Source organism: Gymnogyps californianus, chromosome 20, assembly GCF_018139145.2.
Source record: "Gymnogyps californianus isolate 813 chromosome 20, ASM1813914v2, whole genome shotgun sequence".
Classification (NCBI taxonomy): domain Eukaryota; kingdom Metazoa; phylum Chordata; class Aves; order Accipitriformes; family Cathartidae; genus Gymnogyps; species Gymnogyps californianus.
Genome location: NC_059490.1, coordinates 9,207,941 through 9,326,028, shown reverse-complemented (window position 1 = coordinate 9,326,028; position 118,088 = coordinate 9,207,941). Strand labels below are relative to the sequence as shown.

Sequence of the window (118,088 nt, the reverse complement as noted above, 5' to 3'; positions counted from 1 at the left end):
GGGGGCTGCCCTGATCAAAAGGGCTGTTCTGGTGTTGTGGTTTTGTTGGTTTCAACCATTGTCTTTAACTTTATTTTCACAGAAGAAACTGGAGGAAAGATTGCACAAGAAGTTAAGATAAACAGCACAGGCAATTCAAGTTTGCAAGGAACAAAGGGTCAGGAAAGGAGACAGTATGGTGAGGTTCTCCCTCCTCCTCCCTTCAAAAGGCACAGGATGTTTAGCAACATAGAAATAATTTCCCTAGTGTTTTCAACAGAAATCAGACTGAGAACTTCTTCCAGTATCAGAAACAAGAATAGGTAACTCCATGTCTGAAAAAATGACCAAGTCCCAGGAATGCATACTCTTCCTCATTGTTCCACAGGCCAGGTAAAAGCGATTTTTAAAAAGCGAAGGACAGATAAGTCCTCTCAGAAACAAGGAAGAGAGCAATGGGTTATTGTACAGCTATATCAATAAGTAACTTTATTGCAGAAATAACCTCACGTTATCTCTATGTATTTATAATTCTGAGCACGAAGCAAATACAGCAGCTGCTTATTGCACCTATGAATGACACAGACCCATTCTTTATAGGTACATTTATTAGTTATGGCTTATGTCACTTTTAGTTAATGGAGCAGGATATTTGGGGTTTTTTGTTTCTTTAAGTTTGATGGCAGAATTTGGGCCACGTCAGGAAACAGCACACAGCTAAGATGTATAACCCCAAAGCAAAAATAAAAATTTCCTTATTTAATCTGTAGCTATAACATATGAAAACACAGAGGAAAGATTCTGCAGCTCAAAGACAGAGCTAGGCCAACAGGTTCATTACTGCTTAACAAGGATACTTCTGTAAGAACTTGTTCACAGTTAGGATTCAGGGAAAATACTCCTACTTCCATGGGAAAACAAAGTTTTTCAAAGCAGCAATAGAGGATCACAACCATCAGCCAAATTTTGACAACACAGATTCCTCAAACTACCAAAAAAAAAAAAAAAAGCGGTGAAAAAAAAAGCGTAGCTGTTATAATCCCTTTCATTGCTTTGGAGAAGAGATTGACAGGAATTGTTTTAGGCATCTCTAGTCTTCTTCCTGTTAGTGTTTTTCACTGCTGACCTCAGTTCTGAAATTCTCACACCCTTTCCCAAACTAAGCCTTCATTTTTTGATCTATGGCTGGATTCCTCTATTTTTTTTCCCCCAGGATGTGGAGAGGGTCAAAGTGACAGGAAGTGAATAGCTATTACCAAGTATTCATCATCTACAATTATATTAGAAGGTCGAGCAGTCATTTTCTATTTTATTGATTAATTATGCAAATAGTCAGAGCCTGGAAGAGGGCCTTTATTTCATTAGAAATTAAAATTAATGAGGTAGATCAAAGGTCAGCACAAGCCAGTGGCTCACTGAGGCAGGAACAACAGAATCAGCGGCCTTGACCTAGCTAGTTTTAGGCAAACTACCCACAGGATGTCCATAAACCAAGGAACAATGCATTAAATCTCACTATTGTTTTTTGTAATGGACAGGTGCAGCTCACTTGGAAGTTGATTCAAGGACTCTAACTATAGCAGATATATTTAATGAATAGCATAACTTTTATTTGGCCACAAAAAAAAAAACAGGAACAAAAATTAACCTGTTACAAATACTTCAAACATAACAACTGCCTGGCAAGTGACAGGGCACTAATGTAGTTATAGATACAATTTATTTGGACTTAAGTATATATTGGTGCTTATAAGGTTAGACTGACCACCAGTACAGAAAGGACAGAATCTTAGCGTAAATATATAAGGGGTTTTCAAGAGGATTACCTGCACAGATTTACCAAACTGAAACAGCTCAAGATTAAGGGCAAAAATCTGTGGTTTCCACAACAACCAGGATTTTATCAATAAGAAAGAAGGAAGTTACATTCAAATTACCAGCTGATACACTACTGGGAAACATTAAGGTACAAAAGGATATTGAACAAATAATTAATTTCCTTCTCCATTTGTTAATAAATTTAGTATAGATAAACATTATGAAATGAGGAACCAAACATCCAAAAGGAAATATTCTCAGATGTCGAAGTGTACTTTAAAGAAGTCTGCGTTTTGCTGGACACCACTTTAAAAACTGCACCAAGAGTCATCAGGAATGTGATTCATGGATCTGACATGATACAAAAAAACTTCCAAAAGGAATTGAGCTGCTGCCTTTCCTCCACTGCTTTCAAGGGCAGCCCAGACATAGCCTTACCAAGGCAGCAAATTCCAGTGTAGGCTTCCTCCTCAAGCCTCCTGCCTCTGGGCTTCCTACCCCACCTCTGCCCACGCTCCAGAAGCACAGCCTGGACACTCAGACAGCTTTTAACTCGCCTGGATGTAGAGCTGATAATCCTGAATTTTAACTATGGAGCCTTTCCGGCTCTTTCAGTCAAACTCGAAGCTCACAATGGTCCCTTCTGATTTCACATTGTATGAATCCTCTCCCTCTAGACAGCCACTTCCCCTCTGTCCGGGTGCGGTAATGAGTCACCTACCTCCTCGAATCAGCAGAACCTGCTTAACCCTTTCCCAGAAGCGCGAACAGCTGCAAACAGGGTGGTGTTTCAAACAAATGTTACTGCCAACCACGGGGAGCACACTGGAAAAGGTGAAGATAGCCTGAGGTAAGAGATTAGAGAAGCTGCTTCTGCTCATTAGGAAATTTAAAGGCAATTTTTAGAGGTACTAATGTGTTCCATGATAAAGATCATGGAAGAAGTCTAAACCTTAACCCCATGGTTCATACAAGCCTGAGAGATTCTAAACAGGGACTTCTAAGAGAGTCTAGTGGTATAAAACAAAGGCACAGGCCTCTCTACTTATCTGTGTGAATCAGGTTGCAGAAACCTTCTTGTCTGTTAGTCTTAAAAGCAAAATTTTTAAAATATGGAATGTTACACTGTAAGATAGAAAAATAAGTAAAATGCAGATGCTCTCTAGGCCAAGATTCCTATTTTAAAAGTAAGAGCGGTAAGCAGAGAAACTAAGCCACTGGTTAATACAAAAAAAGACAGAATAAACATTGCTTGAGCTTCAGTGAGCTATGAGCTTTTGTTTCACTAGTTATATATGATGAGAAACGAATACCATCTTATATGGTATATTTGCATTTAAATGGGTGTGTTCTGCAAAAATGATTATTGTACATATTTGGTTACACGTACAATGTAATGTTTATTTAAAGGCTCACAAAAATACACTTCAGTTGCCTGAGAATGGTGTAATTGTGGTCAGATGGCATGATTTAATTTGAACTTTTGCCCAGCAGTCTCCAATACGTAATAGATCATTTACAGGAGCATGTAAGCAGAACACTGCCAAAGGAGCCAAATGGAAAGCAGCCTTATCCCACACGCTGAAGGTGTAATAAAATACTGACTCTGTACTGGCTGTAGCTGTTCATTATAATATCCTCAATAAGTATGGCGAGAGCTGGGCAATAGTTCAGAGCTACTGCTCTCCAGATGGCTCAGAACAATACTGAGTTCAAGAACACATATTTCCATGTAGGACTGCTTGCTGCTGGCTGTTATGCATTTCTGCCACTTGCAAAGAAAACACTGGGAAATTTCCTCCCCACCCCACTTCGGGCAACTTCAGCCTGTATTACTACCTGATTCCGAGTCATCTAGTTAGCAATTGTATTATGTAGTTATTTGATGTTGTAAACTAGCAATTTCTCCTTCCTAGGCCGAATTTTGGTGAAGAAACCTAATGCAACTGCTAAAACAGTTAAAAACATACATTTGGCAACTGATGAACATAAATCCAATTAAATACTCTTCTCCCAAGAAGAAAGCTTCCCTTCCCTCCCTACCAGACATTAACTCAGGTTTTCACATTATTTTCCTCTATAAAGATTTAGTCAGGCTTCTCCACAAAGCCAGTATTTTCACAGTGAATTATTCTTGTATAAAAAATAGATACAAACCTAATGCATGCTGTGAAAGGGGAGCTTACTCTTCAATGACATTATAAAGGAAACCTGAACTTGCTTTAGTACACATGGGGTCCTGTTCACACTGAACAAAACTCCAGTTAACAGGCTTGAACTCATCCAAAAATTGCTAAGCCCCAAGGACAGACAGGGCTACAAGAAGGACTGAGAGGAGAAGAGACATCAGTGTCAGTTTTAAGCTAGGACTCGCAGGATCAGATCTGCCAAACAACACATAAACACTTTCCTTATTCACTTAATTGGAATGATCCTCTCTCAGTCACAGCTGAAATCTGTTGCCAAAGGATAGCACAGGAGATTTCCACACTTCACTTAAAAACCCCAGGCTCCTCCTGGGCAGCCTTAACAATTCCAGTTCACGCACAAATGCTGCGGTGTGATTTGCCACGTGGTGGACTGTGCACGTGCAGCAGAGAAATGAAATCTGTTGTTATGAAAACATCCTAAATATTACAGCTCTCAAGAAAACAGTTGCAGCAAACAAGAGGCACTGAGAGAAGCATGGTTTCTAAACAGACCAGAGAGATTTTTGTGAACATGGCTAGATATGTATGATGTTGTAAATCTAAATGTGTATTTTCTCTTTATGCAGGTCCAGTTTCTTTCGGAGACAGAAAAGAAATGCTGAGCACACAAACCTGCTTTTTCAAGCCTTTTCAACAGATGGAAAGAGCCTAAGAAACATGCAGTCTCAGGAAAGACACCGTCCCTTAAAACTCACATGGTTTCTACATGTAAGTCTGAGCCTCGAACAAAGTATTTACGTGTTTTAGTGAGCAGCAGCTTCTGCAAGAGAACTGCCAGTTTCCTTCCTGACAATATGGCAGGAAAATAGAGGTACCACAAGGTCACTGCATGCAGATAGAACAAGCTTTGGGAAATGCTTGTAAGAATTTCTTACACTTTGTCAAATGGTTCGAGGCAGAGTTTAACCTCCCCAGACACCCCGGGCACTGGTGGTGCCTGTGCTTAGGTAGCTTAGAGCTCTGGCTGACACCGTCTGCCAAATCGATGCCTCCTTCCAGGGAAAAGGCTTTAGACCTTAGAAATGTCACGGAGATCAGCTGGGACCCAAGTAAGGTAATAGGTGACTCCCTACAGACTGATGCCATCAATCATAACTTGCGTAAATCCAGACTAACAAACACTTCAGTGTAGTTCATAGAATTTGCCTAGATCTGAGATATCTTTGAGATAAGTGCAACACTCCATATAGCAAAAAGCAGCTAAATGACACACTACCAAGGCCACAAGAAAACAAAAAGTTCCAGCCACCTCTCACAAGGAGGCACAATCAGACCTGTGCGGCCTGCTCTGTCACATTAGCATTAAAAAAACCCAACAAAACCCAACCCAAACCGGTGGATTATGCCTTAAATCACGTGTACTAAACACACAGCCCTTCCCTCGCAGGACCCCTCAAGCAGGAATAGTGCAGCAGTCACCAGAGAAAAGACCACCAACTGGCGCTTTTTACAGGGACAGAAAAGCAGTTTCTGAGGCCATCGGAGAAGGGCGCGGCTTGCAGGGCAGTTATCGGAGCAGGGAACAATACACTGAGCTGACAAGTCCTATCTCTTGCCTTTCATCAGGAAATAGCAGCTAGTTTCCTTATTACCAGCTGCATGGGCAACGCATTTCAACTTCTTGGGAAACCAGAAGAACAATTAAGCTGGGAGTAACTCCCTTGAAACACGGAAGATGCAGCACACTTACTTACCCGTATCTGAACAGCGTGTCAAATGAGGTTTAGAGAAAGATGACCTTTGATTTAATGCTAATGTAGTCAATGCTCTTTGAATCATTCCATGAGTGAAGAATAATAATAAAAAAACCCTCTGGCACAAAAAAAGGGCAGTGTTAAAGGCAAACTAAAACAAAGCTTGGCCCGTTTAACACGTTCACATTTACGCATTTGTTTTACCACAACTGAACATCAACTAGCACTGAATAGGCTGGATGACTTCACAGCTCAACAGCCTCTTCACTTTAAATTCAGCACAGAGTAATAGTCAGGTTTTTTGACCAAAATATCATTTTGCTGAATTCCTGACGCATGCCAAGAAGCCGGTCGCAGATTGCTGGGCTCTTCCCGTTTGCTTGTACCTGGGAGGTGATACAGCCAGACGTCTTTTGGACATTTGATGACAATTTCTGCCTTTGAGCTCCTTTCACTCTTCTGACAGCTGAGCCAGGTTGTTGCAGCCTCTCCCATTCACACCACTACCAAAACAGTGTTTTGCTGCCTTTTATGAAAGCTGAGTGGATGCATCAATAAGCAAGTGAAACGCATAAAGAAATAAATGCTAGCGTTTCATGCCCTCAATTACACGCTCGAATTAGGAAAGTCACAGCAGGCTCAAAGAGTTTTTCAGTATAATCCTTTAAAAAATGAGTTTGTAAGAGCATATGCAAATATTTACCCTCAATCTAGTTGTGAATGCATTAGCAGGGTGTTTCACAGGGAAGGCGATTGCGTCACTCCCTGTTTTCTGAAGAAGTTACAGCAATCCACCAAGGCTCCAGCAATGAAACCCTCACCTGGACCAGCCTGCTCTCAGCGCGGGGTGAGAGCCCAGCAGGAAGCCCTCCCTATTGCTCTCCCACTTTCACATTCCACTTAGTGCTGCAATCTGGAGAAGGCTGGGCAAAGTACTTACTGTTTTTTCTTCTTCCCCTCCAAAAATTAAAAAATACAAATTTACAGAAAAAATCCTAGAATTTTAAATCTCAGAAGAGCCATTTCAATTACCTTATATATAATTACATTCAACCTTTTAACTGCTGATTACAAAGTATTTTTTAACCACATGCTTCAAAGAAAACTGAATTACTTTTACCTCCAAGGAACACACCCAATCCCCACTTTTACACCTGCAATCAATTTTGTTCAGTAATATTTATATTTGTGCTTGGTAATCAGGGCAACATCCACAGTATTTGTGCTTGCAATTAGCACTGCCTGCAGTGAGAGGGACGCCGATTCTAACATATTAAATAATGAAACCGAAAAGCACAGCAGGGAAGGACTTTCTGGAACAGCATTAAGCCATCTTCAAGTATTAATGACAAGTATCTTTTAGCATGAACAGGCAGCTGGGGGATTTCAGAGGGAGCTGCTTTAACAAGAAACACAGTGTAACACTGGGATGGAGGTAAGAAACTACAAGCGGAGAGGGGGAGCAGGAGGTGTCCTGGTGGCTTTGATGGAGCCGAGGGAAGTGTGGAACTGGATGATTCGATCTGCCGTGGCCTGGGCCGGTCTCTTGGCTCGGCCTGGCACAGACCAGCGTGACCTTTTTAGCTTTGCTTACATCTACACAATTCTGGCCCTGATGGGGTACATCGTGGCTGCCAGGGAGAGGGGCATGCCAGCGTGCTTCCATCTCACACGGCCTTCGAAGTACATTGTTGGTGAGGCACAATTCACGGGTCAGGCAGTAAGCAAGCAGAGAAGTAAGAGGGGGATTAGCTGCAATCCTACCTGACCTCAGCTCTGATGTGCTTCTCTGAACTGTTAGGCTGGCAAATACAGCCAACTTTCTGCTTTGCTTCCTATTTACACTGCACTCGTGAAAGCAGACATTTAGCCATGTTCCACAGATGATGAGACTAAAAAAAAAAAGTCTCTATCACCTCAAAGTCATCTTTGATGTTTAACCAAACATTTGTTGTTGTTACGAGGGCTGTTACTTCCGTGTGATTTTCAGAAATTCCAAGAAAAAAAGCAAGATACTTTATTCAGTGTCTAAACTGGAGGAAGAATCAGCTAAAAATAGTGATCCGTACTAAGATTGTTTCTCTTGCAACAGACCTCACTTTGGATTTTTCTCTAACACACGTTAAACTAGGTGATTGACTGCTTCCAATGTGTAAGTGACAATATGTACAACAAAAGGAAATTTGGGATTACGGGAGCAAAATACATGTTTTCAGATGAAATGCTAAAGGCTCTGGGTCTATTTTTGAAGCCACAAAATGCAATTGCAGCTGGATCTTCTAGATTCACACTCATTGGAGAACGCTTGGGACAACAAATTTCACAGCATAACAACCAAGCCCAATACACAGAAATGGAAACAATCCAGCTGAAATAAACACCGGGAAACAGTTATTTGTTTGTTTATTTAAGCAAACATAAAACTATCCATTTGCAAAACTCATTAGGTTTGCATCACTTTAATTTCTATTATTTTTTACCTTTTACCAAGTCTTAGTATCTCCCAGCGGCTGAACAGGTAGAAGCAAGTAGAATGACCAGTCCCTTCTTTAAATAGTGTTAGAAAGTTTCAAAGTAACAGCATAGCTTATTGGCATGGACACATACAAACATGAGTTGCAGAACAATAGATATATATATATTGCGCACTATACGTATGTAAACATATATTGAAGTGGGAGCAAGCTTTCAATTTGTCTAGTGATTTTTCAGTAGGCAAGGAGGCCTAATTATGAGGCGACTGCTAACGCATTATGAAGGTATAGTTTATCGGCTCAAGCTCTAGGAGGAGGGTTTTTTTCCTCTTTTTAATTATTGTTACACAGTCTCCTCGTTTCAATCTGACAGCACACAGGGACCTCAACATGGCACAAATGTCATTTACTCTCACAAAAGGCCTTAAGACACTACCAGAACTGTGTGAAGTAAATACCAGTGTCCCTAAGGTGAATGGCAGATCTGAGGAAAAAAAGCTGCCACTAGAACTGGGGAAAGGAGCAAACAGCTGTTTCACTAATCCAAGGATCCTGAAGAAAAATGAAACAAACAGCTATGAACTGCTGACGTGATCTCTTACACAGCGCAGAGTTAAAGTTTTAGTAGACTGAAAAAAGTGAAGTATCAAATAGAGCTACGATTTTTTGAATGGGTATTGTATTAGAACAAGTTCTTTGCTACATTATTTTCAAAGACCAGATTTAGGCCAAAAAGTGAAAAAGCTGCTGGGGCCAAGATTTAAGAAATACTGTTCATCTTTTAAAAATCCGCAGGGGCAAATGAATGGCCTTTGTGCTTTTAACTGTGTTGTACTACCTGCCAGCACTCAGACTTCGAGATATTTAAATTTAACCTAGTCAGCAGCTCTATTGAGAGAAGTCCACATTAAAAGCCTCCCCATTCATTCAGTAACATTGTTTAAAGTTATATATGAAGCATACAAGAGAAACATTACAAACCTCACACACAACTGAGATGAAACTTGAAAAGATGTTTCTTATGTAGACTGCTGCACTGCGTGACTTCTGAACTCATTTCCATCTAAACTTAAAAACATTTATATGCTGTTGATGTTCAATGAAAACAGTTGGAGATGGATGAGCAAACGGTCAGATGAAAGATACCAAAATGTCAGACAGCCTACCGACTGTTGTTGCCATGAGATCCAACAGTCAACATCAGTCTGATAAGCTATCCGACAGGATGGTACAGCCATGGAGATGTCACGACGGTTGGCAACACAAGAGGACATTCAGGCAGGATTGAACAAAATACATATTCTCACACCTTGCTCGAGACCTGCCCTAACCTAATGCAGGGATAAATCTAACCTAAGCAAGAGCAAGGTCTAACCTACTTTGTGCTCATATGCCACCTTTTGATAACACTACTTGAAAGTCAAATTAATTCTTGTTACTTACCCCTAGGATAAAACCAAAAACCAGTAGTTCAAAAGTTATTAGAGTAGTAATACATATACAGTAGCAGTGGAATGGAGATCTACTTACTAAAGAGGGAAAAGATCCATTTTAATATTGGTTATGTTCATGTACATTAGAACTGGAACACACACTGATTCATAACAATGTTTTAAAAATATCTGACTTTAAAAGCCCAAGGTTAAGGTTCTCTAAGGTTCTCTGCATCATTGCTGGGTTTGACATCAAATCTGTTTTCAGCTGGAATCTTTACTCTTCCCCCCTCCCTTCTCCTTCATTGCCCACGGTGCTGTCATCAGTGGCAAACACCTGAGAAGAATTTATGATAACCAATATTGCTAGCTATTCAACTTGCCTATTTTAACCAGTGAGCCATACTTCAAGCAAGTGAAATCCTTTCTACCTCCTTCTGCTAAGTAAGAAGTGCTTAAGAAAAAAGGAAAAAAAAAAAAAAAAGAACAAAGGGCTTCAGCACCGTTTGTGCAGGCAGGATGAGGAAACATGCGATTCATGGGATTAAGGCTTACTAAAGAAACTGAGCATACAAAAGTGGAGAGGAAAAGAAACAGCTTAAAAAGACTGACACAAGAAATTCTGGAATGATCAAAGATGACTTTATAAAGTTTTATCTTAACTTCATTCTAAATATACAGAATAAAAAATGTCAGCTTCAGCATTTTGACATCAATCATCTCTGCTAACATCATGAAGTTTAAGGGGGTGGCTTTTCCAACCGAGAGCACGTGCAATGCAATGGGACACTGGAGAATTCAGATGGACTAGCCTTACCATGAGGGACATGCAACAGTTTGTATCCAACCTGTATTCGTTTATATACATTGTGATGGTCTTGAAAGTTATGGAAAAAGCAGAACAGCCACCCTTCAAAATAAAAAGTTACCCTTAAGTCAGTCTGAAGTTAAATCAGGAAATGGAGAGTATTAAATCATCAGTTTTGGAAGTAATTTGGATGGACAACATTTGTGTTAAGCACCATTTAACATCACGTTGTCCATCCTGTATAACACAACTCAGACTTGTAAAGCATTTATACCTTACCTTAACATTTATAAGTTTGTCAATGAAACGCCTGCTCTAACATCCAAATTACTTTCAAAATCAAATAAAAACTTGTTATAGTTGAAAATTGATGTTAAAAAGTTTTCCCCCATTTTGAATAATGCTGATTTTTAAACATATGGAAAGATGTGTCATTTTTTGTGTCTGCTAAAGCCCATTCCAAGGGTTTTTTTGCAAGCTCATTTGGTTTTTTCTTCAGAGTACATCTTCTGTTGCAGTCGTTTGGCATAGCTTTGGGCCATGGAGTTGATTATAGATAAGATAAAATAACAAACCATGACAATCACCAATTTTTCAAACATCCAGGATAGCCAGTTTTCCCCCTGAAGAGACAAAACAGAAGAAGGAGGAAAATGAAGATTAGTGGACGGCACAATGGAGAATTCTCCATTTTCTGGGTGAAAGGGAAGAGCCTAACCATTTTTTTTATTATGTAATTTATCAAATTAAAAACAGGAACCAAGTGCAAAATGACAGGATTCCTGCAGGTCCCTCTGTAAAGCTGACTTCAGTCCCTTGAAAGACAATGCAGGAGGGCTTGCCAAATACCCTGCAGGGCAGATGATGAATCCTTGATCACTACTAGTGTGCTAGCGAAGTGATTTATTATTCCTAGTATTGTTTCGTCTTTGCTAACAATTCATAGAGTTCAGAATTAGCAACCCCGACTGTCACTCCCTGTCATGTTCACTGCAAAGAAAACAATAAGGTCATTGGTTAACAATGTTTTTTTCCTAAACTGCATATATTGTGTTATCTTCCAATTAGTATCCGATTCTTCTGGTGTCACCAGAAGTTAACGCGATGACCTCGGCAGTCCCACTTCGAGCGCTTTCCATGGCTACTCTTAACTTGTATTTTTTTGTCAAAGGAGGGCAGCAATGCACTGCACGAAAATTACTTCAATGTGCATAAAAGGAATCTGCATATTTAGTTATTCCAGCCTGCTCCTCCCTAATTGAGTCTCTTTTGTGGTAAGAAATGGGCAAAGAAACATCTGTAAGAGCTACAAGTATTACACGTGAAATGTAAGTTAGATTAATGGATTTTCTCTAAAAATGCCTTAGTATCCTAAGGAATTTCATGTCAAAGTTGCTCTGTCCCCACTGAAAATCCAGGATATGTTTTCTGAAGGACCTTTTTTGTATGAAAGGACACTTCTGCCCCTTTGTACTGACTAAACACCGTATTTTTCTTTGCCTTTCGAACACTAAAGGCTTGGGGATTTTGTTTCTCTTATTGGCCATTAAGCCACAGATCCTACTGGCTTCTCAAGTATTGATGCTGCACTCAGGCTGTTACCATTTCACATGTAAATGCAACTTTTTTCTGCTTAAATTTCTCTTTCAAAATAGGCATGCTAATATAGAGGCAAGACGTGCCATTGGCCTTACTTTATTGTTTTCTTTATTCTCCAAGAGGTTTAAGTCCAGTTGCATATACAATTACAGTATTATTTTTAATTCCCAGGTTGCTTTTAAAATGAGATTTTTATCTATTCCCTGGGCCACTGCAAATCTTTGAAAAACAGAATCAAGAGTTACACTGGTAAACCTGAGAAGTCAAAAGACAGCTCGAGAAGGGAAAAATTAACTGGGGAGGGAGGCAGAGAGGTTCTTACCTGTGGCACGCCACTGTCTGATTTGTGGTGAAGTTTTATCCTCTGAGCTTCCAAATATTCTTGAAATGGCTTCTGAAGAGAAGGACCTATACTTGGAATAGCACTGATGCAAAGTTCATCCCAGAGAACAAGACAAAATAGGGGAGAAAAAAAACAAAAACAAAAAACATTTTTTTTTTTTAAACTTACCACTTTGACCCAAACAGAACAAAGTTCAGACTGAGCTACAGCTCAGAAGGGCATTGCTACTTGAGAAAACAGATAACCGCGAAATAAAGTGTATCTCATCTTTTTAGCTGATACTTCTGAAAGGGACATAGTTCCCCAGATCCTCAAAAAGTGCTTAAAAAGAAAAATATTTCAGAGCAAACCAGTGACACCACACTGCTGGTAACACAGAGAGAAGCCGTGAGCTAGAGCATTTCCTTAAAGCCAGGGAGAAGCCAGCTGAGGCTGTGCACTGGTGCAGTGCTGAGAATCAAATGAATGACTTCTCAGAAGTCCCACATTTATCACCAGCAGTTCCTGTAAGAACTGGTTTGAACCGATTAATAAGGAAATGACTTGTGCTTGTGTCATCCCTCAGTTAAAAAAGAAACTGCTCGCCCTATGACTTGCCCCTATCTTCTCAAAGAAGACGGCCCCTTTCTCAAACTAAGTCCTTATTAGGACAATCTGTGCGTCATCCTTACCCAAAAAGAATGCATTAGCAAATTCTGCAGGCGCCTCCCACAAGTCAGTGATTAACAAAGGAACAAAGAAGGAACTATGAACCCTGTTCTGAATCATGCCATGGTTTATGGCAGATGACTTGCACAAAAGCTACAATACGTTACTAAACACCTTGTTCTTACATTCACGTTAGAAAGATCACGGATACGTTTTTGGAACTAAGAACCCTCTCTCACCTCCACGGCGTAAAGGTGTTAGCGCCGGACAGACTCACGGCAGCCTCCAACTCCCATTCTGCAAATACCACAGCCTGTCCAGACTTCAATCAAAAACAACCTAGGTAATTTTTCTTTAAATCTATACACCATGCTATTTAGCAGGAGGTCCAAGGGGCTTAAAGATTGTCACGATATTTAAAAAAAAATAAATTAAATACTACACAGAAGAAATTGCCACTAGCAACAACACTGGCTCAGCTGGTGTGGTGAGAACACATGCACAATCTGAAGGCTCCCAAGGTTTCAGCCACACATCTACACCAACACACCTAACTCCAGCCACGGGAGAGTTCCCGTTACTGACAAACGCCATTTTAATTTCAAAGAGAATGGAGATTTTAATTTAGTTTTTTTAATTTTAAAGAAATTAATATGGTCTTCTACATTAAAAAAAAGTCACCTAAATTTCAACGCTTCAGTTTTGATTCTTTACACTACTACTTCAGGGAGGATGTAGTAAAACACACTTCAGACACCAAGATACACAGAGACAGTTTTACAAACTGATCATCTCCTCTCCGAATGACTGCGGCAGGGCTAGATCTCTAAAATTATTTTCCTCAGTCTCCTGATTTGACACAATATTCCCTTTTCCAGGCTAAAGCCCATTTAAAAAAAAAAAATCTTTCTAATCTTAAGAATTTATGAAAATGCACAGACCGAAGAAACAAAGTAGCTCACTCTCCTCCACTAAATCCACTTCCTTCAATAGCCAGGGGCAAATAATTTTTTTGAACATATTTACAAGAAAAAGATTGCTTCCCTCATGATTCACCATCACGATGATACAAATGGGTGAGTAAATTCTGTGCCTGGACTGGTAAAATTTCAAAAAAAAAAAAAAGCAGACACTAAAGCACGTCTATTACACATTTTACACAAGAGTATGTCAACTTTTACAAATGATTTCCAGTTTTTCAGAACCGTCCCTTATGAAGCTGACTATTCGTGGTAAAAATTCTCCTAATGACTCGCCGATCAGTACGAGTCACCGTTATAAAAATGAGTTACATTTTGAGGTTTCTTTTCTTTTTCGAATGCCCCTTGGAAGCCTGGAAAAGCTACTGAAAAGTAATAGTTTACTTTTAAACTTCTGCATGATTATGAAATGAGGAATATTTAAATGATGAGAGATGAATGATTAACAGAATGGTTGTTCAAATGCCTCCATTTTTTTCTGAAAACTGAACTAAGTCAGTGCCCAATTAGCATTAAACAACAGAGCAAAGACATGAAACCCAAGTTCAGACGGCTTGAAGAGATCCTGGTGCATCAACCCTGTATTTCAAAGCTTTTTTCACTAAAAGTATTCAGCTTTTTTTTTTTCTTTTGTGAGCATGACTAAGAATTAAGTGCACAACATGCATTTTATTAAAGCTATTTTGAAGAACTGTAAGATCCTGAATGCAAGCACCTTGGCTTCTAAAAGTCTGCAATATTTTGCACATTCACAGAGACTTTCATGCTGAAAAAAACTGTGCATAAATTTAAATAAGGAGTAAAATGAAGCAGAATAACACCTAGGAAATCATGAATCCACAGTACTAGGAATAAAACTATTGAAATCCCGTTTCAGCAGGACAGTATCGGTTACTTGTACTCTTTCGACAAAATGCAATCATTCAATCAACCAGCTAACACATACGTCACCTCATATCCAAAGCGTAGACATAATCTTAGATCTAAAAGTCTTAAAAACCAGTTTTCATTTTATTTAGTTACAAACAAGTGAGTGGTATCCCCTCACAAACCTACTGAAGTTCAACTCACTAACCCTGTTCTTACCAAAGGAGAAGGGGGAAGACTTCAGTATACATTTTCAAGGATTACACTCGAACCAGAGGCAGGTACGCAGGCAGAAGGAACAGATTTGCATCATAATTCTGCGCCACTTAGCAATGACTTTAAGATACACCTTCAAAAGACTGCTGCAGTTTCAGGAGCCTAGACGCAAACCACAAGCATATTTACACATCCGACTTCAGAAGGCAAGATGCTGGAAGATAACCCTGTTTGTAGAATAATCTAAAACCAATTCCTTGCATTTTCCTTTGAGAATCAAGCCTATTGTCTTTCAAATGAAGAATACGAAAGGATAAGAAAATAAAAGGACCTTAGTGCACAACAGAACTTAGCTCATCCACACTTTGTAGTCTCTAGCTGCCAAAACAAAACACACAAAAAAAAACCCCAAACCCCCAAACGCAACCTGCTGTCCCTTCCTTAAAGGCTTAAAATGTAGCTTAAGGACTTGAATTTAAAAAAAAAAAAAAAAAAAAAAGCAATGACATACATTTTACTAGTTGCTATCGTTGTTATTAATGAATTTTGCAGTTACTCAGCAACGAGGATGCACTCCCAGGAAGAGAGGTGCTGTTCTTGTGTATTCTGTCCTTTCAACAACATTTACTTGAAAAACAAAGAGACTAGCTACAGTTTTACCGTAAGATTCAGAAAAAAATGCTTTGGATTTTTTTTTTTTTGAGGGGAAAAAACCTCTGAAGAAATTTTGATTCAGAAGAAATTTTAGAAAGTTAACATTAAACACTAATTTTTATTTTAATTCATTCTGATTCTCTGATAAAACTCAATGTTGGAAATGATGGAATTGAAACTGAAAACAGACTTCCAAAAAATTGCACTAGCCTTTTGTACAGCCTAAATTCATTAAAATCATAACATTTCAGTAAAAAACATTACTTGCATTCTAATACTACAACATAAACACCCATTAAGAATTTTGCTTCACTGAACAAAACACTGTGGAAGCCTGTTTTCAGAAGTATTACCTGCTATTTGGAATTAAACAGATGTATCCGATTTTTTTTTTTTAATTAAGAGCCACGATTTCTATCCAAATTAAAAATTAATTAGCTTTCTTCCCCAACAAATAAAACAAAACTTCACATCTATTTGAAGCACCACACTACAGAGATTCAGCAAAGTTGTTCTAGGATTAGTTTAAAAATTACACCAACTATGTACGGATTCTGACAATGTGACTCTTAAAACTTCTATTCCAGTTACAGCAAAACTGTGTTTATCAAAATACACTGTACAATTTATTCATTTGCTTTTCAAAGAATGACTGCCAACACTTGAACCTCAAATGCGTGTCACTGGTCATGAAGTGGTAGGAATGAGTTTTGGGAAACTTATCTTTTTAACAGAACCTTTGGAACTACAGGTAGGAGCTCTCTCCAACGGACGCGGACGGAGCACCAAGCCAAGGGGGGCAGGGAAGGTATTTTCCCTGTGCCAGCTTAACAAAAAGTAGAAAGTTATTCAATACTCCAGTCAACTCCGTTTTTACTGATATTAAAAATATTTCTTTAAAATGATTTAATCATATTTGCACTTTTGAAAGGCATATTTTTCATCTTACAAGACCTTTAAGAGTATGGGTTACTCCTGAGTTACTGAAATTGCAGAATTTATGCTTTTAGAGTTTGTGAATACTCAAATAATTACAAGCTGTGCTAAACACTGAAGTACAGTTCTCTATCAAATGCTGCATTTTAGTATCATTGCGCTAACATTTCACAAAAAATCTATCAGTCCACGATTTAGGATATAAAGTTCCCATCTTACAAAAACCTCTGCACATGCGCATATTCCCCTACTCTTCCAGAGAGGAATGTTAGAATTAGCAACTATTTTCAAGAAACACTGAAGTTGCCATTTTAGACCCACATTTTAGGAACATTAATACAGTGGGGTTTGTACTGCTAATGAAACTTTCTCATTTGTAAGAGGCCTCTAACAGCAAGTGATGATTGAGCAGCTGATTAACCCTAAGCAGTTCTTAAACTCCATTTATTCTGATGGAAATTAAAAATGTAAATAAGAACTTCAGTGGCATTCAGTTCTGAATTTTATATTCAGCAGCTCATATGAGCAACTGGAATCAGTCCCCCAGTTGCGATGATCAAGAAACATTAAGCGCTGCAGGTTTAAAAACATGGAAGTCTGTTTTATCATGGAAATAATAATCCGAAGGGAAATGAGAACTGTAGTAATTGAATAGATGGTGCAAACAAGCCTCCAGGCTCCCAGGCTGAAACACACCAAAGCCCTGCTTGGAAAGGTGATGCAATATTGAGTCACAACCCCATTTTATGGATGATCTCTCTAATATCCACAGCTGTTAATTTGGAAAAACCGTTTAACTGTTAACACGGGGACTGATTTTGTCAGACTCTCTGGCATGCACACTCTGGCCTCGTCCGGACCCTCTCAGAGTCTGGGGACAAACAGCGTCGTATCTATTTTGCTCAGATTCAGCTATTTGGGCTAGCCCAGCTATAGAAAAACATCCTTTTAGGAAATGCCAGCACTACAATTCAAAATGAAGACAACAGCGAAAGAAATTTGGAAACAACAGAAAACCAAACTAAGAGGAAAATATCATTGTGCGTTTTGTCAGCACAAACCCTGCACACGTTCAGGATCTCACCCTGCCCTCCCGCAGCAAGCATGGCCCAAGGCCAGAGATTATCTCCTTCTACAGAAAAGGGAGTTAAGTGGCACTGAAGAATGTGACAAACGAAGGAGGGAGTGTGCTGGGATGGAGTCTTCCCTCCCAGTACCTCCAACTCGTTTTTTTTAATAATTTATTTAAATCAGACTAGCTATTGACAGCTAGGCCAGAGGGCCAAAGCAAAGGCTTTCACCTTCCAAACAATTATGCAAAACATCATTAAATCCTCCCACACAGAGTTTCTCTGTATTAGATTCACATTTCTCCATTCCCCTGTAAGAACACAAGAAAAATCCATCCTGCAGCTCAACAGCAATAAGGCATTTAGTAAGAGGCACCATAGTTGGTTATTTTAGCCATCCCTCCCTCAAAAGAAACTGGAAGTTTTGCTCCAGCATGGTATCAACCTCTTTGAAAGTTAGACATTTTATAAACGATTGAAAAATAGATTCCAACGGAAATATTTTTATGACACCAGACAATTAGCAAAGCTGATTAATTTGCCTACCGTCTTCACTGTCTAAACAGAGCACCTTTCTTCCTGCCAGTTTATCTGAACCTTCAATGGTTAATTTTTTTCCAGACAGTGATCTAAACAGGCTTAACGGCTAGTATTTTAATGAGCTGTCATTTCCTGTGCTGATAAAGATTCTCACAGTATTTAAACCATCCATTTCCCCGAGGCTCTGCCAATACCAGGACCCTGCGCAGTGACTCAGAGTGGACCTCAGGCTCCCCGCCTGACTCAGCCCGCCGAGATGATGCTGCAGCAAATCTGGACCCTGGCTCAGGGAGAGCGGTCACAGCAAAACCTGGGCTCCCACATCAGGCAGGGAGTAACCACAGCCTTCAGCTTCTATCGCCGCCAGTTGGGCCTCAGAGTGTTTGGTGAAACTTAGATGTTATCTGCCTTCAGGGTTCTAAAATTGCGGAAAATAAATCTGGTTTATGGTCAGGATCAACAGAAACATTTGGGGGGTTAAAAGGCTACTTGGCAGATTCACTTGCTTTATGAGATGAAGAAAGAAACTATCTTATTTGAAGATTACCAAACTAAAATTGTTACACGTTTGACATCATTTATACCTGGAGCTACGCTCCAATACCCACGTTAAACCAAGCCGTCTGCAAAGCATTTTTCTTGGGACATTCTGTTATGTTAAAATCAATGCTTTCAAAAATAGGAATTGCAACATCTCAAACTGCTGGTTCCTAACTCTGCTCAATACTGCTCTTTGTAAGGAAACTTCTATTTGTATTTTAAAGATATATTTTTGTACACAATTTAGAAAAAAAAGCTTGCTTGTTCGGAGTTAAATCCTACAAGCCTTTTGCAAATAAACTTTAATATTCTGTTGTGATCCACTGGAAGGTTTTCAACACCAAAGCTACTCAAATTTCATCCACAGCTGTGTCCCTTTCAAGAGGCTAAAGCCTTTTTTGTGCAGAGCTGATCTATTGTGTACAGGGTGTACTACGAGGGCACAGTCCCACAGGTTTCTGATAATACTTGTGGGAGGAGAAACATTGATTTATTGTACCAAGAAAAGTCAGGTGTATTGGTATAACCTTCCAGAAGCATTCCTCTCAGGAGATTTTGAAGTCACTGCTCAGTTATCCATGTTCTCAGCCACTTCAGGTTATTTTCGGTTGAATTCTGCTACGCAGGTTTTATTTTAAATATTGATTGGAACCTATTTTTCAAAATATCCTTTAATGAAGACGCCGGTTCAACAGGATGCGGACTTTCTGGCACACACGCGAAACAAAGGTCCACCAAGTCAGAAGGTGTGGTTGCCAGCTTGGGCCTGGCTGCTTTGACGCCGGCCTGCCCAGAGCAGAGCTCTGCGAAGCAGCGGAGACGAGCCGGCAGAGGCCACGCGAGGCGGTCGTACCCTGCCGAAGGCCCCCCAAAAACCCGGGCAATCGCATGGCACAATGCGAATCAAAAAAAGGGCGCTTCCCACCCCAGGACACCTGATTGCTGGGGCAGCCCTTGCTATCACTGTAGCTTCTTGACTTATATTCTAAAGAAATAACCTAAACCTATATTGTAAATGGTTTTTGAAAAAAATATACGATCCTTAAGCAAACTTTCCAGTTACATTGGTCACCATGATTTCATTTGTACTTTTTTCATGAAAGGAACATCACGCTCCTTACAAGAATCAACTGAGATTAAGTTAAGTTGTGAAGCAAAGAATTATGGCACAATAAAAAGCAGCAAAGGGGGTTGCCAAGGCAATGGTTCAAGTACCTGTTACCAAAAAACTGTTTTTCCTTTAAGACGTGCAGTCATTCAAACTGGCCTGCACAGCTGGTAAGTGTGAAAATTTGTTCCACGGAAACCACCAGGTTAAGAAACCTTCAGAAGCACTGATATTTTTGGGTGGATTTTCAGGTCTGAGTTTGCTGAATTACACTTCACACGTCTCACCCACAGAACATGGCACTAACAAATTAACTTCTAAAAATCTGTGGAAGTATGCAATTTTTTTTTTTTTTTTTTTACATGCATTTCACTGGCTTCTATTTAAACTTCAGATTAGTTTATTGACTGTTCATTAATTGAATAGATTAGTCTCTACTTCTCTTAAAATCAGCAAGGCATCATTTGCTACAGGGAGTAGTTCACTCATTTTGCTAAGAAGATCGCATACCTGGTGTATCACATGAGCACTTCTCAGTGTTCATGCCTCCCCTTTGTGTAACTCTCACAGCCTCTGTAATTAAGGCGTTCTGCAGCCTACGTGAGTTTATCGTTAACTTAACAGTAGGCAGAGGGAATCTCTCTGCCCAAAGGGTGGGATTTGTCCAAAAGGGATGCACCGTACCACTTGCCACTGAAGTTCAGATGCTTCTGAGGTGAAGGCCACGAGCTGCCCAATGCTATATGAAACATGTTTATGAATTTTTTAGATGTCTATTGGAGTTCTAAAGTTATTAGCTCATTTTCACAAAATATGAACCGAGCATGCTGAATTTCAAAAAAATTAGATTTTTTTCCTTTCTGAACATTTACCCAGAATTGATGGCAGACAGTTTTGTGGATGGTGTGTGCTTTGAGAACTATTTCTTTTAGTAGTTTTCTGGGAATTCTTAATCCACATTTGAAACTGCCACTTCAAAGAAAATAAGATCGTGCTTAAAAGCAATATGCTTAGTGTGACTTCATAAACAATCCTGCAGCTGTAGGTAAAAAAAATTAAACTGAAAGATTTCAGAGCCAAAATAAAACCCACAACACACATGATAATTAAACATTTTAAGTGGGCTAGCTTTGGCCTAAAACCAGCATCAAAGTATTTTACATGGATGATCCGTAAGTTAAACGCTTCTTTAAGTGACAGAGTACAAGACAAAACTCTTACACACCGTCTTTCCTCACAAAAGCTTATGAACGTAATACAACCTGAGAGAAAACATTATCCTCTGCTAGCATTTTAGACAGCAACAATACAACTTTAAACTATTAACTGGTAGAACAGGTTGATAATTACCAGCCTCATGTGAGCTACCAGTGTCTTTGTAATCCTCTTCAGCTTTGGTTTCCAGACTCCTGCTGGCTTCAGTTTCTTAAATCCATCCCTGGCTCCCTGTTCCTTCCAACAAGGCTCGCTGCAGCACAGCTGCCCTTTGCCTTGCTGCCGCCACCACCCATCCCTCTCACCTTGTTCTTTGTACACTAGCTACCACCAATGTTTTCAAAAATTTTTTGTAAACAGCTTCTTAATTTCCTGCCACATTTTCTTTTCCTTTTCTTTCTTTCTTTAATTCATATAAGGAGCATTTTATGATCCTTTTGTAATGGAGACCTAGACAAAATGGTAAAATCAAATCGCCCTAAATTATATTAAAAAAGCCTGGTTATGGCAGGCTTAGTGTGCAATGCCAGCAGCATCCAGTAACAGAAGTAAACAACTACTGAGCTACGGGCAAGGTCTGCAGGTGAATCATTTTTGCTTTTTGACTACGACTCATGTAGTTATCGAGAAATTCTCTCTGGCTTATAAAATCAAATATTCTCAGACTTTATCTCGTAACTTAATCTTCTGTCTAGATTTTAGTTATCCTGTATATTAGTATGTTCATTATTTTAAAGCGTTGTGCTTAGACATTTCCTATTGTGTAAGAGCAATATCCCAGACAAAAAAAGTCTTAAGTCATTTTGTCAGCTAGAATTTGACTAAAATAAAGTTACTGACCATTAAGTAGAACTATATTTTAATTTAATAATAAGGGATGTAATGCAAGCTATTGTTTAACATGTTTTGTACTCCACTCTAAAAGAAATTGATGAGGTAATGCTAGCAGACAGCTTGAGAAAAGTCAAGGATACCGGGACATTCCAAAAATCTTACTGTCTCCCGAGAACATTTTTTAACTCTGACATCAACCATCTAATAAAATCTGAATCCAGCAGAGGTCTTGTGAATGCATTCGAAGTAATTTGATGCAAAATTATCTCCAAGACAGATGAAGTAGGAAAAAACTACTAGTTTTGGCTCGAAGACTTGCAGGAGAGTAAATCTTGGGAAATATACCTGACCTAGCAGCAGTGCAGATCAGAAGTTAGTAGTAAATTGTCTAGTGTGACTGATGCTAAGAAAAGCTAACTAATGATGGTTAAAAGTAGCCACATTTCTCTCTTTTTTTAAAATAATGTTCAAAACAACAAATTAATTTTGAAGTTTGTTACAAACCAGACACCCAATCAGAAGATCAGGAAGCAATAAAGTCAGGATTTGTTTCATTAGTGAAATGCCCTAGAATGTTTCTTCTGACACTCCTTTTTCCTTGTATAGCATTACTACTTCAAGTTTACATATTTTAAAAGGAATTATTTCCAGACATTCCTCCCCTGAAACTGTTCTTGAGGAGCGTGGCTTTTTGGATTTGACGTGAAAACAGTTATTACAGTTTGGATAGCAAAGTGTCAATCAATTTGCCCCATATAACAAGTGAAAAACCTTGGAAAAGTGGAAACACCTTAGAATTTATTTTATGGATCCATATTAGGTGTCTAGTTTAAAAAAAAAAAAAACCACAAAACAAAACAACCCCCACAACACTAAGGCTTTCTATTTAAATGTTAGAGACTCACATTTAAAACTTTAAACCTGCATCCCTGACATTCATCTGCTCAGTGTACTGAAAACAGGCAGTAGATTTCCCCCCCAGAACACAACTGTTCCTTTGAACAATTAAGCACGAATTTTTTATGAAATCCATATGATTTGATCTAGTTACCTACATTTAAATTAATTAAGTTGCATATTTTGTTTGCATTCAAGCAGTTTATGAAACTTCTGCATGGTTAGAGAGGCACCGTTGCGATGTTTTCTGCTGGATTACCAGGCAGGAAATGTTAACATCAACAATGGATTTTAAAATTACACAGAATTTCATGACTGAACAGGTAGGTATGAGGCAAAAATCTAACACTTCATCATCAGTGTCCGATCTTCATTCAAACCCACTGAGGCAACATGTAAGTATGTTGTTTTAATTGTCTTTTTTTTTTTCCCCGAACTGTTGTTAGCTGGGTTTTTGTTTAGTTTTCTTGTTTTAAACTGAATTTTTTCACTTAAAAAATAAAATAGTAATCAATTACTAAAGAACTCAGTCCAAGAAAAAAAAGAAGACAAACTTTATCAAAATCAGAACAGTTCATCCATGAAAACTGTCATTTCTCCTATGAAAAACCAAGTTTAATAGAATGGAGATAAAACTCTACACACCAAATTTGTCATTCTGACATTTTATGAGAGATTTAATATTTTAAACGTATAAGGTAGTTCAAATTACGGAAGATGTTTCTTGTCATCTTGGGACACTGCATAAATCACAACAGTTCTTTCATTTTTTGCCATAGGATCGCACCACAACATTGAAGAAAGTCCATAAAAACCCAGTCTATCTGCAGCTAAAAGTGTAGCGACCTATAATTGGAAGAGCTGTATCATATTTCTGGGTGAAAGTTAACCGTCGGCACTCTATACTCAGGCCATCTGACCTGCAGTGCTATTATGTTTCTTGAAGTACTTGAAGCCCTTGAGGTGAGGAATGCAGTTGCAAGTAAGACCTGAATTATGTGTTGGCCAAAGCTTGCGCTTCGAAGCAAAGCACAGTTTTCAGCACATCTAATTTGACTCCTCCAGTATTTTTCCACTTAATGAGTGAAGGTATTACTGCATTAAAGAATTACTCACCCGATTAGGGACACCATCTGCTCCACTATATGTTTGCTGAATGTTATAATAACGAAAAGTTTCTGTAGGAAGGAAAACATCAGTTAGAGAAACATTTGATCAGAAGGGAAGCAGGGACAATGGGGTATGACAACTTATGTTCCTTTCCAACCAGACAGCTTCTCCAGCACTCACACGTAGTTTTCCCTTCTCTTTTCTTTCAAGATCTTTATTTTTCAATACTCTTCAAAAAGAGGCAGGATAGAGAAAAGCTGTTTACTTTATTATTCTATTTCCTCACAGATTTCATTTCTTGCAATGTTTTTGTAGCCTGTGTTACTAACCATTCGCATCCTCCCCAAACTTAAATTCCCAGAAGCTCAAGGTCACTTTACTCCGTCAACAATGTTTTAATGGGAAAACAGTCATCACTGTGCAGAAAAATTCACATCCCCTTACACAAACACATGTACTTAAAGATCACAGAAGTGAAAAATAATATATCTTTTAGTCCCCTAGTTCATGTGCTTCAGACAGAAACAACAAAAAAATACTTAGTGAAGAAGGAAGAGCCATTGAGTACCTGTCTGTTCAAAAAACTGAGATTGTCACTGTCTCTAATGCCACAGACTATTTGGAACAGAGTAATTTCAAAAAAAGAAACTTCTGTAACACACAGCTTATTTTGCAGAAAATCCAAATGTCCATAATTTTATCACTCCCTTCCTTTCTAGCACAAGTTAAAATTTTGTTAAAATAGCCTTTGCTAATTCCACTTTTGTCACATTTGACAGCTTGTTCATTTGCAAAGCGTGAGCAAGACTGTGCGCAGATGTGTATATACACACAAACAGTTCCCACAGTCTCCTTAAATCAATTTAAACATGATCTAAAGAGAACCGCATTCACTAGTCTGGAAATAAGGGATGTGACCAGAACTACACAAACTGATTTTGTGGTCCGGACGAAGAGGCCAGTTAAAAGCAGCTCCAGGATGGCCGCTGTACCAGAGTCACTCGCTTCCTGTCTAGAGAAAGACTTCATTAAAAGCCTTTTCCGTGACTCTTACATTTCCTAAATTCCAAATTGCAGCAAGATCACTACAAAAGTCAAGGCTATTGCACAAGAGTATGCTTGAAATCAAGCATTGCAGAGAAGAGAATTCTAATAGCTAACCGTATTACAAAACAAGATGATTTACCAACTGTACAAGACACTGGGAAATATTTTTTCACTTACATTTGATCTGAGCACGGAGCACTACAAATTACATAGCAAACATTCTGCTAGCTAAACAGGACAAATAAAATAATAAAAGGAATATTACACAAATACTATTTCACTTCTCTATGTTGCCAGACAAATTCTAACAGTACACAGATTTAAAAGCAGAAAGATTCAGGTAATACAAAAATGAGTGTGGAGAAAAAGTTGTTCTATCACAGTAAATGAAAGAATTTTCTGTTTATTATTTTCTGTTTAAGGACTGTGCAAAGTAAAACAACCATTTACAAAAAGATGGGAAGAAAAAAGGGTTGAAGATTGAAATCTTCTGTTCAGGGCAAAAGAAAGATTTTTAAGCAGCTTGATGAGGGTGCTAGACAAGTAATTGTACACTACTAATAGCTTCTGCTATTTTAATGTAGTGACAAAAGATTTCCAAGCAAGACAGCTATGGGACTGATGCAGTGCCTATGGGAGATGCTTAAAAAAAACCCAAGCCCCAGTTGAAAACATTGGTTCTAATCATTACAAATAGAGCAATGTAGTTCATGACATAGCACTAACCACACTGCCACCAGCGAAGACTGCCAGGGAATTAATACTTCATCTTTCGTTGGACAACATGGTGATGCATTTTAAAAGCGAGACTCAACATTTTTGAAAGCAACTGGAGATTCTGATCGCCAAATTCAGAACATCTGGTAAGGCTCTGAGTTAGCAAGAAAAACTGGACACACTCTGAAATCAGGCCCTTTCAAAATAATAGAGGCTGAGGACACCAAAGATTGCTAACCGTGCTGGAAAGCTATGGACAGTATGCCCAGAGACGTACCCTCAGTCTGCTCTCTGCAGGGCCTGAAGGGAGTGGGGTTTTCTCCACACACTCAACTGAAATAAAAGGGAGCATTTAAAAGTGCCGCTTAACCGGTAAAGGCTAGTTGCAGTGCTCTTTGAAATGAGTATTTGTTACCAAAAAGGCAAGTTCATTATGAGTACTAAGTCCTTTCAGTCTGGTAAAAACCGTAGGTAAATAACTTGGCTAACCACCAATTTCCTGAGTGGTGTAGGCAGCGAGCTCATTAGTTTGTAGCTATAAATTATTCAGTTGCCTAAGTGTTGAGCATAAGAAGCCTAGCAGATCCTTTATTGTAAATCCTTCGCACCAAATTAATTTCCATTACTTCAGGTCAGGAAGGGAGACTCCAGAATTCATTACGAAGTAACAGAGTGTAACAGTCACCAAAAAAAAATAAAAAAAATTTAAAAAGTCTTCACCCCCGAGCCCTAAGGGAGGTGTAGTACTTGCCTGGATGTGCATTTTAATTACTGCTTTCCCAATCAAGGTTGCACCAAAGAAGGTCCAGAAGGGAACCAGAAAGTGTCCACATGTTATCCCGGCCAGGTCAAACAGGGGGTTTGGAATCTATGAAGTGGAAGGGAAAGAAGTTCATGAGTTGCAGCACTTACTTAGATGAACAGGAACATGACAGACTTTGAAACTATGAAAAATGAGCATTTTTCCCTTATTCAACTTGATCCAAAACTCTTGTGTCTTAATGCTTACAAAAATATTAATGTCGCACCACATAACTTAAGTCTCTGGGATTCAACTAGACAATGTCCCAGACAATTCCATTCTCATGGTCCCTCCTTACCCCTGGATTTTAAAAAAGCTAACAAAAAGTTTTCCATGTGAAACGCACAGAAACCACAGTAAAGCCATTTTGAGTGATTTATCAAATTTTCTCACTGACAAGCACATCACTCTTGGAAGCTAGTGTTCAAAATGATCCCCAGTGATTTCCATCTGAGAAAGTACATTTAAAAACTGGCATTCATAGTCATATGTATCCAGTTTAAAAGCACTGATTAGATTTTATTAAGCATATGCATTTCATTTAAAATTAAAAGATTTTTTTTTTATTGTTAAGCTGTTGGCTTGACGTTTGGTATTGTGATACTATCTGTAAAATATTTTTGAAATTAAACCAAGAAAGTATCCAGATTCCAACCTTTCACACTTAGCATGCAGGACAAGGGCAGACTGCCTGAGTAAATGCATGGGGTATGTGTAATTCACAGTAGCAGTGTATTACTGGGCTAATACCCTGCAGTATTTGTGTTGTTTTGTTACACAAACAAATAAATAAAGAGTGTAGATTGTTAAAGACCATAAGAGATAGTAATTTTGCAACTGACTGAATGGAAATCTGAAATCTGTGAGAAAGCTTATGAGGGTTATACTTAGCTGTTATAGACTAGCAATTCAAATTTATGAGCACCCACAACACCACCTGCATAGGAAGAAATCTGAAACAGTCTCTAGTCATGCCCCGAAACGGTCTCTAAACATGCTCCACTTCAACTAAAATGATTCTTTACCTCTGACAGCTGTCTTAGGCATAGGAGGCTAGTAAATTATTTACTTATACCACAGCCAGATAATTTTGCTCTTCTGAGCCAAGTCTGCTCTAGGTCTCAAGTATGTTCTTTGTTGGTTGGTTTGAGGTTTTTTTGTAAGTTCACAGGACATTTTAATTACTATCACCACAGAGGGAGCAACATGCTTTAGGTAGGGGTAACTGTGGATATCAGCAATACATCAAACATATCACAGTAAAAAGTTACTCAACAAGTCCACATTCAGGTATATTAGCAGGCCAGCGAGGTTTTCTCTTTGTTTTTTGCAAAAAACCCACACACGCGCAGTACTGACAGTTGCCAAAAAAGCCCACAAAGACAGGAGGGCAAATTCTCACAAGTCACAGCAAGGATCTTCCAGGGCTAATTCCTGCTTTGTTCCTTCCCCAGAGCTGCCTTTACATAGGAAATAAGCTCCAGACAATAACATGGCTTTCTTATTGCCACTAAACAACATTACATTCAGTTGACTTCACTGGAGAAACTTGCAAAGTTTTAAATTCAATTTGATTGTGTTTTTATGTAGCATTTAGAAGCCACTGATTGACAGACAACCACCTTCAGCTAGGACAGTCATTACCACTTCACAAGCAAGTTCTCTAATCATAAAAAATACACCCAGCTAAAATACTGTTTAAAATCCAAAAGTAAGATCGCAATTATAAGGGGGGCAAGTAAAGGAGACACCTTCTAGCATATGGAGAGGCAGCAACAAGCAAGAGAAGCCCTGAAACAAAGCCCTGAAGCTTGTGGGGGAACGCACAAATGCAAGGAGCACATGTAGCGAGCTGCCTTCCTCACCTACAGGTGCAACAAAAATGTATAGCTTTGAATCCCTGTGCTTTTTCAATGCCTTTGCCACATGCAACCTCACCCTTTTTACTGCCACTCTGCAGTTATTTTGTAAACACATTTACAAATCCTCAAGTGTACTGTGGTGGATTCGTGATTCCTCATCCCTCCCCCAACCCGGGGCAGCCTATATAAGCGAAAGGAAGCTGGAGCTCAGAGCACGTCGAAGAATAGCGCAGGAGGTAGGTAAGAAGTTAAGCAAATGTTTAAGTATTACTAAGCAGGAACTATGAAGAGTTTACACGTCACCCCTCATGTTTACCAACTCCTTCCTCATGTTCTCTATTTATCCACACTTCACCTTGTCCAGCCACTCCAGTAACTCATCCCTGCCATCTACAAGCTGTTGTTCTGATTAAGCAAGACAGACAGAATAGCCCATGCAGTGATGTCTCACAAGATGGTGACTAGAGAGTAATGAGTCAGAGGCAGTGAAGGAGCAGTCTAAGAGCTTACTCGATGGAAAGATTTAAAGAACAGCTTGTAACCTATGTCTCTACTCTAAACGTTAAGACAGTTCAACACATTAGTAAACAGAAGTTGTATGCCAACAACTATAATCAGATTAATTCTTTCCAGCTAACACAGGTTACTTACATTTGAGCAAATAGTTAGCATTGTCATCTCTACAATTTAGGAAACAAAGAGAGATGCTAGACAAGTGTGGAATTAATACTTCATCAGCTGAGCAGCTGGCTAGTGGCTGTGGTTATTCTGGAAGAATGGGATCATAGGGGACCTACGCTTCCCCCTCTCACTGTAATCACATCTCTGTGCATCACGTCCCACATTTTGTGTGTGGGATGGAAGACTAAGGCACACCATTCCTACCAGTTTTCATTCAGCTTCCAGAGAGAGATTTAAACCTCAAATGCTTCAATACTTTTCTACTCCAAAAGAACAGTATTATTCTGCTTAAAACACTAATATAGCATCAGTGGAGAAGCTCGTATCACCTCTTGCTTAGAGAGGAAAAAAAAAGCTACAAGTAGTTTGTTGTTCATATAGGCATGACTCTAACTGGCTTCCTCGTTCTGCTCCCTCTGGTTCCCAGTGACCCAAAGATATCTCCAGAGCAGACTTAGGAGAATTACTATGGATGGATATCCTCATCAGGATTCATACAGGTAGTTTTCCACTCTTCAATCGGTGTACATCTTTGGATTTGAAGATGTCAAGCACTCACCTAAAGAAATTATAATATGGTTCCAGCAGAATCTATAGGTAATAATACAGCTCTTGCTATATCTTGCCAGCTAATAATCTGGGCTAGGGAAGTCCCAACAGGGTAACTCTCAGTGGGCATATGATCTCATCTGCCAAATATCCACTAACACAGAGCAGTGTGAGAAGCCATGGCCTCACCACCTGTCCTGGTTTCGGCTGGGACAGAGGTAACTCTCTTCTTAGTAGCTGGTACAGTGCTGTGCTTTGGATTTAGTGTGAGAATGATGTTGATAACACGCTGATGTTTTAGTTGTTGCTAAGTAGCGCTTATCTTAAGCCAAGGATTTTTCAGTTTCCCATGCTCTGCCAGCAAGCAGGTGTGCAAGGAGCTGGGAGGGAGCACGGCCAGGGCAGCTGACCCCAACTAGCCAAAGGGGTATTCCATACCATAGAACGTCATGCCCAGTATATAAACTGGGGGGAGTTGGCCGGGAGGCGCAGATCGCAGCTCGGGAACTAACTGGGCATCGGTCAGCGGGTGGTGAGCAATTGCATTGTGCATCACTGTTTCCCCCCCCCCCCTCCTTTTCTGTTATATTCCTTTTCATTACTATTATTATTATTATTATTATATTTCATTATTACTATTGTTAGTATTATATTTTACTTTAGTTATCAAACTGTTCTTATCTCAACCCACGGGTTTTACTTTTTTTTCCTTTCCTCCTCCTCACCCCACTGGCAGGGGGAAGGGGGAAGCGGCTGCGTGGTGCTGAGTTACCGACTGGGGTTAAACCACGACAACACCAAATGCAGGGAGCATCCCTGGTCTGAAACAGAAACATAGAAACTTCCTGAATTTTAAGAATGTCTTAGTTCAGTCTCTTCTAAGTCTTCCTCACTGTGACAAGCCTTTTGCACCTTTAGTGAACTGACCTGTTTTTATCAGGTTTCACCACACCATGCTGAACTATAGAACTGTTAGCTGTGCTTTTATGCAGAATTCACTGTGTTTGGTACTAATCTAGGAGTGGAGTTTCTCCATGCTATTGTACTTGCCAGTACCACAACCATCCCATTTCCCTAAGCCCCACAGAGAACACAGAAATAGCAAAGAAGGCATGAGGAACCATACGGACTCAAATAAAACCAAGTCACAGTTCACAGCATTAATTTCATTGCAATACATTCAATCTGCAATTTGTGATTATAAACCCCTCTGTTACTGAAACGAACTTACTGAAGCGCAGGCCAAAATGCCGAAGAACCCAACCTTCTGCACCAGGTTCTGGACAGCCAGTTTAGCCCGGGAAGCAAAATCCTGCAAAGAAGAAAAGGAAGCCTTAACGAGGCAAAACGCAAAATGAACGCACCTCAAAATGTATGGGATTTCAATATCCTCCATGCTTTGGGATTCCCTAACCAGCAATTGGGAGAATTTTTAAAACAAAAAGGCCAGTCTGAAATTCTGGGCTTAGAGGGAAGAGAGAAATCCACAATGCTCAGTGTGAAAATCTGACCACCCGCATGTATTGAGTTTTGTTTTTCAAAACTCTGCAAGTGGCAGTAAGTTCACACTACTATGGAATCAGGTTTTCTAGTATTTATTTCCCCATAGCTTTGAAATGCCAGTGGTGCTTATACCTTATTCCTTAAACAAGCGAAGGGAATTAATTCCTTCAATACCATTTACAATGTTAAAAAGGTACTTTCTCAAAACACAAAACCAGAATATAATAATCCCATTATATCCTTAGATTTTTTTCTCTCAAACCCAGGATCTTAATCAAAATACCTAATTCCAGGTACTCTCTACAACAGACTTGTAAAGTTCATTAAATCCATAGAGTGGAATCTAAAATACTTTAAAAGCAACAAAGGTGGCAGACCATATAACATTTGAGCTATTCTTTACAAAGCCATGCTAAGAACACGCTGCCTACTTTTATTTTGTGATCATAACTTTCAAATATACCCATGACAAACTCATGAGTCTCAAAGTTTACCAAATGCACAGTACATATTTTAAAAAGCAAAAATAAAGACTCTCACAAGCAGTTTATTTGAATGTGAGAAGTGAATTCACATGAGAATAACATTCTTTTGAAGCAAAACTGTCCAAAAGTTAAAAACAGGGTCAGTATTACCTATTCAGGCTCGACAACAGTAGTTATAGAAAGCTGAGCATCTTTGGTAACAGCAAACTTTAAAAAGTAATTATTAATTTTTTTTTTAAAAACTACAAATAAGCAATAAAAAGCTGATTTTCCAGTAGCAATGCAATATTCACTGATTCACATTTTGTAGAAAACTATCAGATAATTTCACAAAGGAAATTGCTTTAATCAATAATTAATGATATTCTAAATTCCACGCTTCAATAGTGAAGTGCGGAATTGAATTCCACAAGTGAATTCCACACTACTGAAGTGTGGAATTTAGAATATTGTTAATTATTGATTAAAGCAACTACAAGATAATAATAAAAAAAAATTATACAATTTTAACTTTGTTACAATTCTGTTGAAACCTTCAATACTGTACACCAATGCAAGTAAATTACAATTACTTGACAATGTTCTTGCATATTATTTAAATTCTGAACTATAGAACTGACATAACTTTCTATGCCAGATTTAAAAAAAAAAAAATCTGTGATAAGGTCATTCGCTATCTTTTTACACCCCTTTTTCAAGTAGTAACTTTTCTCTATTACAGTGCTTTAAAAATAGTTACATTCTCAAATAAAAAAATTTCCTATTGAAATCAGAATAATTCCATTTACTATACCTCATGTTTGAAAAAATAACCCAAAGTAAAAAAAATACTTCAACTTAAAGAAAAAAAAACAAATAAATGAGATTTCCTACATCTTACAGAGGGACATTTTTAACCACAGGAGAACATAAAAACCCTTTAGAATATTCTATAAGGGCTGAATTTGCTAACTTTCACCAGGAGTAGCACCTTGGGATCGTGAATGTCTTATTGCAAAATGGAATAGATGAAATATTCACTCTTTGTTGAAAACTTGTTCCTGCTATTTTTCTGTTTAACTTCTAGGATACATACAGTATGCATGAGTGATTAAAACCTACTCCCAGTGAGGCTGACACCAAACACTTGAACTTATGTTAGTAGAAACAGGTCTAGAACATGCCTACATGACACGTAAAGGAAAATTTTTCATGTTTTTCCATTAAAAGAGTGTATTTTGACAGAAATTGTTATAAAATACAAAACATAATAATTTGCCAGTGAACCAAGTCCAAAAATCTTGCAACATCGACGGCAGTTCCTTCTCAAACTAAAATTCCCTCATCATTATTTCCAAGTTAGTAAACAAAACTGAAACGAGGTAATATATGCTCACCCATACGGGTCAGCACTAATATACACCTTCAGTCCCACTGCGGATTTAGGACCTGAGCTGAAAAGGATGCAAGACTCTTCTGCAGAGTGTGATCACACAGCTATCAACAAAGGAAATAAAATGCAGCACACTAAGGAGACAACAGGTATTCTAATTCCTGAACCAAATACCAAAGTAGAAATGTGTCTTCAGGATTTCTCTACAAATTAATTTGAAATGAAAAAGTGTGCTAAAGCATAACAGTAACTTTGTCCTTTCAACAACAGATTTTGTTCTTTGAAAAGGTGAACTGAAAAGTAGTGCCTTATGTAGGAATTTCATAAGACGTCTCCCCTCGTACTCTACAACAAAGCTGAATGTGACCATGATATTTTCAGTTCCTATTTTGTTCACCATTTCACAATGCTCATGGGGTTAGAACAGTATTTTCACTTTTATAAGCCAATAAAGATTTTTTTCACAGCTCCATAAATCTCATTGTAAAGTATCTTTAAAATAAAACACTGCAATCCAATTATTCAAATAGGTCCATGATATATTTCAATGGAAGTTGTTTCTATTCTAATTTTAACATTTTTACCCATTATCCTAGACTGCGTTGCTAATACACTGTTGTATGAATTTTCACAAGTTGGAATTGGAAACAAACTCTCTAGCAAGTGACCTACAAGCGAATGCTTGCAGCACAGCTGGTTTAATAAAATATATTATTATAATTATACATAGATTGACTGTATTAACTCAGTGTAAGCACAGTGCACCATTTTTCATCAGATTTCTTAAAAATAAACAGCTTCCCTCACCCACATTTCTAGACTGCTGCAAAATTCAAGGCTGCCTTAAAACTAATTTTTTCCCTCCAGCTAAAAACATACAGTTTTTGTTATAAAATCGATGATGAAAGTGTTGAAAAAAGTAACAAGTTTGTCTCTCAAAAACTCCACCCAAACAAACGTTGGGGCAATTTTTCTCACCTTATTAATTCATAATTTTCTTTTTTTTAAAGTTATTACTCAGATTGTTATTTACATTTACATTGTTTTTTACATTTATTGTCTATTACCAAGTACTCCATGGAAAACACAGCTATAGTTCTAAAAATTTCAGTCAAGAACTTCTAATTTGTCTTCCTTTTTCAAACTTTCCTAATAAGTCGAAAGAGATAAATTAAGGATTTTTTTTTTTCCCTATTTTCTATGATCTAATGTAATCATAGCTACAAACAATTTGCATGGTAATATACACATCAGGGTTGCAATAAAACTATGTATTTGCAGTCTCAACATTTACTTTAATGAAAACAAGTTCAGAAATACTTCTGTTTGGTTGCTTCCTTAAATTTCATTTGTCAAATCTTTGCGACATCTGCAATAATAAAAAAACCTTAAAAGTTTCATTTCTCAGAGAATACAATCATCAGTTTCACAACTTTTACCTATTTCACAATATAATTTTTCTGTTATAAAGCCTGCACAGGGAACAATCTTTTCTCTACTTTTTAAAGCATTTGAAATAAATGCAAAACAACTTTCATAACTTACTGCTTTAAAAAAAAATAAATCATTAAAAAGACATAAAAGTTCAGCTACTTACAGGCAAAACATTTTCCCCCAAAATTAAAGTATCTAGACTGGACTCGACTCTCAGCTAATATGATTCATTCTCTGTAACATTTCAGGATACTTTAGCTCACTATGTCCCTTTCAAAGATGATTTGGTTTTTTGGTTTGGAAATAGATTTCCTGTGACTGCTACAATACAGGCAAAGGAAGGTTAAATGATTAAACATTACTTCATTGGGTTAATCATCAGATCTCAAGAACTGGAATGGAAATGAGAGGCATAAAAAGGTCAGTGCTGAAATACTGATTCACAAGTCTCAGCTGGCGACTCGAGGAAGTTTGCTTCATATCTGCCTTCAGTAAAATGGCACATTTTATTGATACCAGCATTTCATTACTACATGTTGCAAAAGCAAAAAACCCTCCCAAAGTTCCAAACCTAAAGGGATAGTAAAGAGAAATTACATGTTTTGCTGCGAAGTAAGATTTACCACAATGTTCCTCCTTTAAATATGCATTACAGTACAGCTTTCAGTATAACTTAACATGGACCATTTATCCCTACAAAAAAAGCCCTCCTTCTTGAAAGAGAGAATGGACAATCTTGCCTTAACTACCAGGCTTTGTCCCATCCCTCTGTTTTATTTTGTTTCCATTTATAATTTAATCTCTATTTCTTCTTTCTCCCTTCATTGTAAAGTAAGTTGCACAAGCTCTTCTCTACTTGAGTGAAGAGCATCTCACTAGATTTAGTTAACAAGCTCGAGGAAAAAAAAAAATTAAAAATCAATGTTTACTCTTTTCCCTCTGTAACACTGATTTATTATCAGAAAACAGAATGGTCACAATTTATTGTTGACATTGAAATTGTGAAGCCTCTTTTTTCTTAATCTCTAAGAACAGAGATTGTTGATGGATCCATAGCAAGTAACGAGTTGATGGTTACCAAGGAGCTCTGAATAATCAGCATTGGATTGAATCCCAGAGTCATTACAGAAAGAACCCATAAGACTCCAACAGAAGATATTTTCTTGAAAGACTGCACAGATGGGCCTACAACGATTATATAATATAACAGTTTATTTTCTAACATGAAGTTGCAATCCGTTTTTCAGAGCACCAAGAAAGCTATGACTCCCTATCACGAACCAACTCTTCCTTGCCTGCAGCAGTGATGACAGTTGTCAATCTCTGAAATATATGATCCAGAGTTTGAATGATTTGAGGCCCAGAAAAACCTTTCTTCTATCATAATTTTTTTCTGCTGCAAATACGTCAAGCGCTTTACAAATATATTGGTAATACCGGTACATTGGTGGATGTAGCACAAAGAGGAAGGCCAGCAAAGAAGGGAAGGAATATATAAGTATGAGACTAAATTCAATCAGAAGTTCATATGCACGTATTCTCTACGAGTAAGAAAAGACGGGGCCTTAATGCAGGACCAGGGGGAAGTCAGTGATGTGAGTATTAATGCAATCGCTCAGGCAGGATATTAACTACTGAGCAGATGGTAGCCTTAAGAAGTTCAAAATAGATTTCTGGAAGAGAGGGGTTATGTAGGATTTGTTACTCTAATACGAAAAACAGGATCATGAATGAACATTAAAAAAATACAAAGACATAAACAGAGATCTGAAGTGAATGTGTTGCACCTTGATGGTCCTCTACAAGCAAGGAGAATACTGAAGTTGCCATAGAGATGCGTATTTATCGCAGTGCCAGCAGACTCCCCTGACACGAATGTGTAACTTGCATGTGAGGAAGAAGTGGATAATCCTTCAAGATTTGAGTATAATTTATATTATTATTATTATATATTTTCTTACTAGAAACAAAGTTTAATTATCCAAATAACCACCTGAAAGGAGAACATTTTTTTCCAAAGATTGAAGACGATGTATGAAGCTACTGTCTCAGATTATTAAAATTATAAATTCCTTAACATTTAAAAAGCTGCCTACAAAGACAGTGCTCTCTTTTATGTAAAAATCTGAGTTATGTTAAAAATGAGCTGCACAATATTTTGTTTCTTCTGGCTTTCTATTACAACACAATGGAATCAAACACAACTTATGGGAGAATGACCATTTGTGGTTAGGCAATGAATTCTAGAATTTCAGAGGACTGGGAAGATTTATTAACTCATTGAAATAACGTATTAACTGCAGAAGAGCAGTTTTAAAGAAGTAGGATAGCTACCTACAGGCTGAGAGGTTACAACATACATCCATGCTAAGAAAGCAGTAGATCAGCACTGACGTTTAATGATCAACACAGTAACCTGGAGTTAAGACGACGAGAACAGAGATCAAGATACAGTTGATAGCCGTTGCCTATCGCTGCAAATAGTTCATTACTCAGTGACCAAAGAAACCATTTCATACCTCTCCTGCAAGACATCAAAGGTAACAGATCTCACGAGTAAGGTTCCAGGAAGTTGCGAGCAGGAATATTTTGACAGTGGTTCATGGCGGTGCTGATCTCCCACTCCGTCAGCTGCAATGACTCTCAACATCTAAACACGTATGCAAAGGGCTGCGGCCCTGGATCTCTGTTCTAGCTTTCTCAAAAATAATTCCAGCTTCATGCAAATAAGGGGCAAACTAAAAGGGGATATTTCCATCTTGATGCCTGGAGAGAAGAGGGTGTGAGAGGTAAGGTTTAAACTTACTTATCACTCAAAACTCTGGGAAAGAAAGGCCCTGTCTTGGAAATTGGGCTGTCAAAAGACAAAAAGGGTTTTCAAGGATTACTGAAAGGAGCTAAGGGAAGGTGGCAGATCTAAGCAAGCACTGAGGTTTGACAAAAGGTATTTACGTACAATACGCATAGGACAGACATTCCAGATTAAGAGGACTGGCTCAAATTCTAAGCTTGGGAAGGAAATAAATGTCACTTCACAAGAAGTCTGGGTTTTCTGAGACATTAAATTCTGGAAAAGGAATAGGGTAATCATATGGGAAAGTTACAAGAGAAAAATATGTCCATGTTGAAAATGAAAACACAGCTTTAGAAAGTACAATATGAAGAAGACTGAACAGAAATGAAACTGGGCCCTTGACTTCACAGGCCTTACCAAAGAACTGTGGAAAGACAAGATAGCAGTACCTACAAAACCTCATTAAATAGACTATGTCAGAAATCTGAGACCTTAAAGCAAGTAAGATTTCAAACCATTATTCAGAACATTTGTAGGCAAGGATGAGCATGCAGTAGGTACTACATACAAATCCTAAGTCAACAAGAAACCAAATATACAGGTGAATAATTCTACTAGCCTTTCCTAGGACAAGAATACTGAATACAGATTGGTGAGGGAAATGCACAGATTTATTTTCACATCTGTTTGTGTTCAAATTCTTGAGGGTGGTTGCATGTTAAGGGGTGACGCTGCAATCCACAAAGATACTTGGAAAGATGCTCATCTTTGGGACTTTGTAAACTCAGACATGTGAGTAACTACAATTAGTTCTTGTGCCAGAAAAAGTGAAGTTTTTCCATAGAAAATACAGTTAAACCTACTGTCCTTATAATCAGATTTTAAAACTGCTGCTAGAAAAAAGACGTAAGAAGCTATAGATAGAGCCATGTGCAGAGTTGAATCCTTTGCAAGTCGTGTGGGAGCAGAGCATAACAGTGAAGTGTTCATTCCAACAGCAAGCTTTGCTTTCCCTGGTCATTTAATTTTAACCTGTCTTGGAGTAGAAGTGTGAAACTTCGGAGTAATGGATCCATTATAAGGTAAATAAGACCTCCCATTAACATGAGTGGGAAGGAAGTCAACCAGCTCTGGATTAAACAGACCATTAGCATTGGGAACTTCTAGGTATTTTCTTCATTTCATTAACCAACTGTACCATGGTAAGAACATTTTATTTCCCTCACTTCTCCCTCTCCCCTAGACCTTGGGGGAAGAACCAGCAAATGCTTCTTCATAATAAACTCCATCTCAGGAGCTTTAGTTTCCAGATTTTAGACTGTTACAATCCAACACCATGCTCAAGTTTGGAAGTGATATACCAAAATGAACACATATTACAGAGCTCAACGAATTAGTAGGCACACTCAAGCTTAATGCCAGCATTTTCCACAGCTAGAACTGAAACTCTCAGACTTCTACATAAAAAGTCCTTTTGCTTCACACTGTAAGAATAAAGAAATTTTGTAAAGAGTAAGACACAATTAAAGGAAACAGTCTGAAGGAAGAGGAAGCAGCACGTCCTTTCAGTCTTATCAGATCTGTCCTATAGAGCAGTAGCCCTTTTAACCACATCTCCTGCCACCTCTACTCCTCAATTCAGGTCTGTGTAGTAGCATGAAGCAACATGTCCCCTTTGACACTATGCAATTTTATAGTGGTGCACGAAATAAAATCTATTATTTCTTTGCTTGCTAAAGAACTACTTTCTATTCACATCTTGTAGGAGATCTGGCAGTGAGCAGATCCTGCAATCTGTTTCATGGAAGAGAGTTGTCAGTTTGGCATGTCAGAGAAGCAGCAAGGCCGTTAGGACAGTCCAGCGTTGGAAGAGATTACCCAGAGAGGTTGTGCAGTCCCCAGTCTTGGAGGGCTTCAAGACCAGACTTGACAATGCCCTGAGGAACCTGAGCTGATCTCATAGATGACATTGCTCTGAGCAAAAAGTTGGACTAGAAACTGCTTCAGGTCCCTTTCAAGATGAATTTTTCTGCGATTCCATAACGAGATACTAGCAGCCACCTACAGAGAGAAGAATGAAGTAAAAGAATATCCTCTCACTCTGGTTCCCACACATCAGCCATTGACCTCTGCAGCCTTGCTTCTACAGTTGAAAGCGTACGCTGGCATTGCCTCCACCAACATGCTGGCTGCCTCAAATACCATTGCAGCTGCACAGTGAGCGCTCATTTATGTCAAGGCTACAACTGCAATTAGTTATTGTAACCACAGGTCTGCCGATCTAGTTATAGTGAGTGACAAGCAATTCCAGGATATTGTCAATTTTTTTTAATCCATTACAAATTATCAAGTCCTACTTTTGGGCAGTTTAAGATGCAGACGTTGTAAGGAAGGGCTCATGTTTGCTGGAATGAAGCAAGTTATTGCTTTGCTTTAGCCACCATCATCAAGAAAGGAAGTAATTTTTGATAACCAGACAAATAGATTGACCTTTTCAATCTCTGACAAATCAGAACCAAAGTCACCAGCACTGAAAAAAATACACTGTTCCTCCACAGAGAACTTAGAAATAAGTTAAGGAAGAAATTCCATGCACAGAGAAATCACTTGTAGAATAAAAGTGAGCAACTTCTTACACAGCTGACAAAGCCTTTTGCACACACCAGTCTTCCTACTCAGCCTAGCCAGCAGATGTGCAATGCTAAGCATACCTCTTGCTTGTTCTCCCTCTGAAGTAGCAGAGGTTCCCAGACAGCTTAGAGAAGTGGTCTGCATACCAGACTCTTGTACAACACAGATATTTAAACAGTGTCTGGAGCAAGGGGAAAAAAAAAAGTAGCCATTTTCTTATGATACCATAATTAATTTCTACCAGTTATTGAAGGCTCTCCCTGAAAAAATATTTTTGAAGTAGCTTATCTGACCTAAACTTTTGATCATTTATTGGTCTTTCTCAGAATACTGGGGAGTGAAATATCAAGTATTTAGAGCCAAATTTTTCCCTTAGAAACTTGTGTTGAGCATTCCCGACACACATAGAACAGGGCATGCAAATCCAATGGCAGAGTTCAACTAACTGCTTCTCCACAACTCCAGTGCAAATGCAGCTTGCACGACTTCCAGTAAACTTGGTGACGTTCTTTCTGAAAAGGCTCATTACTGTTGTAAAGTGAGAGATTTGTTACTGAAAAAATTCCTCTGAGCTAATATCCTGATATTGAGTGAAAATATTGCAAAGTAATCCAGATTTCTTCAGTGGCTCCATAATTTCTGATTTATGTACTTACACACTAAACATTAAAATGACAGAGGGCCACGTAAATGAGTTTTAGGGAACAGACATTATCACAAAGAGCCGTTCAAAGAAGAATGTGAAAAAGTCATCTCTAGATTACCATTAGCAAACGTAATGTAATGCTCATTGCTGTTTTTTCCTTATCGTAAGCAGGTGTGCAAATGAATAGAACAATGCAGGCACAAGACTGCCCTATTCTCTTGCCAGTGTCCAAAGAAATCCAGCAAGGAGGTGGCTTACACATTTGTTACTCATAGCTCCTATTGTCTACCCTCTGCCTGTATTAACTCTTTGCTACCTCTTTTCTCAGGAAGTCCTCTGTAACCAGTTCCCTTATTTAAAGCTCTCATTGACTCATTCCAAAGCTTGTTTCAACTCAGTAATTTTGGAGAACAATTTAAAACTAAGCTGTTACTTAGTATATTCACTGCTTATTATATTGTCTGTGGAAAAAAAAAAAAACCACACCAAACTTTACTATTATTTCACTGTCAGTTTGCCATCTCACTCATAGCATTCATAGGACGTTTGTAAAGTGAAGCTTCAAGGTTTGATTAGTTTTGAATTTCCATTTAATTATGGGCCAAGATAAAAGAGGCAAGATACCTCCCCTACCTATATTAACAAATGCAGGCATCTTCAGGAATGCAGTGTGTGAAGACAAGCCTCCTGGTGGCCAGCCATCAGGCAGCCTAGACCAAACACCAGCAATCTCTTTCTTGTATGGCACAATTAATAAAGAAAGGAAGCTGATGAGGAAAGGGGGTGACTGGAAGAGTGAGCAAGAGAAATTATGAACGGAATTTGATGTTGGGTTTAGACAAGTTATTTCTGGGAAAGCAAAAAAAAAAAAAAAAAAAAAAAAAGAAGTCAAGGTTTTCCAGTTATTGTATGTGTCTCTACCACTTCCATTTTTATGATAACTGCTTTATAAAAGCGTACTTGTGGTCTGCTTCAACTTCTTTTTTCTTGTACCGAACACCCTTAAAACCTTTTGATTAAACAAGCCAGCAGCCAGGGAATCCTTTTCAAGCAGGAACTTATCAGATACTAGCTGTTAGTTTAATCATGGGAGAGATCCATTTCTAATTTGGCCATCTTCTTTTACACTGCTAATTAAGTAACATTTTGCTTATTAGTTGAACCTAATCATTCCATTTGCATTAAGTCACAGTGTCGTGTCAGAACACAGTGCTGGGTTCTCCAAGTAACCATGGCTGGGTGTGGTAGCGTACTTTGTTCTGCTTCTGAAAAGAGAAACCCCACATGAAGATGTGGAAAAGCAATCCAGCTCAAGGCACCAGACCTTTCAGAAATGCTGGAAAGATGGGTTTAACATGTGCCTAACTGTCACTATCGCAAAAGTTCATCAGTTTAACTCCTTGCAGACAAGAAGCCGACTCTCCGAGCAGGAAGTTGTTCGGTGGAACTCCTGACGCAATGCAAACTGAAGCAGTTGCAGCTTAGTTTAATACAAACCCTCTTGAGTCCACGTTGACAAATTCTCTAACAAGCCCTGTGGTTACAGGGAAGCTGGTTTCAGTCTGAGTCACTCCTGTTCAAACAGTTTACTGGAAATGGAGGGGAGGGGGAATTTTCAGAGAAGTCATGTGATGGCCAGACAAACCACAACCAGTAAAGGTTCAGTGGAGTCAAAAACAGGTCCCAGCAACAACTGACACTCAGTGTGCAGATGGCACTCAATCATTTACAAACCAGTCCTGCTGCATCTCAGCATTTCTATGGATTTAACCCTTTTTTCAAGTTTGTATTCTTTCAGAGGCAGGACGCAGTCTGGAAAGTAAACAAACAGCAGTGGCTGATAGTAACATAGGCAACTAGAAAATATTTTTACATGGAAATTTGGCTGCAGCAACGCTGCACAGAAGTAAAGCCCAATGTGTAAATCATTAGTTCTTCAAAATATGCCACTTAATGAATCCAAACACTTACAGTCATTAAGGATTAGATATACAGCAAAGATATTAGTACTTTCTCCTCTTAGCAAGGAGTACCATGATACAGCAAGGGCCCACGCATTACGCATTATCACTAAGTACCTTGAGGGAAGCTGGCATTAAAAGCTTCATTTTCACCAGAAACCTCCGTCAGCTTTAAGTGTTTCAGCATGACAGAGAAAAGATGAGAATACTTAACAATCAGCAACTATTAAACTGGCAAAAGAGAGTCCCTGCACATGTGTGTGTAGACACGAAGCTGTACAAAAGTATGCTTGCACTGTATTATTACCAATGTGCTGCCCCAGCACTAAGTAGTAGATTCACTTCCCCTAATTGAGAGGTTGGTTTGAACGGCTGCACTGGAGATACTCCCCATGGCTAAAAGGGGAGCTCCGATAAAAAACTTCGTCGCTCTGGAATTCGACTGGAAGAGAGTTAACAGCAACCGAGATACCGTTTCAAACATTTGTAATTTTTAAATACTGCCTTAAGTATTAACAAATCAGACTGAGCTGCTCTGTTCCTATAGCATGCTGGGCTCTGCATTGTGTGGAGCTCTGAGAAAAAAGAGCCCTGCTTGTAAACCGCACTCCTTCTCCAGGGCAAAGTTGCTCGATTTTAACAAGAGCAGCCACGAGGCAAGAGAAGCTCTGACACTCCCTTTATGTAACTGGGACTAACTCACTGGCGTGCACACACAGGGACACACAGAAAGGAGAAGTGAGTGTTCCTTTAAAACGAGGGGCTTTTTCTGAAGTATGCTAATGGAAAGTACAAGGCAGACTTACACATCGTCTGCAGGCTAATGAGTTTTCTCAAAACCTAGCTCAAGGAGACAGGTCACTTAGATCTGAGATTTATGACAGAAAATCTATCAATAGACTCTTTAAAGTAAATAGTATTTTACTCTGTGTAACTTTGGGGCACTAAACCTTTACACTGTTTAGTCCTTTTAGGTTCCTTTTTTTGTTGTTTTTTAAAGTGGCAAGCTAGCAAGCACGTTCCCCCTCACAGATCCTTCAGGCTGGATGTTATATTCATGGTCTATTCTCACCATAGAGGATCCTCATCTGTTTCTCAAAATTACCATTGTTTTTGAGAAATAGCAGCGACAAGCTTTCTAAACAAAACACACGCAGGCAAAAACGTCAAACCATTTGGCTTTGCCTTGTAGGCATATAGCAGCTCAGCAGAAGTAGAGGGGGAAGCTATTCTTCAAAATCGAACCCACCCATTTTCATGCCTTTCAAAAAGGCAGGCTGAAGCGAGACCCTGATACTGAAAGAAGGCTCCTGTCATTTGACGTCAAACATTTGTAGTAGTCTCCATGGCATAAGATACTTGTCACATCCCCCGTGTTTTCTTAAGCATAAGGCTTCAACTTGGGAGAGTGGGAGAAGCTGATGTAGGTAATAAAAATTGTTACTGAGCAATTTAAAAATAGACATCATAACTGCTCATGAGTAGCAATTACAGAACAAAATAGTGATAAGCTATGCTGAAGATTGGGATTTACTCAGGGTCATAGGAAAAGGCAGGCCTGTCTCCCACAGACATCTAGCAAAAACATGATTGAAGCCAAAAGCAAAAAGGAAGTCATATTAGCAAATGGAAAAAACTGAATTGTCAGTTTTATGAGCGCAATACAATTTAATCGGATTGTCAAAGCCTCATGTTAAAAGAGTTTTATAGAAACCAAACCACAAGTGGAGTTTAAAAAGAATTTTTTTTTTCCTGGCCATCCATCCACAAAACAACACGCTTCAATCCAAATTCAATTGCCAAGAAAATAATATCAAAAGTACTAGTAAATAACACCATCATTTTTCTTAATTAGTTACACAACGCCATTCGTTTACTAAGGGCAGTCAATACAGCTAGCTATATTTTGGCCTGTCCTGACAAAATGCTCTCTAGAAAAAGTTTTCTTCCCAAGAATCTTACTGTGCGTTCTGGAAACCAACTCTGGCTGCTCCCACAACTGTACACGCATATAATTTGCTGGGAGAGTTTCAGTAAACACAGATAGCATTTCAGCTCTCGAGTCATGTATTCGACTGGTTTCATTCTTCTTTTTTTTCTTTTTACCACGACTTGATTTTTATACACTTAGAGATTACCTTGCAAAGCAAAGACTGATGATAGAGTAAATAAAAAAGAATCATATCCCCCCCCCATCTTTAAAGAAATGGAATAATTTACTATTTACAATAGCAGAAAAACCCTTTGGAACTTTATAGTAGGGGAAGGCTCTCAGGAAACACAGGGTTCACTGTTAGAATTACTAGATTGCACTCAATATTTCCAGACAAACCACTTTCTTTCATGGAAAAGCTTCACCCATTTTTTCAAGAGAAGGAGAAAAAAAGTAAAAGTATATATTTATATCAAGAAAATACCCTGGCAGAACAGTTTAAAGACAGCAGTGCATGGTAAATAGCATCTGCTGGTTTTTTAATAGCAGTCTCATGACCCATTTCAACTTAGTGGCAGACAAAACAGGATAAAAAGGAAAAATACAGAAGAGAAATTCAGTGGCAAGTAGTTTGAAGAAAAAATGTTTAATTTCTTCTAAAACATTATCAATAACTTGTGAATAGGATGCAAACTCCTGACCTGAATGAAAAATTATCTACAATAATATCTGACTGATGTACAGCATCAGTTGCAAACTATGCTGTAACACAAGCAGTATTTAATCCATCAAGAAAATAAATGACAAGACCAACAAAAAGGGATTCAGAGCAGTTTGGTTGCATTTTCATATCAGGAAAAATATGTTTCCTCAGGCTGATGAATGGGTCACACACTGGCCCCTGAGGGTGTTAGTGGCAAGGCAGGCAAACGTCATCTGAAGGGGATGAGCTGACTGAAAATCATCTCCTGGCCCAGGGAGCCTTTAACTGCAGCTATAACAACCATGATTATGGAATGGCACCTCCTTTATCACTGGTTTGTTAGCCCACTTTCTCCTTACCTTTATTGTGCTGTTCTTGGAAGTCTAAATAAATGCAGTATTTATAAGCAAATACTTTGGCTGCACTATTGTATATGCTTCAACAAGCTGCATTCTTATCCTCCCATCACCGGAGGTATCTCTACCCAGTGGAGGATCTTTTTCCATCCCTGGGAAGTCCCTTGTGAACTCACATCAACTGATTTTTTGGCCCATTCCCATTTCATTGGAATGGTTATTTACTCCATCTAGTTGTTCTGTATTTTATTAATACTGTTGTTGTGCACTGTTCTTACTTGTGCAGTCTCTGCATGTTCCAGCATCTCCTCAAATTCCTGGTACTCTTCATCATCAGGTTCAGCACCAGAGAGTCGGGCCGCCCTCGCCATGAAATATGGAGGCAGCTCTCCAATGGCTGTGCCAGCACCCTGGGAAAAGAATAATTCTGATTTATTTTCGTGTTTATTCTTAAACAGGAAACATGTGATACGCACAGTCCCGTGGACATTTCAAATGATTAGAACTGATGAGACCAGCTGCTTTGAGAAGTTTGCTTTTATCCAGAAATTCACATTTCTCCCGGTTTCAAACATCGTGCTGTTCCTTTGAAACTCCGCTTTCCCCCTTTCCTTGTTCAGCAAAATTCAGCTTCGCTCAGTGCAGACTATCATGCTGCAAGTCAGTGGCTCCCGAGCTGTGGTCTGCAAGGTCAAAACGACACGATCTGCGCATCTCTGGGGCCCTGCAGAGTGGCGCGTTGCCCAGCTCCGGCAGAGCTCCGCAGCCGGTGGCCAGCTGCGCCCGGCGCGGTGGGGAGGCTGTAGCTTGTCGCTGCGCTGCAGCCGGAGAGCCGGCCAGGCCGGGGGCCCCGCTATCTGACACGATCCCTGACTCAGCACAGCACTGCCATCTCACCCCACCGCATGATGCCAGACACATTTGCCGGCATGTGACAGCCCTTGCTCCTGAGCAGCCTTCAAAATAATCTGGGAACTCCGCCCCGGTGCCGTCATGCAGTTTACTTGTTCAGTCATGAGACTTTGTGCAAGTGTTTATTAGAAAACAGGCTCGAGTTTTACTACAGCTAGGAGCAAGGAAAATAAGGTTAAGCAAAGCTTGATCTCGAGTTTTCTCTCTCCTTTAGATGGAATAAAGAAAGCCGAGAGAACCCGAGATGAAACCATGGTTGCTTTCTCACCACAGGAAAATTATATTTGTTTTCTCAGGACATCAAATGACTCATTTCGATCCTGTGGGTAAATGCAACTGCAGCTTAACCAAGGAAAAAAAGAAAAGAAAAGATTGAAACATATGGATAACCAGAGGCTAATGAAACAGGAACTTGGACTAAACTCAGAATGGTTTAAATATAGGACAGGTAATAGCACAATAGTTGGGCACCACACTGGAAAAGTGCTAAAACTTAGCTACATGCAGATGGCTTTTCTCTCTTAGGGTCAGTAGTGAGTAACAAATGCTTTTCTATTCCTTTGAAGCAATGTAAAAGCTTTTCAATTTCCTTTGTTCCTGCTCTATATGCAGCTGCAAGCAAGGGAGAATTCCAGCTGCTCTGGATATTCCAAATCAACAGGTTGTGGTTTTCAATACCACCGCTCTCTGCAGTTACCCAAACTGTTAAATTCTCGGTTTAAGCATATAAAGTGCACAGCCTCATATGTTTATGCCCTTGTTTTCCACAGAAGAAAAATTTAAACGAGTGCAACAAGCTGAACTTCATTAATCTGCCTATTTCTGGCACAAGGGAAGATAAGCCTGAAAACAGTAGCAACAACGTTTCAGAAAAATTAACTTGAGGTTATGTTCTCAGGATGATGCAAGAACAAAAAGTCACATTGCTTCTCCAGGCTCTGCCAATTTGCTTTGGCTACATTTTGTTAACTGAGGAAGAGGTTTGCATGCGTGTACTGGACATGAACTTTCTTTAAATTGGATAAGTCACATGCTCATTATTACAAAACATTTCAGAAGTGCAACAAAAATCATATGATTTCATGTCTGCTGGAGATAGGTTCCTTAAGTGCATAAAAAAAAAAAGAAGCAATTAAGGGATCCAAACCAGGAACTATTTAACTGCTTTTTGTAACATTAGCTGTCCATTTTCACCATTTAACTTTGAATGCCAGTTTTACATGGAGATTCCTTGGACTAACAACAAATTGGAAAGGCAAATGCTAATCAAAATTCTTTTACATAAATACATTCAGAAAAGGAAACTGGGAAATTACTCCACTAGAAAGAGTCTTTAAAACAGATTTTCTCCTGGTCAGGACACAGGCCGCCTGTTCTCCTAATCCTAAGCAATTAAACATTTTTATTCTTTCCCTTTTTTTCTTGTAAAAAACAAAAAAGCTGCAACACATTAAAAATGTAGGGCACTATTGAATTCCTTGTCCCTGTGGGATGGAAGGCTGTGAAAACTGGCATACACCTAACAGATTGTTTTTGAGAGTCCTTCTGCAGGACAGGACTGGTGGAGCCAACTTTTACAGTGCTTGAAAGAAGCTTCATTTTCATGTCACCTAATAATTCCTTAGATACAGTGATATTTAATCCTTGTAACACTCATTATCAGCAAAAATGGCTATCACTGACATGCAGGGGACTAGTAATGATTTTAATCTTTGGAAAAAACTGTACCTGGTTTAAGTTGGCTGAAACAGCCACTGATGTTTTTGTGATCTGAATCAAATCCCTTGTGCAGATAAATCCCCGCATTCAAACCTTGCAGGATACTTAGTCTGGGTAGCTTTATAGTCAGAGGTCTGCAAAGTCCCCCCTGGGACAGACCTGCTTTCAACATTTCACATGAAAACTTATACTGCTACCACCCTCCTGTCTGCCTCCAAATAATCAAGCAGATTGGCCAGATTTCACTTTGGAGCCTTTCAACATAATTTCACTTTACAAGTCTAAAGGAAACAGGCTGTTGGTGGTGTTATACCTATTCCTCACAGGGCTCCACGTGCTGCATTAGGAGCACATCTGTATACATCCAATACTTCCTCTTCTTTTGCATTTATCCAGCATTTATCATAACTTCAGATTTTAGATCTAATTAGAAGTTGCTGGTTCCATTAAAAAAAAACAAGAAGAGATTTTGTGAGCTCATTCAATCATACCCAGATTAGGAATTAAACTTAATATTCCTGATTTCAGTTTAAAAGCAGAAAATTAATGAAATTCATTTTTTTTTTACTAAGGTTTTGATTTGCAAAAACCAGCCTTTTCACTTTCTGGAAGTCACCATTACTTTCCTGTTAAGTGGACATTTGGTTTAAGAGTGACAGAATCAAAAATAGGTTTCTTCAACAGCTTCCATAAAAAGTGAACTGGAATTAGGACAAAAGAAACATACTAGAAGAAGCAGCAGCAATTGCCAACTTGATTTGGCTTACAGGAAATTAGCAAGCAATGTTTATGTACTCATGAAACATTCCAAGAAAGCATAACATTACACTAGACACCACTGGTCGACAGAGGATGCTCCCAAGGGAAAATCTAGTGGAGACAGAGTTCAGTGAAAAGGTAGCTGACAGTGAATTTGAAGGCGAGAAGAAAGAAAGGGGGGGGAAAAGAGTGGGATACAAACATTCCCGCTTGGTCCTATTCCCTTGTCCTTTCCCTAGCCCGAACCAAGAAACGCAGCTCAAACGAGAGACTGAAGGTACCATTTATTCTCCCTCATGGCTGCTCAGTAGGATACAAGCTTTCAATGCTTGCAACTCTATTAACTCATTTCTAAACTACTTAATTCTCATCATAGTTCAGTTATTTTACATGCTGAAGATTAAGCAATGGATGTTTACCCTGAGCTACATTTTTATTTTGCAACCCTAGAAACGTAATTGTAAATGCCATTTTTATTACTCTAGTCTCCATTAAACAAACTTAAGCTGAGGGGGACAAGGAAGAAAATAAAAAGAAATCTTATATTTATGGTCTTATAAGTACTTGTATGTTTAGCTACTTATCAAGCATTCAGGCAATTCTGTCCTCTCATTGGAAAGAGTGAAATTTAAGATGTACTTTGCTTCTTGAGAAGGCTGCAAGTCCACTTTCTCTGTTACTATTTTGACTTTGGTACTGCTACACATTACTTTAGTCTGTAATGTGTACAACCTAATTGGAATTTTTGCAAGTAACATAGCTGCTGATAATTTTAAAAGTTGTAGTGACCAAAGTTGCCTTAATATATCTTTTCATATCATTAGAAGGAATACAGGGGCAGACAGCAGATACCATCTATTTTCAGAATTTCCTCTCTCTACATTTGAATTGGACAACCAAGAATTTAATAATTAAATCATCAGAAGTCAGTAGTAAAATAAAGTTAATTTGGCATGCAGTTCACAGCAGATGCATCTGTGTAAACTGCAATTCAAAGTAATCTACATGTAATGAAAAAAACATCTTAGCTGACCAAAATCCTCCAAAAATCAAATTTCTATAAAAAGCTGCAGAGGGAAAAAAAGGAAAAACAGAAAGGAAGTTCCAATGACAGCGTTTCCTAAGATCCTGATTCACTTAAAAGCTAACCTGCTTTTCCTGTTTTAAGTGAAAAGTTTGCCATGATGGAAACAGGCAGAGAAACAGAAATAAAATACAGAAAAATGTACAACACAACACTCTCTTATTTAATCCAATCTACTGATGCAACCCAGAAAAACATTTCAGCTATGATATTAGGGCCTGAGTCCTTCATATCAGTAACTGCAACTTCACTCAAGTTACAGGCTCCAAATTTTTGAAATTATGTATTGCTTAACTGCATGCAGTGTAAGACCGGACAGCTGCAAGATCATTTGGGATGCAGATACCCTTTCTGAAACTTACCTTTTACATCAACAGCTTTGAAGTACATGAGCATTTTCTGCTAGCATTTAGGAAAGTAGTCAGCACTGCAGGTGATAAAAGATAGCCCAGTAATATCCTATTACTTCCCTTTAAAGGACATTAAAATTATCCAGGGCTAGAAGGTTGATCAGGAAGGCATCTATTCACATTGCAAATATACATGTTACTGTTGACAGTGTAAGCCATCGTTATTTTGCTAATTCAGGAATTTTTGTGTATTGCTAGACACAGGAATTAAGTCCATAAATTACAATTGCTTAAGTTTTATAAACGAAACCTTACCCACATGCAGGCCTCCAGCCTGACTTTTGAGATGATAGCCCATAAAGAGATGGATCCTTCAGTTGTCTCCTCATCAGGGCAGATAATTTGATCCGGGTAAGGAGGCTCAGGAAAATTAACTGAGTTACATTCATATGCAGCAAGAGTAACTGATGCTATGTGTGGACCCTGAAAAAACACAAGTAATTTCAAATGCATTTTATGGTAGTTATAATAAAAGTCAAAATTAAAAACCCCCATTTGTCCCTGATGCAAGGAGCTTAGGCTAAAACTTAGTGTTTCTCACTTTGGCCATTAATAATAATATATATGTAAAATGTTGGGTTGTTTTTTTTTTAGACCACCTGAAGTGCAATGTTGAGCTATTAATGCTCTTTCAAAAAAAAAAAAAAATTAAAAAATCCTTCTTGTGATCCACTACAAATGTCAAGGAGCCTTTCAGCTTTTGCCATGCCATTGTACAGTAGTATGAGGTTGTCAAGGAGAAATGAGAATCCTTACTTCTTAAAAAACAGGAAAATTTTCAAAACTTTAAAATGTTCTCCTTAAGGTATTTATGGCCTACAGCTTTATTAGAGCAGGTGTTTTCCCTACTGTTGCTTTTAGAGGATGGAGGCATTTAAATTCTATGTTAAATTTTTTTTTAATGACTGGGAATTTATGACATCTTACAGCAGACCTTCTTAACTTTTGGATCATTCTCCAAAAACCAGTTGCTTAATTTGTGTAAGTTTTTCTGCGATACAAGAAAGTGACCTTACTGCTGTTTGCTAAAAATGGTTTGAAATATAATTCAAAACATTATTTAACTGCCATATAATTGATATAACATTATTTAAATGCCATATAATTGAATTACTTCTAGTCTCCATCTTACATTAAAAGATTTTTTTAGACAGACCTCCAAATAAAACTAGCATAAAAATCTATTCAAGAATTGAACTGCTACATACTTAAAAATCCTGAAAGAATCGTCATTATTTTAATACAAAAGAAGTGAGAAGCAATTCAAATAGTCTATGGCCTAAACACTAGATGTTGTAGCTAAAAAAGAAATCATTTAGCAAAAGGTCAGGGAGACACTGTCCGGGGAAGATGAAGGGGGGGAAAAAAAAACAAAACCAAAAACACAAACAACAAAAAAAACCAACCAAAAACGTACTGAGTTAAAATAAGGTCTTTTCATAAAGTCACAGATTTAAATAAATTTTAAAGTTTTCTTTATGTGCAGAACAAACTACACAAACCTTAACTTCTGCTATTAATTATTTGATGAGTTTCGACGTCATGTTGGGAAACATATTGTCAACAATTTTCTTCTACATTTTTTCCTTTAAATGAGTCATGTTTTATTAGACCAACAAGGGAGCCTGATACCCCCCCCCCCCAAATCAAAGCTAAATTTATTACAGAATAGTGAGGGAAAGTGTGATAGACCTCAGCACTGTCATTCCCCTGCACAAGGCTTCCAAAGCTCACTTTGAAATGCAGGAGCCAGAGATACATTCAGAGGACCCTGCAGGCTTCATTTGCACATTAAAGGGTGAAATTCCACAGCAGGTCTCACACAAAAGGTGAAGCTCCACTGCTTTTTCTAGACTTGCTGGGAAGAAGATTTTAGTTGGGTTCACTCCTGCCAACATTTCAGGTCCCACTGAAGAGACCAGAGCACTGCACTTACGCAATTACATTGATACTGTAATATTTTTAGTAGCAGTGAAATAAGAATGTTGGAAAAAAAAAAAAAAGACTGTTATATTTTTCTGTATGACAGCTGCGACTACTGTTGTCATATGTAAACAATTCAAAATAAAACCATTCTTCTGGCACGCAATGGATAAAAGATAAGCTGCTCTGATACCAAGCAAATTCTTTTATTTATTCCTTGTTACTTTACAGGAGACTAACTCAAAGTGCTTTGGCATACTTTGGATTATATGAATACATAGATGCAGCCTGCTGAGATGACAAATGAGGCACACTCTCTCTTGCAAAAAAAAAAAAAAAGTTCATTCAAGTAAAACTGAAAGAGAGGGGATCACAAGAGTGATTGTGATACGGCAGGGAGAACAAAGAATGGATGAATGAACCAATGACTAAAAATGTATACTATCGACATTTCTATAGGCCCCAATGGCAATGAACTCCTTTTTGGTACTTGTAGCAAGATCATCCCTGTCCCCAGCAGCTTCATATTGAAACAAGTAACATATCTCTATTTTACTCACCAAGGACAGAAGCAGAGAGAGAGTTGCAACTTTTGTAAAATTGTAAAGTACATTTATGGCAAACCTGGGAACCTCTTTCTCCACCGTACTCCGAAACTTAGGGAATTTAATCCCATCCCCTGCTCGCCCCTCCCCAGTCTGACAGCTACCTTGGGACAAAAAAGGTCTCAAGCCATCTTCCTTAAATTAATGGTTTTCACCTGCAGAAATTTGCAATAAAATTCTCTTGACTAGCAAATTTGCATGGAGGAAATCCCCCCATACTCGAGTTGTAAATGACCATTTCCTATGTTCCCTTGAGAGAAAGGGTAAGGTCGTTGCCAAGGCAGTGAGATACGGTGTGTGAATCAAGAAGTATGGTTTTCGGTTCCACAAAATTTGGAAGACATACCACACTACGGTATAACTACAGCCAGCTGCGATGGGAGACTGTTAGTTTCAGTTTTACAATAGTAAGAGACAAATTTAATCGCTACTATAGCAAGGCCCCCACCCCCTTGCAAGGTTTCAGTGATGGCATTACCAGCATTTCTTCTCAAACCGCACGCAGGGCGTGTAAAGAAGACCGTACAATCTCAGGAGAGCAAGCAATGACAAAACGCCTAACTGGAGGCTGCTGCGTGAGCTTCTTGCCATGAGCAGCTTCTCTCAACAGTTGCCATCCTTGAAATGGCTTAATGGTCTCAAAACATTGCCTCCTGTTAAAAGAGCTCTCCCAGTCTCAACAAATGTCTGCAAAAGGAAAAATTTTACAAGAAGTAGCCAATGGAAAAAAAGGCATTTCACAAAGCAGCTGTAAATGGCCAACGACCCACCTGAAGACCATGCCAATTGAACATAATTCTTCCACTGCAATGTAAACAATTCTATAATGGAAAAAAGTTGGAGTTATGGAACCCACAGAAGCCACATTTTAACTGGAATAAGAAATAAAGTATAAATGGTTCATTTAGAGTGATGAAGTGTGGAATACTGGAACTCGGAGCGAGCCAAAGGAAAGCAGAACAATCCTGCGTCCTCCTCTGGCAGCGGAGCCCAGCTGTCCTGCTAGTCAAACGGACAACGTCTCACAGCTTGGCAGGCTGCACGCAACATCTCTGACATCTGCTTTTGTTCTAGCTCAGCTCTGAAAGCTTACATAGAGCATTATACTTTCACAAAGCCGTGGTTACCAAGCACCTCAAAACAATGGTTGGCTGAAGAGGACCATGGTTGCAATGGGGGTGAGGGGGAGGAAGAGTGGGAGGGCCACTGGATGTTTCATAAGAGAGGTGCCATTTTGCTTTCTATTTAGCAATAGTGATGGTTTAACTCTGAATGGAACAGGGAACCAACTTCAAATGGGCTTTAGGTGCCACCTTTGGAAAATGCCAGTCAATATACACTCAGATGTTTTCTCTGTACTCCTCCCTGCACCAGAAGGATTAACTCTTATACAATTTTTTAATCCTCTTCACAAATAATACCTCCTCCACCCTTTCCTCCTCCTTCTCCGCATGGAGCTGCAGTAAATACTGAGAGTGTTTTGCCTCTCTGCAATAGCTCAGTTTATTTCAACACTTTAGGAAAACCTCCAAGATATCCCCCTTTGACTCTAACTGCAGCTCTACCTTTCAAAAGGGCATTTGCAAAACTACTTCAAACCCTGTCATACCAGACAACAAATACTAAACCCAGGCGATTTAGTAGACACGCTGCTTGCCAAACCAGGAAGAGTCGCTGAAATTCAAGGCATGTAAGATCCTGAACACCAACTGTCTTTCCCTCACCCTCTTCCAATGATTTTTTTTTTTTCTTTTAAATTGCAGGAGACACTAACAAGGGCTAAGAGAAAAAAATTGAGAAAAATTCTGCTGACTCGGGTGAGAAACATGTGCTTGCCACTACTGACGACCAGAAGGAGCCTGTGGTTAGGCTGGAATGCGATTTGTTAGAAGTATCTGTACAATTTACAACTCAAACAAGACAAGATCTGGTCATCAAGATCAACTCAACATAAAGCTATTTTTTAGCATTAGTAATTTAGGGGAGTTTGGAAATCCCTATCTACACAACCCTAATGTCTCATAGAAGGTAACCTCGAACTCTTGAACTCACAGGCCTTCAGAGAAGTTTTAGCTCAGTGACTGAAGGCACCCAAGTTAGAATAGACACTGCTAATCCTTAGAAATAAGTTACTTTAAATGCTGTATTATGAATTTTCTAGAAAGTATAATCTTTTTATCTATAAATTATGCTTGGAAATTCATCAGTGCAAGTAGAAAGAGACAGCAGGCACATGTAAAAAAAAAATCAAGACGTTAAAATCCTTAAAAACATGCTGATATGTATAATTCTTACAACAGAAAAGTCTTTACCATAAGGAAAAATGACTGAATACCCAATTAAAAATGAATCATGTTTTCACATTATTAATCATTCTATGCACCTAGACTGTGAACACAATTAAAGCTATAAACAAACTCCATATCAAGCCTTGGTTTCTCACATGCCCCTTCACAGAACAGCCATCCTACTGAAGTGATACGACCACAAGAAGAACTACATCTAATTTTAACCTTTTATTTTTGGGGAAGATATAATTTTAGACTGGCTCTAATTTAGAAACATTTCACAAAGAAAAGTGATATGTCTGCCAGCAAGAAAAATATTACACTGAACTCATTGCTGAACTTAATGCACTAAAAATCTGTTTTCCTCCATAGATACACTGCTTGTCATACTGGGTTCAAGACTCAGCCCTTCCACAGGGGGGAAAACATGTCATGCTATATTTGATTAAGATAAATTGGAGAAACAAAAGCTTGCTTCTCATGGGAAACATCCAGCAAGCGTTGCCCCGGGCTGCGACTCATCTCATACTTATCTATGAAGTCATTACACCTCTCAAGAAAGTAACACCAAGTTACAGCATCTTTTTTATCTTCAAAAGCAGTGGACAACTACCCACAAAGAAAACTGCTCTGTGATTAAGAAGGAAAAGCTTGATCTGGAGGTGGCTAGTAAATATGTCAATCTAGTCTGTCTGTCTGTGTTACAAGATTAAAATGTCTCGTGATTTTATATAATGTCTGGTATGCAGTGCTGGCTGTAAAACGGGGCTCAGAATGAAGAAGGATCCCGTACCTAGAGCATCCTCAAGTGACACAAACATCCATCAAGTGGTCAGGGCTAGTTTTAGCAGACTGTCACAGCATTTCAAGCGATCTATTAATTTTACAATCATGTGTCTGTTAGCAAGTTTCTATTCCCACTTCAGTCAAGCCTTGCCCTACAGCACAGAGCTGATGGAAATTCCAAACGCTGAGCCACAAGCTCTGCATATGACTGAACAAGAACCACCAAGGGAGCAGGCACGTGGTACCACTGCATGCATAACAGGGCCACGTTGCTACTTTGAGGATTAACATGAAAAGCAGATGTTTTGTAAGGCTGTGCCCACGCTACTTTCTATAGGAGCAAACAGACTCAAGTCAGGGAAAGGCACAATTGGAACAACCCAAGTTTATACTCCGGTGCTGACAGAAGACAAAAATAATCTGTCAGCATTCTCTCCTTGCCTTTCCCTAGCCACCCACTTATTATTTCTGAAGAATAAATCACAGCATCTATTCAAATTGACACTAGTAGTGATGATTGGCTTTAACGTCTCCAATTAGAGATCATCTTGCACTGTTATCATTATTTCCAGCCTGTTCAAGGAAGCAGTGACATGAAAAGTATAAAGTTCAGGCTGTGCATAAAAAAAACCCAAAAAGAGCAGAAACTCCAAGGGAGCAAATGAGGAGAAAGCATAACATGACCTCCCAGCAGAGTTATGAGACACAGAACCAGTGATGAGGAAGTCAAGAGCAGATAACGGAAACAAGGCATCAGCATCTAAAAGGTAAAGTCCATCAACCTTCAAAAGGAAGAAAAGGGTGTACCGATCATCTTACTAACTCCTCAGCTTGGTGCAAGTTCAAATCACTACGGCTGGCCAAGACGCTCGATATAGCTTAAATATTAATATGACATCAATATTTTGCGGACTTCTGAAAAGTCGAAGTAAGGTAGCTAATCCTGCACAGATGGAGGCGCTTCACATGAGCTGTTTATTGCCACAGTTCCAGCTTTAGATAAACCGTCCAGACTCTGACGTACACCGCTTTCAGCAGCACTGGAGGCCATATATGGAACTCGCAGTCACATCACTTCGGGCTCTGACTCATGAGGTCCGGCAACTCACAGTGGGGCGATATGGGAGGTTATTGCTTCCAGCTGTTCCACCAGCCCCTACGCCCCAGGTTACCACCCTCGGAGCAGGCCAGCGGGACCAGCAGCGGCTGCTTGGCAGTTGCCAGGCTTGCACCCAGCAGAACTTAAACCACCCTCAGTTTCAACTCACGTTAACGCACCAGGCTGGGGGCTCGGGGCTCAGTCCGCAACCTCTCAGACTGAGCGGCAGCAGTGGAAGGGATCGTTCTTCCACAGCGTAATCTAAACCAGAGGCGCTGGTTTTATTCTCTGCAGGTATCTGTTGGTATCTGACACATACAACAACAATGGGTGCACTTAGAGGGACTAAGACTCCAAATGAACATTTTTCCACTTGAAAATACCATTTTTAATCTCAGATTTTTTAAATGCAAGCAAGCTACCAGAAGATTTAAGAAACACCCAGGTTACACAACTAATCTGGCAGCAGGGTCCAGTTTAATTCATTGGACCCTTCCAGTTCATCAGTGCATTATTAATATCAATGCTGCAGTTTCAAGCAGAACAGAGCCCATGTGAGCTGTAAGCAGGAGTTCCCATCAAGAGTTGGTTAGCAAAAAGGATTTCTTTTTAAAGTTATATGTTGATTCAATATTCCAGGATGTTTCAGTTCATTGTAGAAAGCTTAGGACAGCTGGAGGAAGTAGGTTTAAAGGCATGAAGGAAACAAATGAGAGAGTAAGAAGAGTCACAAACAAGCCTCACACAAACAGGATCCATTTCCACTTATTTTGGAATTAATTTCTGTCTTCTGCACCCACCACGTATTTTTCTTTCAACTACCTTAACAAGTCAATAGCAGTAATCTGAGCACAGATATTAGACAGAACCATTTTTTATTTCATTTGTTTTAGGCTTGCAAGTTGACATGTGAATTGAAGAACAGTATGGACTGGAAATGAACACCTCACTTAACAAAAATAATTCAGCGCTGGGAAGGGGAGCACTGCTGCGCCCTCCCACCTGGCTGAGGCAGTTCAGCTTTTGTTTCTCACTTTTTCCTTTACACACAGAACCCATAGTTTTCTGGGTTACTCACACTAGTTTTGAACGATCCACATGGAAAGAGCAAAACTTCTCCTGAAGCTGAAAATCACTATGAAAATACTCCTGTATTAAAGTCACAAGTAAATAAATGGAGAAAAAGATGAGAGTAAGTTCTGTGGATTTCCAAATTATTCTGTCTACTTCATAAAAGTGGAGTAAGCCCTGTTTTGGAAGCTTTTCTTTTCAGAACCACTCTAGTAATTTTATCATGAGTCTCCTTACAAGCTCAGCTCCTGGAACCAGATAACTAAAAGGAATCAAGTTTGATTTTAAAAAGTTTTCAGTAGTCCTGGCAGGAAAAGTGGGGGTTTATCTGTGTTTTTTCTTTTTTTTTTTCCCCTTGGGCTTTTTTTTTTTTTTTATTATTTACATCAACAACTTTTTTTTTTTTAAAGCTCATGGGCTCATTATTGCACAAGGTATCTGGATTTTAAATCTTCAGATTCTAACCTAAACCAGTTCAGATAGGGCCAAACCACAACTCATTTCAGCTGCAAACTATCACACTTTCAGGAGGCCAGAATGTGACCCCTCGCCAAAGCCAAATCCTGGTACCCATTCAGAACAAAAGCGAGACGTTGAACCCTCAAGCCCAAATAAACTCAAACCAGCTCTCTAAAGCCAGCACTGTCAATAAGGACACCGTCTTTCCAATTCACTTCTCTTTAAAGGCAGTTTTCTGTTCCTCTTCATGGCCTGAAATTATTGCCATGCTCCCTTCCACTCTGCTACAGAACACCCCAGTAAGAATTAAGTGACAAACTCACATATTACAGTTCTGAAAAAATTCGAACTCTTGTGTGACCTCCGCACACAAAACATTCCTATTGTACCTCACGTTTCCTGTTTGTGCTAGTCCACAACCCGGCCACCAGTGAAAACCTTTTCAGCAGTTGCTCCACTTGGCTCTATCAGCAAGCAAGCAGAGATCCATATTTAAGAAACAAAAACACAAACAAATGCAAACAGCCAAAGCTCGCTCTGCACTTCTGACCTGTAAGGAATTTGCTTCCATTCATCTCCCACCATTACAGATTAGAACAGACCATACACAGAAGGGACATTTATCACCCGCTTCTCGCGCAAGGCTTTTTGATAGGCATTAATTCTAAGCTGATTTTGTTTGCCTCGGCCGCATCTTTTGCAATCCATTCGCCAGAGCTGAACTGAAACGAAATCACGAGGCAGAGCGTTGCGTGAAGATGGCAATGGCGGCGCGGTCCCAACCAAGCACTCCACCTAGCGTCCCCCGCTCCGCCGGAGCCTGCTGCCCACCGGCAGCTCATTCATTTCATTTTGCGGCAGCAAACAGACCTCTCCAAGATGTACAAACGCAAGAAATTCCTGACGAGTTACCCTCAGTCATCTTCTTTTGGTAATTAGGTGATTCATGCCATTTATATTTTAATATACCACCAATAGAAGAGAAAACATCTCAGGACTAAGAAAAAAAAGCTGTGTGCTGCTAAAAACAGTATTTACAGTCGTTAATCATAATAGTTTTATTTCCTACAGAACCACATCATGATTACTATTTTTAAAGTGTTGTTTTTAAAGAACTGTGAAAAACCTTTAATGGACTTTGGGAAAATAAGCCAGCAGACTTGTTTTGAAAGTGTCAGAATAAAAAGGATTCTTGGAAGAGTGGCCTGCTTCCCTATTTCTGCATTGAAGATCTGCTCTGTGCCAGCCCTTAGCTCAGTGCCAATTTGCAGCACGTGAATTGTTTCCCAAAAAGCCATGTCAAATTTTACATTTAGTGCTGGCTACAACTAAGGAAGCAGCATTAAACTAGGAACCAATACAGCAGACAATGTTCAGACCCTTTATAACATACAGAAAGTTCTTGAATCACACCAATAGCAAAGAAAAGCCTATTATCAAACTAACAAAATTGACCTCTCCCTCCTACACCAAGATGTACACAGCAAGAATATTCTGCTGACCAACAAAATCCAAATCAGATGTGAACCGATATTAACCAGGGGCAGTAACATCCCCCCCAAGCCGAGACTGCTTTAGACTGTAAAATCTACTTTAAGCAAACTGTTTCCAAGTAATCTCTTCTCAGTTAACCCCAGGATCTCTCCTGGCACTTGAATTCGTGCTGCTCCAAAAAGCGGCTGATGAGAGATGCTCTGAAGAATCCAGACGAATGACAAGTTTTCAACACTGGAAAAACAGCTAACCAGGCCAGGGAAAGCAAACATCCAGAGTCATTCATATACTGCATCTATTGCATAACTACCTCGATGATTTGCACAGCTAACAGGCTGTGCTTATGAACAGTTTGATACGAAAATAGTGGCACGCAGTAAATGGAGGGCAATGTTTAAAAAAGATGCACCTGTGTCACAGCTGAAGAAGTTCAGGCGCACTGCCTGAACAGGTGCCTACATGCCATCAATTCCGATCCGTTGGCCCTTAATGGCAGAGATAATACTGCAAGCATCAACAAGAGCTCAGCAGCACATGGGTGGGCCCAAGAGCATTGTTCTCTAAGCATGTAATTGCATTCCCAACAATCTCACTGTACATACAGATTTAAAACGAGCAATTAATTATAAGCAATTTTAAAACACTTACTGAGTCTGTTCTCTATCACCAGCAAATCCAGGCAATAAAGCAGAAGAGGATTTTTTGCTTTGTAACTTTTCATTTCTTTGAATCGATAGAAGAATAAGTTTTATCATAATGAAGAAACGCAATCAAAGTATATGGAACATGAGAAGTAGATATACAGTAATGTAAAAGTTAATATAGCGAGTTCCCTGCTTTACCTATTATATTTCTACTTTTAGAGGCAACTGCTGCACAACTAACAAAGCAAGTTAGATTAAAACCCCTCCTTTTGAAAGCTGGAGCTTCTAATTGCATTGTTTCCAGATGGGTTAAATCCAGAATACTATTCTGAAATAATTTACCCTTAAAAGTTGTACCAGCAGTCTTAAGTTAGTGCTCCCTTTCACACAAAGCGTAGACTCACACTGAGGCGCTATTAAGGAGTGCATTACTACACTGACAGCGGCTTACATCTAGATATTGCTGATGCAGCTGTACCGACAAGAATATTAACCGTAAGTTCAGGTACTTAAAATGGCAACAGGCCCGTAGGGCCATCCGCGCCCGTTGTTACGCTCCCAGTGCCATCTAGCGGCTACAAGCCCCGTACCTGCCACCCGGCAGGAACCCGGCCGCGCTCAGAGCGGCCTTCAGCGCCCAGAAAGTGCCGTCGCCCTAAATTTCCAGTCCACGCTAACCACTAAAGCTTGCACAGGAGGAGAGAGGAAAAACGACTCTTTGCTTCTCTTTCTTCCTACGCTGACTATTCCCTCAGTGTAATAGAAACATGCTTATCTGCCTTACATATTGAAAGCAAACAAGTATTTCTCCTGTATTGTTACACATTAGATGTTGATGGTATAGTTTTATTACATTTTATTCTATAACCACCTTCTAATTATTCAGTGCAATCAATTTTGTCTGGTTTTTTCCCCTAACAAAGTTATGTGAAACCCTGCCTCTCACGTTCCAAATAAATACCGTCGCTAACAATATTGAACTAGGTTTCTTTTCCTAGGTGATGCATCTCCTTGTAATCTTTGGAAGGCTGTTCACCTCCTATACACCCACCATAAATTATATTGATAAGCCAACAGAGAAGTTATATTTTGTATCTACAGTACTTTAATGTCAGCTCAGGTCATGGCCTAAATATGTCCACTAGGTTCACATGCCCCACAGGAAAACTTAAGTGATATGTTATGAAATTTAATTTGTTTTCTATTAAAGTAATTTAGAACTAAACATCTGGATTTTTAAATACACAGTAAAAGAAAGGTCAATTCATTCCACCTTCTTAGAGGAAAACCGAAGTGGTGCTGTCTTATGAAGACTTCTTTATGTGACAAAATCATCTTGGAGTGGCCTAGGGTATAAAGTGACAGCACTCTTGCTGCCTTGTGTCAGATCAATGTACAGCAAAGAAACGCTACCCACTTTCAAATACAGTTTAGAAATGGTGGATAATGTTTCTTATTTACATGATTTCTAACGTGTAAAAATAAAGAATAGGAACTGCATGATAAGCTCTCCAAACTGCTTCAAAGAGGATGTCTAAAAATACATGAAATCTTTGGTTATAGGAAATCTTAAGTTGACTATCACTGGTTGATAGCCTAAGAAAATATAAAAAAAGCAGAACAAGATTAAAATCTATCATTTAAACTGTTTCCTACTTGCTGATTTAAATCACGACCAACTGATTTCTGCAGCAAACTTGGAATTGCTTTCCTTTCCCTTCCTCTCTCTGTCCTGCTGAATAGCTGGTGATGCCACCCTGCTGCATTTTCACTCCCACCGTAGGCTGGCAGAGAACCCAATGTGAGCTGAGTTTGTGAGCTTGCCTCTACCTCATGCATCACTCCTTGCTGGTTTGCCTCTCCAGCGAGGCAGAGCACCTCAATTCGGGACTGACGATTTCGATTGATTCTCCCTCTGTCCAGCCCATGTGTTTTACTGTCCCTGAGCTATTAACAGCATCGTCTCTGCAAGTCAGAAAGATCTGTACATTGTCAATTCACTGCTAAGCACTATCCAGTGTTACATAAAAATGTTTAGACACTGTGTTCATCAGCTTTACTGAATTTCCATTTCCAATCATTTAGACAGCAATGTTTTTGTCTAGAAGGCTATGCATGCCTAAACTTGTTTCTGTTTCGCAATAGTTTCCTTTCTCCTGTACTTTCTGCCTCCACAGTCTTTAGGAGAGAACCTACACTAAGAGTATGTCTAAGACTACTGCAAATGTAGCCCATACAGATGCCATTCGATCTAACAGGCATTGCCCCGCTGTGTGGAAAAGCACGAGTTTCTTGTTTCTTGTAGTGTTTTCTGTGTTATTGTTAATGATTAAAGCAGTTCTGAAAGTAAACATCTGTAATTGTTCCAAATACAAGATGACATTTGTTGCATAAACTGGTTTTAATTATTTTGTGGCCACAAATCCTTTTCTTAAATACAGGACAGTGGTTTCATAAACAAGGAACTAATCCAATGGCCCAAAGCAAAACACACCCAAACATTTCCCTAACTTTCCTAGCTAAGTTGAGATAAACAACATCATATGAATTTTCAGAACAGATATTATTTTATCTTTGTAGACAAACATTTTTCTTGCTATTATTTTCAAAGCAAAATTAATACAGACTGAACTTTAAAATAGCTGCCTATTTCAGAGGTTTCAGCTAGAAAAATGATCATTTTAAGCTACTAAAAAGGAGCATGCTGAAAAATTTTAAATGGAAACATTTGAGCTGCACACACTAGAAAATGTTTCATTTAAATTAGAAAAATTAGAGGATAGAGCTTGCAGATGTTGACTCATTGTTTCAAAGTGAGGATTAACAGCAGGCTAATATCTACAGTTCAACAAACATATAGCATACAAACTACAAAACAAGGTTATACAGTATAGAATATGAATAGCATTCACTAGAGCCCAGAAGCATTACACTAAGTATTTCTTGTCCTTCAGAAATACTTAACGTTTAGGACTTACGGAATATTCTTTATTCACATATTTAAAAATATGCAACAATCAAAATACTCGACTCAGAAAGAACACGGTATGGGAATATCCTTACCAAATAGAGCAGAAAGGTGTGGAGACCTGTTCCAAGTCCAACAGAGGACAGAATGCCTAATCCTACCCAGTAGGCACACCAGAAGAACTTTTTCTCCATATACCGCACATACTGAAAAAGAAGTCACAAAAGAGAAAAAAAAAAACCAAGAATGGTGATATCTCCTTGGGGAGAAATTTAAAGCTACAAACTAACGCAGATAGTTATCTGGATTACAACAACTGAAATAGAATCCTAGATACTTCTATTTGCAATTTATTACAGCACAGACATGTACAGAAAATAGCACACTTTCAAAAGAAAAGCCCACACGCCTTAGAATCAGCAAGTTTCCAAGGGGACAGATGAAAAATTCAGGTTCAATAGTAGGGGGTTGAAATCCAGAACAGGCATACTAGGCGTGAGCAGTGAGCAGCAAGCCCCAGACAGTGTCTACTGGAGTCCAGACAGCTCAGGGAATTGCCTGAACAGATTAAATAAAGGAATAGAATTAGCTGCACTCTCAGTTAGTCTGTTGAATGTTTTATCTTGGACCAGTGAGTAACCAGGTTTGTTACTTTTAAGAAAAGATTAAAATGTTGGTTGTGTGTTGCACACATAAATGAGGGGATATGAGAAGGTCACAGCAAATTCTGGACATAAAGAGTCCAGCTGGGTACACTGGAGAAACAGAAAGCCAGCATCTCCCTTCACTGCCACGAGAGCAATACTAAGAGGATGAGCCAGGTCATCAACTTGTCTGTACCACAGCCCCAAGAAGAGGTGCCATTTTATACCATCCATGGACCAACAGCACCAAGATGAAGTTTACCAGTCTTAACCAGGCTGCAACCTGCCAGGGCGTAAAAAGGTCCTGAAAACAGCAAGTGAAAACCACAAGGATACTTTGCTATTTTGAGTACGCTTTTGAAAAAAAGTGGCTCATCTTCACGTATACGTAGATGGTACACAGAGCTAGGTAGAGGCACTAGCAGGACAGGGACTTCAGGGAAGGAGCTCTGGAGGAAGGGGGATGGACAGATACCTGCTGGCACACGTGACTGAGACCACCCATAACGGAGAGCTCCAAGCGCTGCCTGGACCCTGCAGGTCACACTCCCCTCGCCAGTCCCAGAGGCACAGGTTTGTTCCCAGCAGGCTCAAGGAAACCTTGAACAGCACTGCTCTGCCAAGCCTTGGCGCAGCGGAGGCCCAGCAGCCAGCTCAGGGGCCACGCGCCTCCACGCCAGTTTGCAAGAGCCATCTAGCAGCAAATGTTGAGCACATCAAGCTCCGGCCTTCATGCTGACAAGGCCACCAACCAGGGCAGTTTTTAATGAAGCAAGTATTTGTCCATCAGGAACAGGCCACCAATTTACCATCTACCAACTTGCTCTGCGTGTAAGTGCTTAGGTCTCAAGCGTGGGATTGAGTGAGCAAGAACGCGATGAGCTGAAGCAACTCATTTCACTGCATTACAAGACCCGTCCTGGGAAGCCAGGACTCCTGTTCCAGACCTGCATGTCCCTCAGGCAGCCAGTGACACACCATAGCAGTATGGATGTAAGCAAGTTCTCTGAAACTGGGAACCTGCTGATTTCAGAGTCAGAGCGGTAAGATGATTCAGTTGCACAAGGAAATGCTCTGCAGGGTTTAAAAGGGCTGTCTGCCCTCAGGGAAAATCTGAAACTCAAAGAGAAATGGGGAGGGGAAAGGTGTAGACAACACCATCACCTTATGCTTAAGCGATGGCTTACGCTTCAAGTGATGCCAAAGCATCAGTCTTCACGTACACCAAAGCATAAAAAAGTTTTTAAACAACCATCTGAAAACAATGGGGGTACAAGAAGCATCACAGAACCAGATTTGAACCATGAAACCATTTTATGTCTAGATATATGCCTATTGTAGCTGGTCAGGAGACCCTTCCATAGAAGCAGAAGAAACCTTTCTCGGGAACCACAAAGTTCTATCGTGACTCAGTTTAACATTATATCTCAAGAGCTCGCACCACTATTAAAAGCTTGTTAACAGCAGATGTGAAGGAGTGCTGCAGCACTGGAGGTGTGCTTATTCAGGAACGGATGAGAAGTGGAACACCTACAGATGCAACAGAATAGATCAAACGATACAGCTGATCGTTCCCCATCTCTAAAACGCAACTCATCCACACACAACAGAAAGGAGTCATGACATGAGAACCAAATATCCTGAGCGAGTAGGAGTTCAAAAGATACGTGACAATTTCAGGAAGACCCCATTCAATTCCCAGTACAGCTACTTCAGCACAGGGACAGGAAGTATTAGTCACTAAGAAAAGTAACTTGAAAACCTCATACCTGTTGATGTGTTCCTTCAATGTAATACGTAGCTGTAAGCACTGCAAGCATCAGTAAAAAAGACACCAAGATACTTCGCCGATGCCACAATCTTAAAAGACAAATGGCAATTAGGGTTTTTCATAATTTAGCATGCATTTCAAAGTAACTCAGTTATCCCTGTAGACTGGGTCTGCGTGGATGTAGTCAGCAGGGACAATGGCAGCTGAAAAGTTTGCTATTATAAAAGCATAAACCTCCCCAGAAAATATGTGGGGAGCCTTCATTCTTTACAGAAAAAACTCTACTTCACTGTCAAGTGAGATCAAAGTTCAGCCATGCATATTTTTTTTTTTTAAATAAAGAAAAACAAAGTAACTGTCTGAAAACAAACACCATCTGAAAACAAATATTCAGCTTCTGCAGCCAAGACAGTCTCAAACACAGGGCCATCGACAACATCCACGGTTAAGCAAAGTGCAAAGCAGGCACTGCGCTGGCCCTGGGCAAGGGATGAGCTGTGGGTGGAATACAGAAGTGCTAATTTCAAACTGTGTGCTGGTGGGTAGAACCACAGTGACAGTAAGAGGAACAAATCTTTACATTATTTTGGTTCCCCTGATCTATTGAAATGAATATCCCTTGCAACAGCTCTAAGTTTAAAAAATACATTTTAGCTAATTATGAAGCGTTACAAAGCTACTACAGTAAGGGGAGAAAAGTGTTTTCCTATGTAATTTGATAGCCAATTACTTTTGTGCCTGTTTAGTTTTACATACACATTCTGCTTGATGTGTATGTGGCCACACACAGTAGATTAGCAAATACATTTATTATTTTCTGGGAAACACTATTATACTGTCACCTAATGATACAAAAAAGCAAGTGCTAGCATCACTTAAAAATCTCAGACATGAAATAGCAAACTATGAACAAAACTTATCTATTTAGACAGACAGAAAAAGATAGAAATATGAGACCTATAATACAGGAAAACAGTCACAAATGTTTCATATTAAGCAAGCTGAAAAAAGTCACTCTAGCTTTCCTTTAATTTTAAAATAATTTGTGCTGCTTATATTAGTATGACAATTGGATTTTCAAGTGATTGTCATCATTTAAATCACAATTTACTAAAGTGGAACACAGGAGATCATTAAAAGTCAATTTGAGGTCTCAACTTAATAGCTTATAATAGTCAGTGTTATTTTCTGTAAAGATATTGTCATGTTAGTGCTAGACAACATAAATGTGCTGCACAACAGAGGATGCGAGTGCTATCTGTAACAGAATTTGATGTCTAGGAAGCCAGGTAATAGTCAGCTTCAAATAAGACCTCAAATGTTATTTCTGCTGGGCTTAAATAAATGCTTGGAGGTTGTCAGAAATGGGTAACGTAAGACCCCATAAAACAGTTCTCAAAGAAACAATTCCCAATGATAGCTGAAAGAATACACATAGTAAAATAAGTAGGTTTGGGGGTTAGATTTTGGGGGGGGGGGGGGGGCAGAGCAGTAAAAGGGGATTAAGACTACTACACTATGTAAACCTGGTATTTTTCATACAAATCATTTCAGAAGATCAAAATGGAAAACAGAAGTTTCTCTCAGTGGATCTTATGTGTCAGCACCTCGAACCTAGCCCAGAAGGGTCAATAAACACAGCCCATTATCACCAGTCTCGGCTCACTCTGCAAAGGAGCAGTCCAACAGCTAGGATCACCCAAGGTGATACTAGATCCTATCTTCTGACTGGGAAAATGATTGTAAACTCAAATCCAAACACAAGAGATTCCAGTTACCAACACAAGCACTAGGATGGCTGCTACTCTTGGCTTTTTCAGTTGCCAATTTTACTCATGTTTGCCTTTTGGCACTCCAAACTCTCTCAAGCCTAGTGCGTTAAGAAATACTTATGTGTCTTAACACCTTCAGCATTAGTAGGGGATGTTAGGACTGCTACTCGTAAATTTTCTAACTGGAATAAAAGCCCATTTTATCCAGTGTGTAAATAATGCTTCGGGAAAGTGCTTTAATAAATCATTTCCTGCTGTGAAAGGAACCACGTAGCTTAGAAGCAAAGTCCTCTTTGCAGCATCATAAACATCACTGCAAGTTCCACGTAATCCTGAACCTTGCCCTAGCTGAGCTATATGAAGTTCATTCAGCAATACTAACACATACATTAATAGATCAGTACTTAACACTGCAGTCATAAGTACAATATATCTTGCCTTAAGGATCCCTAAACACTGTCCCACTCCTTCAAATTGGAATATTCAACTCTTCAGAAAGGAAGTTTGCAATTTTCTTCCACTGACAAAACATAAAAAATATAAAAAAATAAATGTGTTTTCTGAAAGAAGAATTTTAAAGTTGTGAATCATCAGGGAAAGTGAGATGTCAGAATGACCTACTGAATCAGAGCATGGGTTTCCCCAGAACGCTTAGTAGAAGTTAAAGAAATGATCTTTACTTTATGGTCCATTCCTTCAAGTTTATTAGAGTTTCCAGGAAAAAATACTGCAAGGTAACAAGCGGTTGTCTCCACAGTACAATATTCAACCTCTCTTCTCGGTCTCTTCGCTTCCGTTCACTCAACAAAGAGGAATCTGCAAATGAGAAGCAACAGAAATGTAAAAGCACAGGCTGACAGTTCAGATTCTACCCTACCCAAAAGTACACCGATTCTTTTTTTTTTTTTTTTTGCTTTGTTAGGAAGTTAATGTGAGCTCCCAGTCACCTTTTCTACTCATCACAAAGCATTTGCTCCAAGTGCATCAGAAATCAGGTGGCCTCCAGCAAAGGAAATAAGGTGGCTTCTTTCCTCCATGTAGCTGACAACCATTCAAGAATCTAACTGGCCCAGGATGCAAAAAGTCAGGCCTATCTATTAGCCTCGATGTAAGGTACTGCACTACTAGCTACAAATCAGCTAACACATTAGGTATACTCTATCACCCACTACAAAGACCACATTTCACTTTGAACTTTTGAATTTGGTTCTCTTCCAAAGCTATTCTCAGACTTCTCCAATCGAACTAGATTGAATTACATGTGCTCTTTATACACTTCAGTCACCGTGTAACTGGATAATAGCATCTATCCTCCCAGTCAGGATCCTCAGGCTCTGGTAAGCCTTGCCACGCTGCTTAGCTTCTCCAAAATGAGCCCAGCAGACAGGAAGTGCTCCCACGAAAAGGACCTGCTTTTATATCGCAGTCCTTCGCTGGACTGACACTATACATTTGGTTGCTTTTAACTGCAGGGATTTGGTTATAGTGCAGTGCTCAACACTACTGGAACACCAGTCACCGTACACTACCATACAAGTATAGAAGAAAGGTTCTTCTAATCAATGTGTTATTTTGCGCTTACGATACAGTCAGGATTAATAAAAACCTGAGCTATTTTTTGGATGAGAATGGCTTGTTCAAAAGTTGTCAAGCTAATGAGCGGTAATAATTTTTAAACTTTTAAAGAAAATGAATTCTGAAATAAGAGAAAAAAATAATACCACTAAACAATGGAAAAAATACACAAAAATAACTCTTGTATCCAAAGACACCAAACTTGTTTAAACATCACTTACTACAGAAAGTCAAAACATATGTATTCTGTTTTGCATACATTTAAAGCATTGCAATAATATTCATAAATTTTAAATCTGTAAAAAGCTGTTGCATTTAAAATATTAATCTAATCTGAATCCTCAGCATATTGTAACCCAAGATGTATTATTTCAGTCTTATTCCAGTAATTGAAACATGCTGCCTTATCAGATGCTAATATTTACATAGAAATCGCATACCTCATTAGTCACATAGCCCATTTAATTTTGTATTCTTTAGCTGTAAGCATCAGTTGCTTTACATGAACTAACAGAAATCCTACAATAGCAAATACTGGATAACGTCCACATTCCCTCAGAGTTACAGAATGATTTAAGCCTTTAAGTAAAAGGCTTTGATTTGTTCCATACATACACACATACAGTTCCTCTTCAAATTTTGCCGCATTCATTGCTTCATGAATTTCTATTCTCTATTTTTTCATTTAATACATCTAATAAAAATGCTTCAACCTTTTTTTTTTATGACCTTGTTTTTAGTAAAGGTCACAAAAGACAATGGTGTAAGACTGCATACAACTTGAGAAATCACTTGGTTACAAAACTTAATTATGGAACTGGCACATTCAAAGCTGACAGGAAACAAACTAAGATGATTATCATTTCTATGCTATACTACACAGCACAGATAATGCAGTGACACAAGGCTCTTCATGAAACGTTCTCAGGTTATTTTTCATGAGTCCTGAACAGTAACGCAAGCCTACTTCAGACATACCAGTAGGAAAAACAGAGGCGAGGCAGGAGATGAAGTAGTTAACTGTTTTGTTAGTAATTTATCATTGAAACTGATAAATTGTTGGAGCGAGTCCAGAGGAGGGTCACAAAGATGATCAGAGGGCTGGAGCACCTCTCCTATGAAGACAGGCTGAGAGAGTTGGGGTTGTTCAGCCTGGAGAAGAGAAGGCTCCAGAGCAACCTTATAGCAGCCTTCCAGTACCTAAAGGGGGCCTACGAGAAAGCCGGAGAGGGACTTTTTACAAGGGCCTGTAGTGATAGGACAAGGGGTAATGGCTTTAAACTGCTAGAGGGTAGATTTAGATTAGATGTAAGGAAGCAGTTCTTCACTGTGAGGGTGGTGAGGCACTGGCACAGGTTGCCCAGAGAAGTTGTGGATGCCCCATCCCTGGAAGCGTTCAAGGCCAGGCTGGATGGGGCTTTGAGCAACCTGGTCTAGTGGAAGGTGTCCCTGCCCATGGCAGCGGGGTTGGAACTGGATGATCTTTAAGGTCCCTTCCAACCCAAACCATTCTGTGATTCTAAATTATAGTGAAGTTAAATGTCAACAGAAAAGCTAGAAACTGGGAGACTAATAACTGGATTTCTTCCAGAGTAAAACACATTTTTATTACCAAGTACTAACTTTTCAGTGCCAAAGGGTGGGGCTGTATAGCCTGACTTCTACAGCCACATATTTGCCAACATAGTTTAGCTTTTTAGCTCAGTCCTGTTGCAGCCCCTGTTGGTACTCAAGTCAGCTTTACAGGGCTCACATGCATATGAACTACAGAATAAGAACTCTGGAAGGAGAAAAGAGTATAAGAGAAAATTGAATGGAAATACACAGCATAAAACTGTTCTGTGGCTTTACAATACATAAATCCTCTAGACTTCTGATTTAGAGATGACTGAAGTTTCCAAGATGGATTCATGCACTGAGGCCCTTTGCATTATCTGGGCATAAAGTGCACCAACATAAATCCTTCTGAGTATTGTGCTGGCCATTTTACACACCAAGCTGACCAGCTGAGAACATTAAGTCATTTTCCACCTACCTGTAAAGTTTCCATTGTGCTGTTCTTTGATCATTCCTATGCGTCTCTGGTCACAATCTGTTCCATTCTCTGCCATTTCATAGATCAGTCACGTATGGGGATCTAATAGGAGAACAAAACCAAAAAGCATAATGTCTTCATTTCTGGTTATGAAGACTCCATTTACTCCATAGTCAAAGGATACAGGCAAACATCCAGCAGTTCTCCAAATCCAAATCACAGTTATCCTGCATTACACCATTAAAAAGGAGAAAGTGATTCAATTCCCACAATGACAAAGATTAAAACATTTCCACCTACATAAATCTAAATTTTTCACTTAAATGACAAAACTCCCTCACTTCTAACAACCGAACAAAAGCTTGTTAAACAATCCCTTCTACTAATCAGCCCACTGTTTGGGCTCCAGAAGCAGTAGAGCTTCATACAAACCTCAGTTCAATCCTGAGAGAGAGGCGCTTAAGATTTGATTCTCACATTAGAAAGCATCTATTCTGGCACTAAGCTTCCAGGTAGTTAGCATGCAAGCAGACCTCAAAAACCTCACAGCCTAAAAAAACAGCCCTCGATATAGTAACTAAGATACAGAACCGCATCTCCCGTTTCACACAGTCTAATATGTCTAAACCAGAAAAGGTAAACTCTTCAATGGACAAGAGGTCCCTGATGGAAAGCTTTTTTGAAAAGTATACATTCTGTCTGCTAGTTTAGCCTCTCTCTAGTGAGATCAGCCTTAAAAAGCCCAAAAGAACAGCTGTGGTCTTCCTTATCCAGGAGAGTAAATAGTGCAATAATTGGAAGCCAGCATAAACCAGAATGTTGCAAGAGCTTCTTCTTTTTTTTTTTTTTCCCTTAAAAAAAACCCCCCAAACCTGAGCAGCTGGCAATTCTTATACAATCAAACACAAAGAAAGTAGCCAGTCAGACTCCTTGCTTTAAAAATCCTCTCTTGAATCTTAAAACAGTTTCTGGAATTTTATTTTGAGAAAGAGAGTCCCACAAAGCTAAAGCATCTTATTTGCATTGCATTTCTCCCTGTAAGCAAACATGATTTACAGGTTTTGATATGCTGCTTTTGTTGAAAGAAGAGTAGTGCAATATTAAAATGGCAGTTATATAAAACTGTCTAGTGGAGGAAATTAAAGTTTTACAGAAAAAATACTTCCTCTTTGATTTATGTTAGGCTTAAGAGCCAAGCAGCAACTCAGGTTTGGTAAACAGGAGTGAGATCACCCCTTTGATTCAGACTGCAATAATTTTGTCAATTTTTTTAATAAAATGTTAAAAGATTTCAGATACTGTATTTGTTTAATATTTCCAGGGTTTCACAAGTCAGTTTTAGACAAATGTTCTTCTAAACAGGTACAAGCACTGTGCATTACTTGTAATACAGATAAAATTGCTGGCTAGAATGTGATTATTTAAGGGGTTTTACTTAAAACCCAATAGTCAAAAGCATCAAGGTCTTAGGAAGGAGTCCTTCCTCCAACACCTCCTTCCTGAAATGCGCAGAAATAGAAAACTGTCTAGTTAAACAAGCTGGCAGAAACTAATTTCTTGCATGTTACAGTTTTTATTCATTGAAACTTGGGCCCCAGAATACCCAAACCACCAAGAAAATTAATAAAACAGCCTTGCAAAAGTTTGCTTCTGAAAAATGCTGAAGGGCTCCATAGTCAGCCAAGGACAGAGGACTGACCTGCTGCAGTAAGAGCTCTACAGCATCATTCTGCAGTCACTTGCAATCGAAGGTTTGCTCTGAACTGCTAGTCAAACACCAGAGAAATGTGAACCTCCTTCTCTCCTCAGATCAGTTTTATAGCAGCCCGACACTCTGGAAGTCAGTGGAGTTACACCAGGACTTAGTTGAGGATAACCGGCTAGTTACAAGGATCAAATGTTCAGCCATCTCCTAATTTCCTGGGGACAGTAAGTCCCTGTAGATGGTAGAGTGTTTTGTTTCTACTGACTGCACTTACGTGTGCTTATTTTTTTTATATATAAATACATATTTATACACATATACAATATAAGCTTATATACACACATACATATGTATATCACATGTACACGTGTTACACACACAAAGCTCAAATTGCAGAGGGGAATATTTAAATTGGGCAGTTAGAAAGCCTGATGTTCACAGAAAGCTGCTTAGGAAGCAAAAGCCAGAGCCGTTGTGCACACAGCCACACTAAAAAAAAAGTTCCGGTTTAGGGAACTTCAGTCACATTTTGTTGGCTTAAATATAACAAACATTAAAAAAACCCCAACAACTTAAGTGGAAGCCACATGTTCCTCATTTTGAAATCCATCTTTTTTCCTTGTGCAAATCTAGCCTTCAAAATTAAAGTCTCAATTGGTTTGGTCTCTGCTCTCAGCTTAATTACATTTCAAGAAAGTTAATTTTCTGTAATACAAACTGCTCTCCATGTTTGATGCTAAAATCTAGGTTGTGCACCACACTCCCTCTCCATGAACTGAATTCCACTGCAATCCATTAAACATCTTACTGGCACATAAAAATCATCAATCTCTAGGGATCTCAGGTGCGTTGTTACATATACTTATAGCTTTCACAAGCTCAACTAACAGAGCCAGTTTTACCCTGCCTGCTTGGAAAGGCACTAATCTGGGATTAGCTTTGCATAATGCTACCTCAAGTCCACAAATCAACGTTTACAGCAAAGCAGATAAATAATCCCCTTGCACACTTCTGTAGGGCGAATACTTGTTAAGAAGGTCTTAAAGTTCAACTATTCTGCAGAAAAGCTCTAAAACCTTGTATTTAAAATACAGTTGACTAGGAGATTTCATACCTATCATGTGGCAAATCCGAACGGGATGCAATTCAGAAACCAAACCCTTACTGGTTTCAGAAGAAACTCCTTGGTTTACCAAAGTCTAATTATATTTAAAGCATCTTAGCATAAGGAACTGGAGGACGTGCATCCAGAAAGCTCAGCTCTCTTGATCTGTCGCTGTTTGACGCCTATTAGAATCACTAGTCCTGTACGAGTGTCTCCCCATAGAGATTAATTGGAGTGGGAGTCTGACCCAAAATGGAGTTATCCTTCATTAACTGAGTCCACCTTCTCAAGTTTACACCAAATCCATGAGAGCTCACCACAGGAAATTAAACTCCATCTGCTAAACAGAATTTCACTTCTTATGAATGCTGAAAAAGACAGAGTCCATATCTAAAAATAAATTTGCCTAATACATTGAGTAGTTACCAGCAAACATAAAAATAAACTATTTAAAAGAGTGAGAAAAACAACTTTGAACAGTTTTTGTATCACAGTCGCTTAGATCATTTGTTAGAGCTGTGCCCACACAAGAACTTCTTTGTAGGGCTGAACAAATAGCCCACAATACACTATTCAGCTTTAGTGCAATCCATAACATTAAGTATAAAAAGACAATTATTGCTAGTCAAAAATGTAAATTGGTCAACAAAAAGGGCTTATAGTAACTGTGACTGGCACTTCACAGCATAAGTGAGACAAAGCAAAACAAGCTATTAGAGCATGAGAACATAACAAAATTAGGCACTGCAATCTCTGCACTCCGTAATCAGAGAAAAGGACAGAAGTCTCTTCTTTCTGAAGCTCTGGGGAGGCTGCTGAAGCACCCAAATGTTGGGTGCACTTATGTAAAAGGAAACAGTTTAAGGCAAGGCAGTTGGGCGCTTGCACTCTCACTTGGAGGAGCAGAATGTGGACTCACGTTCTATACTAAGGATTTTTTGAGGACTCCTTTCCAATGTGCTGGAACAACAAGGAAGCTGTTAAACTATTTTAATGATCTCACTGCTTTCCCAGACATTGTTTGAATCACTAATTCTTACCACTTCTTACTTAAAGAGACCCTGGGACCCTGACTCTCATGTCCATCAAAGTTACTTGTCACACAGCTGCTAGAACCAGATTTATAGCTTAGACCATTTTGCTGATGTTTTCTCCCAGCCACCTTAGCAACACACCATTTTCAGCCTTTTGTCATTTCTCGCATTTTAAGCCAAATGCTCCAATCCTGCCGGTATCCTGCTGCTTCTTTCTCCTCAACTTTTCTGATAACCATTCCTTCTTCTTTATCTACATCACTGTTCTTCAATTACAAGAAAGAGAACAAAAGATTAAAAAACAGACTTTCACAGCTGGATAAGTAATTGCACTAAACTAGACAGCGTTACACATCTGTAACACGGCTTTGTTTCAGTCATCAAATGCTCTACATCGGCAACAATTTACACAGGGAATAAGTTAACAGTTTCTTGGCAAAGTAACAGTTTGGAGAGCACTTTCCCTCAAAAGTCAAAGACTGCCTGGCACATGAACACATTTAGGTAAAGGATGAGATCAGTCTTGAAGTGAAACATTACATACCCTTTCAGCTCCGTACAACTATGTCACTCTTCACTACTTCTTCTGTATTTGAAGCCAGTGGAACAGACAACTACGTCCTCAGGTCTGCAGACATTCAAGATCAAAGCGACTGCTCTTCCAAACCTTCCGTCCCTACAGAGTATGATAATACTGTTCATCATGTGATACAAAACTGACACAGTCCCTAACTTGAAGGTTAATAACTTTCCTACAGACGACAGAAAATAGAAAAAGTAACTGCTTGATTTTTTTCCAGTCCTTTAACACTCATGGGAAGCATTCAATTAAAATAAATTAGGACACATCTGAAAGACGTTCAAAATCTCCATAGATTTAGCTATAATGGGTTACTTTGACATGAGTGCATTTATACCCATACTAAAAATGTTTTTCTAACTAAAATAGTTTAATCCCTCAAAGGAAAAGTAATTCAGTTAAAGACCACGGGTTTCCATTTTGTGGGTTATGCCTCTATACACCAGACCTATTTTCCAATTCCTAGCCAAATACCATTTCAAAAAAGTAATCTTACAATTTAGAGTTAAAATTTCCATTTTTCCAAAAAGACTTTGGGACATCTTTTAGGAAAGAATGATTTAATATTGTCATAACACAAGTTTCAGGGATGCCACGCATTTTTTTTTTGAGGTTACTAAAAGTTCTGTCCCTGCCGTTAAGGCCACATATATTAAACTGTTCTCTTTGGCGGATTTTCTCAGGTGAAACGTGAATATTGATGGTTGTCTGCGTAGATCCAGCAGTAGAAACAGGTGCTATAATAATACAGTAGAGTCATTACACAATATATAGATGAAAGGGCGTGGAAGATGGTAGGAAAGACAAAATTCACATTGTTCGGGTCTTTGCAGTGATCTCTTGCTGACACTTCAAAAAAAAAAGATATAAATAAAAGAAAGGAAATTGAAATAACTGGGAACGTGAACATTATCAGTGTAGCATCTCATGCTACAATGCAGATCACAGATCAATTCTGCGCTCCTTACGCTGGCAGGAGGCAGCAAGGCTGGGGTGCAGATCACAGCTTACAGAATGAGACTGCTCCTCTGCTGACTGGGACAACGCTCCACCAGCTGCTGAGTAAGCCACTTCAAGGTTACCAGAGAGGCTGAAATATGCTGCTGAGAGGGTGACCCGAGGAGATCGCAGGAGACCTCCTTAGTGTTACTGCTGTGCTAACTTCAGTTTCCCAAGCGCCTAGCTCAACTATATCCAGATTTTGAAGGAGACAGCATTATAACACACCGTACTTCATGTCCTCTCTCAAACAGGGATTCAGTGACAAGTACTACCACAGCACCGATCAGTGCCACAATAACGGGGGGGGGGGGGGGGGAGCACGGAGGGCATGTCATGTATGCCCAAGCAGCCCTTTCACCAAAACTGATGACTTGGAAAGACTGATACGAGCAGAGAGAAAGGCTTTGGAGAGAGGGGCCACACAGCATTGGAAAACAGACCATAACTTAATATCCAGGTGACTAAACAGACACAGTATCTTTCACATCCTCAGTTCCAGAGGGCTATACAGAAATCCGTGCACACACTATCTGCCAAGACGTTTGTCTCGCAGCCCTCAGACTGCATTCTGCGTTCAGAAGGTGGCAGTCAAGCTCTCTGCCGTCAGCCTCCCTATGCTACCAAAAGGCACAGAGGAAAGAAAGGTCACAGGAATTGTCACAAGATGATAACACATCCTGCACAAAAAAGGCCTGCTAGAATTTGCCTAGGAAAGAATGAAGAGTTAGAAACATAAGAGTATAAACCCAGTCTTAAGAATCACCACCTGACTCCTCCAGCAGCTGGTGGAGAGTGCAGATTTGGTAGGAACTTTGCCTTTATACTATCTTGTAAGTGCTCGGAGACAGCTTCCCCACAAGAAGATGCCTGAACCTGCCCAGCCATTATATCCAGAGTGCTTCTTCTGTAAGAGGAGGTACAGCACAGATGAAAGGGAATGAATAGAAGTACCTAACAAACCCCATAGGAAACAGGAGCTGAAACATGCTCCTTAGACGACGACTTCTGCTTTTCATAGACATGAACAGTCTCTAACTGGAACCAATTTAGGTTACACTATGGCTGCCTTGGCCATTCAATGAGAATACAGTGCCCATACAAGGTGAATCACAGAGGCTAATTCTAAGGTTTGTAAGAGAGCAGAATATTCTTTCAATGAGTCTGAAATACACTGAACAACTGCCTGCCTCACTAATAACGCCCTACTGTCTCCTGGGTCCATCTGGTCAGTGCAGCACCAAAACCAGCAAGGTGCTGCACCATAACTATAGTTGCAACCTGCTATAGTAATACAAAAAGCTTAGTGTTGCAACAGCTTCAAGGCCATGCCCTTCGTTCTCATGGAATAGCAAAGTCCATCCAGCTCACACTCCTCCACAAGTAACAGAAGTTAAAGTTCTAACCTGCAGATAATAGTATGTTTCCCATCACCACTATACCGGAAAAACTTGCCTACTCTGACTATACATCAGGAGTAATAGTTTTTTGTTTTAAAACCAAGGCCTGTTAAGAAGTAAGAGGAGATCTCAAAATATGCACTAATTACACAGAACATTCTAAGGAGAGGTATTCACAAGATGTAGTCAGAAACAGTTATGACAAAGACAACCACAGGAAAAAAGCTTTAAGGTGGAAACAGTGCAGTTGTTCCAGCTAAGAGGCTTGCTTCCAGTATACTCACCTTCCTCATTGCTACTACCCACTTAAAAGCTACTAAGTCTCCTCCTATCCTTTCCCACAGAAACTACAAATACCATCGACCTCAGCTGTTAAGTAGGACAAGAAGCTTCGCTAAAATTAATAAGTAGTGCTCACCTCCCATTGCACAACTGGAAACATGTTTTTTTTGAACTCTCATCTGAAAACATGGGATGAAGCCATCATTACAACTGTCACTTATGATCAATATGGAAAAAAGAAAAGTCCATCCCATGCTGCAGAAATAATGGATTGAAAGAAAGAGGACTGACATAATGAAGCCCATTTCAACAGGCAAATTAATGCATTAAGAAGAGCTTATATATGCTATCATAAGGTAAGATGGTATAAAGCATGAGAACCCCCAATCGACCTACCTGGCAGGAACTCGGGTGAAACAACTTCAGAAGAGCAGAAGTCCTAACAGTAAAACAGTACCAAAAGCCATTGCTCAAACAAATACATGTGCTCCAAGGCATAAAAGAGTAATATCACACTCTCTCCACCTCAGAGTGCTCAACCCATATTATTAACATTAACTAAACCAGGATACCCACTTGTTGGTAAGCACATAGCAGAGATAACAAGGACGGGAGAGAACCCTGAAGAAATTTCATGCGTGCAGTTCAAAGTGGATTACCTGGATTCACAGCACTTTATAGATAAACAGCCACTATCAAACAAACTTATTACCCCTTCCCTCAGGTCACCTAAATGACTTGCCAAACATCTAAGAGGCAAAACTGGAAAAAAACGGGAATCTTACTGCTTTATTATCTTCTGTAATCACTAGATGACATTGGCCAGAGAACTAAAAACCAGACAAACACGTCTAGGTGCTTCACTTCAGTCAACAGAAATGAGATATTAAAAGTCTTCATGGATTTGGGCCTAACCATAAGACAAGCCACAGTCTATAGGGACAAGGAGAGTCGGCATGATACAGAGGATGCAGTTAGCAACCCAGCTAGGAAAGCACAATACATTTCTACTGGAGAAGCAGACAAAAACCATCGGGATGCGACTCTTCACAGCTAGAAGGATGAATTTCTCACTGTGTCATCAGGCATCGTCCCTTGGGCCAAAGCAGGGTGATTCTATCATACAGCCTCCGGGGTTTTGTCCAGCGTGACGTGAGGCATCCCGAGCAGAGCAGGTCTCCAGCGGGACGGGGGATGAATTAGCAGCAGCGCAGCTATCGCCCTGAACGAGGCGACGAGCTTCCTCCCCCGCTCCCAGCGCCTTGGGGACGGCTCTTCCCCCTCCCCACCTCCTTCACCCTTCCAACGTTCACTCTGCGGTCGCCTCCCGGTTACCCCCACACGCAGCTCCCCCAACCCGCCAGCTCTCCCGGCCGAGGCCGGGCCTCTCCCATCACCCCCCCCCCCCGCCTCCCCGGCCCCACACTTGCACAACACCGTGTGGGTGCCCCGGGACGCCGCCGCCCCCGCCCGCTGGCGCCTCTCCCGACCCCCCCGAAAGCCTCCCCGCGCCGCCCCGGGGCCGGACCTCCCGCCTCCCTGCCCGCCACCAGCGCAGCCCGGGCCGGCCGCGCGCTGTCACCATGGAGACGGGAGCGGGAAGGGGGGGGGGGCACGCGACCCTGGGCCGGGGCGGCCGTGAGGGGAGCGGCCCCGAGATCGGCGCTGAGGAGGGCGCGATGGTGGAAGCCGGGCGGGTGCCGCTGAGGGGACGGCGGCACGGATCCCCGCCCGCCGGGGAACGGCCTACAGCAGCCGAGCCGAGCCCCCGACCGGCCCCGGCCCGGCCCGCAGCGCCGCACTCACCACGCTCCGCGCCGGTGGCTCCCACTGGGCCCGGGCCAACCCGGAAGTGGGGGCGGGACCAAGTCCGCCCCTCCCCGCCCACCGGCGGGCGTCACTTCCCGCGCGCCGCACTGCCTGCCCCTCTCTCCCGCGGGCAGCGGCCGGCGGTCAGCCCTCCTCCCGCCCTTCGCTGACACGCGCTGGTGGCGTCACCTCCGGGCGACGGCGAGGCGGCAGCGGCCTGGTAGGCGCGCGGCAGGTAAGCGGGGACGGGGCGGCGGGGGGTCGGCCCTCACGGCCGCCGGTGCTTCCCCGAGGGCCGCGGGGACACGGGTCCCCCCGCCCCGGCGGCGCCCCGGGGCCCGGCACGGTTCGTTTCGCCCTCCTTCTTCCGTCGGGTTTGGATTTACCCGGTGCCGGCCTGCCCGGTGCAGTCGCTTCTGCCGGGCGTTGCCAGCGCCGGTGCCGTGGCTGCCTGAGCTACCGCAGCCCTCGGTGGAGCTGGAGGCGGCTCTGCTCCGCCCTTCGCTTCCTCCCGGGAAGTAGCCTTCAAGTGAATTTTGAGTATTGACTTTAAAAAAACCCCACCATTTTTTCGTTTCTCTCACCATTTTTTAGGTGTAACCGCCACATAATTTGCGATTTTTTCCTTAGTTCCGCTTCCTGAGTTCAAGCCCATCACTGGTTGGTTGTGCACCGTCACTGGTGACACGCTTGCGATTAGAAAGCTGTCGCTGGGCTAGGAGACCACACACCAAGAAAGGTGTCTCTGAACATCCTTTCCCAATGCATGACGATGGAATAGTTCTTGGGTTTTTTTTAAACAAACGTTGTTTGTCTCCTGATAAGCAGGCGTACTCTCACAAGCTGAAAAATGCTCGAGTAAATTCTGTCTTCCTCCCCCCCTTCCATAGCCAGTCTCCAAAATCCATCATGGATTATCTCTCTAAACCCGGGTTCCTCAGTGTCATCGCTGGAGTCGCGTGCGGAGTGTGCCTGGGATGGGGCATTCGCGGGAGACTTTTAAGGCAGCCCAAAGCCAGAATGACCGCGCCTGCGAACGACCTGGGGAGCGAAGCTAACATCATGGGAGAATCCGGGGAGTTCAAGATGGTGCTGATTGTCCGCAATGATTTGAAGATGGGAAAGGGTAAAGTAGCAGCGCAGTGTTCCCATGCTGCTGTTTCCGCCTACAAGCAAGTTCAGAGAAGAAACCCTGAACTCCTGAAACAGTGGGAGTACTGCGGACAACCTAAAGTGGTCCTCAAAGCTCCTGACGAAGAGACTCTGATCCAACTCCTGGCCGATGCTAAGCACCTCGGACTGACTGTGAGCTTAATACAAGATGCGGGTCGTACTCAGATAGCTCCAGGCTCCCGGACAGTCCTGGGTATTGGACCGGGACCAGCTGATGTAGTAGATAAAGTTTCTGGTCACCTAAAACTCTTCTAAACCAGGGACCAAAGAAATCTGAATGCATTGGTGTGTATCAGATAAAATCCAGGTTTGGGGATTTTTCCGTACGTTCTCTCAGTATAAATAAAATAACCAAGTTTTGTAAGAGATTTAAGTTTGCAAGTTATGAGTTTCTCTAGCCTCTGCATTGTGTTCTAAAGTGGGAAAGAAAATGCTAGGCTCAGTGGAGTTGAGGAAGGTAGAGCTGGCAGAATTTTACTACCCGTAAGAAAGAACCCAGTATATTTAAGACTTGTGCAATCAATTGAGGATTTTGCACTTTGTCTGGTTTCCTGGCTGAATATAAGCATTAATAAAGTTTAAGTGAATTTGTCCCATGTGTTAAAAATGACAGGTTCCCCCTCTCTGCCTTACAGGAGGAGTTTTCTTGTTTTTTTAAGAGAAACATTCTTTAATTCAGAAAAGATTAGCTGCTGAAGCAGCTAAAAATTGCCCCATACAGCTGGGGGTAGCTGTAGCCAGCTTCCTGCACAAAAAGTTTCTAATAGTGTAACTGATGCAGTAGAGCTTGTACCTGGTACAAGACTGACCGCATTAAACAGGTTTTGCAGCCCAGACCTTGAGAGCCAGTAAGCAGTTCTGGGGAGAAGCTGTAAGCCATGCTCCTTTCTGGAGGTGTCTGTGTAGCTACTGCACTTGCAGGAATCTGCAAGCAGGTCAGGGAGTTACCCTACATATAACCAGCTTGTCATACAGGGGACTAACTTAAATCCTGTTTTACTGGGGATTAACAGGTCATCTTGGGTTTAAGGAAGCACTGTTACAGATGTTACTGGACAGAGTTCAGAGCGCGCTGATCATGGCTTGTGTAAATTCTACCCCTGCAGCTCCACTGTAGCTCTAACACTGTAAAAGGCGAGTTCCCTGCAATTCTAATTAGGTGGACTTTCTATGAGTCAGTTTTATAACAAAGCTGTTTTGTGAGCATTCTGCTGTTGAGCACGTCTTTTACAGCCTCTCAGCCACGTCTTCCAGTTGAGTACCTATGAAATATGTTGTAAAAGAGAGAACAGAAGGATTTGTTCCTTCTCAGTCAAATTTACAGACCCAGAGGGAATGTCAGAGGGGTTGAAATGCAAGCATAAGCAAGTCTAATAAGCACAGAGAGTAGAGAAGTTAGTTTTTATATACTGCACCTCTTTCTTAGATATAATACTTTTCAAAGACTGGCAGTACTCACTGCAGACTTTTGCTCCACCACGCTCTTGAACAAAGACCTAGAGCCTGTGGCAGGTTAAGCCCCCCTAGGTGCCTACACCCGCCATTACACGTGGAACTGCCGCAGTGCTCAGACGCCAGAGCCACACCATACAACTGTGGAGCTCACAGGAGCAAGCAGGAAGGGGAATTCAGCCTCAGAGCCGGAACGTGGCACTGAGGACGGCTCCTGGTTGAGAGACAGAAGCTTCTACAGCTATCACAACTATGGCCAGTGCTGTAATACTCATTACGCTCAAATATGACAGTATTCATAGAGAAACATTTAAGTCAATTTTATTTGAAGCTAAATATATTTAAGGCAACTTACATACCTAGAACATGATCTCAATTTAACTGACAGACCCTACTACAATCCTAACGTATCATCTGGTCAAATATGCGGTAGTTGACTGCAATGCAGCCAACTATTGAAAAGTGCTATTTTCTTCTCTCTGGCATAATCCTTCTATAGAAAAAGCATCACATATTTTCCTGTATTGCCCCCCTCAGTGCAAGACACCACTAATGGTCTCCGTTGCTGCTCTTCTAATGGCCCCTCATACCCCTGAACGTACGCACTTGCATGCCCCATACTACCAGCACTGTAATACTTGGTTCGAGTTCGAAGGTCCTTTTTGAAGACAGTAAAGTGAAGCTACCACTATGCAGCATGTCCACAGTCCAGTAATTTATTTTTAAATTGAGTAATTTCAAATTGCACAAACAAAACTGAACAGCAATATGCTTGAATTCTCTCTTCTGTACACTCAAAACAGTGATCTAAAACACCACAATATCCAACATACACAAACCTCAGGGCAGGGTTAGTAAATACACAGATTGGAATCATGGTGCTCTGTTCCTGAATGGAATGTCCCACAAAAGCACAGGATACAGCACAACATAAGGTCATCTGTTACATGTGGAGTGAGCAAAAAGACACTAGCATTTTCTATATGCATAACTGGAAAAACCTGCATAGGTTAAGGAAAAAACTTACTCATTTTAAGTCAGGCAAGGTTGTCTGTACGCATTTTAAATTCTTTTAGAGCTATGCAATCCAACCAAGGTAGGATATGCTGATTAGTGTTGTCTCTTGTCAGCAGTCTTGCAAGGTCAAATACAAGTATCTTCGCTTTAGCTTTCTCCGAATATACAGTGTGACTTAAATGCGTTTAGAATAGACAGTACATACTGTAAGCTGCTCACATACAATGAACTTAAGATTCAATATTAGAGTGTAACACTATAGAGTGCAAATCAGAATCTTCACAATAGACTTAATGGTAATAAGCAGTCCTGCAAAAGCCCACTTGAACAAAGTCGTTTAAACTATTCCCCTTTTAAAGTAAAGTCTAAATGACATGGAATGTGAAAAAGATTTAACATAAGTGATTCAAATAGTTTGCGCTAGAAAAAACAGTCCTTCATGAAATAAAGGTTACAAGAACACGAGGCAGAACTCTTGCTTTTCCCTGTTATGAGTTAAAGCGGGGAGGGACGGTGGAGTTTCAGTAAGAAAATACGCTAACTCCAAACTGACTTGTGCTGCATCTTACATGCTGTACCCAAAGCCAGGCTGCGGTTGCCCATACGGAGGTGCAGTGTAGCCATAGCCAAAAGGTGCTTGGGGAGGAACTGCGACACTGGGTCCTGCTGTCAACATTAGCTGTGGCTGACCTGGAAGACAGAACAGTTTCGTGTTTATTCCTCGGTACGGAGAGTTCAGTCAGCAGAATTCCCGCAACTTCCCTGTAGACATTTATATGTTTAACAGTAAGTCCCTACTGACCTGGTTTGGGGTCCTTAGCAGCCAGAATGGGTACTTCCCCACAAAACCTCAGGACAACAGAGTATATCGCTAAAAATCCTACGCTATGAAGTACATGGACACTGACAGATTCTTGAGACGTGGGGCAAGTAGTTTAAGTTCTCAGAAACCCGGCAAGGACAGAGAAGGGAACAACTTCCTATTCCTTAGGCATTGAGCTCACCCAGTCCCAGAACCAGTTTGGCTTTTGAACAGCTTTTCCTGTTCCAATTGTGTTAGTAACTCTGCTTCATTTAAGGCCAGAGTCCTATGCTACAGTGAGCCCGATGCGAAGGCTTGACCCCTGCAGTCCTGAAGTACAGAAACACTTTCTAAAACATTCTCGCAAGCCACATTCACTACAATGGAACAGTTCATTCTGGAGAATTACATCTTTGGTAAGTGTTTGACTTTCAGCTCCTTATGATAACAATTTAATAAGACAGCCCAATAGTTTGCAGTTATAATAGCATATTAGGCCAGGACACGGTTTCCAGACTAGTTCAGCCTTATAGTAGCAATTCAAACGTATTAAGAATATGAAGTATGCATGAAGACAACTGTTTCAAGATTTTTTTGCTTTGGAGACAGTGTAGGTCGGATTACTTGTCACATTAGTACTCCGAGCTAGGTCTTGAAACGTCACACCCAGTGGCTTTATGGCTAATAGTCCACAATTATTGCACTGCTTTGGGGTGTGGTGACTAGAGATGTCAGCTATACACTGGAGGCTCCTTTATCACTGGGTGGAATTCATATTTGTAACTCTTACTAGAATTAGTGGAATAACCTGGATACAAAGGAAATACCCAAGACAGAGGTAAAGCATGTTGAGCAACGTCCAAATAATGCACTTGCTGGAAGTCTGGAATAGTACAGCTCCCGCACTCCTTTTCTTTAGAAAGCGCTTCCTTAATGAGCTAGGACAATCTTAAAGCCTGCAGTCCATATCCAATCTTAGCAGCAGCAGTGGCATTAGAGTGGTACTTTATCTAGTATTTTGGAACACATTCCTTTAAGACTTGATTTCGCACGAAGAATGTTCCCATTTTCAAGGCTTCCTTGGGAAAAACCATGACCAGAGAAGTGTTGTTTTAAAAGCGAAATGTGTTACTGACAACACACGAACTAAAGCATTACCATAAACAATAGGTTGTGTTTCTGTAGCTTGCTCCTCTTCCTTTCTCAAAGACTCTGATGCATCCAGTTTATCCACCTGGAATTGAGACCAACAATTAAAAAAACTCCTCTAAAAGAGGTACTTATTCATGGCAGAGAAGTGGAAAAGCCTTAGTGGTATGTTAACACCCATCAAGAAAAGGAGACCATTTACAAGTTAAGATCAATTCAAGTAGCAATGTTGGTACTGGTGCAGTCAAGATTGTCCATTTCCTGAAAAAAACCCCTAATCGAGGGATTTGTGGCACTTCTTTGAAAGCTCACTCCAGGCTGAAGCTTGGTATGAAAGGTCCCATACTGGACTAGAGCTGCTTTGACATCAGTAAGCTCATCAGTCACTGTCGCTCCAACTGCTTCAAACCAACAGCCTTAGGGCACAAACTCAGATTTTAGCACAATGTCAGTTGGAGACCTTCGGTGTTGGAGCAATCGCTAAGATAATGCCCAGGCCTGGAGCAGTTTCCCTGAACATAACATTGAGGCAAAGTAATCTGAAGTTGGTATTTGTATACGGCAGACTGCAATAGCATCCGACATGTCACTTGAGCCTCAAGATTTCATTTTCCAAACCCATTCACTCATGCAATTTAAGTTCAAATGCAGAGAATGCATGTGTATAAGATTTGTTATTTTCCACTCTAGAACTGTGTGGCAGTCAGCCTAAACCCCCAAATACTCACTCAACTTGTTCGAGCTTAACACACAGTAACAAGACAAGACTAGCCAGCTTCACTCTGCTGCACAGCAAATGCAATTGTGCTGTTAGCCCACCCCTACGGAAAGGCAAGAGAAGAAACTTATTCTGTAGTGAAATATTGCTTGTTACTAAAACAGATCCAAGGAAACTCAGCATTACTACGGTCTAAGGCAGGCCCTGAAACTAAAACCATAAAAATTAGGTATTGATATTTTACCTGGGAGATAAGATCTAGAATAAAGTCAGAGACAGTCATGCCAATTACTTTTTAAGACAGTAAGACAACTCACAAACCAGATTAATCTTTCATTTCATTTGTGTGCTTAATAAAGGAGTTTGAAGACAGGTTTCCTGTACTTACACAGGGTCAGCATTACTTATTCAGCTACACCAACGTCCATGAGTTGAACAGTTTTCAGCTTAACTGTGCTACATTAGCAAATATTTGCAGGCAGCTCTAATGGCTTTCTTCCATTTAGCTGTGAGTTACAACATGTGTTCCATAAACCTGTTAATCTGTAACCTCAATTAGAGTCGTAAATCCAGGAAGTGGCATAAGTCCTGAGCTTTACAAGTTCATTCATTGACTGGGCTTTCATGGCAAGCCTTTTTGTTGCCTCACACCAGTATCTGGCTTGCTGCTGTCAAAGTGCACAGGAGTGTATGCCAATGCTTCAAGACTCATTTCCAGACACCGTGCTGAGAACTGCACTGTTTTTAACTCGAATAGCAACACACTGAACACAGAAGCACAAGTTTAAAGATGCAAATCCAAGGAGAATGTGCAGAGTTTGCTACTAAGCAGAGGCAGTCGGCTTACGCACGCTTGGAAAGCCTCACAGCCCAGGACATTTAATGCATTTTTGACCCAGTTTTGATGCCTCTCCTCAGAGCTAAACAAATAACAATAACAAGCACAAGTTTGAAACCAGCCTGCAGGATGGTTCTTAGACCACTTGCTTGAGCATCACCAGGTTCAGTACCCTACACGCTTGTAGCAAGATTGTTTTAAAGGCTTTTCCACAGGGACTGCAATAAGCTGCAGAGGAAAAGTAACATGCATTCAATGTTATTGTGTTATGTGTGCATGAAAAAGAGGCAAAAGTACTGAAGCAAGAGTGAGATCTGAAGATGACTGCCATACAGGCTCCCCCCAAAAAACCACACGCAGCCCACAGCAATGCCTTGTAGCTTAAGGAATAGTGGGATGTAATTGCAATGACTGCTACACATGCGTAGTTTATGCAAACACTGCAGTTCAATTACCTTTTTCACACACACACTTTCTTACTGCCTCACTTACTAGCTGCTGAAGGACCTTACACTACGCATTTTAGTCAGGTTAGCCTTGAGTTCCAGTGGTGTAATTACAGACATCTTGTCACCAAGAAGCAGTCTGCATTTAGTCCATCTTCAAGCCATTTGTCAGTTTGTTCGCCCTTTGCTCAACCACATTAATGGAAAACTCACACTAGGGCTGACCTCTGGTCTAAGGAGAACCGGAGTGGTATTTGTACAGAAGCAGATGGACAGAAACCTTAGGGATTGCCCTTCGGAAGGGCAAAATTGCATAGCAAAAGGCAAGCCTCAGAGTAGCCTCAGAAGAGCAATAAGCATTACCTTTTTTTTTTTTTTTTTTTTTTAAATGAGGTAGCAAGAGAAGTTTAGTGAAGCTGAAGAGCTTGGAAGGCAGTCTTTTTTGCACAACTACAAGAAATTTACTACAGGGAAGAGAATCACAGACTTTGTCTAATAGCTGAAGTTTTAAGTTGCTATGTGAACTAAAGCACCATGTGGATTAGACTAGCACCATAAGAACTGGACACCTGAATGAGGAAGAGTCTCTTCTGAAGCAGCTAGTATCTATTCTGCCTACTGTCAGCACGCATTAGTAACGGTCAAGAGATCAGAAACTGGATCACAGTCCTTAAACTAGCAAATACCATATTGATTTATGGTTCAGAGACAGTGGTCCAAGACTTAAATTATTTCTTATTGTAGGAGGTTCTTCCAGTCAGATTGGCCGTCAAATAGTAGCACTTGTGTATCCTTTTGATACCAGGTTGACTGTGATCCAACTGATCACCTGTATGCCCTTCCTGAGAATCTATTAGCTTATTAGTAGCAAATGAATCTACTTTTGTCCTACAGCACTAGCTACTTGTAGAGTTAAACAATTTGCATATGCTTTAGTGATATTTTGTTTGGGGGAAAAGCAGTAGCAGCAGTGTAGTAAACATAGGAAAGAAAAAAAACTCATGCAGAATCCTTAGACTTAGTCCTCCAGACTTAAAGATGGAAAACAAGAATCAACTTTCACCTTTTCCTTTATTGCATCAACCTGCAAAGGAATTCAGAAGGTGCAGCTTAGAAAAATCAAATTCCATATTTAGCATATAAAAGGTAGAAACAAAAGCGTCAGGGAAGAAATAATTAAGGTACAGGTGAGTAAAAACAAAGATACACCAGAAGTATCTGCTTCAGAAAGGCAGCTCTGCTCGTTGCTAGATCTTAACAGCATTGATTTAATTAGCTACACTACAGTTATATCCTAATCCTTTAGCAGATAATGAAATTTTAATCTTTAAGGATCCTACTCCAAGACTACTACTCTCAAGAGAGGCCTAGTATTAGCTTGGTACATCAGGCATATCTGGCAAGCAATGCTGTTGCTTAGATAACTCCCCACCTCCCCCAAAATACAGCATTTAAGGATAGCAGATTGCTATAGGACTACAGAGTAGTCCTGCCTTTAGAAGTAACAGCCAGGCAAATCTTCTAGACAAACAGGCACTCTAGTCTTCACTAACTCAAGCTTGAGTTAAGCTTTTACTTCTCACAGAAAGTCTTAATCATTAAGGAATTTACACTATTTCACTGGAAGATACTCTAAAAGCTGCAGCTGGGCAAATCTTGCTAGTGACAGTTGGTATTTAACTCAAATCTGGTTCAAGTCTGTCAGATCATTACCAAGTACCTTCCCCATCCTAAGCCACTTCAAACAAAAGCTGAGTTATAATTAGTGCCATTAAGTATCAGAGCCACATTTTAGAGTTAAATGCACAGCAGACCAAGTTAATTCAAGATCTAGCTATAAAGCTTTTTTAGTATACAGTCTAGAATTTAGTTAGAGCTTGATCCCAGCTGGGATTCCTGACTGACACAGCACATGAAAAGCCTGAATCCTGGAACTACTTTAAGACACTGCCCATGGTCAGGCAAATACTACTGATGTAGGTTCTGTAATTGGTAGATAGGGTGGAGTCTGCAAGTGTTTCAGTCTCTTAGAGGGCGAAGTCTCTCCCCAGGTGGACTGAAAAATAAGTGTGGACATGGACAGACAGACATTTGACAAAGCCCAAATCAATGTTAGTAGCAAGCAGACAGTCTCAAGGCATACACCACAGTGACTAACAAGCTTTCTTTCAGTGTTGGAGAAGCACCTGCTCTTACCTTGGTCAAGTATTCCTTCATGACCTGAATAAAGTATGGCATGGCAAAGTCCATGATGTTGTGCCTCCACGCTGTTTCCAAGACAACATCTGGCCTTAGGAGATCGTAGCAGGTGAAGAGACAAGCACCAAAGCATTCTCTCTTGTTCTCCTGCAAGAACCACTGCAACAACTCTTCTGCCAACTCAGTATCTTTGGATTCTGAAGCATACTGCATTGCATCCTGCAACAGGAGAGAGTCTGTTTAGCCTCAGGTGCCATAGTACAATCCCTGACATGGATGCGATATGTAACTAAGCTGCAGTCTATTACTGACATTAGCAGAGAGGAGGCATTCTATGACTTGCTTCCAAGAAATCTGTCCATCTACTGCCACTCTGAAGCAAGATTTGCCATGTTAACACCAGGCACCACCTAGTGGCATCCAAAAAGATGCAGCTTTACTAGAAAGTCACAGGTCTCCAAACAAGCCAAGTATGCTAAACTAGACCTGTGGAGTGGTCTTACCTTATACAGTCTGTCTTTCTTACAGAGTTCTACGCTCTGTTTCCAGCGATTGTTTCCTTTGAAGAGATATGCAGCAATTCTTCGGAACTCTATTAGTTCATGTTTCTCCAAACGTTGAGCAAGAGAAATGTTGTCAAAGTTGTCATAAGCATCTATAGAAGTCCTAAGAGCCTAAGTTAAGTAGAAAGAAGTTATTCACACCTCAAACGTACAACTGCATCCACAAAGATGCAAACATTTTCCATACGTCTTAGTTCTGTATTCCTCCTGCTAGGAGGATAAAGTATTCTAGCCAGAATTCTACTTTTCTAGCCAATTCTACTTTTTTTTTTTTTTTGAGAAGCTGGTGTTTGACACACATGTAGTTTACGGTATTCCAGTTAGTATTTTTCCGTAGTGATTGCTGAGGTTAAAAGCCTCTGAATACCAGACAACTGTTCTCTGAAAACAGTAGAATAACGAGGCATCATAACTGTTTGCCCTTTCTGCGAGTTCTTTCCTTAGCACTCACTGCTTGCCTTAAATAAAAGCTGATCTGTCACACTCATAACAAAAAGTAGTCAGTCTATCCCCAGTAGGAATGACCCAAAAAGCTCCCAGAAAGCCACTAAGAGTTCTCCACTTAATCCTTGGCTAGTCAACACTAGTTCAGTTTGAAGTGTCTTTCTAGACATTAAACACAGACCAAGAATATTAGATTAATACTGACACAGAAGCCAGCTTGACTAGAATTTTGCAATTCAGGAATAGCTGCTTCTATTATGAAGCACATACAACATGCAAGTCGATACCTGTTCCAGATATTACTGTTTCAAGACAAGACATACCTGGTAGTCTTCTTCAATAATGAAAAGGTTGTTCAGGGACTCATTCACTGATTTGTTGTTGTGATTTTGAACAGAGCGCAGGTACGGTTTAACCAGTGGTAGCTGTTTAACCTTCAAGGAATCAGGTAGATAAATTTAAGTCAAGATAACTTTTTGTAGAGGTCTCCTAGCATCTTCCCTGTGACGCAGTGAAGTAGCTAAGCATTTTAAAATGCTACTACAGCTAAATGCTTTTCCAACTGCAACTTTTTCTTTGATCTGGATAGTAGGAAAATTACCTTTGTGAAGAAGGTGACAGCACGAGTGTGGTCAAGCCGAGGGGACAACACCATCAGCAGATCATTGAGCAACAGAGGTTTAAATTCCAAATAGAATTGAACTGCCTTGTAATACAGCTCCACATTGGCCACCTAGAGACGAGCAAGGATGCATATTAAGAGCAGAAGCTTGATTGTAGAGAAATCCAAATGAAAGACAGATATAACCTTAGATATTCCAGCACAACTGAGCCACCCATCCAAGACTCATTCTTGTCTCTAGAAATCTCTTTAGTTACTGTAGTTGACTTGCTTTGAAATTATGTGGCAATATCAAGAACTCTGAATTTGAAACAGGCTACTAGTGAAGGAAGAGAACTGAAGTGTACGTAGCAAGAAATTTACCTCCTTTCACTAGGAAAGTAATACCTTAGTGATGATATCTTTGAACTGGCCTTCCTTCCAAGCATCTGTTGGGTGATTCATCATTGTGATTATGGCATTATCATATTCTTCGTACTTATCATACAAGAACACCAGTTCGGCCCAGAGATGGGCTTGTTCTGCAGCTCTCAGAACCTAAGCAAAAGGCATATTACAAATTCCAGTTAACATATATTGCTATCAGTGTCCATCAGCACTCAGGCTTTAGTGCTATTAAGAAACTCAAGAGCTGCTATTGCAAAAGCTAGGGTACAGACAATCCTGCCAGATGCGTTTTAAGTTAAATTTAAGGTCTCAGACTTTCACCTTGGGGATGTTGACTCTGGACCAGAACAGCTCCAAGTGCTCCCTCATTTTCTGTGGCTTGAATTTGGAGTAGAGAATTGCTAGCTCTGTAAACATCCCCATGTGTGCTCGCTCAAGTCCAAGTGCTGCTTCCAACATAGTTATCAGCTCTTCAAAGTAGCCACGATCCTAAGAGAGACAGACAGTTAGAGATGTTTCACATTAGGAACCAACCTGACTACATTTCCAGTTTTAGACAGAGTTGCCATGAAAGAATTTAGACTTTGACTGCATAACAGCAGTCAGCTTAATTACCTGGTAATAGTTGATTAGCTCTTCCAACTCATCTGCATGCACTACAATATGGAGTCCGCACATCTGGGCCAGGCGGAACTCTTTTCCATCAACACAAGCAAAGCAGACCTGGAATTGACAATTGCATTATTGCTCATAATCAAAACTTCTAAAGAAGCTACAGCTTTGAAGTCCCTTAACTTATCCAATCAGTAAGTCTACCTCTTTCCATGTGCGAGTACTGTTTGCTTTCCGAGCACCATCCACAGCTGCCTGGTATTCACCTAGGTGAACTAAAGTTGAGGCTAAACGGCCGAAGTTGGACACATTGTTGTACAACAGCTTAGCTGCTTCATACATCTTCTCATCATAACAGCGATCGCCAACCTACAGGAGAGCATAACCAGGTTATTGTTGCAGCTTTTCAGTCAAGGGCTTACATAAAATGTGTAGCATTCAAGCCATTACCAAAATGGAAATGCCTTTGAAGTCCAAGATCTATCTGCATATCTAAAGAGACAGAAGTCCCAACACCCCTCTGGTTAGCAAGGCCTGAGGAGCCTGCTGCTGTGATTCAGCAAAACCGAAACTCAGTCTCACTCACTTGCTGGATATGTGCATTGTTGGGTCCATTGATAAACTCCTCTAGCTCTGCTAGACGATTTGTTTTAGCAAGAGCAAAGATTAATTCTGTTTCCACATATGACTCCCGGGCCTTCTTGCGTGCCATCTGGAGATACTTCACCAGTTCTTCCCAGTTTCCTACGAAACAGAGTTCAGAATGCTTACTTCCCACCATTGAGGAGACCTGTGCTTAAGCTATACTACCAGCTCAACCTAGTTTGACATAAGTATTTCTACAGCTATTCCCCAACAATCAATACTAGCCTTCATACTGCGCATGCTACATTAGGTTAATGAAGTCACCTGACAATGGGCCTAGTTAATAAATCCTGGTATTTAACTTCATGCAAAGACCTCCTTAGTAACAACTGCTCTGACAGAAGTCTCCGCCTAGCTAAAGAAGGTAGTTATAAGACCACTGATTATCTGCAAATGGAATACACTATCTTTTCCCATTCTCATTTAGGGCAGTCTTTGAAGGACCAGATTCCTCTACTTGCATCAAGATACAGGTTTGGCAGAACTGCAGTTTGAGCAACAGACCATGCAAAAGAGCTGAACATCATCAACAGCAAAGATTTAAATAAAACTTATTCATACCACTGGCATTGGCAGCTTGAACAACTTCCATGTACGAGGAAGGATCATCTGCTTTAATATACGAGTCAATTGCTTCCTTTACCATTCCCTTCTGAAGCTGTGCTTTAGCCAGCTGACTCCATACAGCAGGTTCATTGCAGCGTTCAGCAAATTCATACGCACGATCCAGGTTTCCAATGTGCTCTATTAATACCTAAAGAAAGAGTTACCATGATCAGCCACTATCTATAAAGGTCGGTTTTACAAGACACTGAGCTGTGTTTTATGTTAGTTCTTCAAGGGATCCACAGTTGCTTTTAAAATAGGGCCTACTCTAAAAATCACTCAGGCTGCGTAGGTTGTACAGGCTTATGAAGTTTCACTTACTAGAGGGTTCAATACACAATGTTTGTTCCACTTCACGAGACAAGACACTGAGCTGCTTTGGTCCCTTCACTAATTGGTGTTAAGTACTGAAGTCACAAGTTAACAGCAAAGTCCTCGTGTGAGGATGCGCATGTCACAAGGACTTATTACAGACTGAGATTTTAAGATACCTGTACAGCTGACGTGTTGACATCAAACTTCCTGAAGATAGCAAACGCCTCCTCAAAAAGCTCATTGCTGATAGCTATATTGGCTATGTCTGGAGCATCATAGTTATCCAGCCGATTGATGTATTCCATGACACGGGTGCGATCAGCCTTAATAGCTGTAAGAATGAGAAGGTTCTGCAGATTCCTAAGTAGAGAAAGAAAATATTAGTACATATCAAGTAACGATCAAGAAATTTGCCCTCCCCCTCTGGAGAAGGTATTAGTTTATTTGCTGTTCCACATCACAGCAATTTAACACCTGCACCAGGTATAATTTCAAGTTTCCTGTGACTTAGTTTTGACTTTACACACCTGTGCTCACTGAACACAGAGTTATCAAGAACTATTTTCTCCAGCAGTTCAATAAGCTCATTAGGAAGATCTGCAGTCATGAAGGCCTTCACAGTAACAGAGACTTCCTCAGGGTCCTGTGTCTCTGACAGTGCAGTCTGTACAACCTGTAGGCAGAGTCAAGCCATTGACAAATCAGTTAAGTCAGGTACTAGCAAGTCAAGTTAGGGCAGCAAAGGCTTTTAATGTTTTGTCAGTTATACCTGGTCAATTAGCGGTCTTCTGTAAGGGTTGCTTTCCAGTAGTACGCTGGCCCACAGTTCAGGGTCTTTACGACGAACTAAGTAGCGGGAAAGACTTTTGAAGAGGGAGTTCTCATTGCACACCTAGTGAAAGGCAAAGTCTATTCAGAGTGAAGTCACAGCTACTGAGCCCACAGTGGATGAGCTAGTTGTATTGCAACATTAAATAAGCCTGCTTGAGATGCAGACTAGAAATCTCAGGCTTTCATACTTCCGTTAGCCTCCCATTCTAGGATGTCCAAGGGAGTCTCCCATTTCTCATTAAGTTGCAGAGGGAGATTAAATAGCTACCTATTCTATTAGAAGCAAACAGTTCCTAGCTTAATACTTTTTAGGAAGTAAATGCTTTTGTCAGTCATAAACCCGAATATCTACCCCACGATACTCAGGTTAGAACTCAACCCACGAGCCAGCTGCCTTGGCATACATACATTAATAAGTTCCAAATCGCACTGTCCACGCTCATAAGCCACACAGGCCAGGTGAGGGTCCCTCTTCTCACAGTACTTGCCAACAACACGACTATCATAATAAGGATTCTCACGCAGGAATCTTTCTGGGTTGTTGTTGCTATCAATGTATATTTTGGCCAGTGCATTGTGAGTCGCAGGCTCCTCACAACCCTCGTGAATTCTTGCTTCCAGCCAGGGCAGAAGCAGTTTCAGCCTAGAAGGAAGTGGTTTTCACATTAGAGAGGTTGAGTGAATAAGCATGTATCCACTTGCACAGTTTCTTCACTATAGAAGTCAGCTTCCGTGTAGGGCAGAGTCAGTAACTAAACCAGAGTTTTAGTACTCTGCTTTGACCTGCACTCTGGTTCATTATTATAATGGTATAACTTTCTGACACTACAGAGAACATCACAGGCCAAAGACTCTCATTATCTGGAGGCTGCTTAAGGGAGATCCCCACATCAGCCAAGAAATAAAGCAGACTTTTGCTGCTTGCTCACCCAACGGCAGCTTCTTGTTATGTCAGTACCAGCTTTACTATGTAATGAGGACATGCATTGATGGATGAGCAGCGTAACCATTACCAGTCTGGCAGTGTTAAGAGACTTGTAGAAGTTTAATACCTGTTTCTTTTCTCAACCTCTGCAACAAGCTCATCAGTCGAAAATTGACCTCTCACTACAAGGATAAGGTTCTTTATCACATCTTCAGAGCAATCCACATCAAGCAGTCCCCCAATAACAACAGGCAGACGGCTTGGATTCACCTAAACAGGATCGTTTAAAGAAGTCAGTGTGTTGTCATGCAGTATAGGCAGTCAATACTTATCCCTAGAAGTACACACGAAGGCTACTTGTTAAGATTGATCTCATTTTCCTGCCTTTACTCCCAGCTTCCTGAGGCTCTGGACAAGCTTGAAAGTCAATTCTTCAGCCAACAGGGGTTCACATCACAGTTCAGCAGCTCACTAATGCTCAGGCCCCATAGGAAGAGCTCCTGAGCAAGCCAGTTTGTCCCTGCAGGAAGTAAAGGAGAACTTCCCCACCCCCTAAAATGCTGGAAGTTAAAATTACCCTAAGAACTCCAAAGCTATTCTACCAAGTCTTCCTCCTTCAAGAGACATATTAGCAGGGGTTACTGCTCAGCTTGACTGAAGAATAAGAGATCTGACTCACATAAGGGCTAACTTACTAGAGGCCACTGGTCAGTCTCAAGTATGAGGCTGTTTGCAGAATATTTACAAACATAATGCCTATATTTGCATGGAATACTAGAAAGATTAATCAGTTTGACTCATTAAAGCCAAGTGGCAAATCGTAACTTACCTTCTGTACGTAAATCTCAATATATTTTTGGAGATTATTTCTATACAAATACAGCACCAAGTCATGGACAAAGTCAAAGCGATCACATACAATGATGAGTGGCAACTGGTCAGTGAGTTTAGCTTCCTATAAAGAGAAGACCTTTAGTAATTTGGTTTTGTTCTTGGGCTTAAGCAGACAAATACAGTCACTTAAACTGTTAGAGCAGCTGAATTTGGAAAGCCAAAATTCAACAGTCAACCAGGTAATGACAGCTTATTGTTCAACTAATTGTTTGCAATATGTAGCAAGTAGGAGTACTCACACCCACTTCAGGGCCTACAGCAAAAAGCTTTCTGAAGTTTAACCCTGCTCCTTTGCATGGCAGAGTCTACAGAGTTTTACAACACAATACAACTATTACAAGCCTAAGCTATAGATAGCATTTTTAGTTGCCACTGGTGTTTGGTGTGCAGGATTAGCACTCTGGGATTTCAAAAGGAATTTAACCAAGACTAGATTAAGTTGTGGTTCATGATATAAAACTTATATACAGAATTGACTTCAAGTGCCATGTGTCTTGTGATACCTTCTAACTATGGATTTATAGAACAGTAAGAATCAAGCTAGTAGCAGTACTACTTAAATTGCTAATCAGATTAGTTTTCTAAAAGCATTCCAACTTTCAGCATAAGATTACAATGATTACAGTGCAGAAGCTTAGTCTATGTGGCAGACAGTATTCCGGATGCATATTTCAGATCACTTATTCGAACATGCATATCCCAGAATATAATCCTACATATAAATTACACTTAAGGACTTTACACAGGGAGGCCTGTACTGGGAGATTTACCTGGTACATGTCCTACACATTCCAGACACGGAACAGCACAAAAAACAATAGCTTTCATCAGGAATTTGACAGCTTGATAACATATCTTAGGTGGCTTGATCAATTTACATACCTTACACCTCAGTGACACCAGCTTATTTTTATAGAACTCTCATTTGAAGAGTTTTGCCATCTCCAGATATGATCAGCAAAATCTAAGACTATGCCATGTAACTGACAAACATGAAGGCAGGAAATGTTCCCAGATAAAGTTTTCCCCTCCCACGCTGTTTCTCAGGTATTTCTAGCCATGTTACATTTGTCAGTAAGCTCAGCACTAACAACAGGCTACCGAATCTGAACTTTGAGCACACCATCTTTTTCCACTCTTCAGAAATGTTTCAGCAGCGCTCTGCATCCTAGCAGTAACAGTCAGTTAGCATGTATTTACACTGACTGGCGTATCCTAGCAGAGCTACACTGCGGTTCACCTGGCTGAAACGTCAGTAAGTGTGTATGAGTAAGATGAGTGAGAGAGATCAACCCTGAACCCTGAAAGCATTTATGGAATTAATTGACGCTATTCATTTGTTGTTTCTGTAATTGCTCAGTTGAAGCTGATTACACTGTAAATAAGCATTAAGCTTATTTGGCATTATGGTTGTTCTCAACCTTCAGTTTACCTGTTTCCTATTTTATAGGAGACATCTGTAACAAGTTCTAGGTGAGCTGGTGCTATTATTACAGATTAAGAGCTCAAGCCACATTAACCTTACTAAGAGCAGTGAGGAACTGATCTGACATTCTCCATTTTTTAGACATTGTTCCAGGCTCAGGCTCTATTAGGAGGTACTGCCAACGCGCTAGATGCCTCTGGTTATAGAGGACAGATGGATCCTTAAGTGCAAAGGTTAAGACTCATCTGTATTTTCACAGAGCTGTCTCATTTCACTGGTGACACACACCATGTTTTATCAGAACCCCAAACAGGCCAAGACAGTCCAGTGCTACCCAAACATTACCTTGAGAAAGTTTTTAACACGTTCTGGATCATAGCAGTTACTTTCCCTGCAGATTCTTTCCACTTCTTTAATTTGTCCTGTCTTGCATGCAGCTTGAATATACTTGAAGTGCACATCTGGATCCTGGCTGAAGTTTACAATAGAGCCCAGGAAATAAAACAAACCTCGAGGGAAACAGTCAACATGTTATTCTGCTAAAGCACTTGAGTTGGATCAATATTAGCTTTTAAGCAAGCAAGCCTTCCAAGTTACAGTTACATGAAAATTTGAATCTGACTACTGCAGAAGTTTACAGAGAACTGAAAAAAGGTTCAAGCATTGTAATTGTTTCACAAAGACCTGATTGTCCTAGCCGAGTTGAGCCTGTTGTTGTTCCCCATGTATTACACAGACTAGTGTGTTATGTGCAACTTCGATAAATACTGATGTATCATCAAATGCCATAGGTCAGCTTTGTTAAAACATCCAGCACGTGCCTTCCATACACCCCCTAGACAGGGGGCAAGGAAGAGTTTAGAAAACCAAAACTAGTTGTGTCCAAAAGCTACTCTCACACCTTTCACTAAGACAAACACACAGTGCAAAAGCCACTTGCCATGACCCACAGCTAAAGTTCACTTAAAGCTGACGCCATGTAATACTTGACTTCTGTAGACAAGGACTGCCAAGTCACTTAGTCAAGATTCATGTGGTTTTTTGGAAAAACACACATAGGCTGCCTATGCAAGAAACCTGACTACAATAGCATCTTATTCCACTAACCATTCTCCAGAGTCCAAGATTATGTTGTGTTCTCAGTTTTTAAGGAGGTTTTCTTCAAAGCTTAGCAAGATGCTGTTCAGCCACACATCTGCAGAGATTTGACCACTGACGTACCACCATGCTGACTAGACTATATACAGCTAGTCTTGTTGAGAAGTACAAAAGCCCGAAACCCAAAGGCTGCACAATTAAGATGAGCACTTTGGACAGAGGAAAAAGGCCAGCAGCTTCCTCGGTTAACTTTTTAGGTTGTCTACAGCTCCAAGCTTTTTTGGTAGTGTTTCAGAAAACCGACATTTGCACCACTGAATGTTGGTGCTCCCCCTTAACAGGGGAACTTTAGGGTTCAGGTCAGCGTTTAGAGACATTTTTGAGGCCTAGGTACTTAAGTTCAATATGGCTTTCTAGATTTCAGCAGATAGACAGTCCTTCATACACACATGTATGATGAAGTGAGCACTAGCTCCTTTTGCTAGAGGCAAGAGCACGAACTTACCTTCAAAGCTCTTGAAAGACTCAAACAGCTCAATAAGTGACTGTGTTGACAGCTGTTCATGGTATTTTGAAGCTACCTGGACACAGATCTGCAGGTTCTGACGAATGTTAGCAGACAGCATAGCACGCAGACACTCCAGAGAGTCTTCTACCGATAAGGAACCAAAATAATTCACTAACCACTGCAAAGACACATACGCCATTTTAGACCCAAGCAGAACACCCTACACACTGAAGTTAAATGTTGAAAGCAATTATTAATGGCCTGGCTTTTACTAGATTCAGGATATTTGATCTCATACCTCAGGATTGAGAAGATGAGTGTGAACTACCGCACGCTTGATGTCATACAAGTCTGTGAAGTGTTCAAGTGCTCTCTGTAGCAAGCCAGCTTTCTCACACAGCTGAGCTATGTGAGCCCTGTCATAATGAGTAAACATTTGGTTTCCCAGGATAGCATCTGCAACCTAGAGGGAATATTGAAAAGTTTCATTTAGTTCCTAAACACTATCACTAGCATTTGATATGGACCACAATGCAGTGGCTAGTCTAGCTACAGACAAGCCTGATCTAATAACTCTGAAAGCGTACCTGAGGTGCATGCATGAGGTTCATCTCAAGTAAACGTGTTTGCAGGGGACCCTCCGAGGGACGATTATTCTTCAGTGCATCCAGCAAGAAGGCTGTACATTGCTGAATTAAATTATATTCCATAAAGACATCCACAATCTGCAAATAAAAATTTAGGCTTTTGATGAGAAACTGGAAGCATATTTAAACAAAGTAACATCAAGTGCAGCTTCCAAAGCTAAACTCTTTATTCTGGCACTGCACTAAGCTGTCATTTAGTGTTCTTAAAACTAGGCGAGAAACAGCATTGTCCTGGTAAGGTAAATCCAAACTTGTAGTTCAAAATCTTTCTCTGATAGTAAAGGGTATGGCTCGTCTTACCAATTTAAGGCCTTGAAGTTAACATTTCATAGCAATAAAGTTATTTACTTGTGTTATGTCTGCAAGAGGCTCTTCATCTTGAACAAGCATTTGTGCAAACTGCTGTCCTTGATCAGGGCTGATTCTCATTACATTCCTCAGCAAAAAAATCCAGTCTGGAGTATATCCAACCTGAAGAGATAATGAAAAGTAATAACTCAGCAAGAGCACACGCCTTGTTAAACACAGAGCTCAGTAAAAGCTACTCTGAGTAGCTTACACAACCCAGTCAGGATTTCCTCAGTTGGAAAAGGCTACAGAGGGAAGTATGAAAGGATACATGTATGAAGTCTAGCAGTAATTATTCATAACAAAACCTTAGGCCAAAGTAGGTACTACACAGGCTCTCTATTCCCCCACAATTACTTTTAGCTACTTTGGAACATACACTAGCTATTCTTAAATACAGGACAGATATGGCAATTTAATTTCCTCTCACCTTCTTAGCATACAAAACAATCTTCTGGACTTGTCCTGTTTCAGCAAAACACTGGATGACTTTGTTTGGAACGTTGGCTCTCAGATAGACACTAAGTGCTAGCGTAGGATCCACAGACTTCACAAGGTCTCCCAGCTCCTCTGAGCACTCCAGCTGTTTAAAGATACAAGTACAGTCAGTCCACCCTGACAGTGCCATGCTGAAATGCATTACTACCTTCTTCCTCCTTTGTCTTCCTTTTGGACTTCTCAAAAAAAAAAATTAAGGCCCAGCTCAATAGCATTATCTGGCTCTCTCGCAGTGATCTAGTGGGCTCTGTTCCTTATGTTGTTCTACAGGAATCAGAAATGCACTTGCAGAGCGAAAAAGAATTAGGTGATACATTGTATCAGCATGTTTCTTCACCTAATTACAGAAATGTAACCACAGTTCAAAGTATATGCAAGTCACTATCCAAAGAAGCCTGAAGTGGTTCAGGAAAGAGCAGCAGCAGCTCAGAAGCTTTCCGTAGCAAGTTCACCCTGCTGTAATTTTAAGTAGAATGAGTGAAGCTCTTAGAGTAATTGATCAATTCTCTTGCAGTAATATGGGTCATAGTTACAGGTAGAGTGAACACCTACTGCTCAACTGTTTGATCACACTAGCACATTGATGAGTTTCCCAGTTGAGTTTTCCTGGGGAGGAGGGGGCAGGCTGTCAAGCAATTACATCCCTCCCCTCCGGGCTCTAAAAGGTATCTACCCCAAATTTACCTTATCTTCTTTTAACCATTTTTCCAACAGCTGTTTGCGTCCCTGCTGAAGCACTGGTCTGCAGAGTTCCAGTGACTCGTACTTATTCAGCTGCCCTTGGTCAAGCAGAATGCCAAAGTATTGGAGTAAAGGGGAAGTCTGTCCCGGCTGAGCTGGAACACTCTGGAACCGGCGTATGGTGTCTGGAGTACGCAGGATTCCCTGCCAGAAATAGAGATGCACTTTAGTTTTCTATTCTGCTATTGTGGCTTGGCAAGAGTTTCTCCAGAAAGCTGAAGTTAGAAATGCTTGCTACAGTGACATTATGTTTTGCCAACCCAGAGCAAGTCAGCAGCAGTATGGTGGAACATCAGCTCAGACACTGCCTGTGAGATGTTTTGACAGAGGATGTGCAATAGTAGCCTATTAGACTTGTTTCAGTAGCAATGCAGATTTAAGTTCAGAGGACTGTCCTACAAAATTAAGACACCCTTGTCCTTGCAAGCAAGTTCCTCTCATCTGAATTTAGTCTCTTAGTCCGTCCTTTTTATCCTGTTTCCAGGTGCAGCCTCAGCTACAGGCTGTCTTTTTGTAGAGACTTTTTTAATCATTGGAGAAGCAAAGATAAGTACCAGAAACATTAAGCCTCATAGCTATTACTTCATCATTTATTCCTCTCCCCCCCTGTGGGCTTCATACAAGCTTTAAGATCTTCCAGCATACAATCAGTACTCTCAGCACATTGCGTACGGGTTCTTCACAGGTACGTTAAGCACTACGTTAGGACAGGAGCAGTAACAAGATTCTGGTCTTGACACTTATGAAATTCAGCAAGCTTTCCTGAAGCAAGAAGCTTAAGCCAGTAGAGTTCAGTACTGTTCTGAATATCAGTCTATTACCTTTGGGGCATTAGCTGCCACTTTTGCTGCCTCTGAATAGTTCCCTTGTGCAAACAGTGCATTGAATTTTCTGGCAAAGAGTTCCTCAGCACCTGCCAGGTTGTTGCGGACAGCCATTCGTAAAGCTAGGTCAGGATTCTGCAGCACATTTGTGATATAGGGAATAATATTCTCTTCTTCCACACACACTGAGAGCACCTGAACAAATCAAGGAAAACTTCCAGTTAGTCCAAATATAAGAAGCGAGCCAAGGGCCACACTAACCTCTAAAAGGAAAGCTATGGCATACATAGGAAGTTTTTTCATCCCTTGATGACTGCAGAGTCCTGCCGTTTTATTTAAGAAACAGACCTCGGGTTAGAAAGAACCTCTACCATCCAATTATTGCATCAAGGCAGATGATTAACAGTCAGTTTAAACTGAGGTATTTACAGAGGTCAGAAATACACGGATACAAGTACTATCTTTCTATAACCTGTACTCGGTGTCTTAAGCAACCAATCCTAGAGGATAAACTAGGAACAAGTCTTTTGCTCTGTATTACCCATGCTCAACAAGCAACATTTGAGATCAACTCAGTCTAAAGGCATAGCTGTACAGTGTTAGTAGACTGGTTTAAACTAGTTAAGTTAGATGTGTATGGAGATACAGTAGTGAATTTTCTTTGGGGCTCAGAACACTGTCAGACATCAAATGTTCTGAACACAGTTCAAAGTTAATGTATTTAAGACTTCCATTAGCATGTGCTCTGCAAGAGGATACAATCTGCCCCCAAAAAGAGAGGTATTTCCAAAGAGATGGTAATTCCATCCTCAGCAATAGGACAGTGTTTAGATCCACTGATTGCCACTACAAAACCCCCAAAATTATGCAACCAGAACCCGAGTTGTAGAAGAAACTACAAGTCAGACAAGCTGCACTCCTGTTCAACTATCCGATACTACCATATTCCTCATTCTATTATTCTGTCTTGTTAATTTCTGGAAACTTTCAGACATTGATATGAACACTACAGTGTATCACTAAGGGCCAGGGGGATTAGCTAGACAAGTGGTTTCCAGGCCAAGCTTCCTTACTTGTCCCTTTCTGTTTACTCCAATAATTCCAGCTGTTGCTTCATGCTGTGCAGTAACAAATATGGTCTCTCCACTGATTCTGTTCATGTAGATACAGGTGCCAGTTTCCAGGTCATACAAGTGGATATAGCCATATTTTGTTATGAGAAACACCACATCGTGCTTGTCACTGATCTGCAAAACAGGAATAGATTAATCAAATCTGGTATTGGATAAAACGAGTAAGTGCTTTTAAGAATCAGCAAGTAGCTGTGCCATTTCAGTACAACTAGAAGTGCTGTTATATTTTTACTTGACACTTGAGTACTATCACAGTAGAATGATGTTTTAAGAGCTTGAAAGACAGTTAAATACACACGGATATTTCTTCCATAAATAAGAACATGCTGCCTTTGAATGCTGCTTCAGTCTCCACCTTTACTTTAACACTACTGAAGCAGGAGCAGAAATCACACCAGTTCAGTGCCAAGCCTCAGGTCAATATATTGACCATCCTGGCTTCCAGTGCCCTGTTACAGTGTCACATCCACCAAAAGAAGCTACAGACTTGTCCTTGTGCTCCTCTTTGCAGCTGTCATACCTGCATGGCAACAGGAAAGTCATTTTGTGCTTCAGGAGGAAAGAAGACGTCCACTGCTTTCTTTGGAAATGGCTGATTCCCAGTAGGTGGTGTGCCAACTTCAATGATATGCAACTGTGCAATAGATAAGATTAGTCTGTTAGTTCTTGTATTTAATTTATGTAACAATAGCTTCAACAATGAAGATACAGCAATTCTTTTGCTGCTGAGCCTTAATCCCAAGCTTCTGCAAAGATAAACTAAGTCAGTCTTCCTAAATATTTTTGCTGGCTAAAGGTGTGGCATACTGTATTCATATACCATAGACTAGGGAAATGGTTAAGCATGATCTTTAGTTACCCCTAGCTACTTAGAAGTTTAAGGATTCATTTAGGTCACGTCATACACACTCTTTCAACTTTGTTAACATTCTACAGAGACAGTTCTGAAGATGTTTCTCTTAATCTAGCTTTGGTTTTACTTTGTTTAGCTGTCACAAAGTAGCTCACATAATTCCAGTGTTAGTACTAGACCACTAGTTAGCCTTGTAACACTAGTGTTTAATTTTTTTCATCCAACAATTTGGAAGTAAGTTAAGCCTGATACTGAGGATCAGCATCAAAGAAAGATTACAACAGCTTTTCCCTTAAGCTTAGCCTGTGAAGCCAAGTCACGTGTTTCAAGCAGCTAATTAGGCTGGTCATGACATGCCACCTCACTTCATGAGTTGAAACAGACTCCTGCTACATCAGGTAGTCCCTGCTGTGAATCTCTGTATGCACCGGTTTTCATATACATTAGATACGTAACATCCAGACTGACACATAGTCCTTCATTTTTTTCCTAAAGGCAACTTTGTGCATTAAACCACTTGTTTTCCTGGAAGCAGATAGCCAGGGTGAGTCACTAAAGATTACAGCATATTTACAACCAAGTCTTACCTTACCCCCAGCTTGCCCTCTTACTGCAAAACAGAAGAGAGTGGATTCTTCAGCATTTCCTTCCATCTTGAACTGCGCAAAGCTAGCTGCATGTCCCTCAATTGGTTGTGACACTTTTCTGTCTACAGAATATAGCTGCATTGCTCCCACAACACGATTTTGCTAGACAAGACAGAACAAGAGTCAGGAATAACAGGCACTCGGCCAGTAATTCCATTCAAGTCAGCATTGGTAAATATGTTGTCATATCAAGCTGAAGTACCATGCCATGCTTTCTCTTACAAAGGTGTCACTTAAGACTCTTAACCTCATACTAGTCTTTATACCATTAGCCTAAGATTTTCAGTTACACTTAAGTTAGTTATCTGAAGATCAAGACAAGCATTTAGATTCCCAACAATGTTTTAGGAGAGAAACAAACATATCAGTCCTGCTCCTATAGAAGAAGGAAACAAGACAAGCTCTGGGCCTTCCATGGCAGGCCTCCCTAGGGGTAAAGTACCTGTGCAGATATGCCAGTCAGCAATAGCCATTTCTGCTTAGCATCAGTACGGTAGTTGATGATCTGGCAGCCAGCAAGACTAGAATGGCGATCGAACATTTTCACAGGCTGGGACTCCCCCTCCATACTCCAATGGTAAACTGCATTATCCGTTACAAGGGCAACAGTATTCAGAGAGATCCACTTCCAGAAGGTGACATCATCTGTCATTGTATGAGCCTTCATTTTGCTCTTCATTTCAATGTTAAATATTTGAAGCGTTTTCCCAGCTAGAAAACACAACATTGTTAGCCAGGTTACAGTTTCCACTTGTTACTTCAAGCACCAGTTAAAAGTAGAAGAGTTACTTCAAGCACTGGTTAAAAGTAGAAGAGCTGCACTATGACATTAAACCCTCGTGACTTCCTTCAAGAAAATCCTGTTATATACTGGCAGTATCTTCAGTGATCAGCTATTACTTTTAACCAGACCACACTCCTAGGACTAATTTTACCAATTTGCCACTACTGAGCAATCAAACAGATGTGAAACACAACTTGGTAGGAGACAAGAGCTTCAGCTACATGAACAAGTTGTATGATGCTTCGCATACATCAAAACTAGGTTACAATAATGCTGAGTCTCTTGAAAGTTGTGAGGAGACCTATGCCAGTGTCATTAAAAACCATGTCCACATCTGTTTTAAGTATAAAAAAGCACAACATGGAACGGTCAAGTTGGCAGAGGGCTTTTGTAATTCAGGCTCATTAATGAAAACCCTTAGGTTGCACTAATGGGATACACAGCTACTGGCTGCAAACCAGACTAACAGAAACCGTGCAAGGAAAGGAATCTAGTGACCAACACAAGCTCTAGAAGGTAAGAGGAAAAGTTCTCCGAATTACATAGAATGGTGCATACATACATCCTGAACAGCCACCTGCAGTCATTTCTACCAGTTTTTACAACGCAGTGGCATATAAGAAATTATTTCTTCCTATTGAGAAGGAAGGTTCCGACCAACTACTTCTCGTTTTAGGAGACAGCTATTTAAGCACATGCTAGTGTAGCCCAAGAGAAATATAAAAGATCATGGGAAACTAGGTGCAGGCCAGAGTATCTGCTACAGTTACTAACTGTAACTCAGCTTGATAAAGTCACAGTGCCATATGGGCAAGTGCCCTCACTCACCAAGGATCAGTTTAGTTAGAAGCCACCATTAGTTCAGCTATTGAGGTAAGATGCAGTCAGGGGTTTCTCCAGAGCTTGGAGAAGACTGTCTAACACAGCGTTACTCAGGCTACAGGCTAGCAGTTTGTTTCCATATCTAGCGCGGCTGGAGCTTTAGAGTCAAGGGAGACGACATTCAGGTAACATGTATCCTACATGCTATGCAAAGCATATTAAGAGGCAAAAACTAGACTTAAGTCAAAGGGGTCAGTCCTGTTTATAAAAAGCTTAATATCAAGATCCCGATAGTTTAAGTACACTTTAAGTTCTTGAGTGGATTAATTTTCTGAATCTTAAGGATTCTCTTGTTTGGGAGGGCATGAAAAACCTCTGAATTTTAGGCTTTCAGTTGCTTAAACACCACTGTTCGGCCACGTGCACCATAGATCTGAGCCATTTTATTCTGCTTTTTCTTTTCATAAGACACGACAGGAACTAGTACAGTCAATTGAAATAACTCACCATCTGCACACACAAGAAAGCATTAAAGTTGTGACAAAACAGTAGCACAGAATTAAAGTCAAACAGATAACATTGAATACATACAAATCTTTCCATTAGCAATACATGCGTTTCTAGAGTGACAGTATTTAAGGCCTCTTGGGGAAAGAGATCAACACTTCTGGAGACTCCAGAGGAAGGCTTGTTCTCTGTATCGCCAGAGATACCAAGTTAGCTGACCTTGTGCTTTATTCACCACACAAGTCTTCCCTGCGTAGTTTTACTCTTCTTATCACTGACTGATACAATAAATATGCAAACTGGTGCACTGGCCTCTTCCAGCAAGGCCAGACTAAGGCCTTCAGGAATATTCCCCCTCCTCCCCAGTCTTAGTTTTCCTCTCTGGAAAGAGAGGCTTAGTTGATAGACCTTACGCGCTTAGGAGATCAGGTCTCACTTCCCTCTAACACAATTCGAGGCTTGAGACTCCAGAAGCATCTTAAAGCCTACACTTTCCTTCCAGCTCTCCCTGCTCAGAAGCTGCAAGCATTCTGACTGAAGCAAAAAACTCATCCTAATGATCAGCAAATAGCAGGAAGCCTCAACTGAGGCTTATTGCCCAGCTACCTCCAGAAGAACTGAAAATGCATTAAACTTAAGCTCCCATTAAGCTGGGGAAAATTCGTAAGGGATCCTCCCACGTAAATTGCCTGAGAGACTTACGTCAGTCATAAACTAGTCTTACAGAAAGCTCTCCATCCACTTCAAACATTTCTTTATCAGGACTTCCATACCTTTTAATGCAATGACTTTACTGGCAGGGTTCATGATAGCACTGTCAGCTGAAATTGGTCTTCGAATAGGGTTGCTGGGGTCATTCATGTCAATGATCACCACTTGAGCCTGTTCTCCTACTTTCTCTCTTATGCAGATGAATTTGTCAGACTCCATTGTCAGAGTGCTGAACCCAATGTTTGCTGGGTTGATGCCCAGATTTTGGAGCTGGAAGAGAAAAAAAGAAAGGTTTAGCATTAAGTTACTACCTTGGTATAGCCATGAACAGCTTTTGTGAAAGTCGCAAGAGATACTAGGCTTCACGTATCTTTTTGTGACAATACAACCATGCTACCCAAAAATGGCATGGCACACAAATCCTCACCCATCTTCAATTAAGCCCAGCAGGCTTCCTGAAAAAGCCCTGCAGCATTCAAGCGCTTGGTACCTTGTCTTCAAGGTCCATTTACAACTTACTGTTTTGAGAACTCAACTTGAGCCCTTCATATGGTTTAAGGCACATTGAACCTGCCTGCTCCTGATAGCTGTGCTAGAGTTGCAGCTTCAGTACTGTCACCAGCTTTGCTTCCAGAGCCCTAACTTATTCCATTGAGCTGGGCAGCTATCACAATTTCAAGCTTAACATCACATGTGAGGCGCCTGAGCTTTTTTTTAACTCTACAAGGATAAAGATAAAGCTATCTGTCTAGCAATTAGCCTAGTCCTGTCTAGCAGCAACACTGTATAGCACCCAGGAGGCAGAGCTAACATGAGATGGACACTACTGAAATCAGAAACTGCTCATCTGCAGCCATACTTAACACAGAAGATATCAATAAACCACCTCCTTTTCTGCTGAGCCACAGTCTGCTTCTGTAAACCTTTAAATGCGTACCTTTAAATTACATTTCTAATACAGTAAACTTTAAATGCGTACCTTTAAATTACATTTCTAGTACAGCTTACAACAAAACGCAGTTTAGTTAATACCACTTCATGGTGTTTGCAACAGGCTAGTATATTAGGATGTCAGCAGCGAAACAAAGTTTATTCCACTTTTAACAGTGGAAATGCAGAATGGCTAGTCCACCTCACATACAGATATCCGGCTTGTGGGTGGATATACCTTAAAAACTCAAGATCAGTTTTCTACCGTTTGAGGAATTATCACTTCTAATACTTCAGATATTTTTCCTTCTGGGAGACTGTTTGAACTTCAAGCCCAAGGTCTCCCAAGAAGGGCTAGACCTTCAAAGCCATTTTAGTATTATTGTACTAGTTTGAAACAAAACACTAAGCTCTTATCAGCTGTGCTCTGTACCAGCTCTGAGACGACCATGCCTCAGCTGCTCTGTTCCTGCCTACTTGCAGCTTCTGATAAAGAGGGTGTTTTACTATACTTCCCCTTTGCCCCGGCTTTCAGATAGCACATGCGAGGAACAAGTAACATCTAAGCTATGGCACACCAAGTTAACAGAACAAGCTTCACAAAAGGCACTTCAATGGATGATCTATACCACCCAGTGAACCAAGACAGCGGCTTCACACAGTGAACAGTCTCATTCAAAGACAGCTCCCTTTACATTCATCTACCTGATGATAAAGTCAGGAAACTTTCAGGTGAAAGACAAGTGTTTCATCAGCTCTCCCAAGAGAAAACTGTCTTAATGCTACAGCTATAAAAATCAAACCCTACCTCCTTGACAGGTCAGAACTCTGTTACTCAGATTTAAGTCAGTGTTTGAGGTCCAGCATCACAGAACCCAACCACACATTCTTCAGCAACAAGGATTCACTTAGAAGATTTCAGATTTAAGTTCAATTCTCCTTTTCACACCTTTATTTGGGTAGTATTCTCTAGGCCTGAGACTCTGGTATTTGTACATCACCTAGGCAGGGCTAGATGCAACCCAGCACACCCCTGCAGGCAGAGAAGATTTGAAGATCTAAGAGTTTCACCTGGTAGAGCTGGAGAGACTTACTAGGATGTGGCATCTCCTTTTGCTACGGCTGCAAGCTTAATAAGTGCAAAATCATTTATCAAGCAATCAATTTCCTTGTTAATTTGGTAGAGTAGTTTCGAGTGCCAAGCACTCCGCCTGGCAGTAACTCACAGCACTATACTCAAACAAACATTGTCGACAGAACAAATCAAAGAAGCAAGTCCTAGCAGATGGCAGACCTCTTAGGGAGGTCTAGACTTAACCACCGAAACAAAGTTGCTTAGATATTGCAAGACGGATTTATCTTAATCATGATCAAACTGCCATCTGCTAGGTGTCACATCTGAGGTATCCAACCCTAGTTAGCAGTGGAAGATGTGGTCCTTTTTAAACTTCAGACCATTTCCAAAGGCTAGATATTTATTTGAAAAGATTTAGATTGGCGCCGGAGCTCTGAAGCAAGCTTGGAGAAGCTTTCTGATGGAGGCGCAACCATTAGTGAGGTCTTTAAGTACACAAGCTCTTTCTGCTAAGATTTCATCTTTTAATCTCAACAGATCCAAGCGCACGAACCAAATCTGCTTCAGGCACTGAGACAGGAAGTTGACTCTAACCGTGACAATCTCTGCGTTTGATTACACAAGAGCATCACCAGCCAAGAGTGGCACTTGCTTTGCTCAGCTGGTAACGCTAATGGTAACTTTTCTTGGCTGCACTCAGACCTGATGCACAGAAATCGAGAGGACAGATCATTCCCTGGACTATACGTTATTTTCTTCCCCAAACAGGCTAAAGTTCAGGTGAGTCAGGAGTGTTTATAAATCTAAGTAAAGTAAACAGAGAGTAAGATTACTATTAGGAAACACGACAAGAGGTATTTCTTTGGAGGCTTTTATTATGAAAATTTCAATACTATTCCATGTACAAACTCTTGAGTTTGCACTACAACTGAAAAAGTACAGGGGTTTACGGCTGATTTTCTAACCTTTCTCCTCTTACCACGGAGGGAAAAAACCCAAACGCTTAATATTGCACTCATTTAGGTCCACTACCTTTCACTGATTCACAAACAAGTTTAAAAGATTGTGAAAAAAAGAAGGAATTGTAAGATACGCCTACATTGTACTACAAAACACACTTCCTTGGCTTTCAAGCAGATATGAAAGCAGAACTTGCTAGCTGTGCTTGGGCAACCGATTTATAGTTCAAGTTATTTTACACCAGAATTTGCTGGGAAGTTCAGTTATACCAGTCTCCTGAAAGCATGTTGAGAAGAAAGCATCTGTGAAGTAGCTGCTCCATTAGAGTGGAACCATGAAACACGTTGCCAGAGACAGCAGCAACTCTTCTGTTCAGCAGAGATGTTGCCTTGAAGCACTCCTCTAACTCAAAGCTGGATGCTTCAGTCAACTGCAGGCTGTACTGAACCATCAAATTGTCTCACAACTTTTATCTGAACAGTGTTGAGAGGTGAATCATTGTAACATGGTAAGTGAAAATCTGATTAGTAAAATTATTTTTTCACTGGAAGATCATTCAAATACTTTCTTGGTAACTTACCCAGAGAAGTTGTCATATTACATGCATGTTTGACATCAAACTGAATGGTAAAACTGCTGACAAGAGTCTTTGTTGACCCCTTCCTGGAACATTCGCTTTCTTGTGACAGTTTGCTTAGCTGTCAAATAATTTCTCCTTGCCTACAAGGAAGGGCGTGGAACTGCTGAGTACGCATTTCACCTCGACTCTCACACTCAACAGGATACAACCACTGTTCTTGTAGCCACAAGCAGCTGCTTAGTCTCTGCCCAGAGACTCCTTATCTACATGCAGCTAGAAATCACGTAGCTGGGAAATGCCAGTTAACAGAAATATTCCCAGTCTTTTGAGAAGCACGGAGCTCCTTGATGTGCAGTGAGTCACATTAGCTCTACTGCAAGGCCGTGCTTTACTAGGCTTTGATTGAAGAAGGTAGACACCAGGCTACATTTCAGCTGCTCATTTAGTTCCATACATGAAAATTAGCAAAGCAAACTTAAGTCGCACAAAAGATTTATACACATGCTGATCTGTTAAAATTGTTGACTGCAGTTCTGTAACACAGGAGTCCCACAGCCAGTCAATGGCTCCAAAGTACTTCATGCTTACCAGCGCAAGGTAAGAGTTACAGTTTGTGACAGGCTAGGAAGTTATGTTTTCAACAGATAAGAGACCTCTAGAATATTCAAGAGCTCTTCTATTTCTGTATCCTTCCTATCTTCTGCTTCACCCTCAATAGGCTGAGGTAGCCATCTGGTCTCAGCAGCCGCAGGCATGCTGTGTGACTATTTCAGTTACAAGCCACAGCTGAGACTGTACCTGCTGAAACTTGAGTTCAGAGCCACTGGCTACCACTACTTCTCTTTGGTTAAGTCACCACAGTCCCAGCGTGAAGCGTTAAGGAGTAGTGCCACCAAAACAAGCAGGCCTGTTGACTTCAGTACCTGCTGCAAGGGACATGCCAAGAGGAATAGCTTATGAACTGCTTAACTAATTGTTCCTATCCAATTAGTGGACGCACACACACTCTTCAGGTCGCCTAGATTCTTCGCAGCATTCTTTGTTACAGATTTTCGCTCTGTAAGAATACTTCAAACTCACTGATTTTAGGAATTCAGATCCACTAAGAAGCAGGGGGCAAGATCCCCAACAAAACAGTGTTAGGCACAGGAGCCCTGTCTTTAATTCCTGATTTAAAATAACAACAAAAGACTCAACTGCTTCAAATTAATGCTGTTATAGCAGAGATTTAGTGTTTTAGGATATATTAAACTGTCTCACTGCTAGCAGAATACATGGAAGCATTTTGTTGTTTGCCATTCTTAGAGTGAAGTAGTAAATTTGTAAGTTTTATTATATGGTGCCTCGGCTGTCCAGTTTTATTCAGTTAGCTCTTTGGCACAGCTAGCTATGATTCTGAGAGTCACACTAGAACAGCATAGCTGCCATTCAGGTTTGCTGCATCAATGACCAATAGATACAAGAAAGCTTTTCCTAGTTTAAAAGAGTAGTTCTGTCTCAGCATCAAGCACACAGCATGAGCTGACAGTTTTCCGTACTGTCTAGACAAGTCTACAGAATAATTTAAATTTTTTTTATATATATATATATTCAGAAGAGTATTTATTAATGCCTTGTCACAGCAGTGTGCCTGATTGAAGTTCAATTTTTATGTATCTCAAGGTAGCGTGGCTAAATTAAATGGCAATAACAGTTCATCACCTGCTAACTTGTCTGGCTCCTTCTCATTCATCAGGAACATGTAATCTCAGAAAAGCTCCATGCACCTACCACAGTAAGCAGTTGTGTTTTACTTTCACCCTCAAGTACACAGAGGCACCAAATTACAGAATCCCTAAAACCTGGATATGAGCAACCAGATTTGCAATCACTCGACATACTGAACTCTGATCACCCCCTACATGCCTATTGGACTGCTTCCTCATGGCTACTTTAAAAAAAAAAAAAAAGTAGCACTATAAAGTTTTATAACATGAGTCCGGTAGTTTTGATAGCACAGGAATCAAGTCTCTCCTTGAAAACTCCCAAGGAAAAAGTTTCTCCACAGTGTATTGTTGATGTTCTTTCGTGGCAAGGCAGGCATCTACAATAGACAATACAAAGATAACATCCTACATATTTGCGACTACTGAGATTTCAGAGCTATGTAATGGGACTCAAACAAACAAAACCTGAAGCCTGACTACACATTTTGGTTTTAGACTTCACTTAGTAACCATCCAGGAAGCTTACTTAACCCTAGTAAACTCACTACTTGCCACATCTTACTTGCCCAAACCAGATCTTTAGCTCAAATTGTGGGTACAAAGCATGCTGTACTGTGTACCCAAGAGACAAGGCATTCAGGAGCACAACAGTGCAGGACTTCTGGAGCCTTTAACCCTTCATTCCCGTATCACCTAGCCAAGATGCTGACAGCAACAGACAATGCCAGTGTGCCTCGAGTAGTGCAACACGGAGTGCAACTGGGTTGAAGCTGAAGATCAGGACAAGCTTTGTACAGACACTTACTTGACCATTTTCTGACCTGCAGTAGCAGATCCATATAGAACTAGTATCACACTACACATATTGCTGCCTACCAGTCTTCTAGATTAATTACAAGCAACTTTCAATAACGGCCTCACAAGAACTTTCTCATTCGTATCCATCACCTGCCTCTTTATGAATAAGGCTCCAGTTGGGTACCTTGTCTTTCGCTAAGCATCAGCTACAAACTTGCAAGTGTTGCGCAACACCTGTATGACGAGTTTCCTAGACAATGTAGGTCAGGTACAGTTCAAGAAATTGCATTATTGAGTCCATGAGGACCTCCTGTGAACAGCCTGGAATACGCTAAAGCAGTTCTCGACAGCAAAAATGTAGCAATATCAATGTTTCTGCTCTCAAAATTTACTCCAACAGCAAGTCAGAAGTTTCAGCATGAAAACACTACCTCCAAGAATTCAAGTTCCTCTGAATTTTTTCAATGAAATAAAGTGAGGAAGTTCAGTAGGTACAGCAAACTGAAGCATTATGGGCAAGAGCCACACGCATGCAGGCTCAGAAGGCTGGACACCCAGTGTTACAAAAAGACCAGCTCATATATGCAGTTGTAAAAGATACTGGTTAAGCCAGTGCTCTACGTTAAACAGGAACAGGGGAAAAACAAAATACAAACGAACAGATAAATCAGTCTTTAGTCAGAACACTCATGTTCCACAGTAGTGCTGGCCTGAAACCTATCAGCACTTCTGGAGTGAAGCAGATGAGTTTCATTATGTAATACTACTCATGTCATTAGAGACCTGGTAGTGGGTCACATGCAAGGTTTGTATCTTAAATAATGTATCATAGATGCATTTCCACAATACTTTATTAAGAGCTGGGCTACCCAGAGGGACGGGTTTCACCTGACTATACAGAACCTTCTCCATACCTGGTTCTAGGCTATGCCACTACCAGGAGAGAACGCTTGCTCAGAGCTGAAGCTCTGGCCAACTCAGGAGATTCTCCTGAGAGTGCTGCTTGCTAAAGAAGAGTCCAGGGCTACACCTAAGCTATGAATTCTGGCCTGGTTTTAAACTGATATTGAAGTAAAATTATCCAATGCTCAACAGTTAACTAGCCTGATAAAAACCAATCATGGCAGCGTTTTTTAAATCTAAAAATAATGCTATTGACAGTAGTAATTTACACAGCAAGATAAGTACTTTGCAATTATTCTTGTAACAAGGTGTCTAGAAATTAAATTCTTTCCATTTGGGTTAGAAAAAAGTCACTACAAATCATACATATCCATCACTACGTTAGTGCCCACCACAGTCCCAGTTAGCTAAGCACAAACTACATATAGACGCTGACATCACAGGGAAGCAGGGCTACAGACAGGTTACTAGAAGCCAGAAGACCCTGCCTAGATATGTTGATATAATTTTTATTACACAAGTTCTCCTGAAAAAATACTTCTCAGTAGTGAAGCCAAGCTTAATACCATCACAGCTACAGCAACTCAGGATGAGAAGCATGGCTCGTAGTACTTCACCCTATAGACTTATCAGATAGGAAGTACACATTGCACAACTGTATTACCACTTCCAGACCCCTCCCTGTACTCCAGCTTCACCGAGAGACATTAAAGGTGCATGCTTATTTGAGAAGGTAACCTTGCGTTCCTGCAGTGGAGCGATTTTAGAATTTGTTACTAGTGCCTTTAGAAGGCCACTTTAAAGAAACTAAAGGCCATCACTTGGAAATAATCTATTAGCATCCAGCTACGGTTTACTGATACCCAAACCCAGAATTTGTCAGAGGCCAGGAGACACCAGACAGAAAGTGTAGACCTGGCACTTCTGTGCCTGCACTGCCACAGCTGTGCTGCAGGGAAGCCCGCAGTAGCTTTCACATTTCACTGCAATACGTGGTTTTTCTTCACAGAAGATGACATTACAAGTCAGAACATCAAGAAAATGATTTAGTACGTCCTTGCGAACACAAGAAGTCTTAGCCTCGTTAAAAAATAAAAATTAAGCAATGCACGGAGGCAACTCGGCCTCCTCATTGATTTACCCCTCCTCCCTTGCAAGATCCCGTGCTGAAGCGGGATTTCCCACTCGCACTGCCCCGGAGGAGACGGACTCTCTCCTCGGCAGCAAAGAGGAACCACCCGCACTCTCCCCTCCCACCGCCCAGCAGGTGCGAGCGTGGGCACGGCGCCAGCCTCGCCTACACCACCGGGACGAAATACACTCCACCACCACCCAGAGCGGGGAAGGCAAGGTGGGGACCGGGCAAGGGCAGGGGCTGGATGCCCGGCGCCTCGGCCCCTCGCCGCCTCCCCGGGACACGGAGGAGCCCCGCGGCGCCCCAGCCTTCCCCTCACGTCCGGGCCTGCACGGAGACGACGGCGGGCGCGCTGGAAGGTGCCCTTCGGGGCGGCACGGCGGACAGCCCGCGGCGAGCGGGCGCTGCCCGAGCTAGACGCCGGCAAGGCCTGAGGGAGGGCGGCCACCCCGCCGCCGGAGGGGCCCGGGCCGCCCCACGGCCCTCAGGGAGGGCCCGCAGACAGGCCCGGGGCCTCTCGCCCAGTCACCGTCCCGGGCGGCTCCTCCGCCTGAGGGAGCGGCCCACCCGCCCCAGCACCCGCTCCCTCGGCCCGGCCCGGCCTCCCCCGGCCCCTCCGCACCCACCTGGAGGTGCTCCTGGAAGCGAATCGGCAGGATCTGGGCCATGGCGGCGGCAGCGGGCTGGGGCTCCAGTCCGAGGCCGGACCGGAGTCACACCTCAGCGGGGTCCGGGCGGCGCGGGGAAGCGGGACCGCAATGGCGGAACGGGCCAGCGAGCGGGGAAGAGCCGCGGCGATCCGGAAGCTGCCCCCGCCGGCGGAAGGATACCGCCGCGGAAGGAAGAGGCCTGCCCTCACCTGCCGGGACCGGTCTTAACTGCGCCGGCCGGGCGGAAGGATCCCGGGGAACGGCGTGGCTCACACGCCGCGGGGCCAATGGGAGCGGCGGAAGGATCCGCCACCGGAAGGGACTATTTCGAGACTCATCACTCCTCCCTCCCCGGCCTTTTTTTTTTTTGCCACATCATGCGACCGAGGTGCGGCGGCGTCACTTCCGTTCCGCGCTCGTCGCTCCGGTGGGTCACGTGCAGGGGGCAGAGCGGCAGCGCAAGGTGACTCGCCCGGCGCTGGCGGGGGCAGGCCCGGGCCCGGGCCCGAGTCCCCTCGGCGGCAGCACCGCGGTGACCGAGAGCTCCGGGGCTTTCCCCGGTCAGCGCGAAGCCCCGGGCAGGGACGTGATCGATTTCCCCCCCCCGAGCCCGGCAGGTGCCGGGGCCGCGGGTGCGGACCCTGCCCTTCCCCCTCTCAGCGCCCTCCGGTTCTGCCCGCCGTTTCTTCCCCATTTTAGCAACCACCCCACGTGTCAGCCTTGACTGATGGAGAGGACCTCAGGCGGCAGAGGATGTGTCTTTCCTTGCTCTGCACTAACACAGC

The 118,088-nt window shown here is 40.7% G+C and overlaps 3 protein-coding genes across 7 annotated transcripts; 1 reads left to right on the top strand and 2 right to left on the bottom strand.

Moving 5' to 3' along the window:
• Positions 1-10,239: 10,239 nt before the first annotated feature.
• VMP1 (vacuole membrane protein 1) lies at positions 10,240-80,434 on the bottom strand. Of its 4 annotated transcripts, XM_050908961.1 has the most exons (13): positions 80,379-80,434; positions 75,856-75,987; positions 71,468-71,569; positions 68,538-68,673; positions 66,084-66,174; positions 63,766-63,876; positions 50,589-50,756; positions 45,728-45,859; positions 30,863-30,943; positions 26,489-26,605; positions 23,980-24,041; positions 12,338-12,440; positions 10,240-11,039 (listed from the first exon to the last, which is right to left on the bottom strand). In XM_050908961.1, exons 3-13 carry the CDS (start codon positions 71,541-71,543, stop codon positions 10,896-10,898), a joined length of 1,221 nt encoding a protein of 406 aa, XP_050764918.1. In that variant the 5' UTR covers positions 71,544-71,569; positions 75,856-75,987; positions 80,379-80,434; the 3' UTR covers positions 10,240-10,895. The 4 variants fall into 4 exon arrangements, with proteins under 4 accessions (XP_050764918.1, XP_050764919.1, XP_050764920.1 ...); XM_050908962.1 differs by lacking the exon at positions 80,379-80,434 and having other exon boundaries at positions 75,856-76,113; XM_050908963.1 differs by lacking the exons at positions 75,856-75,987; positions 80,379-80,434 and adding an exon at positions 75,453-75,559.
• A 136-nt stretch (positions 80,435-80,570) lies between these two features.
• Positions 80,571-81,918, top strand: PTRH2 (peptidyl-tRNA hydrolase 2). Its single transcript, XM_050909063.1, has 2 exons — positions 80,571-80,616; positions 81,272-81,918. The coding sequence occupies exon 2, from the start codon at positions 81,291-81,293 to the stop codon at positions 81,807-81,809; it is 519 nt and encodes a 172-aa protein (XP_050765020.1). The 5' UTR covers positions 80,571-80,616; positions 81,272-81,290; the 3' UTR covers positions 81,810-81,918.
• Positions 81,919-83,706: 1,788 nt separating this feature from the next.
• On the bottom strand, positions 83,707-117,441 carry CLTC (clathrin heavy chain). 2 transcript variants are annotated; one of them, XM_050909140.1, is made up of 32 exons: positions 117,280-117,441; positions 108,605-108,836; positions 106,185-106,453; positions 105,683-105,844; positions 104,763-104,876; positions 104,183-104,356; positions 103,107-103,304; positions 102,229-102,429; positions 101,477-101,629; positions 101,047-101,169; positions 100,639-100,776; positions 100,350-100,514; positions 100,049-100,229; positions 98,791-98,954; positions 96,955-97,080; positions 96,253-96,395; positions 95,609-95,843; positions 95,139-95,261; positions 94,897-95,042; positions 94,546-94,729; positions 94,010-94,202; positions 93,390-93,547; positions 93,008-93,172; positions 92,807-92,914; positions 92,513-92,680; positions 92,192-92,341; positions 91,784-91,915; positions 91,506-91,616; positions 90,679-90,849; positions 90,173-90,394; positions 85,984-86,059; positions 83,707-84,713 (listed from the first exon to the last, which is right to left on the bottom strand). In XM_050909140.1, exons 1-32 carry the CDS (start codon positions 117,319-117,321, stop codon positions 84,589-84,591), a joined length of 5,052 nt encoding a protein of 1,683 aa, XP_050765097.1. In that variant the 5' UTR covers positions 117,322-117,441; the 3' UTR covers positions 83,707-84,588. The 2 variants fall into 2 exon arrangements, with proteins under 2 accessions (XP_050765097.1, XP_050765098.1); XM_050909141.1 differs by having other exon boundaries at positions 108,629-108,836.
• Positions 117,442-118,088: the final 647 nt, after the last annotated feature.

Bases quoted from the DNA above. Each gene is read 5' to 3' on its own strand.
- VMP1 (XM_050908961.1), bottom strand. From the start codon at position 71,543: ATGGCAGAGAATGGAACAGATTGTGACCAGAGACGCATAGGAATGATC. The intron at 63,877-66,083 runs GTATGAGGTTTT...CTTCTTTTTCAG, and splicing joins TTGAAGGAACACATCAACAG to TATGTGCGGTATATGGAGAA. The intron at 45,860-50,588 runs GTAAGGTTTCGT...TTCTTTTCCCAG, and splicing joins GGCTGGAGGCCTGCATGTGG to GGTGCTGGCACAGCCATTGG.
- PTRH2 (XM_050909063.1), top strand. From the start codon at position 81,291: ATGGATTATCTCTCTAAACCCGGGTTCCTCAGTGTCATCGCTGGAGTC.
- CLTC (XM_050909140.1), bottom strand. From the start codon at position 117,321: ATGGCCCAGATCCTGCCGATTCGCTTCCAGGAGCACCTCCAG. The intron at 95,844-96,252 runs GTATTAAACTTC...ACTTCCTTCTAG, and splicing joins GAGGTTGAGAAAAGAAACAG to GCTGAAACTGCTTCTGCCCT. The intron at 90,395-90,678 runs GTAAGACCACTC...CTCCTGTTGCAG, and splicing joins AGAAAGACAGACTGTATAAG to GATGCAATGCAGTATGCTTC.